The following is a 144179-nucleotide window of genomic DNA, read 5'->3' as shown; positions in this document are numbered from 1 at the left end:
TCAGCTTGAGAGGCTGAGCTGGCCTGCCCCGACCATTCGCGATACAGCCGAGTATTCTTTGGATGAAGAGATGAAGCCGGTTTTGGAAAATAAAAATTTAAATCAATTTATCAAGCCCTGATGCAACGTTACATAGGGTTGGTCAAACAAAAAGACTCCGAACAAATTCCGATCGCGATTCGCAACGAAGGCAATGAGGCGGGTGAAAGAAAGATGACAGATAAGGTGACCGGTGAAGAATGGGGGGATATTTTGGATGCCATAGGACCGCGTTATCGCCGCAACGCCATCTATGTGTTGAAAAGATTATCAGCAGAAGATGTAAGCTGGACGCCGCTAAGTGAATTTATTTTTAGAGGAAAAACTCAAAGGTTCACATATGAGCGATTTGTTAAAACATCTAGTCGTGAGTGGAAAAAAAATAACCGGTCAACCGGTAGGGTGGACCGAATTTCTGCGTACATTAGCACAGCTTAATCTACCTGAATCAAGCGTCTCGAATCCCTTGGCTCGTGTTGATTTTAAACGTTTAAAATGCGCTAGAGATGAAGATGAGGATGTTTCTTACGCAAAAGATGTAAGTGTGATAAATAAAAGAAAAAGAAAGACGACCTCGCCGGTAGTAAAGTGGGTTAGTTATTAGACGTTAGATACTCTATTGTTGTTACTGTTACTGGAAAAAAAACGCATGACTCTGTAACTCTCTTTAACAATGTTTATTGAATAAAAGAGATTTTATAAAACATTAACACGGTTTCAGACAATGACATTTTTTAAATTTATGCAATGAACATGTTTGTCCGCCACACATCCGGTCTGGCCTCCGACATTTTTTGACAAACTCGCTAACCATTGCGTCGTTATTCAGAGGATCAAGAGAGTAATGCGTCAACACTTCATGGTAAGTAAGACCCCATCCATGTTGGCACAAATAATACACGCAGTGCTGACCGCAGGTGTCTGTCAGCTCGTGTTGCAGTTGACTGTTCTGGTATTCTACCCGACTAGAATGCTTCTTCAGAAATCTGTATATACTTGACGGGTAATATAGATTGTCCGGTGGCAGGCCAAAAGGGTCAAAGAATGTGGCCGAACCATCCTCTTCTAGAGTTAAAGCGAGCCAGTGCTCGCCAGGGAGGTGCCTCGGATACGTGTTTACAATGTAGTGTCTAGGGGGGGTGTCTTTGACGTCAGCTAGCTCGTCTGATGCAAAAACACCTCTAAACAATGCTCTTTGCATCCGTGTCATAAGTCCAACTCACGGCCGTTCATAGCCTTCATTAATACTTCCCTCTTGGCATTAATCTCAATAAGGGAATCATAAGCCGCGCATACAATAAGCGTGGCTGTGTGCGGGAGCGGGTTACGAAAATGTAAATCTAGTCTTAAAACACCGTTATTTACGGGTGACAAAGCCCCGGAGTCATCTACCTGACTTAGATTGAAAACAAAAAGTGAGTAGCCTTGACTAAAATCCTGTTGATCGATAAATAGTGTGTTTACTTTTGTTTTTTGTCTGGTGTATTGTGAGGTGTATTGCTTAGTTGTGTATGTTATTGAAGTAAAAAAACAAAAAATCAGATCAGTGTATGAGTGGGGCGGGGGGGGACGATTCGTTGAACGATTCATTTGAACGGATCTTTTGAGTGAACTGATTCTAAAGATTCAGTTTACGTAAAAGAACTGGAATGCACATCACTAATTTGCGAAATGTTTTGTGACTATGTGTCATGGAACTTAACTGAGCTCTCTGTGCCGTGTCTGTGCTCACTGCCTATGTGTAAGTGAAAGTCACAAAGTTGTGTGCTGTGTCTATGCTCTGATTGAGCAACTATGTTTGGACAAATTACATAAACTAACCCTAACCCTATTTACACATTGATTGATATGAAGTATAGATGTTTGTATAAACTAATAAAAGTATGTACACATTGCTGTTGCTCCCTCTTCAGGCCCTAAACTGATCCCCATTCAGTTCCATCCATTCCATCCATTATCTGTACCACGGGGGTCGCGGGCGTGCTGGAGCCTATCCCAGCAGTCATCGAGCAGTAGGCAGGGGACAAGTTGTAACTGGTTGGCAGCCAATCGCAGGGCTCACGGAGACAAACAACCATTCGCACTTGCACTCACACCTATGGGCAATTTGGATTACCACCTAAATCGGCTGACCAAGCATGTTTTTGTGATGTGGGGGGAAAACTCGGCGAAAACCCACGCAGGCAACAGAACATGCAAACTCCACACAGGGAGCGCCAGATCACAAGTTAATAGCAAATGTTTCCACAGTGTAGTGGTTATCACGTTCGCCTAACACGTGAAAGGTCCCCAGTTTGAGACTGGGTGGAAACATCTTTTTCAAATATTTCTTGTCATTGTTGGTGCCTTTGCAAAGTGCCTGACACATTAAAACGATTTAGCGTTGCAACTATGTTGTGGTACCGGATTTGACACTGGGTGAAAACTTGGTTCTTTCATTCACTTTTGATGGAACCATGCTGAATCTGTTACATTCCATTTGGTAGTCCTTCGCTATGTCCAAATTTGCATCACGTGACACACAAATGCAGCCAGTAAATAATGCGCATGTGACATTGGCCTGTCGAAAATGGCAGAGAACAGGAGACAGCAGTGTTTCAAAGTAGGGCTCGTCGGGGAGTTGAAACCAGGACCTCCCGCACCCTCAGCGAGAATCATTCCCCTAGACCAGGGGTGCCCAAACTTTTTCAGCTCGCGAGCTACTTTTGAAATGACCAAGTCAAAAAGATCTACCCACTAAAAAAAATTATAATTATATATATATATATATATATATGTCATCGTGAAAAAAAAGTCCTTCTCCCATTCCCTATGAAAGTGATACTTCTTACTATGGCCAGCTGCCCCACTCATTTTTACATGAGTAATAACGGGTATTAAGTTTAAGAGAAAAAACAGGGTTCTGACAATTGGAGGGAACTCTCGAGCTAGCGTGTTTGTGTTGTGTTGTTAGCGCCGTTGTTTGTACACGCGTCAAGTGCGAAAAAACAAAAAAAACAAAAACATTTTAATATCACACGATCGACCAATAGTGGCTTGGCGATCGACCGGTCGATCGCGATCGACGTATTGAGCACCCCTGCCCTAGACCAACGAGCCCCGTAGTGAATTAGCTGATTCCGTTACATTCCGATTGGTGGCGAATATGACGGACCTGGACTGCATTTCGGGGATTAATGAATTCTGATTAATATCATAGCCGGTTTGCGCGTATCTTTTCAGGGTCATAATTGTGTGTCTATCGCTGCCTCGTGGCAGCCAGGCCTAAAAAAAGGATTGAAACGCCTGAGGGCGTTTCGCCAAGATGAATTAGTCCACCTACGTTAAAACGTAGGTGAACGTAATGTCTGGAAGCTTGTGCTGTTTGAACACAAGGCTGTTTGACAACAGTGAACAACGGACAAATTCAGCAAGGTAATTTAATTACGCCATGACCCAGATTCGTTCCGGGGATGCTGCGACCACAACACGATACGATCATGACCAATATGCAATAGCGTACAATAAGTTTAGGGTCTTTTCTTTCGGATCTTCAGCCAGGACACCCAGGCAGACCATGTTGATGTTAATCTTAAAATGTTGGTGGAACTATCCAACTGCGCAGATCCGATGATCCCAACGTTTTGGGGTGGGACAACATTGAAAAACGTTTTTCTTTGTTGACAGTGTCGCTCCTTTTGTGGCTTACCTCTTCTTCGCTACACATCGAAAGTATCGTATCATATTACCTTGCGGCTTTACCACGCCGTACATACCATATCATGTCGCCCATACAACTCATGCATGAGATGCGGTGGCTGAGATATTCAGGCGATGGGTTGCTACTCTATTGTGCTCTCCACTCATCATTTCATGTCACAACCTCGTCGAATTTTCATTATCTTCACATCCAAAGTATCTTGGCACAACGCACATAACAGGACATTTCAACACAAGACGAGGTGGCCGAGAGGTTAAGGCTGTTGTGTGTTGTTGATGATGTCTGTTCTTGGGTCAAGAAAACTAAGATGTGGAGTAACAGTTAGTTCTTTATTGGTTGTTTAATGGCGGCCAGTACACATGGCACCATAGCAGATGTAACAGCATCCCCCATCTCCAGGAATGAAGGTTTTATCCTCTCCGGAAAAGGCGGGAAAGCGTCACCTGACCATTTGGTTTCGATGTGTATTGGAGAGCCCTGTGTGTGTGTAGCGTCACTGCCCTGTGTGTGTGTGTGTGTGTGTGTGTGTGTGCGTGCGTGCGTGCGTGTGTGTGTTTGTGCGTAACATATGTAGATGTAGCTAAAGTATACATACTGTAAATGTGTTTTAGAACTCTTTTATTATTATAACAACTTTTTATAACAAGGTACGTACAAGTGTACATACTGTAAATATGTTTTTAGAACTATTTTATTATTATAACAATTTTTATAACAAGGTACAATACTGTAAATATGTTTATAGAACTCTTATTATTATCACAACCTTTTTTTTATAAAAAGGTACAAGTGTCTGTACTGCAATAGTGTGGGCACTCCCTGCCGTATGCTGGTGTGTGAGCAACTTTCGTGCCATAATGCCTCAATTTAGAAGGTTTATTTTGAATATTTGATTTTTTTTTTTAATTTGGAAAAAAGAAATCCGAGATGTATTGAAGCCGCAACAAATGAACCGCGATGTAACGAGGGATTACTGTACATCACTATCCTGGAAGTAGACGTAAACTTCCAGGAAATAGACATATTAATGAATGAATGTTGATTTTCACTTGCATTTATTCATTGATGACTTGGCTATCACGAAAGTAATCAAATGTATAATATTGTCATGTCCTGACTCACCTTAGACAAAGAAACATTGCCCAGAGTGCGGAAAAGATTACGTCATCCTGTCCCGCCACATGCGAGATAAGCATGGCTGCGAGAGTACAAGGTAAGTACTTGAGATTGCTCAGCATATGCTTCAGCTTCATTGCATCTTCTTGTTTTCTCGATCAACACTAAACCGACCTATCTTGTTCCTTCCAAAATCATGAGAAGTGGAACAGATGGAGCAGGACAGCCAGGAAAGCTCATCTGAAAAGGACAAGGATGAGGAAGCTAAGGACTGTCGGGAGAACGTATCTCGACTCCAGAATGAAGAAGTAGGGATATTGGCACGGCTAATCCAGGAAGACGACATGGGCGAGCTGGATGTCAAACCTGGCCTTTTAGCCAAGTGGTTGCACTGGAAGGAGTCTGCTACGGACAGCCGGGAAAATGCATCAAGGCTGGAATAGGAGGAACTGGGCGAGCCAGATGTCAGACTTGGCCTTTCAGGCAAGTTGTCAAAATGGAAGGAGCTGTTGAATTGGAAGGAGTCCAAGGGTGGAGAGAAAGACATTGACTCAGAGATAGGCTCTGGATCAACTACATCCACATCTATATCTGACTCTGAAACAGAGAGTGAAAGTGAGTCAGAGTAGTCATGTTTATGTTTAGTCATGTTTTATTGTGTTGCTGTTCAAGTTTGCTGTGTTTAGAAATTCATCTTAAAATATGTATACAGCTGTTTGATATTTTGTAATATGATTAAATTACCTTAAAATATGCATATAGCCGTTTGATATTTTGTAATACTGTTAAATTGTCTTAAAATATGTTATTCTGCCCTCGCTATGTTCTGAATTGTTAGACAGATAGCTAACAGCCAGGCAATGGCGAAGAAGTCTAGAAATTTTGTTGACGATTTTATTTTGGATTTTTTCCTCAGCTTTATTTGTCAACTCTTCTATTACACAATCTTTCTGTAAGACTGAAATGACATGAATAAAAATAAGCATTACAAAATGTAACGATTTGTTTTCTCTTTACAAAAATAAAATAAAGTTATACGTACAGTCGTACACACGTAAATATGCATCAACTTGAATTCTATAGCATAGCTATATATAGAAGACAAAAGAGCTTCTTCAAGATAGCGAAGCAAATGGTTAAGGAGAGGCGTGATGTGACCGGTGCAAACTGTGTGAAGATGAGGATGGCAACATCGTGACAGACAACAGAGGAGTGAAGGAAGTAAGGCGAAGGTACATGGAGAAGCTGCTGAATGTGGAGAATGACTGGGATGGTGAGGCGGGATGCGACGAAGTGGAGGGTGAATGTGGCCCGATCACACGGACAGAAGTGGGAAAAGCCATGAAGGCCATGAAGGATGGAAAGGCAGCTGGACCATCTGGAGTGGTGGCAGAGATCCTAAAGGCAGCGGGAGACGTCGGTGTGCAGTCGATGACCGACCTGTGTAACAGTGTCATCGCTGAGGGGCACATTCCGGAGGACTGGACAAGAAGCGTCCTGGTGCCTCTATTCAGAGGGAAGGGGGATCCACTCGCATGCGGGTCATACAGGGCCATAAAGCTGCTGGAGCATGGAATGAAGTTATTAGAGAGGGTGTTGGAAAAGAGGGTGAGGACACGGGTAAAGGTGGACGAGATGCAGTATGGCTTCATGCCTGGTAAAGGTACAACAGACGCAATTTTTGTCATCCGACAGATGCAAGAGAAACACCAGGAGAAGAGGAAGAGGTTGTACTTCGCTTTTGTCGACCTGGAAAAAGCGTTCGACAGGGTGCCAAGGGAGGTGGTGAGGTGGGCCCTAAGGAAGTCGGGTGTGGAAGAGGGACTGGTAAAGGCTGTGATGGCTCTCTACTGCAGAGCCTGCACAACTGTTAGAACAGGAGTTGGCGACAGTAATGGGTTTGAAGTAAGGGTAGGGGTGCACCAGGGATCAGTGCTCAGCCCATTACTGTTTGCTATCGTGATGGATGTGGTATCGAGGGAAGTTAGGGGTGGACTACCATGGGAGCTGCTCTACGCGGATGACCTGGTATTGATGGCTCACAGCCGAGAAGACCTAGCTAGGAAGCTAGCGGCCTGGAAGACATGCCTGGAAGTGAAAGGAATGAAGGGGAATGCGGCAAAATCAAAGGTCATGGTCGGTGGTGCTGGCCTGGGAGTGATATCGCAGTCAGGAGCATGGCCATGTGGAGTTTGCGGGAAGGGAGTGCAAGCTAACTCTATCCGGTGCAAGGGTTGCCAGAGATGGGTACACCGAAGATGCAGCGGAGTAAAAGGCAGCCTACTAGCTGCAAGTGAGACCTTCCAATGCAAGCGGTGTAGGGGAGAAGTCGCCCACGCAGACCCAGCTGAGCAAGAGGGGCTCGTGGTAGATGGGGAGATGTACGAGGTGGTGGACAGCTTCTGCTACCTTGGAGACATGCTTAACGCTGATGGGGGGGTGGACCTAGCAGTGACCACAAGGGTGAGAAGCGGGTGGAAGAAATTCAGGGAACTCATGCCCTTCTTAACATCTAAGGCCCCATCCCTGAAGATGAGAGGCCAAGTGTACTCAGCCTGTGTCAGAAGTAGTATGACGTACGGAAGTGAGGCATGGGCCCTGAAAACAGAACATGAAGACAAACTAAACAGAGCAGAAATGAGGATGATCAGATGGATGTGTGGTGTGTCAATGAGGGAGGAAAAGACCAGTGCAGAGCTGAGACAGAAGATGGGAGTGGAGGCCATAGTGGATGTGGTGAGGAGAGGCAGACTGCGATGGTACGGACATGTAGTGAGGAAGGACGAGAACGACTGGGTGAAGAAAGTTATGTCGTATAACGTAGAGGGAACAAGACCCAATGGCCGACCTAAAAAGACCTGGCAGATGACCGTGGCAGCCGACATGAAGGCACTCGGCATCAACCACGAGATGGCCATGGACCGTTCCCGGTGGAAGAAGGCCATATCGAGAACCCAGTCCAACCCAGCGGAACATGACCCAGACGTCCCCCACACTTCATTATGGTTAAGCGTTTCGCACATGCACCTGTAAGATGTTTCAGCCTCGTGTTCCATGTTTACCTTTGACCCAAAGGTCTTCTGCCAAATGCTTCCTCTTTGTGGTTGGACGCCAACGACACCATGGTTGAAGACGGCAGCAAGCAGCCTGACCAATCCTCACCGAGTTCCGTCCAGTTGGCCGCAAGTGGGTCTAAAACCTGGCCGGAAAATGTTCATTTCCGTGGAGGAACGGAGGAGCGCTGAGCGTCTGTGGTCTCCTTCCAGGTAACCCTGGTGATCCATCCGGCCGACGCTGCAACTCCTTATTCAGTGGCAAGGGCGGCCGGGAAGTTGGCGATTGCGAGAAGAAGCGCGGCTACGTCTGCAAGAGAAGAGGTAAATCAAGATGCTTGACCGATTCTCCCCAACATGTGTCATTAGCCGAGAGGACTGAAGTGGCAATTGTTAGGTTTTTTGTCTGATGTCAGTGCTGATGCAGGTGACGCAATTGGCTGAAACCGAATGAAGGCGTGGTCCGCTTGTTTGTCACATATCCTGATTTCTCCAAATGCTGAAGAATACAAAAAACATGGCGCTGTTACGTCAGAATCATCCCGAAATGTGTCCTCAGTCGTTCAGACGTGAATGGATCAAAGGGTGGCGCCGCTTCGGCTCCAACTGCTACAACTAGATGGAGACCACCAACGGTTGGGTGGGGGCTCGTTACGATTGCGTCTGGGATGGCGGCGACCTGGTTTCCATCACCTTGCCATACGAGGAAATCTTTGTGAAGAAGCAAATGGGCGACAAGCCGTTCTGGATCGGACTCTTCAATCTGGTGAGACGGAAGCGCAAGCAGGCGGCTGTTGGCTTGCTACTGGTAGTTGACTGACAATGGGTTTGGACTGCAGAAGACTCTGGTGTCAGTTTTTTGAAGCGGGAGAAAAGAAGCTGACTTGGTCCAACACCGCTGTGATGCCGACCTACGCCAACTGGTACTCAGGTCAAGACGGAAGGTAAGAAGGTCCCCTCTTTGTGCTCTTTCATTGACAGGTGGGACACACAGCGAGATTATGGAACCCGTCTGCAAAACTTGAGAGAGCGCACACATTGACGAGAAAGGAGGGAAAAGCCTTCAAATTGGCACGTTTGTCGGATGTGTCTCTCGCTTTTCACGACTTCTCCCGACAGTGCCAACGTGGGTTCCTGCGCGTACATCAACCAAGGTGTGCACTACAGTAGTCAGCCTGGAAATTGGAGACATGGCGCGTGCGGATCGTCATTGGCGTACATGTGCGAGCGGTCGCGGTGTATCTTTGCTCCCCCCCCCCCCCTCGAAAGAAGCCGGCAGTGCGTAGAGCACCAACAAGAATGTTTCAAACTCTTGTTGCACATTTTACCATTTACTTGCAAAGGTCTGTACATTTTTCATCCGAGCGCTCCCTCTCTGTGGTTGGATGTCAACAAAAACAACACGAAAGACGGCAGCGGGTGGACTGACGGATCCCCGTTTGGTTACATCGTCATGGACGGAGGTGGCTCAAAAACCCAACCGATGTTTGTCTGCGACGTTGCGGAGGCACGGAGCTGAGCATCTGTCGTCTCCTTCCAGATGACCCCGGTGACCTCTCTGGTGCGTCCTGTCTTTCCTTACTCACAAGCAACGTCCGCTGGAAGTTTGACGATTGCCGGAAGAAGAGAGGCCACATCTGCAAGAAAAGAGGTAAGACATGGCGACGCTCGGCCGATTCTCACAACGGGCCGACTCGCGTCTTTTGCTTTTGTCTTGCAGGAAACACATTTAAGGAGATCCTTTTTCTGCAAAAAACGTTCTGCTGACCTCGTATGTGAGGCTGAGAGTGAGAAGCAAAGCCACATCAGCATCCAGTCTGCCTTTTACGGTCGGCGGAGTGACGACGTTTGCCAGGAGGACAGCAACTCATCGACGACTACTCATTCGACGACGACTCATTCGACGACAGTAAGAGCTGAGAATCCACCATTTTGATGGTTCCAATTAAGGCCTACCTCTGAAGGCTCATTCAGCGTGTCTCCAAACAATTTCGGCATGCTACGTAATGTAATGAAAATGAAGCAAGGCTTACAAGCCGTTCAGATGCCAGAAGGGCTCTGTATGCAGAAACAGAAAGATGCTAGTTTGGTCAACTATGTCTTGTTGAACTTATTCAAGGTGCATCAATGCTCATTAGGCCCACTTACACTCACTGGTGTCTCGTAACTTGCAGAGGACTGCTCAGTGGAAGGCATCCTCCCTTGCTACAGGGAAATGTGCAACAGCCAGTAAAAATGCCACATTGAGCTTTTGAAGGACCAGTCCTGCCCTGCCACCTACAAATATCTGTAAATGGTCTATAGCTGTGAACAGAAAGGTGGGATTCACGTCTCGTGATCTTCCACTCTGCACTGAATCTAGGACTCTTCAAATTCCCAAAAAACAATGCAAGGAGTCCCACAAGGGGTTTGACGGCCAGATCTTTTTTTTAATCGTCCGTTCCAAATTAAAATGACTTTTGGCTGTCCTCAGTATGTCTCGATAGTCTGGGCATCGCCGACGGCAGCGTTGCAGACTCTTCCTTCAAAGCCTCCTCAATGAAAGACGCCACCCCGGATAAAGCCCGCCTGTCCTGCTGGAAGCCGTCAAGAAATCGTACGTAGAAAATTGACCGCTTGGCACTTTGGTCTCCTGAGCTTTGGAATGTCTGCCTCCTCCAGCCGTCGGCAGCTGGATCCTGGTGAACCTCGGCTACAAGAGAAAGGTGACGGCGATCGTGACCCAGGGGTGTGATAGCAACAATACTCGCTCCTGGGACATCAAACTTGAGATGAGACTGAGCGTTGATAGGAGGAAGTGGACCAAACACCCGGACGGGAAGGTGAGCGCGGGGGGGCCAATCAAGTCGACTGTGACCGCATCCTTCAATATTGTCACAACAAACACGGAAACATTCCATTTCTAGTTCATCGGCGGTGGGACTCATCTGCTTGAGACGCCCGCAATCGCTCAGTACGTCTGCATCCTGCCGCTGGAAAATTGTCCAGAATTTGGCCTCCGCTTCGACATCTTGGGATGCGCACATGAGGGTGAGCAACACAATCTGCCGCTTTGGTTGCCGAAAACAACAATCCCAAAACATGCCACGAACTCTGGCCTTTTGTCCGACAGATGAGACGACCTGTGCCGGAAAGTTCAACAGCCTCCGCTTCACCGATTCGATGACATGAGTCACGCTTGACACAATGTTTCATGACCGCCTGTCGTCAATTTCACAACAATGTGTGTGTCTTCTGCAGGTTCTACTGTCCGCCCGGGTGTGACAAAGAGGAACACTTTGTCTTCGGAACGATGGTCTACTCTGCGGTACGGGATTGCCTGACCCCACCGGTGGACTTCTTGTCTGTGACTGCAACTATGTGTAAATGCAGGACTCGCACATCTGCGCGGCCGCTATTCACGCTGGAGTCATTCAGAACAACATCGGAGGAGATTGCATTGTGATGAGCGCTCCCAAGCAGCACGTTTACTTGGGCTCCACCGGGAACGGGAGCACCTCCAGACAGTGAGTGGCCAACTTTCACAGAGAAGTCCCATGAAGAGCAACCGACTAATTATCACTTTACTATTTCCGGTTTGAACGACCCACTGGGTGTGTCTTTTATGTTTGCGGACAGGGGTGAGTTAAAAAACTTTTTAGGTCATGCCAACTGTCATGACGACTAAAACTGACACAGGGTCTCGCCTGCAGAGCCCAGATGCTCGGCACCTGACTGGGAGGTGTTTGCGGGGTTCTGCTACAAACATTTTGACGACGAAATGAACTGGGCTGATGCTCAACGGGTCTGCCGTGGTATTGGTGCCAAACTGGTGTCCATCCGCACCGAGGTGGAGCAGGCGTGGGTGAAAGTGCCTCTAACGTTGGTGCGCATCCCAACCTTAAATTTCCAACAGTCTCCGTAGAATGACTCGATGGGTGCAATATCTGAGAACCGGATGAGAGCTCTGTTCTCATCCGTTCCTGCAGAAACCAGCGACATGTGGACCGAACTGAACGACCTGGTGCTTCCCGGCACGTTCATGTGGTCGGACCGCCACGAGGTGACCTTCACCCACTGGGTCAGCGTGTCAGCCTCGGCAAACACTCTGTGGCTGTGTTACGGCAGGTGCGTGCTCAAATCAGCATTTGGAAGATGAATAGCTTTGCGCTCCACTGAAATTGATTGTTTTCTTTCAGACTGGAAGATGGAAGCTAATGTCTTGCGCCCAAGTCAACAGCTTCATGTGCAAAATGCCCACAGAGCATTTTCCAATTGCCTCATCGAAGCCACAGGTGGCGTTATAGAGTCCACCTCGCTATGTCAGTTCCAAACATCCCAAGACCAATCGAAGTCCATGGAGAAAATTGACAATGCAAGCAAGACATCGAAGACGAAAATGTAATGCCCTTCCTACTCTGCTCAAAATAAATAGTATCACCATTTTAACAAAAAAAACACAAAAACAAAATAAATGTCACTGACTAAGATCGACAACATAGCTGTACAGCTGCTGCGAGAAGGCCTTGAGAGCGAACTTATCTTATCATAAGTGTTTTTGGCGTTTAGCTTAGCTGTTATTAGCCAACTAGATGTCGTGTCCAGATGCAATGTGAACAAGAGTGCTATGTTCACTAAGACTCGACTCTACTTGGTTTGTCCTTTACTCTTTTTTTGCGTGCTTGACAACTTTGACTGCCTTTTTGTAAAGTTACTGACTCAAAGAGCAAAACACATTGTACAGAAATTCCAGTGCTTTCAAAGAGCCCAATCGTAAGAACGTGAGACAAGAATAGTTTTGAAGCTGGAATGAAAGGTCCAAAGTCAATTATTGCTCTCGTTCATTGTTTTGTTTTTACTCATGTCGTGTTGTCTTGTCCTCATCGCCCTTTAGAAAGCGAGCCCAGACTTGACAGCTTTTTGTTTTACTCTACAAACCGGATTCGGTTGAAGTTGGGAAATTGTGTAAAATGTAAATAAAAACAAAATACAATTTGAAAATCCTTTTCAACCTATATTCAATTGAATACACTACAAAGACAACATATTTAATGCTCAAACTCATAAACTTTATTTTATTTTTCAAATAATAATTAACTTTGAATTTCATGGCTGCAACACGTGCAGTAGAAGTTAGGAAAGAGCATGTTTACCACTACGTTACATCACCTTTCCTTTTGTTAACACTCAATAAACATTTTTGGAAGAGAGGAGACTAATTCTCTTAGCTTCTCATGTGGAATTCTTTCCCATTCTTGCTTGATGAACCGCATCAGTTGTTCAACAGTCCGGGGTCTTCCCTGTCGTAATTTATGCTTCATAATGCGCCACACATATTCAATAGGAGACAGGTCTGGAATGCAAGCGGGCCAGGGAAGAACCTGGACTCTTTTACTTCGAAGCAGCGCTGTTGTAACATGTGCAGAATGTGGCTTGGCATTAAATAAGCAGCGGCGTCCATGAAAAAGACGTCGCTTGGACGGCAGCATATGGGCAGCATATGTTGCTCCAAAATCTGCATGTACTTTTCAGCATTTGTGTTGCCTTCACAGAAATTTAAGTCACCCATGCCATGGGAACTAATGCACCCCCATACCATCACAGATGTTGGCTTTTGAACTTTGCGTTGATAACAGTCCGGATGGTCCGCTTCCTCTTTGGTCCGAAGGACACAACATCCAGTGTTTCCAAAACCAATTTGAAAAGTGGACTCATCAGACCACAAAACACTTTTTCATTGTGCATCAGTCCATTTTACATGAGCTCAGGCCCAGAGAACCCGGCGGTGTTTCTGGGTGTTGTTCATAAACGGGTTTTGCTTTGCATGGTAGAGTTTTAACCCGCACTTACTGATGTAGTGAGGAACTGTATTTACTGACCGTGGTTTTCTGAAGTTTTCCTGAGCCCATTTGGTGATATCCTTTACACACTCATGTCAGTTTTTAAGGTAGTGCCGTCCGAAGGACCGAAGGTCACGGTCATTCAGTCTTGGTTTCTGGCCGTGGCACTTACGTGCAGTGATTTCATCAGATTCTCTGAAACTTTTGATGATATTATGGATCGTAGATGTTGTTAACCCGAAATTCCTTGCAATTTTGCTTTGAGAAATGTTGTTCTTAAACTGTTCAACTATTTTCTCACGCAGTGGTGGACAAAGTGGTTGCGCACGGTCGTTCCGATCGGCCATTGCGAGCGGCCATTGCGAGCGGTTATTGCCGTCCTGTTGGAGCGTCGCTGCGGGAATGTCGCCCTCCGGCCAAAGCCCAAAAGTCAATGAATGGGCCTTCGCACTTTGTGCAATTTCAACCGCGAGGAAGTGTGCAGCTTTGGAGCGTCCGTTGCGCGCAGACGTTGCGATCCGCTATAGCACGCGGCAGTTCCAATAGGCCATCGCGCGCGGTCGTTGCGCGCGGCAATTCCGATCGGCCATTGCGGTTTCAACCGAGAGGAAGTGTACGCCTTTGGAGCGGCCGTTGCGCGCGGCCGTTCCGATTGGCCATTGCGCGCGGCCGTTCCGATTGGCCATTGCGTGCGGCCGTAGCAATCGGCCATTTTGCGCGGTCGTTGCACGCGGCCGTTGCGATCGGCCATTGCGCGCGGCCGTTCTTATCGGTCATTATGCGTGGTCGTTCTGCGCCGCCGTTCGGATCGGCCATTGCGTGCAGCCGTTGCGTGCAGCCGTTGCGTGCAGCCGTTGCAATCGGCCATTGCGTGCGGTCGTTGCGCGCTGCCGTTCCGATCCGACCACGCGGTCCGACCACGCAACTGTAACGCGCCGGACTCATTATTGTCATAGCGACGTTGCAGACACTTGTAGAAATAATTAGAAATTTGAGTTGATCTCCAGGCTGGAGAGGCTGATTTTTCGTCATTTCCGTTCCACCGCGCAACCGCAGCACGCCGTACGCATTATTGTGACAGCGCCGTCAAAGACACTTAGAAAATATTTCAAAATTTGAGTGGAACTCTGTGTGCACGAGACTGATTTTTCGTCATTTCTGCCCGACCGGGGAACCGCAGCGCGACGCGACGCGACGCCCGAATGCACCTCCACGCGGTTGGCTTGACTTTTTTCGGGTTCATTGGTCGGACTTTGTGCTTTTGCAAGAGGATGGAAGGGGAGGTTTTCAGCGGCCTACCGGCCGACGCCCAAAAGTGAATAAATGGGCCTTCGCACTTTGTGCAGTTTCAACTGAGAGGAAGTGCGCGCGCGGCCGTTGCGATCGGCCATTGTGCGCGGCCGTTCCGATCGGCCATTGTGCGCGGTCGTTGCGCACGGCAAATTCGAGCGGCCATTGCAGTTTCAACCGACAGGAAGTGTGCAGCTTTGGAGCGGCCGTTGCGATCGGCCGTTGCGATCGGCCATTGCGCGCGGCCGTTCCGATCGGCCATTGTGTGCGGCCGTTGTAATCGGCCATTGCGTGCAGTCGCTGCCCGCGGCTGTTTTGATCGACCATTGCGTGCGGACTTTGCAATCGACCATTGCGCGCCGTCGTTGCGTGCGGCCGTTCCGATCCGACCACGCGGTCCGACCACGCAACTGTAACTCGCCGGACTCATTAATGAGTCTATTATTGTGGACTCATTATTGTGACGGCCGCCGCCTCCCGCCGGCCGTCCGAGGATGCTGCCTCTTCCCCGGACGAGCCATTTACGCACGCCCGCTGTCTTTCTCCGGAGCCTCAGTTCCACTAAGGGGAGGCTAAGTTCCTACCGTGACGGCCGCCGCCTCCCGCCGTCCGTCCGAAGATGCTGCCTCATCATCGGACGAGCCTTTTACGCACGCCCGCTGGCATTCTCCGGAGCCTAAGTTCGGCTCAAGGGAGGCTGCCTCCTCCCGCCGGCCGTCCGAGGATGCTGCCTCTTCCCCGGACGAGCCTTTTACGCACGCCCGCTGTCTTCCCCTGGAGCCTCAGTTCCACTAACGGGAGGCTAAGTTCCTCCCGTGACGGCCGCCGCCTCCTGCCGGCCGTCCGAGGATGCTGCCTCATCCCTGGACGAGCCTTTTACGCACGCCCGCTGTCATTCTCCGGAGCCTAAATTCGGCTCAGGGGAAGCTGCCTCCTTCCGCCGGCCGTCCGAGGATGCTGTCTCTTCCCCGGGCGAGCCTTTTACGCACACCTGCTGTCTTTCTCCGGAGCCTCAGTTCCACTCATCGGCGGCGGGCCGAAGCTCACTAGAGGCTTTTGTTAGTTAAATGATTGATCTGGTTGTAGGGAGGATGTGATCTTTTAATATGACCTACATAGATTTTATATTAACACATTTCTGATTGTTGGGAGCTGTTTTTTGGTCATCGTTTTATGAAAATCAATGTTTGAGTGCAAAACGCAACAGGCACTGCTGCAAAGGGGTCCTTGCTGCGGAACCAATCAAAATTCGGAAAGTCACGTGACTTGATGTCTCCCAATGGCATTCCTCCAACTCAGGAACTAAGAAGTAAATATTGCCTCCTGTCTACCGACAACAATGGATTTTGTTCGCACTTGGTAAGTTCTTATTTAATATAAATTCATATTGAAAATGGCTAAGGATAGCCCCGGGGCTAAGAACGTGCAGTGTGAAAAGCCCTAAAATGTGATAGGATGTTAGGAGTCATCAGCAGTTTATATGCAGTCAATTTTGGCTTCAGATTAGTGATGTGCATTCCAGTTCTTTTAGGTGAACTGAATCTTTAGAATCAGTTCACCGAAAAGATTCGTTCAAACGAATCGTTCAATGAATCCCCCAATCCTACCCCCCCCCCCCCCCCTCACTCACACACACACACACTGATACGTTTTTTGTTTTTTTACATCCAGTGGAAACAACCCATACACATCAAACAATACAACCACACAACCCCGCCAAATTATTATATATAATAATAATTGGCTCGGGTAATTAACACATTTCTTTCCAGTGCCGGCTCTACGCAGGGGCAAGAGGGGGCAACGCCCCCTCAAACAGATGTCCTGCCCCCTCGAATCAAACTTTTAGAAGTGAAAAATCCGCTGATAGAAACACACGTTAATCAGCCCCCTCTCTTCTCTCATGTCGGTGCAGTGTGTGTCCTCACACAGCCTGCTGTCAGGACTCCGCGCCCCTCCGTAAACATCCAATCACTGTGAGTATGCAAATAAGGCAAGACGCAGCCAGAGAGTGTCAAGTTACAGTCATCGCGATAGGAGTTGGAAGAAGCAGTAAAAACTCCACCAAACTCGTCGTAATGACCTGTGATATAACTAATGATTAACGACAACTCAAATAATAGTTAATATAACATTCATATTATATGTTCCCCCCCCCTGAGAGATTGCCACCTTATTGTGGTCAGGGGTTTTGCGTGCCTCAGTGACCCTAAGAGCAATACCAGCAGAAGCTTTAATCTTCAGGTGGGACACCCAAGCTGGACAGGTCTTAGTGTAGAGGCCTGACAGAGTGCAATCCACTTCTCCAGGTTGAGATCTGGACACACAGCTAACAACTGCCGTGAAGAAAACACTAACAGTGTTAAAAATGTGTAAAAAAATAAATAAATAAAGAACATGCCTCCTTCACATTTTTGACTGCCCCCTCTTCCTGCATTCCTAGAACCGGCCCTGTTTCTTTCTATAATTCAACACTTACACACTGATCCGTTGGCAACAGTCTCTCACCCGGTCGTGAACGGGAAATTGCGTCACTGACTCGTTCATGAACGGGAAATTACGTCACTGACTCGTAAAGTCCCTCCTCCATCTATCGCTCGCTGGCGCTGCTGATTGGTCGTTCGCGAAGATTCACGAGTGAGTGACAGACAGCATTGCCGCTATGCCATTGCCAGCCGACACACTTTATGCCGAAATTGATGTTTTAATTTTGTTTTTGTTGGCTTGTAGTTGATGGTGTTATTATATATCGAATGTGTTTGTGTTTGAATAAAAGGTTGAAAAAAAAACGTTTGTTAATTTTGGGGACACCATCTCATATAACAACGTAAAACACATATTGTCATATAAAGCAGTTAACCAAATGTCTGACTTTTATGTTTTGATTGGCGAATATAAAAACAAGGAATAAAACACCAGACAAGTTATAACTTAAATGTTTATTAAAATAATAATAATAATAATGATAATAATAAAAGTACATCTCAAACCAGCAATCTAATGTGAAACTGCAGTCGATATATTGGATAACAATATTTAGGCATATATATGCATTAGGGGTGTAACGATTCATCGATACACATCGATTAATCGATATAATGCTCTACGATTTATTGGCATCGATGCTAAACGTAAACATCGATTTATATCGCCGTGTTTGACCTCGGACATTAGACGCGACTTTATTTTGAAATCCAGGTCATTGTTGCTTGCTTCCTCTTTCCGGGAGCAGTGCGCGGCGTGTTGTGTTGTGAGCAGAGCAGGCACGTGAAAGGGGAGTCGACAACTAGTACGCGGCTCCTGGGCTGGTGCTATGGCTAGTGTCCAAAAAGACGAGGAAATTTGCTCCCCTTTAGGCTTCAAGTCATTCGTTTGGAAGCACTTTGGATTCCAAAAAAAAGATGGCTCAACGGACAAGACACGTGCAGTTTGTAAATCCTGCCATGCGGTGATCAAATATTCAGGGACCACAAATCTCGCCGCACATTTAAAGAAAAAACACGACATCAAAGTTCAGTGTTAAAATAAGCACTTTGTATACTACAATACTCTTTTAATTTCCTAAATAAAGAGTTTGCAGTACCTTGTTGATTTTGCGTATGAATTGTTATAAATCAGGATATTGTTCTATATTTTTTATTTAAAAAAATATATATATATATCGATCATAGAGCACTATATCGCGATGTATCGTGAATGAATCACAGCAGGCTTTATCGGCAAATATCGTACCGTGGTTCTTTGTATCGATATGATATCGTATCGTGACAAAACCCGCAATTTACACCCCTAATATGCATACATGTTATTTAAAACCTGCTGTAAGTAAATCTCAAATCTACATTCTGGTTTACATAGTTCACGCCAGGAGACGCAACGCGTCCACTGACTGATCCGTTGATGCACAGGAAGGCAGTTCACTCATTGACTCGTTAGCAAATGGGAAAGCCAGGATTCGTTCCATCACTGATCCGTTCTCACGGTGAACTGGAAATGCGAATCACTCAGTGAGTGATTCGCTCAGTGAGTGATTCACTTAGTGAGTGATTCACTCAGTGAGTGATTCGTTCACTCACAGATTCGTTCGTTGGTGAACGGGAAATGCAATTCACGACTCGTTCGGGAAGTTACGTCACTGACTCGTAACGTCCCTCCTCCATCTAACGCTCGCTGACGCTGCTGATTGGTCTGCACGAGTGAGTGAGTGAGTGACAGACAGCATTGCTGCTATGCCATTGCCAACCGACACACGTTATGCCGACATTGATGTTTTAATTTTGTATTTGTTGGCTTGTAGTTGATGGTGTTATTATACCGAATGTGTTTGAATAAAAGGTTGAAAAAAAAAACGTTATGCCGACATCTGTTATTTTGGGGGGCACCAACTCATATAACAACGTAAAACACATATACATATTGTCATATAAAGCTGTTAACCAAATGTCTGATTTTTATGTTTTAATAGGCGAGTATAAAAACAAAAAAGTTAAAGTCCCAATGATCGTCACACACACATCTGGGTGTGGTGAAATTTGTCCTCTGCATTTAACCCCTTCCCATGTGATTTTGATCCATCCCCTGGGGGAGAGGGGAGCAGTGAGCAGCAGCGGTGCCGCGCTCGGGAATCATTTGGTGATCTAACCCCCCAATTCCAACCCTTAATGCTGAGTGCCAAGCAGGGAGGCAATGGGTCCCATTTTTATAGTCTTTGGTATGACCCGGCCGGGGTTTGAACCCACAACCTTCCAGTCTCAGGGCGGACACTCTACCACTAGGCCACTGAGCTGGTGGTAGGAATAAAAAACTAGATAAGTTTTAACATAAATGTTTATTAATAATAATAATAAATTCACGACTCGTTCGTGAACGGGAAGTTACGTCACTGACTCGTAAAGTCCCTCCCCCATCTAACGCTAGCTGGCGCTGCTGATTGGTGTTAATAGACCGAATGTGTTTGAATAAAAGGTTGAAAAAAAAAAACATTATGCCGACATTTGTTAATTTTGGGGACACCAACTCATATAACAACGTAAAACACATAGTACATATTGTCATATAAAGCAGTTAACCAAATGTCTGATTTTTATGTTTTGAATGGCGAATATAAAAACAAGGAATAAAACACCAGACAAGTTATAACATAAATGTTTATAATAATAATAATAATAATAATAATAATAATAAAAATACATTTCAAACCAGCAATCTAATGTGGAACTGCAGTCGATATATTGGATAACAACATTTAGGCATATATATGCATACACGTTATTTAAAACCTATTGTAAGTAAATCGTAATTCTACATTCTGGCTTCCATATTTCACGCCAGGAGACGCAACATATTCACTGACTGATCCGTTGATGCACAAGAAGGCATTTCACTCATTGACTCGTTCACGAACGGGAAAGCCAGGATTCGTTCCCTCACTGATCCGTTCTCGCGGTGAACTGGAAATGCGAATCACTCAGTGAGTGATTCACTCAGTGAGTGATTCGTTCACTCACAGATCCGTTCGTTGGTGAACGGGAAATGCAATTCACGACTCGTTCGTGAACGGGAAGTTAAGTCAGTCAGTCAAGTTTATTTGTATAGCCCTAAATCACAAGCAGTCTCAAAGGGCTTCACATAAACAAAAATTGACAATTATTCTCAAAGCATCCCCTGATCTTAAGCTCCCAAAAGGGCTAGGAAAAACTCAAAACCCCTGCCCGGGGAAAATGAGAAACCTTGAGAAGGGACCACAGATGGAAGGATCCCCCTTTCAGGATCACCAGGTTGTAATGGATGCAGAGAGGGCACAAATAATACATAATATGAAAATCAAAAAAGTGGATGTCCAAGTCAGAGCGAAGGGCTGCCGGAGGAGCCCTCTACTATCCTGGCCGTGGAGGTTGAGCTGCAGTTCCCCCAACCTGAATTGGCCCACGAGAATCCAGATAGCCGCTGTCAGCTTGGGTGCCACCTAACCACCTCCCCGGCCGGGGAGGGGGGGGGGAGAGAAAACACAACAAACTCCGGCCGAATCGGCCACTACAAGTTAGTTAAAGGCCATGTCATAGAAATGTGTCTTTAAACGTGTCTTAAATGTTTCTACTGAGGTAGCAGTCCTAATATCCATTGGGAGGGCATTCCAAAGCTCTGGAGCCCGGATAGAAAATGCTCTAGACCCTGCAGACACTTTCTTGGCCCTCGGTGTCGCTAAAAGGGTAGTGTTTTGCGAACGAAGGTTACGAGACGGAACATAAGGAACAACTAGGTCGACGAGATACGAAGGCGCTAAACCATGCAGTGATTTATAGGTTAATAGAAGAACCTTGAAGTCACATCTTAAATGGACCGGGAGCCAATGTAAGTTGGCTAATATTGGGGTAATGTGATCAAATTTTCTTGTCCGTGAGAGCAGCCTTGCAGCAGCATTTTGTACTAACTGTAGACTTTTGATGCGGGACTTAGGAAGACCAGAGAATAGTACATTACAGTAGTCCAGGCGCGACGTGACGAACGCATGTATAATAGTTTCCGCATCACCGGTCGAGAGGATCGGACGAATCTTTGCAATATTACGAAGGTGAAAGAACGCAATTCTGGTTATATTCTTAATGTGCTTTTGAAAGGAGAGAGTTTGGTCAAACATTACCCCGAGATTAGTTACAGTATCGCTCTGAGTGATAGTACGGTTATCTATAGTTATAGCGGTTTCCTTGAACAAGTGTTGAAAACGAGTTGGACCAATTATCAACATCTCAGTTTTATCTGGGTTAAGACGAAGGAAGTTGAGAGACATCCATTGCTTGATCTCCGCAAGGCATGCCTCAAGATTACAACAATCCCGCGGATCTGTCATCGATAACGGCATATATAATTGGGTGTCATCCGCGTAGCATTGAAAACTAATATTATATTTACGTATTATGTCCCCAAGCGGAATCATATAAATATTAAATAAAATTGGTCCGAGAACTGATCCCTGTGGGACACCACACGTAACATTATAGAGCTCAGAGGACGCATTGCCATGGACCACTCGGTGCGTCCTATTTGATAGATAGGAATGGAACCAGCCTAGTGCTGACCCTGAAATACCAACACAACTTTTAAGACGCCCTAATAAAATATCAAAGTCTACAGTGTCGAAGGCAGCACTAAGATCGAGTAGTAACAGTACAGATGAAGTGTTTGAATCCATAGCTATGAGGAGATCGTTAGTCACTTTAGCAAGTGCTGTCTCAGTGGAATGATTAGCTCTAAAACCAGACTGAAAAGAGTCATATCGATTATTGGCGACCACGTAATCAATAAGCTGCTGTGCTACTACTTTTTCAAGAAGTTTTGCTATAAATGGGAGGTTTGAAACTGGCCTATAATTACTGAGACAGTCCGGGTCAAGATTTGGTCGCTTAAGCAACGGTTTAATGATAGCGGTTTTAAAGGCTGTTGGCACTATCCCAGAGGAGACAGACAGCTTGATTATATTTAAGACAGACGGTCCTAAAATATGAAATAATTCTTTAAGTAGTTTGGCTGGAAGAGGGTCGAGCAAACATGTTGTTTGTTTAGCCGCACTAACCATTTGTGTAAGCCTTTCAAGGGACACGCTATTAAAAGTTGAGAGGGTTGTTGCATGATCATCAGCGTTGGTAAACGGCGGGCTCGACCGAGCGATTGGAATGGTATTCTTGATCTCGTCCCTAATGGACTCAATCTTTTGAGCAAAAAATTTCATGAACTCGTCAGCTGAGTGGAAGGAATTATCGGGGGTCGGCTGGCGTAGAGTCAGCTTTGCCACTGTATCAAATAGGTGTTTCGGATTGTTTTTATTGAGATTAATAACTTGCGAAAAATACCGAGTTTTTGCTAAGATAAGCGCATCTTTATATTTCAGGAGGCTATCCTGCCATGCCTGATGGAAAACCTCAAGTTTGGTTAGACGCCATCTGCACTCATGCTTTCTACATAATTGCTTAAGCGTACGCGTTTCATCTGTGAACCACGGAGTAGGCAATCTACGGCGAGTTTTCAGACATAACGGCGCCACAGAGTCAATGGCATTTAACAATGTCGCATTGAATTCATTTGTAAGGTTATCAACAGAGCCGGTGTACGCGGGAAATATAGCGGTTGCCGGCGACAGTAACTCAGATAGCGCAGTTGCAGTCATGGAGTTAAAATTACGGCTCCTATAATTCCGATTGCTCTCTTGTCTTTGACAAGAAACTAGAATTTCAAATTTTATTAAGTAATGATCAGACAAAACAGTAGTGTATGGCAGTACTGCTATATTTGAGGTTGCAAGTCCTCGGGATAATACCAGATCTATGGTATTTCCATTCTTATGCGTTGCTGCCTGTACGGCTTGCGTAAAACCAAACATATCAGTTAAAGTCTGAAACGCCGAAGTAAGTGGCTCTGACGGTAAATTCATGTGGATGTTGAAATCACCCATGATAATTATATTATCCGCATTGGTTACGAGATCAGCCACGAATTCTGAAAATTCATCCAGGAAGCCAGAGTAAGCCCCAGGTGGACGGTAAATAACAGCAAGATAAAATGACGGTAAAGCGGTGGATTGGACAGTGAGAACTTCAAATGTTTTAAACACATTGGTCGAACGAGGCCTAAGTCTCAGCTCAGAATTCGAGATGAGGGCGACACCCCCACCCTTTTTTCGAGGACGCGCCACATGCGAGCTCACAAAATTTGGAGGCGAGGCCTCGTTAAGCGGCAGCAGTTCATTAGGTTTTAACCAGGTCTCGCAGAGACCAAAAACGTTTAGATTATGTTCCGTGATGAGGTCATTAACGAGAACTGCTTTTGTATGAAGCGATCTAATATTCATAAAACCGAGTTTAAGCGTAATCGGTCGATCAGGGTGCGTATCTATCGAAGGATATTTAAACGAGATGCGAGTAAGATTGTGTTCTCTAGGCCTGACATCACCTCTCGAATGTTTGTTAGCGCGGCGGGACGATACGACCGTGGGAATCTGATAGTAAATATTTGTTACACATGTAAAATGATCTGAAACAGGCACCGTTTCATCAGCAAAACCGGTCGGGGTGGAGTGATTGGATTTGTCTACTACCCCAGTAGAAAGTGTGTTTATGTGTACTGTGGCACTATTCAAACTGTCACGCTCTAGTCTACACAAGGAGCTATGTGCATGCTGGAAGTCTAGCCTAGCGCTAGTTAACTTTAGCTTAACAGACTCCAAACCCATCCTGACAGGTGGTCTAATCACCTGTGCCCCGGCCTGCTCTAAAGTGACCTGTCATGTGTGGCTCAAACAGTAATCTATATTCCTAGAAAGAGTGAAGGCGCCTTCACGGTTAGGGTGAAGGCCGTCCTTCCTCAGCAGGTCGGGGCGGCCCCAGAAGGAGGGCCAGTTATCTATAAAATACAGTCCCTGCTTATTACAGAACCCAGCCATCCATCGATTAAGGGAGACTAATCTACTAAACCTCTCATCAGTGCCTCTCCCAGGCAGGGGGCCAGAGACAAATACTCGATGCCGACTCATCTTTCTGGCGAGATCACAAGTCCTCGCTATGTTTCTCTTTGTGATCTCCGATTGCCTCATCCTAACATCATTGGAGCCGACGTGTATCACATGTTACGTCATTTTCTTCTTCGTTTTGTTTTACGGCGAGGTAGCACCAGCTTCAATGGGCATTACCGACACCTAGTGGTTGAAGTTATATGGCGGCTGTGGCTCAGGCAGTAGAGTGGGTCGTTTAGTAACCGGAGGGTTGGCAGTTCGATCCCAGCTCTGTCACAGTCACATGTCGTTGTGTCCTTGGGCAAAACACTTCACACACATTGCCTCAATGTCGCCATTGCAAATGAGAAAGTGTTCTCAATTGGCTTACCTGGTAAAACGTTGAATGAAAAATAAATAAACAAAAAAATAAAAAAGAACGAAACACGTTAACACGTGCACTGAAAAGATTCGTTCTTTTTGAACGAATCGTTCACTCACTTGCCAACACTAGTATGAGGAACAACAATCGGGCGCCTTCTTCAAAAAGACTAAAGTATTGAAGGTAAAAACGGTTGTATGTCTTGGTACGTGTACTTTTCGTATGAGAGAACGGGAAATGATCCCATCTCTGTGTTTTATTTGAAAATGTGTAATTTCATTATTTTATTCAACACAAATCGGGAAACAAAATTCGCTCGTAATTTCTCAAATGATTTCTCAAATTTCAGAAATGCTCTATATCTCTCGTGTCCCAAATAATTGAGGCTTTTGACGTTGCTGGCATGGTTTGGAGTGTAATTCACCTCCATTGCGATGGTGGCGTTTGATATTTGACATTTGAATATAAATCTGTCATTTTACTTCAGGAAGTAAAAGTTGTTTTCTAGAAATCCATACTTGTGATGTATGAGGAACAACAATCGGGCGCCTTCTTCAAAAAGACAGACCTACAGCCGACAAAAAGGTTTTGATACGTTCATATCATGTAACGAGTCGGGAACGTGGTAATTACATAGTATTTTGCATTTACTAATTTGTTTAATACAGTTTAGCAAGCAAATGCAGAGTACAGTTAGTAACATGCTCAAAAGCGTTCAGTGTGTCACAGCACCGCAGACCTAAACTCCATGTGCGTACTACTGCGCTTTTTGCTTTAAATGTTTAGTCTTATCAACGAATGTGTTTCAGAGGCTAGATTGAAAACCTGGCTGCTGGTTTTCGTGAACCAAACCCATTAAAAAAAAGTGAAAGAATGAAACAATTTTCAATAGGAGAAGCCTGGTTAGCTCAGTTGGGAGAGCATGAGACTCTTAATCTCATGGTCGTGGGTTCAAGCCCCACGTTGGGCGTCCCTGCTTGTTGGGAGCCGTTGAATTCTTAGTCTTATCAAGGCCACACTTAAAAAATTTCACATGGCGTTGTGGCCTCATGGATGACTTCGGATCAGACGATTGAGCGTTCGAGTCCCTTCATAGTCAATTTAATGTGTCATGCTTTAGAAATCAAAAACTTTACTTCAATCTGAACCAACTCGTGATTGATTGATTGATTGAACTTTATTCATCCCACAGCGGGGAAATTCACTTGTCACAGCATCGCATATGAGTGCAAGAATAATACGAGTGCAAGAATAAAACAAGTGCCAGAATTACAAAAAGGGTAAATAACAGACAAGGATAAACACAAGTGCTGCTACTAGAGGCGGAACACATTCATTTGATCAGGTGGCATGCATGTTGTAAAGTCTGACAGCAGAGGGAATGAAGGACCTGCGGAACCGTTCCTTCCTACACCGAGGGTGCAAAAGTCTGCCGCTAAAGGAGCTGCTCAGGGACCGCACAATCTCATGGAGGGGGTGAGAGGTGTTGTCCATGATGGATTTAAGCTTAATCAACGTCCTCCTCTCACCCACAACCTCAATGGAGTCCAGGGGACAGCCCAGAACAGAGCTCGCTCTTCTGACCATCTTATTCAGTCTCCCCCTGTCCCAGTCAGTACTGCCCCCACCCCAGCAGACCACAGCGTAGATGATGGCCGAGGCCACGACAGAGTCATAGAAGGTCCGGAGGAGAGCCCTGCACACACCGAAGGACCTCAGTCTCCTTAGCAGGTGGAGGCGACTCTGGCCCTTTTTGTACAGGGCGTGGGTGTGATCAGTCCAGTCCAGTTTGTTGTTAAAGCGAACACCCAGTAATTTGTAGTTCTCCACTACCTCAATGCCCGATCCCTGGATGTTCACCGGAGTGAAGATGGGTGCTGTCCTCCCGAAGCTCACAATCAACTCCTTTGTCTTGCTGGTGTTCAGCTGAAGCTGGTTGAGCTCACACTAGCTGACAAAGTCCTTGATGACCAATCGATATTACAGATCGTTCCCCTACGAGACATTTCCAACAATGGCCGTGTCGTCGGAGAACTTCTGGATGTGGCAGTGAGCGGTGTCGTGGGTAAAGTCTGAAGTGAACAGGGTGAAAAGGAAAGGAGAGAGCACCGTACCCTGGGGGACACCAGTGCTGCAGCGCACCACGTCGGACTCACAACGATGTAACCTCACGTACTGCGGCCAGGCGCTGGTCCACACCCGGCTTCTTTATCTTCACCCTAAGCAGTGACGGCTGGATGGTGTTAAAAGCGCTGGAGAAATCGAAGGACATGATCCTCCCAGTGCTCCTATTGTCCTCCAGGTGAAGCAGTGTTCTGTGCAGTAAATAAATCACTGCATCGTCCACCACAACACCAGGCCGGTAAGCAAACTGCAGGGGGTCCAGCTGCGCTCCCACTAATAAACGCAGGTGACCCAGGATGATCTTCTCCATAGTCTTCATCAGGTGGGAAGTCAAGGCAATAGGCCTGAAGTGGTTAGGCTCCTTGGGGCGCGGCACCTTCTGTACAGGGACCACGCAGGAGGTCTTCCACAGTCCTGGGACCTTGTTCAGGCTCAGGTTGAACAGGTACCTGACCACACCACTCAGCTGGTCCGCACAGTCCCTGAGCAGTCTTGGCCAGATGCCATCTGGGCCCGGGGTCTTCCCTGCCTCGATCTTTCTGAGGTGACTCCTCACCTGAAGATCTGTAAAGGAGAGGGGGATGTCGGAAGACCGGGGTGATGGAGTGGAGACAGAAGAGTGACTTCGGGGGGGGTGAGAGGGGGTTGGTGAGCTGGCGGGGGGGCTGGAGTGTCGAAGGTGGCAGAATGAGGTGCGGAGCGAGGTGAAGGGGCGGGAGGCGGAATCAAATCTGTTGAAGAACAGATTGAGTTCATCCACCCGGTCCTTGTCCCCACAAACTGGTTTCCAATCAGCCCCTTTACCATGGCCCGAGATGGACTGCAGACCCCTCCAATGTCAGTTTTCAGTTCAACAAAAACCAAAAGAGAAAATGCCAAGTTTTCTCTGTTGCAGATGTTTTGGTGTGTTGATCACTAAAACAATGCTAAAATGAGGAGGCCTGAAAGCACTGCTTTTACAATTCAGGAATATACAAACGATTTGTGTGCCAAATCTTCATTACAGCCAATAGCAGAATCCTGATTAAAGGTACAAAAAGACAGGCAATGACTATGTGTGTCCGCTGGTTCTTCTCTGCAACACAGGAAGTTTGCATTAGCAGGGACACTACAGTTGTGCCCATCGGCAAAAGGCAGCCCCCAACTACCACATGGGGCCGCAGGGGGCCAGGGGCAACGGCCCAGAGGGGGCTCAGGGGGAAAAACTCCCTGGAAACTCCTGCATTTTGGCAGTATGGCAACCCCAAAACCATTCATTTCATCACTCGATTTCAACAGTTTTGTTAAAAAAAAAATCCTGCTTGGTGGGCTGCCAAGGTGAATATAATACAGTCAAGCCTCGGTCAACGACCACAATCCGTTCCAGAAGGCGGTTTGAGAAGCGAATCGGTCGAATTCCGAATCTATTTTTCCCATTACAAATAACGGAACATTTTTAATCCGTTCCAAGACTTTTTTAAGCATTTTTTCATTTGCGCATTTTTGTCCGATCGCGCAACTGCAGCGCACCGCCGAACGCGCAACAGTAGCGCGTCGCCGACCGCGCAACTGAACCGCGCTGGTTGCATTATTGTGACAGAGCCGTCAGTGAAATTTAGAAAATATTTTTAAACTCCTGATGTACTTTCCAATATTCAAGTGGACCTAAGTGCACAGGGAGCTTATTATAGTCCGATCGCGCAACCGCAGCGCACCGGGCGCTAACTGTCGCATTGCTTTAAGAGCGTCTTTGTGTTCCGAGTTGTAAAATGACGCTGCTCTCGAGCCATGCCCATCTGAAGCAGTTCCTGATCCTGTTCGACTTGTCTATTTCCCTGGCACCATCCTCATCTTTTTTCTCTAAAACCTTCGCCATGCTGGCTAAAACTTTTGCTAATCAGGCAAATGAGTAGGCAAATGATGTGACGAAAGTAGCGCCAAAATGCTGCCGAAAATAATTCAGTTGTTGTCGCAATACTGCTGCCAGCCCCCCCATATAACATTTTTTTTCTCAACGGATCTACATGATTCACAAAAATGATACCTCCGACGGAAAAAAACACGGAAATCCGCGGATCCGCGGAAGATTCTCATCCCTGCTGTGGTATTATCGTATGTTGAAACTATATTATATAGCAGGGGTCTCAAACTCCAGTCCTCGGGGGCCGCATTCCTACAGTTTCCCTCGTTAAACACACCTGATTCAATTATCAGGCTCCTGCAGAACGTGAGGATGAACTGATCATTTGAATCAGGTGTGTTTAACGAGGGAAACTTGGAAAACATGTAGGAATGCGGCCCCCGAGGACTGGAGTTTGAGACCCCTGTTATATAGTGTGTTATTGGAGGTCTCGCATAATTATTGACAGTTGGGGGCGCTGTGGTGCACCAGGGTATTGTACTGCTATGTGAGACACGAGTGGGGAGGAAATAAAAAGTTGCTGAATAAAGAAGTTGCATTAGCCTTCATCTCTACTCCGTATAAACACAACATGGTGTCAGAAGTGCTGTGAAACAGTAACCCACATGAAGAAACGTCCACCGCGGAGGGAAAGGACGAGACGGGTGAGGAAGACAAATGAGTGACGGAGAAGACGAGCGGAGTGGGGAAGGAGCTAGCATGATGGCTAACACAGCCAGCGCTACGTTTAGCATTCAACCACCGGAGCCCTTTGATTTTTCCAAGCCGCACGAGTGGACAAAATGGATAAGGAGTTATGAGAGATTCCGTCAGGCAAGCAACTTAACAGCAAGCTCCGAAGAAAATCAGGTGAATACCTTGATGGGAGACGAAGCAGATGTCGTTTTGAGAGGCTTGAAGGTCACTGAAGCAGACCAGCGTGACTACATTAAAGTGAGAGATGGTTTCCACTCGTTCTTTATAGTGAAAAAGAACATTGTTTATGAACGAGCACGCTTTAATATGCGAAAACAGGAAACAAATGAGACTGTTGATGCATTTATCACCACTCTGTATGCATTAGCTGAACACTGTAATTATGGGACATTGCATGATGAGCTAATCAGGGACAGGATAGTGGTTGGACTGGCTGACACACGGCTCTCAGAACGCATGCAAAGGGAGCGAGATTTGAATCTTGAAAAGGCTATAACATGGCTAGACAATCTGAGGAGATTAAAAAGCAGCAAAACACACTGAGGAGTGACGCCAGTGGTGTAAAGCAGATGGATGTTTGCTCTGCAGACAGAGTATGTAAAGGCCGAAAGCAAAAAGAAAAGCCAAGATTCAATAAGTTCAAAAGTAATGGAGCTAAGCCACTCAGCAACATAAACCAGTGCTACAAATGTGGTGTCGCACCTCACTCTAAGCACGAGTGCCCTGCCAACGATGCCAAGTGCCACACGTGTGGGAAAAAAGGTCACTACCAGCGTGTGTGTCGTGCAGGTAAAGCTGTGCACGGTATAGAGGAAGAGGAGGAAAGCTTCTTTCTGGGCTCAGTGACATCAGATAGCCATCCATGGACTGCTGATATAACCATAATAGATAAAAATGTCACCTTCAAACTCGATACTGGTGCGGATGTTACTGCTGTATCACAGACTGAGTTTAAAAACATATTTTCCAACACAAAGCAGCCTGTTCTCAAAAAGCCAGAAAGACCCTTGTTGGGTCCAGGACGGATTCCACTGGACGTGTCAGGGTTCACCAGACTGCAGCTGAGGAAAGGAGCCAAGCAGACCATGGAGAATGTTGTGTTTATGTTGTTCAAAACCTGAGCACGCCATTGCTTGGGTTGCCAGCCATTAAAGCCCTTGGCTTGCTTATCCGCGTCGACAGCATAGACAAGGAGACCCTCAAGGCAAGTTACCCCAAGTTGCGCAGGGGTCTGGGTAAGCTACAACAACCACACACCATAAAGCTCAAGCCAGGTGCCGTGCCATATTCAGTAAAAAAAAACAGGAGGATTCCACTACCTCTGGTGGGTGAAGTCAAGAGAGAGCTCCACCGCATGGAAGCTCTGGGCGTCATCAGCCGGGTGGAGGAGCCAACTGATTGGTGTGCCGGCATGGTGGTCGTGCCCAAAAAGGACAAAAGAAAGGTGCGGTTGTGTGTGGATTTAACCGGCTTGAATGTGTATATGTACCGTGGAAAATACATTCTCCCATCTGTGGAACAAAACCTGGGAACGCTTACTGGAGCAAAACTGTTCAGCAAGTTGGATGCCAACTTGGGCTTTTGGCAGATTCCATTAACGGAGGAGTCAGCCAAGTACACTACATTCATAACGCCCTTCGGACGGTTCCACTTTAACCGCCTTCCATTTGGCATCGCTTCTGCGCCCGAACATTTCCAGTGAAGGATGGCGGAGATCACAGAGGGGCTCAAACAGTGTGGTTTGTCACATCGATGATCTGTTGGTGTGGGGGCGGGACAAGGAAGAGCATGACACTCGACTTAATGCCGTGCTACAAAGACTAGAAAAAGCAGGCATCACACTGAATGTGGACAAGTGTGAAATCTCCAAGAGCGAAGTAGTCTTCCTGGGCCATATCATCACAGCCGCAGGCATCCGCCCTGACCCAAGAAAGACAGAGGCCATCACAGACATGACAGAGACCACAAATGCTAGTGAATTAAGGAGTTTTCTCGGCATGGTCAACCAGCTGGGAAGGTTTATTCCTCAGCTAGCTGAAAAAGATAAACCGCTCCGTGACCTCTTCTCAAAGAAAAACTGCTGGGTCTGGGACGTGGACCAGGCAGCAGCGTTTGAAGACCTAAAGAAAGCTCTGTCCTCTCCTCCGGTGCTGGCTATGTATGACCCGGGTGTTAGGGTAGTGTTCACTCTAACTTATTTTGCAAGAACCACACTGGAGACAAGTTAGTCGTTTCAGACACCTGCAGGCGGAGAGTTCACTCGTCGCTGTGCTTACAGCGATGGTCGAATGAAGTCTGAAGTCAGGCCTCATCAGGTGCATATTTATTGAGAAGAAACACAGTGTGAGAACCCAGGATGGGGTGAAGCCGGTCCCCTGCTGATCAAAGCATAGCAGGGGGCCTTTTACGACTTTGTGGAAACAAAGCAACTTTGATTGCTTCCTCTGCAGCTAGTCAATCAGGTGAAAATATCTTAGCACTTTGGTCTACTACTTTTGGTAAAACAGGACAAGCTAGGTAAATTATTACAGGCTACATTCCAACATAATCATACGATGAAGATATTCTGCAAACCCTAACATATCCCCCCTGTTTTATCATATGAGTATGCCAAACCCGATCAATCAAACATAAGAAAGAAAATACAATGACAGCAATAATTTCCAGTGAAGACGAGGCATTTCCCTCAATGCTCCAGTCCAAATTTTGTGTGCAACTGAAAAACCTGCGGCCAGATTAAATGCAGGAAAAGAGTTACACGGCCCCTTTGCCTTAGGCGACCAGAATGTTATCAATAAAAAAAAGAAAAAGAAAAACACAGAAACAGTACATCATTGTACCCATCACTTGCAAGGCATTTTCGATGGTCAAATCATCAAGTTTCTTTAGAATAATGCTGAGCTAAACAGCATCTACGCAATCCACGTCTCGCAGCACATCATAGTCATCACATCCGTCATCTCTAAGAAGTTGTATATGTACTTGTGCCACGGTAGAAGACACAAGCCTTGTCACAGCAGACTTCAAACATAGGATAACACAGGTCGTAAACAAGCACAACAATACCAGCACAGCAAGCACAGGAGTCACAAGTTTCAACAGTAACTGCCATCACGCGCCAGAGAATAGCCATGAAAAGAAATCCCATTGATGTGGGATGTTATCCTCCGACGTGGCCTGCTGTAAATTCCTCAGTGAGTTCATGGCTTCCTTGATGTGCGTGTCGTTATCTCCTGGAATGTATGTGCAACAGGAAGTCCCAATGATGTGGCACACACCACCTTGTGCTGCCGTCAACAAGTCCAGAACCATCCTGTTTTGCAAGACCATTAGTCTAATAGCCTGGATCTCTCTATTTTGTCCATCATCGACTTGCAGTGAGAGGTTCACAAAGGATTGAAAACGATAGTTCAGTGTCTCGATGAAGAGAGATTGTTTTCCAACTCCGATCCAAGGAAAAAGCGCATGAACAACTTTGTTTCCGACAGGCCATATTTTATGGTCGTCCGGAACATTTGCACCCCAGACAGGGTCATGGGGGTCAAAGGTTGTAATCGCCCTGCGGCGACGTCCAGAAGAGTTGTGTGCTGTCGTCAGCTGACGATGTTGTATCCTGTAGGTGTGGTCTGTCACCCACACTGGTGCACACACTCCTGTCCAGTTGGCGGGCAGCATCGGATAAACCTTGTGACCACAAAGCCACCAGCCATTCTGTATGAAGTATGTTCCGTTTGATGGTGCAGCCATGTTGGTCGGAGAGCCCTCACCACCTGAAATGGCTCTCTTATCCTGACACTCAGTGGCGATGTCCAAAGCTCCCATCCAGTTCCCTCCTGGAGAGCAGTCTCTGTCAATGCATTTGTGGGTCTCACTTCCTTGGACGTAACACGTATAGTTCACTCCAGGTGGCCGGTCTGTGAAGGCCACCTGCGGCAGTGTTCGTCCTTTAACAGTCACATTGAGATTTGTCCAGAAAAGCTGATCACAGGTACCTTCCGCAAGTCCAGGGCGGGACGGGTCGGCATCACTGACTGTGACAGCACGGTGTTGATATCCAACTCCTCCCATGGATGCCATGCATTTCGCTTCAGTGACATTCATTGCTCTGGCCTCCAAGTGAACTTGTGTGGAGGACGGAGGGAGTTTGGAACACACATAGCAGCCCTCCTGTGTGTGCGATCTCACAGTGAATTTGACGTATCGGTACCAAGTGTTGGTTTCGTATGGGTTTCTGGGGTCCCATGACCAGTCCTCAAAGTTCTCATCATGTGACCATCGTTTTCCACGGTCAACATTGTCACTTGGTCTGTTCAGTTGAGTCCATAGACCATAGCACGCTCCAACCACAACGCAGCAGAGGATCCATCTGGCATATGGAGCCCCGTTGCTACTAGGATGGCAGAGACGCCGGGACATCCCCTCGCCTAGCGGAGTGGGGATCATTGTTTTCTTCACCAACATTGAGACGTCCCACCCTAAACGATAGGACTCCTTTGAAGTCAGACTTCCCCCCACTCCGAATTAGGGGTCCAGCACTCTCTGCAATTTGCAGTGGCTGAGGTGAATCCAGCTTGGCCGTTCAGCTATCTTTACTGCGGTGGGGGTAGTCAGCAGGACTTGGAATGGTCCTCCTTACTGCGGTGGGGGTAGTCAGCAGGACTTGGAATGGTCCCTCCCACCGTGGGCTGGCCCAGCTCTTTCTTTTGATGACTTTGATGTAGACCCAGTCTCCTGGTATGACGGCGTTGTCGACCTGTGAGGATGAAAGATCAGGCGGCAGTAAATTTGCATTGACACCTCTGTCAGTCTGAGCGTTCTAATCATGTAATCTGCCAGGGACTGTTCTTCGTCTGCTTCTTGCATATATTGTATCATTCACCAGTTAATTTTATTGCCCTTCTGAATTGGGCAAATAAGAGTGTTTGCGAGAAGTGTTTGAGCACTTCCGAATGACTCCTCCTGACCAAAGACCATTTATGACAGAGGCTATCCCATTTATTGCCTCCTGTGTTAAAGGAGATTCTCTGATCTTGGTTACTGGAGGAACGGACCTTAAGTCCTGTAGCAGATGGTTCCTTTGCCCATCCCCTTATCAGTTAAATAATGTTGATTAGCCAGGGAAACGCATAAGCGCGTGCCCTTCCAAACAGCTACACCACTTCCTCATAGCTTCTTCAGTTACTTTTCAATCATCTTCCAATCGTTTACAGCAAACGTTTGAGAAAAAAATCTAACTCAATGGCACAACGCCATATGTATTAGAGATTCTATATGTAGTAAAGTGTTGTATATATATATTTATTATTTTTATTTTTTATTTTATTTTTTATCTCCCACTCTCTATACAACATTCTCCCTCCTTCTGAGGCATGGCGACGCCCATGTCTCACACCTTGACAAACTGTCTGGGAGGATGTGTTCTTTACCACATATGACTCTATCATCATTTAATTTGATTTTCCTTCCAAAACGCTTCTCAGTTTCCCAGTTCACACATCTTCTGCATGTGTTACTGGTTCTCCAGTTGTTTTTTTTTTTTTCCTAGTTAATTAGCAATCCAAAAGCAACCTTTTTATTTCCTTTATGTATTTATTTCTTCCTTAGCATTTAACGTACTCAAAATCACTCTTTCTTCAAAGTCGCTCTACTAATTTTCAATAGTAGTGTCCAACAACGTCAACCATTCAACCTGTATTTTCCCTTCATTCAGGCAATCAGTCATCAATGCTCATTTGCATCTCACACACAGTCTCCAAGAAGGAGACTTTCTATCACATCGGTCCCAATTCATCCAAGCTCACCACACAACATTCACATACCGTTTTCATCCCAAGGTTCTTGATAGAACAATCCACCAATCCAAACAAAACTCAACACGCAAAAAAAACTGCTGGCAAATCAACCAGAAGTTTTTCTTTGTTTTTAAATTTGAAGAACCCAATCTCTCAGAATCAGCTCTCATATAGAAGTTTGTATAATCTTATAACACAACCAGTCAATTATTTCTATTAAATGTGAACGTCTTAAATTCACAATTTTGATTCTTCCAATTCCTGAAAGCATGTTCTGTCGTTTCTTACTTAACATGCACTAGTGTGGATCAGTTTCTGCTCGCAAACAGATTTCTCTCTTTTCCTCTCATTTTTATCTTTCAATAGCGTTTCTGTTCTGCGGTGCAAATTGGATAGACCACAGTCTAGCAAATTTCTGTACACTAAAAGTTTAGCCAATTTTCATAATTTTAACACGCATGCACAGCTCTCGCGCGCGTAAGGTAGATCCCAGCACCAATGATTCGTCACAGGCTGGCCATTTCCTGCGGTCGATCATGAGCTGGACCCTCCCACGCACACGAGGACAGCACATTCTAAGTTTTATTTAACTTCTAGAAGCCAGTTGCATTCATTTACCACTTGATTTGCAAATTTTAACTTTAGTGTACATACACAATTTGATCTCTGGTCATACAACAGCATTGTCATACTCCTTGCATGGACAGGAGCTCTAACAATCTAAAAACGTTCTAATAATCTGACAATGACATGTCTTGCTTTCATATGGACATCTGTTATTTCTTCCTCTGTAGGAGCACAAGAGATCACAGGGGAGGAATCTAGTCACGCTGACAATTTGGCTTTTCCTCTGCCCCTTCCTCCACCCTTTGATAGGTGTCGTTTTGCCTGACGACACTCTCTTGCGAAGTGTCCCCGTCTCCCACAGTTCCAACAGGTCTCTGAATCTGATGGGGGTTTTGAATTATACGGAGGCCTGCGACCTTGTTGGCCTCTACCTCTTCCTCTGGCCTGCTGGGACCCATGAAAGAAGACTGTTGTATCTTCATCTAGGTCAACATCATCATCATCGCCTAGATGAAACACGTCGGAACTTTTGGCCCATTGCATAGTTGTTGTCACACTTGCAATATCTACTTCCACCAAATGTTTCCTCACCCAGTTGCCGAAGTCGGGGGGGGGAAACAGTGATGAGCGCGTTTTTAAGACGTTGCTGATAAGCACTCTCAGCCGCATCATCGAATGGGGTGCCACTGTGCACCCAGAATTATTTTTCAAATCTTAATTGAATGGCGGTCTCGTCACTTTTTATCTGTCCAGGTTTTTGTCTCCTGAATTTGTTCTCTTTTCTCTTGTGAAGCTTTCAACCACATTCTAGCACAATTCAACTCTCTCTCTTTTCTTTTCTTTTTCAGTCCCTTTGTCGTTCTATCTACACTCTCCTCCAAAACATCAACCACCATCTTCCACACTTCAACTTTCAACGTCCCTTCTACTCCATACTTTTTCTTCCACTTTGGCATGTATTGCATACAATTAAGAAATTTACATGCCATGTACTTCTCATCTCCTTCAAGAGCTAGGGATTTACCGGTTTTGTTTCCCATCTTAATTAGGTATTATAGGTTTATACAATTTTTTTCATTTTTATTTTCTTTGAGGATCCTCAATGCAGGTTTAAATTGACCTTCCACCAAATTCTCTTTGCGGTCAATTTATCCTACCAGTCGCACTCTCAACCACACAAACACCAGCGCTTTTTATTTTTAGGCCTATCCAGGATGGGTGTAAAACCCTCCCAAACAGCTTGGAAGAACGGACAAAAAAAAGAAAGAATCTACGCCCTTCTTCAATTAGGAAAAAGAGACTCTGTCTTTTCTTAGCCCGTTCCTTCCACTGGGACTAGAATCCCAACTGTTTCATAGCTTGGAAAAACCAAAGCCGTATCTCATAGCCCGGACAAACCAAAGCCGTATCTCATAGCTAGGACAAACCAAAGCCGTATCTCATAGCTAGGACAAACCAAAGCCGTATCAGCGCTTTTTTCTTTGACTTACTTGTCCCCTGGTTCGTTGCACTGCCGGGTCCCGTCAATCCACCTCTGTCAGACGAAGGCAGACCTAAGACGCTGGCCCAGCGAAGGATTTCCTTCCCAGGTCTTTCTTTACCAGGTCCTCCTAATGGACGCTGGCCCGTCGACGGTGTACAGCGCCTCGTCCTCCGTCAGCCAGATGGCGGGTATGAGGGTCCCGGGTTTCGGCACCAAAATGTTAGGGTAGTGTTCACTCTAACTTATTTTGCAAGAACCACACTGGAGACAAGTTAGTCGTTTCAGACACCTGCAGGCGGAGAGTTCAGTCGTCGCTGTGCTTACAGCGATGGTCGAATGAAGTCTGAAGTCAGGCCTCATCAGGTGCATATTTATTGAGAAGAAACACAGTGTGAGAACCCAGGATGGGGTGAAGCCGGTCCCCTGCTTATCAAAGCATAGCAGGGGGCCTTTTACGACTTTGTGGAAACAAAGCAACTTTGATTGCTTCCTCTGCAGCTAGTCAATCAGGTGAAAATATCTTAGCACTTTGGTCTACTACTTTTGGTAAGACAGGACAAGCTAGGTAAATTATTACAGGCTACATTCCAACATAATCATACGATGAAGATATTCTGCAAACCCTAACACCGGGCAGAGACACCAAAGTATCTGCTGATGCATCATCGTATAGTTTGGGGGGTGTAATTCTCCAGAAATGGGGGGAAGGATGGAAGCCTGTGGCTTACACATCACGGTCACTCACTCCAACTGAGCAACGATACGCACAGGTGGAGAAGGAGGCTCTGGGCCTCACATGGGCCTCACATGGGCCTCACATTGGCCTGTGAACGGTTTCGGGATTTCCTCATCGGAAAGGAGTTTTGCCTGGAGACCGACCATAAACCCCTTCTCAGCACTGGATCTTTTGCCACAGAGGATCCAGGGTTTCAGTATGAGGCTGATGCGCTACTCATACTCCATCGTGCACGTACCAGGAAAGTCGCTTTGGACAGCAGACACACTTTCACGTGCACCTGTAAAATCACGCATGTCCACTGATGACCAGGAGCTGATGGAGAGCACAAACATATTTGTGGTCTGTGTCACTGAGAGTCTACCTGTCAGCTCATCATATACAGAAAACCTGAAAGAGCAGTTGAAAGCCGACAGTGTCTGCTCGCGTGTCATGACCATGTGCATGGAAGGATGGCCAGCACATGCAAAACAGCGCTGAAAAACTACTGGCTGGAGCGAGCTACATTAACAGTGAAAGATGGCTTACTGCTAAAGGACACACGACTGGTAATACCTTCTGCAATGAGGAACGACGTGCTATTCAAATTACACGAAGGACACTTAGGTGTCGTGAAATGTAAAGCACGTGCACGTCAATCTGTGTGGTGGCCAGGACACAGCCAGCAAGTGAACGAAATAATACTGAACTGCAGGACATGCATACAAGAGCGACACAACCCAAAAGAGTCACTCATGCCATCAGGGTGCCCTGAAAGACCTTGGCAAAGGTTAGGAACAGACCTTTCTACACAATAGGCAGAATAATCCTCTAAGGTTTGACGAGACAAAGGCAGTCTACCCTATGATCTCTGGAAAAAGGGAGATATGGTATTATCGTATGTTGAAACTATAATATTATATAGTGTGTTATTGGAGGTCTCGCATAATGTTGACAGTTGGGGGCTCTGTAGTGCGCCAGGGGCATTGTACTGCTATGTGAGACACGAGTGGGGAGAAAATAAAAAGTTCCTGAAAAAAGAAGTTGCATTAGCGTTCATCTCTACTCCGTATAAACACAACAGTGGTGGGCTGCGTTCGCACTCTCCCCTGGTCTTTCTGATTAAAACAAAAATCACGCTCAGTAGTACGCACATGGAGTTTAGGTCTGCGGTGCTGTTACACACTGAACGCTTTTGAGCATGTTACTAACTGTACTCTGGAACTGTGCATTTGCTTGCTAAACTGTATTAACCAAATTAGTCAATGCAAAATAATATGTAATTACCACATTCCTGACTCGTTACATGATATGAACGTATCAAAACCTTTTTGTCGGCTGTAGGTCGGTCTTTTTGAAGAATGCGCCTGATTGTTGTTCCTCATACATCAAAAGTATGGATTTCTAGAAAACAACTTTTACTTCCTAAAGTAAAATGACAGATTTATATTCAAATGTCAAATATCAAACGCCACCATCGCAATGGAGGTGAATTACACTCCAAACCATGCCAGCAACGTCAAAAGCCTCAATTATTTGCGACACAAGAGAGATATAGAGCATTTCTGAAATTTGAGAAATCATTTGAGAAATTACGATCGTATTTTGTTTCCCGATTTGTGTTGAGTAAAATAATGAAATTACACATTTTGAAATAAAACACAGAGATGGGATCATTTCCCGTTCTCTCATACCAAAAGTACACGTACCAAGACATACAACTGTTTTTACCTTCAATACTCAAAATAGACGCCCAATCGATAGGTGACGCTGCTTGAAAGAACGAGCGCCGTCAGTGTTCGATCCAGTACCTACAATCCTGTGCGCCAACAAGGTTTAAAGTAAGTGAGACATTAATGAACACAAAATACTCGTTTAAACCTTCTATTTAGGTTGAGTCCTTCTAATTATAGTAAATCTATGAACGTCTATTGTTTGTATTAGAAGGAATGGTTGCTGCAATTTGAGTGTGAGACCGCCTGTGAATTTGGTGAGACCAGCAGTGGGGTGGCCCGTTTTGACTCAGATTTTCAGATCACTCGTTTCTCTTCAGATCGAATAAATCTTTCGCCTTTTACTAAAGATTTCCGTGGGGAGGAACAACAAGAGTCTATCTCAGCACCTAGTGTTGACAAAATGACAATAAAGTTTGTCTAAGTCTAAGTCTAAGTCAATTTTTTTTATGCTCTGCGAAACCGGAGTATCCTTTCTCTGTGAAAATATCAATATTGCAACGGATAGCTGCCTATATCATACTCCGTGCAACAGTCATACGTTCACATAATTCATACCGACATATATGTGAACATGTTCAGTTGCAGGACTGCTTCGACAGGACTAACTGGGACATCTTCGAACACCGGGACTTGAACGTGTTCACAGACAGTGTTCTGTGTTATATTAAGCACTGCACAGACACTGTCACAGTGGACAAACTTATACGGATATACCCCAACCAGAAGCCCTGGATGACCCGGGAGGTCCTTCGGCTGCTGGAGGAGAGGGACACCGCCCTGTCCCTCAGGTCTGAGGACGGGGCTCTCTACAGCACAGCCAGAGCCAACCTGAGGAGAGGCATCAGAGAGGCCCAGCTTGCCTACAAGAAGAGGATTGAGGATCACCTGGACAGCAACAACAGCAAGCAGGTGTGGCAGGGAGTCCAGCATCTCACCAACTACAGAACCACCATCGGAGCTGCTGAGGGGGATGCCTCACTGGCAGAGGTCCTCAATACCTTCTTCGCCCGGTTCGAGTCCGAGCCACCTGAAGGGGCCACATCACATCCCACAGACCGCAGCAGCTTCACCCTCACAGTGAAGGAGCACGAGGTGAGGCGCACGCTGCGGACCATCAACCCGAGGAAGGCTGCGGGTCCTGACGGCGTCACTGGGCGTGTCCTGAAGGACTGCGCAGATCAGCTGGCTGGAGTCTTCACAAAGATTTTCAACCAGTCCCTTACTGAGTCCACCGTCCCATCCTGTTTAAAATCCTCCACTATAGTCCCCCTGCCCAAGAAACGCCACATCACCAGCCTCAATGACTACCGGCCAGTCGCACTCACCCCGGTGGTCATGAAGTGCTTTGAAAAGCTGGTACGGGGTCACATCACAGCACTCCTGTTCAGAGGTTTTGACCCCCACCAGTTTGCCTACAGGGCAAATAGATCCACAGAGGACGCAGTAGCTACAGCCCTCCACGCTGCACTGTCCCACCTGGAGCAGCCGGGGAGCTATGTGCGGATGCTCTTCGTGGACTTTAGCTCTGCTTTTAACACCATCCTCCCCCACAGACTGGTGGACATACTGGAGGGCCTGGGACTTCCACATAATACGTGCAGGTGGATTAAGAGCTTCCTGACGGGTCGCAGCCAGAGGGTGAAAGTGGGCCGTCATACATCCACACCTCTCAGTCTTGGTACCGGCTCCCCACAGGGCTGCGTGCTGAGCCCACTGCTTTACACGCTCTACACACATGCATGCACCCCCGCCCACCGCAGCAACACCATCGTGAAATTTGCGGATGACACAACCGTGGTGGGGCTCATCTCAAAGGGGGATGAGTCTGCCTACAGGGACGAAGTGGTCCAGCTATCGGAGTGGTGCGGAGAGAACAATCTGCTCCTAAACACGGCTAAAACCCAAGAACTGGTCATTGATTTTAGGGGGAAAAATAAAACGGACATTCCACCACTCATCATCGACGGGGTCTGTGTGAAGAGGGTGTCCTCCTTCCGCTACCTGGGAGTCCACATCGAGGAGGACTTCACCTGGGGCGTGAACACCTCTGAGCTGCTTAAAAAGGCCCAACATAGACTCTACTTTTTAAGGGTGCTGAGGAGGCACAGCATTACACGGAGACTGCTGGTGTCCTTCTATCGCTGCTCCATAGAAAGCACTTTAACGTACTGTATATGTGTTTGGTACTCCAGCTGCACTGCTGCTCAGAGGAAAAAGCTCCAAGGGGTCATCAACACAGCACAGAAGATCATTGGCTGCCCTCTCCCCACACTGGAAGACCTACACAGAACCCGCTGTCTAAAAAAAACAGAACATTCTGAAGGACACTTCCCACCCTGGCCACTCCCTTTTCGAACTGTTGCCATCAGGCAGACGCTACAGATTAATTAGGTCGAGGACTAGCAGATTCGCCAACAGTTTTTATCCTACAGCGGTAGTCACATTGAATGCAGCTAAACGTAAATGATTATGTCTGTGTATGTTCTTCCGTGGGTTTTTAGCTTTTTTTTTTTTCTTTTATTCTATTTATTCTATATTTTTTTTATCGCATGCGCGGATCGGTTGGCACTTTTTAAATTTCGTTGTACATGTGACAATGACAATAAAGATCTATTCTATTCTATTCTATTCTAAACAGAGAAATTATGCCGAGTGCAGACAGACAATCACATTTAAGCCCTCGTTTATCAATGCAGTTTAATTTCTGGTGGTACCCATTTGAACGGGCACGTCAGTCCATTGTAATTTGGCAAAAAATATTGTTTTTGGAAAAAAAACAATAACCACCCCCCTCAATTGCACAAGCACTCCTGCTCCTCACTTCAAGGAACACGGACTTGAGCAGATCCGCCGCGCTGTGCTTCGTTGAAACGTGGCTTGACGGACGCACCCCCCACCACGCCGTGGAGTTAGCTGGGTTTCGGCTAATGCGTACAGATCGCAGCGGGGAGCTCACCGGAAAATCAAAGGGAGGTGGTCTCTGTTTCTATATTAATGAACGTTGGTGTACTGATGTCACGGTGTTGAAAGAGCCTTGCAGCCCTCTCCTAGAAACACGTTTCATCGACTGCCGGCCGTTGTATTCACCACGGGAGTTCTCCTCAATCGTCATGGCGGCAGTTTACAGTCCACCACACGCACGTGCAAGTGAAGCCACGCAGATGCTGGCTGACCAGGTGACAGACATGGAGAAACCTCTACCAAATTCACTAATCATTGTTCTGGGTGATTTTAACAGGGCGAACCTCGCACACGAACTCCCCAAGTACAGACAGCAAATAACGTGTCCCACCAGAGGGGCACAGACACTGGACCACTGCTACACCGTAATTAAGGATGCATACCACTCTGTGGCTCGTGCAGCTTTAGGACTCTCGGACCACTGTCTAGTTCATCTGATCCCGGCCTACAGGCAGAAATGTAAGACTTCTAAGCCTGTGGTGAGGACTGTGAGGAAGTGGACAGTGGAGTCAAGGCAGGACCTCCAAGCCTGCTTTGACCGCACCGATTGGGGAGTTTTTGAAGCTGCAACTTCAGACCTGCATGAACTCACTGACACTGTCACATCATACATCAGATTTTGTGAGGATCTGTGTGTGCAGACCAAGACCTTCTGCACGTACAACAACAACAAACCTTGGTTTACACCGAACCTCAGGAGGCTGCGCAAAGTCAAGGAGGAGGCCTACAGGAGCGGCGACCGGGACCTGTTCAAGCAGACCAGAAACACACTGAACCGAGAGGTCAGGAAAGCCAGCAAGTGTTACGGGGAGAGCCTGGAGAGACACCTCTCTGCCAATCCTGATCCCTCAACAGTGTGGAAAGGTCTGCAGAGCATCACGGGCTTCAAGAAACAAACCCCCTGTCCTGTGGAGAGCCCAAGGCTTGCAAACCAGCTATAAACAGGTTGTACTCTAGGTTTGATCGGTCCTCCCACACTACAGGACCTCCTGCAGCACAATCAACATACTCACCTCCCCCCACAACCGCTCTGTCCACACCTGGTTGAGCGTTGACGTCATGGCAGCCGTCACACTGTACTGACAGGCCTCCCCCACCGTCTGTTGTCTTCCGGGTTAGAGCAACGCTGGCGTCAGATCTGTTGACTGCCGCTTCTGTCCCGGACCGTGTCCGTTACTTGTTTTTCGTTTTCCCGTTTTCAGTGCACCCGTCTCTTCTTTTATTTTTCTCGTGTTGTCTTCCGTCCACCTCGCATTCCCGCAGCTCCGCTCTCACCTATCTGTTTCCTCTCCCTCGGACTACCAACTACGTTAGCCAACAGCCAACTGGCCAAAACCACCACCGGACCCTCCTGCCTCCCGACTCGGAGCCTGTGGCCGCCTGCTGTGGACTCGACGGCAGCTCTGGCCCGGCTCTCTGGCCTTCCGTTCGGCGTCCTTGGTGGACGGGCTCCACTCCCTGCGGGCTCGCCAACTGTGGCTCTGCTGTGTGCCGCCGTGGTGCGTTGGGGCCTGCCGTTCGAGCGGGTGCAGTCGAGGTCGACCGGCATCACCACCTGGTCCACTGCTGCTTCCACACGAGGCTGGGATCCTTCGCCATCGCCGCTACATCTGACCGGCATTTCCCCGATGGCTCACCCATCTCCTCTTTTTGGACTACCAACCCCCCGTCACCCCCACCTCCCGTACTGGCAACCTCAACAACCTCCGCTCCCGCCCCTCCTGCTCCTCCATCCATCTCCTTCGCACTGCTGACCGATGTCTTGTTAACTATAACCTACTGTCTCTCTCCCCCCCCTCCACTCTTTTTTATTCCATGTAAAGCGTCTTTGGGTTATTGAAAAGCGCTATATAAATTGAACGAATTATTATTATTATTATTATTATTATTATTATTAACACCAATCAGCAGCGCCAGCGAGCGTTAGATGGAGGAGGGACTTTACGAGTCAGTGACGTAACTTCCCGTTCACGAACGAGTCGTGAATTTATTATTATCATTATTAATAAACATTTATGTTAAAACTTATCTAGTTTTTTATTCCTCCCACCAGCTCAGTGGACTAGTGGTAGAGTGTCCGCCCTGAGACTGGAAGGTTGTGGGTTCAAACCCCAGCCGGGTCATACCAAAGACTGTAAAAATGGGACCCATTGCCTCCCTGCTTGGCACTCAGCATTAAGGGTTGGAATTGGGGGGTTAGATCACCAAATGATTCCCGGGCGCGGCACCGCTGCTGCTCACTGCTCCCCTCTCCACCAGGGGATGGATCAAAATCACATGGGGATGGGTTAAATGCAGAGGACAAATTTCACCACACCCAGATGTGTGTGTGACGATCATTGGGACTTTAACTTTTTTAACTTTTTTGTTTTTATATTCGCCTATTAAAACATAAAAATCAGACATTTGGTTAACAGCTTTATATGACAATATGTATATGTGTTTTACATTGTTATATGAGTTGGTGCCCCCCAAAATAACAGATGTCGGCATAACGTTTTTTTTTCAACCTTTTATTCAAACACATTCGGTATAATAACACCATCAACTACAAGCCAACAAATACGAAATTAAAACATCAATGTCGGCATAACGTGTGTCGGGTGGCAATGGCATAGCAGCAATGCTGTCTGTCACTCACTCACTCGTGCAGACCAATCAGCAGCGTCAGAGAGCGTTAGATGGAGGAGGGACTTTACGAGTCAGTGACGTAACTTCCCGAACGAGTCGTGAATTGCATTTCCCGTTCACCAACGAACGAATCTGTGAGTGAACGAATCACTCACTGAGTGAATCACTCACTAAGTGAATCACTCACTGAGCGAATCACTCACTGAGTGATTCGCATTTCCAGTTCACCGTGAGAACGGATCAGTGATGGAACGAATCCTGGCTTTCCCATTCGCTAACGAGTCAATGAGTGAACTGCCTTCCTGTGCATCAACGGATCAGTCAGTGGACGTGTTGCGTCTCCTGGCGTGAACTATGTAAACCAGAATGTAGATTTGAGATTTACTTACAGCAGGTTTTAAATAACATGTATGCATATATATGCCTAAATATTGTTATCCAATATATCGACTGCAGTTTCACATTAGATTGCTGGTTTGAGATGTACTTTTATTATTATCATTATTATTATTATTATTATTTTAATAAACATTTAAGTTATAACTTGTCTGGTGTTTTATTCCTTGTTTATATATTCGCCAATCAAAACATAAAAATCAGACATTTGGTTAACTGCTTTATATGACAATATGTATATGTGTTTTACGTTGTTATATGAGTTGGTGTCCCCAAAATTAACAAATGTCGGCATAACGTTTTTTTTTCAACCTTTTATTCAAACACAAACATATTCCATATATAATAACACCATCAACTACAAGCCAACAAAAACAAAATGAAAACATCAATTTCGGCATAAAGTGTGTCGGCTGGCAATGGCATAGCGGCAATGCTGTCTGTCACTCACTCGTGAATCTTCGCGAAGGACCAAGCAGCAGCGCCAGCGAGCGATGGATGCAGGAGGGACTTTACGAGTCAGTGACGTAATTTCCCGTTCATGAACGAGTCAGTGACGCAATTTCCCGTTCACGACCGGGTGAGAGACTGTTGCCAACGGATCACATAGACTTAGACTTAGACTTAGACAGACTTTATTGTCATTTTGTCAACACTGGGTGTACACAAAACGAAATTTCGTTGCATATCAGTGTGTAAGTGTTGAATTATAGAAAGAAATGTGTTAATTACCCGAGCCAATTATTATTATATATAATAATTTGCCGGGGTTGTGTGGTTGGATTGTTTGATGTGTATGGGTTGTTTCCACTGGATGTAAAAAAAAAAAAAACGTATCAGTGTGTGTGTGTGAGTGGGGGGGGGGGGGGGGGGGGGTAGGATTGGGGGATACATTGAACGATTCGTTTGAACGAATCTTTTGGGTGAACTGATTCTAAAGATTCAGTTCACCTAAAAGAACTGGAATGCACATCACTAATCTGAAGCCAAAATCGACTGCATATAAACTGCTGATGACTCCTAACATCCTATCACATTGTAGGGCTTTTCACACTGCACGTTCTTAGCCCCGGGGCTATCCTTAGCCATTTTCAATATGAATTTATATTAAATAAGAACTTACCAAGTGCGAACAAAATCCATTGTTGTCGGTAGACAGGAGGCAATATTTACTTCTTAGTTCCTGAGTTGGAGGAATGCCATTGGGAGACATCAAGTCACGTGACTTTACGAATTTTGATTGGTTCCGCAGCAAGGACCCCTTTGCAGCAGTGCCTGTTGCGTTTTGCACTCAAACATTGATTTTCATAAAACGATGACCAAAAAACAGCTCCCAACAATCAGAAATGTGTTAATTTAAAATCTATGTAGGTCATATTAAAAGATCACATCCTCCCTACAACCAGATCAACCATTTAACTAACAAAAGCCTCTAGCGAGCTTCGGCCCGCCGCCGATGAGTGGAACTGAGGCTCCGGAGAAAGACAGCAGGCGTGCGTAAAAGGCTCGCCCGGGGAAGAGGCAGCATCCTCGGACGGCCGGCGGAAGGAGGCAGCTTCCCCTGAGCCGAATTTAGGCTCCGGAGAATGACAGCGGGCGTGCGTAAAAGGCTCGTCCAGGGATGAGGCAGCATCCTCGGACGGCCGGCGGGAGGCGGCGGCCGTCACGGGAGGAACTTAGCCTCCCGTTAGTGGAACTGAGGCTCCAGGGGAAGACAGCGGGCGTGCGTAAAAGGCTCGTCCGATGATGAGGCAGCATCTTCGGACGGACGGCGGGAGGCGGCGGCCGTCACGGTAGGAACTTAGCCTCCCCTTAGTGGAACTGAGGCTCCGGAGAAAGACAGCGGGCGTGCGTAAATGGCTCGTCTGGGGAAGAGGCAGCATCCTCGGACGGCCGGCGGGAGGCGGCGGCCGTCACAATAATGAGCCCACAATAATAGACTGATGAATCCGGCGAGTTACAGTTGCGTGGTCGGACCGCGTGGTCGGATCGGAACGGCCGCGCGCAACGACCGCACGCAATGGCTGATTGCAACGGCTGCACGCAATGGCCAATCCGAACGGCGGCGCAGAACGACCACGCATAATGACCGATAAGAACGGCCGCGCGCAATGGCCGATCGCAACGGCCGCGTGCAACGACCGCGCAAAATGGCCGATTGCTACGGCTGCACGCAATGGCCAATCGGAACGGCCGCACGCAACGACCGCGCGCAATGGCCGATCGGAACGGCCGCGCGCAATGGCCACTCGGAACGGCCGCGCGCAACGGCCGCTCCAAAGGCGTACACTTCCTCTCGGTTGAAACCGCAATGGCCGATCGGAATTGCCGCGCGCAATGACCGCGCGCGATGGCCTATTGGAACTGCCGCGTGCTATAGCGGATCGCAACGGCTGCGCGCAACGGACGCTCCAAAGCTGCACACTTCCTCGCGGTTGAAATTGCACAAAGTGCGAAGGCCCATTCATTGACTTTTGGGCTTTGGCCGGAGGGCGACATTCCCGCAGCGACGCTCCAACAGGACGGCAATAACCGCTCGCAATGGCCGATCGGAACGACCGCGCGCAACCACTTTGTCCACCACTGCGTGAGAAAATAGTTGAACAGTTTAAGAACAACATTTCTCAAAGCAAAATTGCAAGGAATTTCGGGTTTTCAACATCTACGATCCATAATATCATCAAAAGTTTCAGAGAATCTGGTAAAATCACTGCACGTAAGTGCCACGGCCAGAAACCAAGACTGAATGACCGTGACCTTCGGTCCTTCAGACGGCACTACCTTAAAAACTGACATGAGTGTGTAAAGGATATCACCAAATGGGCTCAGGAAAACTTCAGAAAACCACTGTCAGTAAATACAGTTCCTCACTACATCAGTAAGTGCGGGTTAAAACTCTACCATGCAAAGCAAAACCCGTTTATGAATAACACCCAGAAACACCGCCGGGTTCTCTGGGCCTCAGCTCATGTAAAATGGACTGATGCACAATGAAAAAGTGTTTTGTGGTCTGATGAGTCCACTTTTCAAATTGTTTTTGGAAACACTGGATGTTGTGTCCTCCGGACCAAAGAGGAAGCGGACCATCCGGACTGTTATCAACGCAAAGTTCAAAAGCCAACATCTGTGATGGTATGGGGGTGCATTAGTTCCCATGGCATGGGTGACTTACATTTCTGTGAAGGCAAAACAAATGCTGAAAAGTACATACAGATTTTGGAGCAACATATGCTGCCCATATGCTGCCGTCCAAGCGACGTCTTTTTCATGGACGCCGCTGCTTATTTAATGCCAAGCCACATTCTGCACGTGTTACAACAGCGCTGCTTCGAAGTAAAAGAGTCCAGGTTCTTCCCTGGCCCGCTTGCAGTCCAGACCTGTCTCCTATTGAATATGTGTGGCGCATTATGAAGCATAAATTACGACAGGGAAGACCCCGGACTGTTGAACAACTGATGCGGTTCATCAAGCAAGAATGGGAAAGAATTCCACATGAGAAGCTAAGAGAATTAGTCTCCTCTCTTCCATAAATGTTTATTGAGTGTTAACAAAAGGAAAGGTGATGTAACGTAGTGGTAAACATGCTCTTTCCTAACTTCTACTGCACGTGTTGCAGCCATGAAATTCAAAGTTAATTATTATTTGAAAAATAAAATAAAGTTTATGAGTTTGAGCATTAAATATGTTGTCTTTGTAGTGTATTCAATTGAATATAGGTTGAAAAGGATTTTCAAATTGTATTTTGTTTTTATTTACATTTTACACAATTTCCCAACTTCAACCAAATCCGGTTTGTAGAATAAAACAAAAAGCTGTCAAGTCTGGGCTCGCTTTCTAAAGGGCGATGAGGACAAGACAACACGACATGAGTAAAAACAAAACAATGAACGAGAGCAATAATTGACTTTGGACCTTTCATTCCAGCTTCAAAACTATTCTTGTCTCACGTTCTTACGATTGGGCTCTTTGAAAGCACTGGAATTTCTGTCCAATGTGTTTTGCTCTTTGAGTCAGTAACTTTACAAAAAGGCAGTCAAAGTTGTCAAGCACGCAAAAAAAGAGAAAAGGACAAACCAAGTAGAGTCGAGTCTTAGTGAACATAGCACTCTTGTTCACATTGCATCTGGACACGACATCCAGTTGGCTAATAACAGCTAAGCTAAACGCCAAAAACACTTATGATAAGATAAGTTCGCTCTCCAGGCCTTCTCGCAGCATCTGTACAGCTATGTTGTGGATCTTAGTCAGTGACATTTTTTTTGTTTTTGTGTTTTTTTTGTTAAAATGGTGATACTATTTATTTTGAGCAGAGTAGGAAGAGCATTAAATTTTCGTCTTCGATGTCTTGCTTGCATTGTCAATTTTCTCCATGGACTTCGATTGGTCTTGGGACGTTTGGAACTGACACAGCGAGGTGGACTCTATGACGCCACCTATGGCTTCGATGAGGCAATTGGAAAATGCTCTGTGGGCATTTTGCACATGAAGCTGTTGACTTGGGCGCAAGACATTAGCTTCCATCTTCCAGTCTGAAAGAAAACAATCAATTTCAGTGGAGCGCAAAGCTATTCATCTTCCAAATGCTGATTTGAGCACGCACCTGCCGTAACACAGCCACAGAGTGTTTGCCAAGGCTGACACGCTGGCCCAGTGGGTGAAGGTCACCTCGTGGCGGTCCGACCACACGAACGTGCCGGGAAGCACCAGGTCGTTCAGTTCGGTCCACATGTCGCTGGTTTCTGCAGGAACGGATGGGAACAGAGCTCTCATCCGGTTCTCAGATATTGCACCCATCGAGTCGTTCTACGGAGACTGTTGGAAATTTAAGGTTGGGATGCGCACCAACGTTAGAGGCACTTTCACCCACGCCTGCTCCACCTCGGTGCGGATGGACACCAGTTTGGCACCAATACCACGGCAGACCCGTTGAGCATCAGCCCAGTTCATTTCGTCGTCAAAATGTTTGTAGCAGAACCCCGCGAACTCCTCCCAGTCAGGTGCCGAGCATCTGGGCTCTGCAGGCGAGACCCTGTGCCAGTTTTAGTCGTCATGACAGTTGGCGTGACCTAAAAAGTTTTTTAACTCACTCCTGTCCGCAAACATAAAAGACACACCCAGTGGGTCGTTCAAACTGGAAATAGTAAAGTGATAATTAGTCGGTTGCTCTTCATGGGACTTCTCTGTGAATGTTGGCCACTCACTGTCTGGAGGTGCTCCCGTTCCCGGTGGAGCCCAAGTAAACGTGCTGCTTGGGAGCGCTCATCACAATGCAATCTCCTCCGATGTTGTTCTGAATGACTCCAGCGTGAATAGCGGCCGCGCAGATGTGCGAGTCCTGCATTTACACATAGTTGCAGTCACAGACAAGAAGTCCACCGGTGGGGTCAGGCAATCCCGTACCGCAGAGTAGACCATCGTTCCGAAGACTAAGTGTTCCTCTTTGTCACACCCGGGCGGACAGTAGAACCTGCAGAAGACACACACATGTTGTGAAATTGACGACAGGCGGTCATGAAACATTGTGTCAAGCGTGACTCATGTCATCGAATCGGTGAAGCGGAGGCTGTTGAACTTTCCGGCACAGGTCGTCTCATCTGTCGGACAAAAAGCGAGAGTTCGTGGCATGTTTTGAGATTGTTGTTTTCGGCAACCAAAGCGGCAGATTGTGTTGCTCACCCTCATGTGCGCATCCCAAGATGTCGAAGCGGAGGCCAAATTCTGGACAATTTTCCAGCGGCAGGATGCAGTCGTACTGAGCGATTGCGGGCGTCTCAAGCAGATGAGTCCCACCGCCGATGAACTAGAAATGTGTCATGCTGTCGGGTTTTGTGGATTGTTTGGTTTTGTCCTGTCCGTCGTATTATCACTTCCTGTTTTATTTTGTATATCACGTTTCAGATCGTGGGTCCTTCCCCTGCACGGCAGTCCACTTGACCTCCTGTTATCCAACTACGTACACCTGTGTCGTCCGCCCTGATCGTCTGCACCTGTGTCCTCCCCCTTCCGTGTGTGTATTTAGCCTGCGTTTTCCCCTTGTCTTGTGCCAGTGCGCCTTGCTTGTCATGATCACCAGCGATTCCTTAGTCACAGATATTCCCCGTTAAAGCCTTTTTGCCCAAGCTCTGTGTTTTGTTCGTTGGATTTTGCCTTCGTTTTTCCTTCAGTTTGAGGCGCCTTTTGTTTGCTGTTCTCAGCCTTTTTTCCCTCGTGTTGAGGCGCTTTTTGTTTTTGCCTTTTTCCCTCATCTTGAGGCGCTTTTTGTTCCTGGTGCTGTTTTCCGTGGAGGAAATAAATTCCTTTGTTTGAACTCTGCATTCGAGTCCTCTCCCTGCTCTGAGCCTGACATTACGCACTGGCCAGAGCCGGAGCAGCTGGCCGCCACTGTACGCTCCCAGGCGTCACAGCTAGCCCAACACCAGCAGCAGGTAGATGCCCTGGGAGTTGGTGTTCAGGAGATCATGACGACACAAGAAAACTTCAGAGCGGCGGTGGCCGCCCAGGTGGGAACACTGAGCCGGCAAATGCAAGATGTTCTCACGCTACTGACCGCGGGACCAGCAGCGACGCCCAGTCCACCAGCTGCTTCCCCGGTCGAACGTCCGGCTCCTGCCCCCATGGCGATGGGGGTCAGACTGGCTCCTCCTGAACGGTACGCCGGAGAACCCGGGCTCAGCAAAGCCTTCATCACAGAGTGCGAGATGCAGTTCGAGCGATCCCCAGGCGACTTCCCCACGGAACGCTCCCGCGTGGCGTACCTGATCTCGTACCTAACGGGAAGGGCCCGGGCGTGGGCGACTGCAGAATGGGCCAGGGATTCCGCTACCTGTCGTTCTCTCTCCGCTTTCATCGAAGCCCTCCGCATGGTGTTCGATCCGGTCTCCTCGGACCGAGAGAAGGCGCGTGAGCTGTGCCAGCTAACCCAGGGTCGAGAGTCGGTCAGCGAATACGCGATCCGCTTCCGCACTCTGGCCGCGGAATGCTGGTGGGACCGGACAGCCCTGTATGATGTTTTTCTCAGGGGTCTTTCCGGAACCATCCAGGACCAGCTCATTCCCCTCGATCTTCCCGCTGACCTCCACGCTCTCATCGCGCTGGCTATCCGCACGGACAACCGCCTGCAGGACTGGAGGAAGCAGCGAGCAAGCCGGAGCGCGACCGTCTTCTCCCCCGTGGCAGGGGTGGCGTCGCCACTCCTCGAGACGCACCGCCAACGATCGAACACGGCACTGCTACCGCCTGGGACTGAACCAATGCAGCTCGGCCGGGCCAAGTTGGGTGAAGAGGAAAATCAGCACCGACGCCAGGAAGGCAGATGCTATTACTGCGGTGCGCTAGGACATATTCTCCTCTCCTGCCCGGAGAGGAAGAACCAGAAGGTAAACACCTTCTCCGTTAGCCAGCAGAAGGGTCGGACCCTACCCATCGGCAAGCTTACATGCCTCGGGAAGATCACCGAACTTGGTGTGTTAATTGACTCCGGGGCAGATGAGCGTTTGATTGACTGGGCTTTTGCTCGGAGATTGGGGATAAGAACCGAACCGCTAGACACGACCGTGAAGGCCAAGGCGCTCAATGGTCAGGCGCTCTTTGATATATCCCAGGTAACCGAACCTCTCTCGCTGTCTTTCGGGAATCATCACGAGAAAGTCAGACTGCATGTGGTAACCTCCCCCATGAATCCGATTATCCTCGGGTATCCGTGGCTTAAGCGCCACAACCTAACCATGGACTGGGCGTCCGGGGAGATAAGGGGATGGGGACCCCATTGCCAAGGGGCATGTATCGAACCTAACCCCCCGATCAGCCTTACCCGTGGTCCTAACCCCGACTCCGTTCCTCCTGTCCCAGACCCCGAAACCCCGGACCTGACCGGAGTACCAGTATGTTACCACCGACTCGCGGAGGTATTTAGCAAAGCCAAGGCTTGCTCTCTACCACCCCACCGTCCTTACGACTGCGCCATAGAGCTCCTGCCTGGCGCTACTATACCCAAGGGGAGGCTTTATTCCCTTTCGGGACCCGAAAAGCAGGCTCTAAATGAGTATATAGACGCGTCACTTAAGGCGGGATTGACCAGACCCTCGTCCTCCCCTGCAGGGGCCGGTTTTTTCTTTGTGGGCAAAAAAGACGGTACCCTACCCCCCTGCATAGACTACAGTCCCCTCAACCAGATCACTATTAAGAATCGATATCCCCTTCCACTCATGTCGACCGTATTCGATCAGTTGCAGCAAGCCCAGGTTTTCACCAAGCTAGATTTGCGTAACGCCTACCACCTCGTGCGCATTCGGGAGGGCGATGAATGGAAAACGGGATTCAACACTCCCCGAGGACACTTTGAATACCTCGTGATGCCGTTTGGTCTCACCAATGCCCCTGCTGTTTTTCAGGCCATGATTAATGACGTTCTGAGAGACTTTATAGACCATTTTGTTTATGTTTATTTGGATGATATCCTAATCTATTCACCGGATGTGAAGACCCATGAGTCCCATGTTGAGTCGGTCCTGCAACGCCTCCTGGATCATCAACTTTACGTCAAGGCTGAAAAAAGCGAGTTCCACGCCAAGTCTATGTCCTTCCTTGGCTTCATCATAGCCCCCGGTAAGGTACAGATGGACCCGGCAAAAGTAAGCGCGGTGACACAATGGCCTAGACCCGATAGTTGCAAGAAAGTGCAGCAATTTCTTGGCTTTGCTAATTTCTATAGACGATTCATCAGAGGCTTCAGCGCCACAGCGGCTCCGCTGCATGCTCTGACTTCCCCAACAGTTCCGTTCTGTTGGACGGCGAAGGCAGAGGCCGCCTTCCAGGAGCTGAAGAAGCGATTCAGCTCCGCCCCGATCCTCACACTGCCCGACCCGTCTCGTCAGTTCGTGGTGGAGGTAGACGCCTCCAGTCAGGGAATCGGCGCCGTCTTGTCCCAAAGGTCACAGGCAGACAACAAGCTTCATCCGTGCGCCTACCTGTCCCGACGGCTGACACCCGCTGAGCAGAACTACGACGTAGGAGATCGAGAGTTGTTAGCGGTGAAACAGGCTCTCGAAGAATGGAGACACTGGCTGGAGGGAGCCCAACAACCCTTCTTGGTTTGGACTGATCACAAGAATCTACAGTACATCAAGAACGCTAAACGACTGAACTCACGCCAGGCTCGTTGGTCCCTTTTCTTTAACCGTTTCAATTTCACCTTGCCCTACAGACCGGGGGCCAAAAACATCAAGCCCGATGCGCTGTCGCGCGTCTACAGTCCAGATCCGGTGGCCAAGGAACCTGAACCCATTCTCCGTCCTCACTGTGTGGTGGGGGCCGTAGCCTGGCCCATAGAAGACCTAGTAAAGCAGGCCAACGGCGACGAGCCACCCCCTGGGAAATGCCCGGTGAATCGACTGTTCGTTGCTCCCAGGCTGCGTCCCCAAGTCATCCACTGGGCACACACCTCCCGGCTCGCCTGTCATCCGGGCGTGCGAAGAACCCTGTACGTCATACAGCAGCGGTTCTGGTGGCCCTCCATGGGGGCCGACGTCAGGGAATACGTGGCAGCCTGCTCCGTCTGTGCGCGGAATAAAAACACTCCCGGCGCCCGTGTGGGTTTGCTGCAACCTCTCCCCATTCCCTCTCGGCCATGGGCCGACATCTCTGTGGACTTTGTCACAGGACTTCCCGCGTCCAAGGGGAAGACGACGATACTCACCGTGGTGGACCGGTTCTCTAAGATGGCCCACTTCATTGCCCTGCCCAAGTTACCCTCAGCAAAGCGAACGGCCGAAGTCCTCATGGACCACGTTTTTAGGGTACACGGATTGCCACGGGACGTCGTGTCAGATAGGGGCCCCCAATTTGTGTCCAGGTTCTGGAAGGAGTTCTGCAAACACATAGGGGCCATCGTGAGCCTCACTTCGGGCTATCACCTGGAGGCAAACGGCCAGGCGGAGCGCATTAACCAGCAGCTGGAAACAGGCCTCCGCTGCCTAGTGGCCCAGAACCCCTCTACGTGGAGTAAAAACTTGACCTGGGTGGAATACGCCCATAACTCCCTCCCTACCACGGCTACTGGGATGTCCCCTTTCATGTGCGTTTTTGGCTATCAGCCCCCGGTCTTCCCTGATAATGAGCCGGAGGTGTCCGTTACCTCGGCACGCGCCGTGGTAAGGCGCTGTCGTCGCATCTGGGCGGCAGCACGTGCCACGCTGGTCCGCCAGGGGGACAGAGTAAAGAGGATGGCCGACCGGAGACGTCGGCCGGCGCCCGCCTACCAGCGGGGCCAACGGGTCTGGCTGTCCGCCCGGGACCTTCCCCTCCAGGTGGGCTCCGGGAAGCTGGCCCCCCGTTTTGTGGGGCCATTCCCCATTTCCAAGGTCGTGAATCCAGCCGCTGTACGACTTCACCTGCCCCGGTCCCTTGCCGTGCATCCCACCTTCCACGTCGGGAAGATTAAGCCAGTCAGGGAGAGTGGGATGGTGCCGGCTCCCGTGCCGCCCCCGTCTCCGCGGACTGTGGGGGGTGGGCCTGCGTACACGGTCAAGGAGCTGCTGGACGTGCGCAGGAAGGGAAGGGGCTGGCAGTTCCTGGTCGACTGGGAGGGTTATGGGCCAGAAGAGCGGCAATGGGTGCCGCGCAGTTACATCCTGGATCCCGGTCTGCTGGATGACTTCTACGCTGCTCACCCCGATGCTCCTGGTCCGTCTGGGATCCGGCCCTAGAGGGGGGGGTTATGTCATGCTGTCGGGTTTTGTGGATTGTTTTGTTTTGTCCTGTCCGTCGTATTATCACTTCCTGTTTTATTTTGTATATCACGTTTCAGATCGTGGGTCCTTCCCCTGCACGGCAGTCCACTTGACCTCCTGTTATCCAACTACGTACACCTGTGTCGTCCGCCCTGATCGTCTGCACCTGTGTCCTCCCCCTTCCGTGTGTGTATTTAGCCTGCGTTTTCCCCTTGTCTTGTGCCAGTGCGTCTTGCTTGTCATGATCACCAGCGATTCCTTAGTCACAGATATTCCCCGTGAAAGCCTTTTTGCCCAAGCTCTGTGTTTTGTTCGTTGGATTTTGCCTTCGTTTTTCCCTCAGTTTGAGGCGCCTTTTGTTTGCTGTTCTCAGCCTTTTTTCCCTCGTGTTGAGGCGCTTTTTGCTTTTGCCTTTTTCCCTCATCTTGAGGCGCTTTTTGTTCCTGGTGCTGTTTTTTTCCGTGGAGGAAATAAATTCCTTTGTTTGAACTCTGCATTCGAGTCCTCTCCCTGCTCTGAGCCTGACAAAATGGAATGTTTCCTTGTTTGTTGTGACAATATTGAAGGATGCGGTCACAGTCGACTTGATTGGCCCCCCCGCGCTCACCTTCCCGTCCGGGTGTTTGGTCCACTTCCTCCTATCAACGCTCAGTCTCATCTCAAGTTTGATGTCCCAGGAGCGAGTATTGTTGCTATCACACCCCTGGGTCACGATCGCCGTCACCTTTCTCTTGTAGCCGATGTTCACCAGGATCCAGCTGCCGACGGCTGGAGGAGGCAGACATTCCAAAGCTCAGGAGACCAAAGTGCCAAGCGGTCAATTTTCTACGTACGATTTCTTGACGGCTTCCAGCAGGACTCCCCGTTGAGGCGGGCTTTTTCTGGGGTGGCGTCTTTCATTGAGGAGGCTTTGAAGGAAGAGTCTGCAACGCTGCCGTCGGCGATGCCCAGACTATCGAGACATACTGAGGACAGCCAAAACTCATTTTAATTTGGAACGGACGATTAAAAAAAAAATCTGGCCGTCAAACCCCTTGTGGGACTCCTTGCATTGTTTTTTGGGAATTTGAAGAGTCCTAGATTCAGTGCAGAGTGGAAGATCACGAGACGTTAATCCCACTTTTCTGTTCACAGCTATAGACCATCTGCAGATATTTGTAGGTGGCAGGGCAGGACTGGTCCTTCAAAAGCTCAATGTGGCATTTTTGCTGGCTGTTGCACATTTCCCTGTAGCAAGGGAGGATGCCTTCCACTGAGCAGTCCTCTGCAAGTTACGAGACACCAGTGAGTGTAAGTGGGCCTAATGAGCATTGATGCACCTTGAATAAGTTCAACAAGACATAGTTGACCAAACTAGCATCTTTCTGTTTCTGCATACAGAGCCATTCTGGCATCTGAACGGCTTGTAAGCATTTCTTCATTTTCATTACGTTACGTAGCATGCCGAAATTGTTTGGAGACACGCTGAATGAGCCTTCAGAGGTAGGCCTTAATTGGAACCATCAAAATGGTGGATTCTCAGCTCTTACTGTCGTCGAATGAGTCGTCGTGGAATGAGTAGTCGTCGTATGAGTCGCTGTCCTCCTGGCAAACGTCGTCACTCCGCCGACCGTAAAAGGCGGACTGGATGCTGATGTGGCTTTGCTTCTCACTCTCAGCCTCACATACGAGGTCAGCAGAACGTTTTTTGCAGAAAAAGGATCTCCTTAAATGTGTTTCCTGCAAGACAAAAGCAAAAGACGCGAGTCGGCCCGTTGTGAGAATCGGCCGAGCGTCGCCATGTCTTACCTCTTTTCTTGCAGATGTAGCCTCTCTTCTTCCGGCAATCGTCAAACTTCCAGCGGACGTTGCTTGTGAGTAAGGAAAGACAGGACGCACCAGAGAGGTCACCGGGGTCATTTGGAAGGAGACGACAGATGCTCAGCTCCGTGCCTCCGCAACGTCGCAGACAAACATCGGTTGGGTTTTTGAGCCACCTCCGTCCATGACGATGTAACCAAACGGGGATCCGTCAGTCCACCCGCTGCCGTCTTTCGTGTTGTTTTTGTTGACGCCCAACCACAGAGAGGGAGCGCTCGGATGAAAAATGTACAGACCTTTGCAAGTAAATGGTAAAATGTGCAACAAGATTTTGAAACATTCTTGTTGGTGCTCTACGCACTGCCGGCTTCTTTCGAGGGGGGGGGGGGGGAGCAAAGATACACCGCGACCGCTCGCACATGTACGCCAATGACGATCCGCACGAGCCATGTCTCCAATTTCCAGGCTGACTGCTGTAGTGCACACCTTGGTTGATGTACGCACAGGAACCAACGTTGGCACTGTCGGGAGAAGTCGTGAAAAGCGAGAGACACATCCGTCGATGTGTGCGCTCTCTCAAGTTTTGCAGACGGGTTCCATAATCTCGCTGTGTGTCCCACCTGTCAATGAAAGAGCACAAAGAGGGGACCTTCTTACCTTCCGTCTTGACCTGAGTACCAGTTGGCGTAGGTCGGCATCACAGCGGTGTTGGACCAAGTCAGCTTCTTTTCTCCCGCTTCAAAAAACTGACACCAGAGTCTTCTGCAGAGTCCAAACCCATTGTCAGTCAACTACCAGTAGCAAGCCAACAGCCGCCTGCTTGCGCTTCCGTCTCACCAGATTGAAGAGTCCGATCCAGAACGGCTTGTCGCCCATTTGCTTCTTCACAAAGATTTCCTCGTATGGCAAGGTGATGGAAACCAGGTCGCCGCCCTCCCAGACGCAATCGTAATGAGCCCCCACCCAACCGTTAGTGGTCTCCATCTTCTTGTAGCAGTTGGAGCCGAAGCGGCGCCACCCTTTGATCCATTCACGTCTGAACGACTGAGGACACATTTTGGGATGATTCTGACGTAACAGCACCATGTTTTTTGTATTCTTCAGCATTTGGAGAAATCCGGATGTGACAAACAAGCGGACCACGCCTTCATTCAGTTTCAGCCAATTGCGTCACCTGCATCATCACTGACATCAGACAAAAAAAACTAACAATTGCCACTTCAGTCCTCTCAGCTAATGACACATGTTGGGGAGAATCGGTCAAGCATCTTGATTTACCTCTTCTCTTGCAGACGTAGCCGCGCTTCTTCTCGCAATCGCCAACTTCCCGGCCGCCCTTGCCACTGAATAAGGAGTTGCAGCGTCGGCCGGATGGATCACCAGGGTTACCTGGAAGGAGACCACAGACGCTCAGCGCTCCTCCGTTCCTCCATGGAAATGAACATTTTCCGGCCAGGTTTTAGACCCACTTGCGGCCAACTGGACGGAACTCAGTGAGGATTGGTCAGGCTGCTTGCTGCCGTCTTCAACCATGGTGTCGTTGGCGTCCAACCACAAAGAGGAAGCATTTGGCAGAAGACCTTTGGGTCAAAGGTAAACATGGAACACGAGGCTGAAACATCTTACAGGTGCATGTGCGAAACGCTTAACCATAATGAAGTGTGGGGGACGTCTGGGTCATGTTCTTGTCGGTGGGGGCCACAAGCTTATTTTTGGTCTTTTCTTTGGAATGAAAGAAACTTGGCAAAAAGTTGATGTGAGTCGGTGGTCTCTCAATTTCACTTTCTTCTGCATGGATTCTTTCATCAAGCACATTACACGGTGGACAGCCTACCTTGTATGAACGTGTGTTCCTGCGAGTCGGTGTTGCCGAGCAGGTTGCTGCTGAGCGCAACCAGAAGACAAAGGGCAAATGAGAGGTTGTGACTTTCTGACTTTTTTGACAGATGGATGGACGAAGGGTTTTGCAAATGTCCATGTAAACTTTACCATCACTCGTCAATTTGGAGCATTTATATGGTGTTTTAGGAAGATACCACGGGAAGTCATCCTGTGGAGGATACAGCGGACGTGACTTGAGCGTGTTAGGTGTTGCAGTTGTTCAAATGGCCTCCCACCAAATTCCTTCGAAGTCACTTTATTGATTCAAATTCCTCCAATTCATTTTCATAACATCTTTCTCACAATCAGAATTGTTGCCATATTCCAACCTCCTTCCCATTTTCAGATTGAAACTTTTCAATGAAAAAATGTATCCCTGTAAAATGAACGGTGCATTTTGATTCTACTGATCACAATTTGAATCTTCATAAAAGGAAAACACCTGTTTGTCTTGTAACATGACTCAAGGCAAGTCAAATTCAAATCTATTTGACAGGGAGAGCATTCTTGTCAGATTTTTCCTACTAATTCAATAAAACTTTGTTCTGCTAAAATGACACTTTTTAACTTTTGCTATCACGCATGACGGCTTCATTCTGGCCAATTGACAACTTTTTGGACCTTGATCTGTTGCACACGTGTGGATGATGCGTCACTCCACTCAAATTTGCCATCGTTCTTCTTGAGTCCCAGCCAAGAAAACCATCCTAGTGGCTGTTGAGCTTATGGAAAGCAGAACAAACACTTGTTGTGAAACATTGCGGGTCGATTGCTGGCATGGCCAGTTTGTCTTGGCGCTCACCAAACAAAAATTATCCGACAACCAGTGAGTGGAGGCTGGCCAGGTGACCTCTCTTCTCCTCGCAGAAATCCTCAGCCGCTTGCCAGGTTTTACGTGTGCCCTCAAAATGGTAACAAGAGTCCTTGTACAGGAGCTCGCCAGTCACAGAAGGAAGCTGAAAACCAAAAGAAACTAATTAGAAAACCACAACAAGACGGTGCAGGTGTAGAAAGAAGCGTCGCTGCCACTCACTGTCAACTCGACTGTAACCAGTGACGTGCGGTGAGGTTCGTGACTGGGGAGGCACTGAGGTTTTTTTATTCAGTTTGACAGTGCAGGCAGGCCATAAATAATACATTATAAGACCAAAGCTGCGGGCCGTATGAAATCTGACCGGGGGCCTGCTGTAGAGGCATACGTTCATTTTTTATTTATTTTTTGTCAAAATGAGTTAACATTACTGCAACAAGTCAGTTGTGAAATTATTTGTTTGCATCATGCTGCCCCCAAGTGGCTAAAACAAGCATAGCAGAAGGTGCCGCTCAATTGAGGGCAAATCTTTCAACGCCATTCAAGTGTGGCACCAAATAAAGGAGACACCCTGTTGAGTTATTTGTGCTTTCATTATATTATTATTATATATTTCACTGTGTCATTTGTTCGGTGTCTTATGCCGTATTTTGTGTTTACCGCAGTGACGTGACGTTTTCTCTTTTATGTACTGAGGACACTTTACGTTGGTTTTTACCTTGTTTGCGGCAATGGGAAGTAGGAAGTAAATAAAAGGAAGCGCGCCAAGAAGCGCAGGCGAAAACAAATGAGAGTGTGCGAGGAACAATAAAGAAGTGAATACAAAACGCCACCATCCATCGAGTTGTGTCTGAAGGGAAATGGACTACGAAGCTGCAAACCCAACAGAACGTATAGAAACCTTTTTGTTGGCTGTAGGTCTATCTTTTTGAAGAATGCTCCCGATTGTTTTTCCTCATACATCACAAGTATGGATTCCTAGAAAACAACTTTTACTTCCTAAAGTAAAATGACAGATTTATATTCAAATGTCAAATATCGAACGCCACCATCGCAGGGGAGATGAATTACACTCCAAACCATGCCAGCAATGTCAAAAGCCTTAATTATTTGCGACACAAGAGAGATATAGAGCATTTCTGAACACTCATTTGAGAAATTACGGTCGTATTTTGTTTCCTGATTTGTGTTGAATAAAGTTATGAAATTACAAATTTTAAAATGAAACACAAAGATGGGATCATTTCCCGTTCTCTCATACCAAAAGTACACGGACTAAAACATACAACTGTTTTTACCTTCAATCCTCTTACTGTTAGAGTGGTGCTCACTCTAACTTATTTTTGCAAGAACCACACGGGAGACAGTATGCCCTTTTTGAGCACTTGCAAGTGGAGAGTCATTTGTCGCTGTGCGTACAGCGATGATCGAATGAGGTCTGACTTTGGATTCTTGCAAGAGAGCATTTATTGCGAGAAAGCAGGGTGGGGTTGACATTGGACATGTTTGGTGGTCACCTCAGCAACTGGTTAATCAGTGCGGAGGGTCCCAGCTCATTGTTTTACAAGGTCGTGGAAACAGAAACTAGTGGAGCATTTTAGATGACTAACTAAGCAAGAATGTTTCCACACCATTTGGAAAGTTTCAACAACTGAATGGTTAAACTTTTCAGAGTCAAGGAAAGGTAGAAGGTTTAAACAAAGTTAATAATTCTAGTCTACATTCCAACATAATCATACGATCAAAATAATCTGTAAACCCTAACAAGGCTTTCCCACCAAACGGTTTGCAAATAGGTTCATTTCTCGAGGTTTCATGTGCACACAAACCCCCCTGCTAGTCAAAAGGAGTAATTTATTCCATTAATGAGAATTACATTCACCTTTATATTTTGCTTCATGTAGCCTGATCAAAATGAATAAAACTTCTCTCTGTATGTGCATTCACGTGTAACATTGAAGGAGGTGGACGTGTGCTTCAATCTTTAAATAAATACCATCATTGTGTATTAAGGAAGTAAAAGTTGTGCGTACTCAGTAGTACGTAGTAATTTCATCTATCAGTGCCAAATTTCGAGTGTAGGCTGTGACGTCAGTATTCTCGTAATTCGCGCGCTGAGCTTTCAGATACAGTTTTATGCTAATGCCACCCACAAACCTTCCCCTGGAATCCTTCCATTAAAATGAGGGGCCCGAAGAAAAGAAAGGTGGACACTGAGTGCCGAATGTTAAAAAAGAGTGGACAATTTGGCTCGACCTACGTGTGTGAGAAGACGTTCAGCCGCATGAACGTCAACAAAGCCCGTCACAGATCTAGGTTAACGGACCGACACCTCGGCTCTATCCTAAGAATTACCACAACAAATTTTACTCCAGACTATGATGCACTAGCAAAAAAGGGAAACCAACAATACTATTGATTTCTTTATTACTTTATTTAGATGTATTCTTTCACTGATTCTTCAAGATGATGTATTTGGTCAGAATGTTTGCCGTTGGATGTGATTTCGCCTCATTAGATAAACATATTTCATAAATCTGACCTGCAGGCGCTGAAGTTATGGAAAATGCTATTCATCATAACAGTGTCGTATTTAATAAGAATCACTGATAGTAGTTTTTTGGTGAAATATTTTTTTAATGCTGTTAATAAATGCATTTGTTTTCAAAAAGCTTTTTTTTAATATCCATGCTTTAGTATCTACTAAAAGTAAAAACCTTTTATGCAATGACCTTTACATGTCATTTATATTACTTCACACAAACACTACATCCATCTGCTCCTGGTTCGGCCCCCCGGTCAAAATTTAGAACCCAATTCGGCCCGCAAGTCAAAATGTTTGCCCACCCCTGGTGTAGACCGTTCAAAAAAAGGTGTGGAGAGCAGGATGTTGTTGCACAACAATGACTCTGAGACTCTAAGAGTGGTGTGAGTTCATCAGAGCAACATCCTGGGGGAAGAAGCTGTCTCTGTGTCTGCTGGTTTTGGCGTACATAGCTCTATAACGCCGTCCGGAGGGGAGTAGTTCAAACAGACTGCAACCTGGGTGAGAAGGGTCTGTAGAGATGTTACTTGCACGTTTCCCTGTCCTGGACCGGTACAAGTCTTGGATAGATGGGAGGTTGATTCCAATTATCTTTTCCGCAGTCTTGATTGTCCACTGCAGTCTGTGCTTGTCTTGTTTGGAGGCCGATCCAAACCAGACAGTGATGGAGGTGCAGAGGACAGACTGGATGATGGCAGTATAGAAGGTTTTCAGCAGCTCCCGCGGCAGGTTGAACTTCTTGAGATGTCTCAGGAAGTACAGCTGGTGCTGGGCCTTCTTTCGGACAGAGTCTATGTGGTCGTTCCGGGAATCTAATACAAAAGGTGTCATTGGTGTCAGGATTCGAACCTGCAAGGGGGAATCACCATGGATTTCTAGTCCATCACCTTAGCCACTCGGCCACAACAACACACGATGCCGTACACACTGTTCAAATGCATGTGGTGAGTATCTCCTAATACACGAGATTCTAATTAAAAGGTTGGATTGTTGTCTCCAGGCCCCAACGGATTTCAAGGCCATCGCCTTAACCACTCGGCCACAACAACACACATTGTTGAGGTCCTCACATTGTCAAAATGCATAATGCCAGGATCTAGTAAGATTCTATTTCAAAATCTGAATTGTCGTCAGCAGGATTCGAAACTTTGAATCATTGTCGGCAGGACCCGAACCTGCGAGGTGAGACCCAATGGATTTCAAGTCTATCACCTTAACCACTCGGCCACAACAACACACTGGCGAGGTCTTCACATTGTCAAAATGCATATGGTGAGGGTCTGGCAACAACGAGATTCTAATACAAAAGCTATATCGTTGTCGGCAGGATTCGAACCTGCGAGGGGAGACCCCAATGGATTTCAAGTCCATCGCCTTAACCACTCGGCCACAACAACACACATTGGCGATGTCCTCACATTGTCAAAACACATATTGCAAGAATCTAAATTCAAACTGAAATGTTGTCAGCCCCCTCCGTGAGTCGTCGCCTTATCGTGGTGGAGGGGTTTGCGTGCCCCTATGATCCTAGGAGCCATGTTGTCTGGGGCTTCATGCCCCTGGTAGGGTCACCCATGGCAAACGGGTCCTAGGTGAGCGGCCAGACAAAGCACGGCTCACACTAGCCCCTTATAATGAAAACCACAAATGGATTTCGTTTTCCCTCGCCCGGACGCAGGTAAACGGGGTACCCCTCTGGAGCCAGGCCTGGAGGCGGGGCTCGAAGGCGAGCATCTGGTGGCCGGGCCTTCGCCCATGGGGCCCGGCAGGGCGCAGCCCGAAAAGGAAACGTGGGTCCCCCTTCCCATGGGCTCACCACCTGTGGGAGGGGCCAAAGGGGTCGGGTGCAGTGTAACCTGGGCGGCGGCCAAAGGCAGGGACCTTGGCGGTCTGATCCCCGGCTGCAGAAGCTGGCTCTTGGGACATGGAATGTCACCTCTCTGGCTGGAAAGGAGCCCGAGCTGGTGTGCGAGGCAGAAAAGTTCCGACTAGACATAGTTGGACTTGCCTCCACGCACAGTTTGGGTTCCGGTACAAGCCCTCTCGAGAGGGGCTGGACTCTCTTCCACTCTGGAGTTGCCCACGGTGAGAGGCGTCGAGCAGGTGTGGGTATACTTATTGCCCCCCGGCTGGGCGCCTGCACATTGGGGTTCACCCCAGTGAACGAGAGGGTAGCCTCCCTCCGCCTTCGGGTGGGGGGACGGGTCCTGACTGTTGTTTGTGTCTATGCACCAAACGGCAGCTCAGAGTACCCACCCTTCTTGGAGTCCCTGGAGGAAGTGCTGGAGAGCGCTCCTTCTGGGGACTCCATCGTTCTACTGGGTGACTTCAGTGCTCACGTGGGCAATGACAGTGAGACCTGGAAGGCCGTGATTGGGAGGAACGGCCCCCCCCCGATCTGAATCCGAGCGGTGTTCTATTATTGGACTGCTGTGCTCGACACGGATTTTCTATAATGAACACCATGTTCAAACATAAGGGTGTCCATGTGTGCACTTAGCACCAGGACACCCTAGGCCGCAGTTCGATGATCGACTTTGTAGTCGTGTCATCGGACTTGCGGCCGCATGTTTTGGACACTCGGGCGAAGAGAGGGGTGGAGCTGTCAACTGATCACCACCTGGTGGTGGGTTGGCTCCGATGGTGGGGGAAGATGCCCGTCTGACCTGGCAGACCCAAACGCTCTGTGAGGGTCTGATGGGAACGTCTGGCAGAATCCCCTGTCAGGAAGAGCTTCAACTCCCACCTCCGGCAGAGCTTTTCCCACGTCCCGGGGGAGGCGGGGGACATTGAGTCCGAGTGGACCTTGTTCCGCGCCTCCATTGTTGAGGCGGCCGACCGGAGCTGTGGCCGTAAGGTCATTGATGCCTGTCGTGGCGGCAATCCCCGAACCCGCTGGTGGACACCGGCGGTAAGGGATGCCGTCAAGCTGAAGAAGGAGTCCTATCGGGCCGTTTTGGCCTGCGGGACTCCGGAGGCAGCTGACAGGTACCGGATGGCCAAGCGGAACGTGGCTTCGGCGGTTGCTGAGGCAAAAACCCGGGCGTGGGAGGAGTTTGGCGAGGCCATGGAGAATGACTTCCGGACGGCTTCGAGGAAATTCTGGTCCACCATCCGGCGTCTCAGGAGGGGGAAGCAGTGCAACGTCAACACTGTTTACAGTGGGGATGGCGTGCTGCTGACCTCGACTCAGGACGTCGTGTGTCGGTGGGGAGAATACTTGGAAGACCTCCTCAATTCCACCTACACGCCTTCCATTGTGGAAGCAGGGCCTGGGGACTCTGAGGCGGACTCTCCAATCTCTGGGGTCGAAGTCACTGAGGTAGTTAAAAAACTCCTCGGTGGCGAGGTGGATGAGATCCGCCCGGAGTCCTTAAGGGCTCTGGATGTTGTGGGGCTGTCATGGCTGACACGCCTCTACAACATTGCGTGGACATCAGGGACAGTGCCTCTGGATTGGCAGACTGGGGTGGTGGTTCCCCTCTTTAAGAAGGGGGACCGGAGGGTGTGTTCCAATTACAGGGGGACTACACTCCTCAGCCTCCCTGGTAAGGTCTATTCAGGGGTGCTGGAGAGGAGGGTCCGTCGGGAGGTCGAACCTCGGATTCAGGAGGAGCAGTGTGGCTTTCGTCGTGGCCGTGGAACAGTGGACCAGCTCTTCACCCTCAGCAGGATCCTCAAGGGTGCATGGGAGTTCGCCCAACCAGTCCACATGTGTTTTGTGGACTTGGAGAAGGCGTTCGACCGTGTCCCTTGGGAGGTTCTGTGGGGGGTGCTTCGGGAGTACGGGGTACCGAGCCAACTGATAAGGGCGGTTCGGTCCCTGTATCACCGATGCCAGAGTTTGGTCCGCATTTCCGGCAGTAAATCGGATTCGTTCCCAGTGAGAGTTGGACTACGCCAAGGCTGCCCTTTGTCACCGATTCTGTTAATAATTTTTACGGACAGAATTTCTAGGCGCAGCCGAGGCATTGAGGGGGTCCAGTTTGGAAACCTTAGCATCGCGTCTCTTCTTTTTGCAGATGACGTGGTGCTGTTGGCTTCTTCAGGCCGTGATCTCCAGCTCTCACTGGAGCGGTTCGCAGCCGAGTGTGAAGCGGTTGGGATGAGGGTCAGCACCTCCAAATCCGAGTCCATGGTCCTCGATCGGAAAAGGGTGGAATGCCCTCTCCGGATCGGGGATGAGATCCTGCCCCAAGTGGAGGAGTTTAAGTATCTTGGGGTCTTGTTCACGAGTGAGGGGAGGATGGAGCGCGAGATCGACAGGCGGATTGGTGCAGCGTCGGCAGTAATGCGGACTCTGTACCGGTCCGTCGTGGTAAAGAGAGAGCTGAACCAAAAGGCAAAGCTCTCAATTTACCGGTCGATTTCCGCTCCTACCCTCACCTATGGTCACGAGCTATGGGTCGTGACCGAAAGAACGAGATCCCGGATACAAGCGGCCGAAATGAGTTTTCTCCGCAGGATGTCCGGGCTCTCCCTTAGAGATAGGGTGAGAAGCTCGGTCATCCGGGAGAGACTCGGAGTAGAGTCGCTACTCCTCCACGTTCAGAGGAGCCAGATGAGGTGGCTCCGGCATCTCATCAGGATGCCTCCTGGACGCCTCCCTGGGGAGGTGTTCCGGGCATGTCCCACCGGTAGGAGACCCCGGGGACGACCCCGGACGCGCTGGAGAGACTATGTCTCTCAGCTGGCCTGGGAACGCCTTGGGATCTCCCGGGATGAGCTGGATGAAGTGGCTGGGGAGAGGGAAGTCTGGGAGTCCCTCCTAAAGCTGCTGCCCCTGCGACCCGACCCCGGATAAGCGGAAGAAGATGGATGGATGGATGGATGGATGGATGGAAATGTTGTCAGCAGGATTTGAACCTAAGAGGGGAGACCCCCTATGGGTTTCTAGTACATCGCCTTAACCACTCGGCCACAACAACACAAACTGTAATACCCACTGTTAAAATGGATGTGGTGAGTATCTCATAATACACCACGAGATTCTAATAAAAATTATGGATCATTGTCTGCAGGACCTGAACCTGCCAGGTGAGACCCCAACAGATTTCAAGTCTATCGCCTTAACCAGTCGGCCACAACAACACACACTGGCGAGGTCTTCACATTGTCAAAATGCATATTGCGAGGAGCTAGCAAGATTCTAATTCAAAATCTGAAATGTCAGCAGGAACCAAACCTGCGAGGGGAGACCCAATGGATCTCTAGTCCATCACCTAAACCTCTCGGCCACAACAACACACTGTGACACACAATGTTTAAATGCATGTGGTGAGTATCTCATAATACAACACGAGATTCTAAATCATTGTTGGCAGGACTCGAACCTGCGAGGGGAGGCCCCAATGGATTTCTAGTCCATCGCCTTAACCACTCGGCCACAACAACACACTGTGTAGTACACACCGTACAAATGTGGTGAGTATCTCAGCTGAGACTGGAAGGTTGTGGTTTCAAACCCCGGCCGGGTCATACCAAAGACTATAAAAATGGGACCCATTGCCTCCCTGCTTGGCATTCAGCATTAAGGGTTAGAATTGGGGGGTTAGATCACCAAATGATTCCCGAGCACGGCACCGCTGCTGCTCACTGCTCCCCTCTCCCCCAGGGGATGGATTAAAATCACACGGGGATGGGTTAAATGCAGAGGACGAATTTCACCACACCCAGATGTGTGTGTGACGATCATTGGGACTTTAACTTTTAACTTTAACTTAATATTACACCATGAGAATAAATTTGGATCGTTGTCGGCAGGACCCGGACCTACGAGGTGAGACCCCAATGTATTTCTAGTCCATCTCCTTAACCACTCGGCCACAAGCACACTATGTAATAATAATAAATACATGGTGGATAAGGCGATGGACTTGAAATCCATCGGAACTTCTAATACTATCTTCGCCGCTGATTGTACTTCAGTCCATTTCTGGTAAGGTCCACCATCAAATTGCATTCAAATTCAATTAATCCAATGATCTGTTCCCATTCAAAGAAACAGAGTTAACATGATACCAATTCCAGTAGCGGTCTGCTCCTGGCATTTGTCCATGTCTATATGAAGGGTGGTGTTGAAGAAGTCCAGCTTGGCCATGAGTCTCTGGTGCATGGACACCATCTCATTCTTCTGCTTGGACAGGGCTAAGTTTTGTCTCAGCAAGCTCATGCTGGGAGGAAAATATTGTCATTTTTGGATACAGTTCACACATTCATGTGTGTGCGTGCGTGTGTGTGTTTCCTACTTGGCTGCTTTCTGTCCCTGCTGCAGTCTCAGTCTCTGCCATTCCTCCTTCAGGGAACGGATGGTGTGCCACACCTGGCCACAAGTCCTCCTCAGAGGGCTGTAAGGCAGAACGCGCTTTGGATCCTTTTCTGGTAAAGAAGAAGACTACAATAATTTTACCATTAATAACTATCATAAAATCTAGCTTTATGTAGTATATCTGATAGGTTTTACACAAAAAATAATATGATAATAAGGGGGTTAAAATAAATCAAAGTGTGGAAAAAAAGAGTAATTTTGTAAATTTAATTTAAAATTGATAGTTAAATGGTGACAAATTCAATATTTGTGTTTCGTACACAGTATTTTTACAATATAATTGATATTAATGTTTTTTTTATTTTCCCATTAGCCCTTTTTTAATGTTCAAACTGAATAATGTTACATTGGCTCACGCGATGAAGCATACTTTTCAGTAATACAATTTCTGCCTTATTTTCTATGTTGGTAATTCTAATACTAAGAATGTTTAAAGAGTTCCACTATTCTATGGCACACACTAAGAATAAAATACATTTTAATTCCAACAAAAGGAGGAGGAAGACTCATGGAGAAAACGGATGTTTTCAGGGAGGACGCGAGGAGTCAACGGTGGTTCGGAACTACAAGATGAGCGATCAAACAGGAAAACGAGAGGGAAGTCTGTCCGCCGCCCATCTATCTCCTGCACATAGTGTGAGATTTGAGACATGATGTGGTGTGTCTGACTTCATAAGACCAAGTCGGGTTGTTGTGATGCGTCTAGTGTGTTGGTGGAGTGCCCAGTGCATGTCACTTCTCACTGTCAACCCTCACCGCTGGCTAGCAGTATGCGAACGGGAGAGCCGAGTGCGTAAGTCTCTCGCTGCCAGTACATAGCCTCTTTAACAGCAAGCCCTATGTAGTGCCTCCATGCGGCGACACATGGTAAGTGGGTACAACACGGACCCAGGCTAAACTACAAGGGACTCGGAGGAGGTTTGGCCCCTAGACGTGCGGCACGCAGGCCCACCGGTGTGTGGACACGCCCTGGTGCCCACGAACCAGACCCCAACTATGGGTTAAATAGTACCACTGCCCAGTGGGCTCCTCGGGAGAGGAATGGGCTAAGGGAGTCAACCCCTCCAGAAAATCAATTTCCCCTTGGGTTGGTGTCAGGAAGGGCATTCGACTGGAAAACGTTTTGCTCCAAAAATATTCTCAGTATGGAAGAAAGCCATATCGAGAACCCAGTCCAACCCAGCGGCGCCTGGAAAGCGGACTTTAAACCGATGATGATGATGATGATGTACCATTGACATTTTTTTCATGCGAGAACGATTCAATATGAGTTACGGTGTAATCGATGGCGCACTGCGTGGCCGGCCCATGAGGCTCCAAGGCTGAGCCGGCCTCCAGCAGCAACTCCGGCTGGGCTGCAGGGATGCTGGTTTCGTCTGCAATTCTCTTCTGCAGTTCGTCCACCATCTCGTCATCTGTGACGCCATACCTCAAGATCTTGGCCGTGGTCATGTTTAAAACCTGAACCGAAGAATAGACCATAAATGAAACTGAAATGAGTTGAGAGAACCACTATGCCACTGCCTCTTGAATTTCTTCCAAGTCACGAAACATTCAATATTATTCTAAGCCACATTGAACTTTGACACTGGGATGACAATGACAACTGAGAAAAATGTCCGAAAAAATGAACTGCTGAACCAATATGAGGCACATTCAAATTAAGCATATGTATCAGCATACAGTTACATTCAATAGTTACATATATCAAGCACATTCAAATGATCACTTAATATTAAAAAAATCAAACTTCATATGTTTTCGTCTCAAATCTCATATATTTAACAAATCACCAGCAATATATATTGATAACATCCCTATAATTAACATGTGTTCTACACAATTCCTTGGCATTATGATTGATGGATCATTGTCCTGGAAATGTCATATCATGACTATTTCCACAAAAATGGCCAAGAGCATTGGTATTGTGCGTAAAACCCTTCATCTAATAAGCTCCGAGGTAGCCATATGCTATACTATTCAATGATCGAGCCGTATATTTACTATTGTAGTATCGCTTGACCTAGTACTCACCAGGCCAAACTTGAGCTCTAAGAGTAATATGTTGTGTACATACGAAACATTCATCTCAGCCTCTTTTTACTCGGCTAGGTGTCCTCACTGTTTTTCAAGTCAATCGTCTTCAAATTGGTCTCTTTGTTCATGGCTCATTGGGGAGAACCCTTCCCCTATTTTTTCATAACTTATTTAGACATAATTCTCAGGTCCATAATTACCCCACACGCAGCTCAAATGACCTCAGACCACCAATAGCCCGTACAGCCCAAACTCAGTTTAACATAGGCTACAGAGGGTCAAAGATTTACAATTCGCTGCCACTATTTTTATGGGACCAATTTAAGAAGTCTCTGAAATCACTTCTCTTAGACACTAAATACTTTCCAAATGGTATGCTAAATGAACCTGGATCCATTCATTATTCTCTTTAGTTATAGTTTTGGTGTATTTTTCCTTATTGTTGTATGTTGTATGCTTTATCCCTGTTATATATATTTTTTTCATCTGTATGACATGTATTAGGATGCATATTTCTCTATCCATTGAAATTTTATCTTAAATCAAAGTCAAAGTCAAAGTCTGCTTTATTGTCAATTTCTTCACATGCCAAGACACACAAAGAGATCGAATGTATTCATATATCTGGAGAATGCCACTTCGCAAGCCCCTGGAGGGTTTTTTAGACATTCTCCATCACATTTATTTAATCTATGTACATTTTAAATTGGTTTTGTATGTGAAAATAAACAAACAAACAAACAAACAAAAAACAAACAAACAAGCAAGGTCAGCAGATGTAGCTGTCTGTCAGACCCGAGTGTGAATTTAACTCACACCCTCTGATTTACAATTCTAGTGCTCTTATCACTAAGCTACGCGGCCTTGCTTGGCTAAACTGTGTCAACCTTTTAGAAGATGAACCAAAAGAAACTCTTGAAAATGTAGTCTAACCAGGACTCTAGGCCAGTGAATTTCAACCAGTGTGGACACATTTGTGTGCCATGAGAAACTATCAAATTTCCCTTCATGTCCCCAAAGACAACAACAACTCATCACACAACTGCTGGTCACCAGTACCATGGACAAGATACGTGTAATTACACCCTCAACTATTATAAATTCAGCTTGCACAGCAATTGTTAAGCATATTATCAGGGCTCAGTGAGAAATGAACTCATAACCCCTTGTTTACTAAACCAGTACCCTAACTACTGTGCTACAAGGTCTGATCTACAGCTGTTACTAATAAACTATAAACTATTCATGTACAATATTGCGAAATTAGGATGTGTCACAAATCAATAGGCACATTTAACTACCATGCTACTATTTTGCGAGCAAGCAAAGCAAGATAGCTGGGCCAAGTTTGAGAACCAGTTAGTGTTCTCGAACCTCATAGCTGGTTGAAGCGCTGGTCTTGGAAAGCAGGGTCGAGTCCTGATTTTGATTCTCCTTTATGTACAAGTTTGAATGTGACAACAGTCATGCCTAACGAGCAAAAGGACAAGGTGTGTCTTTTCATCAAAAAAGATGTGGCCAAAGATTCTCTCAGAAGCGACATTTAAAAACACATGCAAGAACACACACAGGTGAGAAACATTTTTCCTGCTCAGTTTGTGGTCAAAGAATCTCTCAGAACAGTCACTTAAAAATAAACACAACACACACAGGTGAGAAACCTTTTTCCTGCTCAGTTCCTGGCACAAGATTGTTAGGGTTGACAAATTATCTTGATTGTACGATTGTGTTGGAATGGAGACTATATTGATTAACCAGTTGCTGAGGGGGAAAAAATATTCTGTTTGTTCCCACAACATCGGAAACAAAGTGCTAAGACCTCTGCACTGGTTAACCAGCTGCAGAGGAAGCAATCAAGTTGTTCTGTTTCCCCCAACATCATAAAACACCCCCTGCTCTGATTTGACCAGATGTCGGGGGTTCACCAAACCTGTCCACTCTCAGCCCCCCCCCCCTGTTTTCTCTCAATCAGTATGTCCTTATATGTTGAGAGTTTCTGAATAGATATTTGAAAGAGTAATATGGGAAATGACTTTAAAATATACGTATGTAGTCTCCGCTCAGCATCCGTCGCCATTTAACGAATGCCAGTTTCAAGGCTGAATTCGTGTGTCACGTGATGTGCGTTCGCGTCCCACCGGGAGTCACGTTATGCAGCCCTATAATTGGCAATAAAAAATAAAAAAAACTTTCTGAGGATGCAGCCTGTGAATTTGGACTCAGCGAGTGAATCCTTTTTTGCAAGACCAGTTCTCTTGCTAGCAATGAGTCTTTAGCACCTACCACTAATCAAAAATTCAAACACACTACTATCAGGCAGGGTTATGTTGCGTTTTGTTCAAGATGTCCGTCGTTGAGCAAAGAAAACAAAGATGTGGAGTAATAGTTGGTTCTTTATTTGCAAGATCTTGGGTTGATTCACGGCAGTCAGTACAAGTGCAATTCAGCAGAGGAGAACAACCACGTCAGACTCCAGATCAGAAAGTTTTATATTCTCCGCAAGCAGGAATACGGAAGGGAAGAAAAGGGAGGGGAAAAGAAGGAAAAACATATCCTCATAAGAATGTCTTGTTGTCTACTGAATGTTTTGTATCAATGTGTCATGACGTTAATAAGCTCTGCCTTATGTGTAATGGAAAAGTTACCAAGCTGTGTGTGCCGTGTCTGTGCTCTGATGGAGCAACTATGTTTTCATAAATTAATATGTAATTAATATGAAATATTTAGACATTGCTGTTGCTCCCTTTTCAGTATGAATACTGCTGGGGCCTGAATTTCCCCACCCCCGGGGATCTATAAAGTTTCAATCAATCAATCAATCAATCAATCAATCAATCATCTGACTTAGCTCCCACAATAGCTCCTACAAGATGTCTCCCGGGTCTCTTAGCTGGCTCGTATCTTTGTTTGTTAGCCTTGGAAACTCCTCTATCTTGTTTAGCAGTGTGTCCTCAATTGCTTCTGAGGAACGGTGACACTCTTCAACCCGTTCCCAAATCATCTTTACGCCTCCAGCGGGTACTCCATGAACCCTTTTCACCTGTTCTGCAGATCTTGGACCTAGCCACCTTGTTAGTAGGTCTAACTCCTCTCTTTCTGATAAATTTAAGTCTTTAGTCGTGCCAATAAATGATGCTTTCTATGCCCAATAGTTTTGCGGTTTGTCGTCAAATTGCAGTAAACCAGCGCTGACGAGTTACCGTATTTTCACGATTAAAACGCGCACCGTAATAAAAGGCGCAGTCTCCGTTATGTGTGCCATGACTGTGTTTAACACACATAGGGCGCACCGCGTCATAGGGCGCGGGTTTTATATATACAATCCACGCCCACACTTGCCCCTTTAACGTTCTCCTGGCGCTCTTAACTACGTCCGCCTTACAACAACATACACACACACACACACACACACACGCACATATCATCATCATCATCATCGGCGGTCACTCGTAGTCGAGTATGACGGTCCTCCTTCTTGGTCTTTGTGGGTCTTCAGGTGGTTGAAGAGGCCGATCCTGGACCCGATAACTCTGGAGCAGTGTGGACAGGGGAATGTAATGGTGGTGGGTTTGGGTTGGGCCTGCTTGGTGGGGGCTCTCTCCTTTCTGCGTCTGCGTTTGTCTTGAGCGGCATGGTGGAGGTCAACGTTATATTGAGCGGCGCCATCACGGACAAGGTTTCTCCACGTCGTCCTGTCTGCGGCCTTGTCTTCCCAAGTTTTAAGGTTTATGTGGCACTTCTTCAGGTTTGCTTTTATGTTGTCCTTGAACCTCTTCTTCTGACCTCCCGGGGCCCACTTTCCTTCAGCGAGCTGGGAATAAAGAACTTGTTTTGGGAGGCGAGAGTCAGGCATGCGGATTACATGGCCAATCCATCTCAGTTGGTTTTGGGCAATGGTGGCAGTGATGGTAAGCAAGCCAGCCTCCTCCAGGACGCTGGTGTTGGTGCGTCGGTCCTTCCAGCTGATCCTGAGGATTTTCCAGAGGCATCTCTGATGGTAGGTCTCCAGTGCCCTTAAGTGCCTGCTGTATGTGGTCCAGGCTTCTGACCCATACAGAAGGGTGGGGAGGACCACAGCTTTGTAGACCAGGATTTTGGTCTTTGCTTGGAGGTCACGATTCTCGAAGACTCGCTTCCGTAGCCTTGAGAAAGCCCCACTGGCACAGCTGAGGCGATGGTCAATTTCATCATCAATGGTGGCTTTAGATGACAGGAGGCTGCCAAGATAGGGGAAGTGGTCAACCTTTTCCAGTCGGATGTTATCAATAGAGATGCTTGGGAGGCGGACAAGCAAACTGCAGTTTGGTAGTGGTTGGTGGAGGATTTGGGTCTTTTTTATGTTAATGGCCAGACCAAGCTGTTTGTATGCCTTCGCGAAGGCAGACAGAATACTCTGTAGGTCTTCTTCCGACAGGGCCACAAGGGCATTGTCGTCCGCATACTGCAGCTCCATGATGGATATGGTGGTGGTTTGACCTTTAGCCCTGAGTCGGTTGATGTTGAGGAGTTGACCGTCAGTTCTGTACATGATTTTGACTCCGTGGGGCAGATGCTTGCTTGTATGGCGGAGGATAGCAGCAATAAAGATGGAAAATAGTGTTGGAGCGATGACGCATCCCTGTTTGACACCTGTGTCAACCCTGAAGGGTTCCGTCTCGTCTCCACTGCCGCTGAGCACTGTGGCTGACATGTTATCATGCAGTAGTCTCAGTACTCTGATGTATTTGTCTGGGCAGCCAATCCTGGATAGAACCAGCCAAAGGGCCTGACGGTTAACTGAATCGAAGGCTTTGGTGAGGTCTATGAAGGCCATGTATAGTGGTTGATTTTGTTCCCGGCATTTTTCTTGCAGTTGTCGAGCAATGAAAACCATGTCTGTGGTGCCTCTGCTTGGGCGAAATCCACTCTGAGACTCAGGAAGGATGATTTCTGACAGGGGGGTGAGTCTGTTGGCCAGAACCTGAGCGAGGGCTTTCCCTATGGTGGAGAGGAGAGAAATGCCACGGTAATTCCCGCAGTCTGCCTTGTCTCCTTTCTTGAATACGGAGACGATTAAGGCATCTCTGAGCTGCGCAGGGATTTTCTCTTCTTCCCAAATCTTAAGAAGCAGGGCATGGATGTGCCTGAGAAGGTCGGGTCCGCCTTTCTTCAAGACCTCTGCTGGAATTCCATCGGACCCAGCAGCCTTGTTGTTCCTCATCTTCCCAATGGCATCCTGCAGCTCGTTCAGGCTGGGTGGCTCTCCCATGCTTTCAGCTGTGGGCTGTTGTGGTAGTTGATCAAGAGCCTCCATCTCAGGTATAGTGTCCCTGTTTAAGAGGTCCTCGTAGTGTTCTTTCCACCTGTTTGCAATTGCCTCCTTGTCCTTCAGCAGCAGGCCATCCTTTGAGCGAAGGGGGGTTAGGCAGCGGTGGCTGGGACCATACACCGCTCTCGTGGCATCAAAGAAGCCTCTCGTGTCTCCAGAGTCAGCAAGCTGCTCGATCTCCAGAGCCTTCTTTGTCCACCATTGGTTCTTCAGTTTCCTAACCTGTGTTTGGACAGCTGCCTTCGCTTTGGCATGGGCTACTCTTTTCACCTTGCAGTGGATGTCATTTTGCCAGGTGATAAAAGCTTGCCGCTTGTTGTTAATTAGCTGCTGGATCTCAGTGTCATTCTCATCAAACCAGTCTTGATGCGTCCGCTTTTTGTGCCCGAGGATTCTTTTGCAGGTGTTCATTATGGTAGTCGAAAGTGTGCTCCAGTGTGTTTCAGTATCCTCTGGGTAGTGGTTGGGCAGCGCTGCACTAAGAGCCTCCTGCAGCTGTTGTTGGTAGGCGGTGTCATTCAACAGCTCGATGTTTATTCTTGGCATTGTCTTTTCTGCATCCGTTTTTTCCGCATTAGGCGGATGGACATGATGGAGCGAATGAGGCGATGGTCGGTCCAGCAGTCGTCTGCACTGGTCATTGCTCTGGTGTTTAGGACATCGCGGCGGTCTTTAGAGCGGACAATGACATAGTCGATGAGATGCCACAGTTTGGAGCGAGGATGCATCCAAGATGTTTTGAACTTGTTTTTTTGACGGAAAAGTGTGTTGGTGATGACCAGGTTGTGTTCTGAGCACTTGGTTAGTAGTAATGTGCCATTAGAGTTTGTGTTTCCAACCCCTTCTCGTCCCAGCGTACCCCTCCATAGGTGGTGGTTTCGTCCCACTCTGGCGTTGAAGTCTCCAAGCAGGATTAGCTTATCCTCCTTGGGGACGTCCGATAGGACTTTGTCTAGGTCAGCGTAGAAGGCCTCCTTAACTTCGTCCTGTGCATCGAGTGTTGGTGCATAGGCACTAATGACCGTGGCCATCTGATTGTTGGCAAGCATCAGGCGTATGGTCATTAGGCGCTCGTTAATGCCCACAGGGAGTTCATGGAGGTGGTTGATGAGGCGGTTCTTGATAGCAAAACCCACACCATGGATTCTTGGCTCAGTTGCAGGTTTTCCTTTCCAAAAGAAAGTATATCCACCTTTTTCCTCCTTCAGCTGCCCTTCATCTGCTAGTCGGGTCTCGGAGAGTGCTGCGATGTCGATCTGGAACTTCCTTAGCTCTCTGGAGATGATGGCAGTTCGCCTTTCAGGTCGATCACTGGCTTGGTTGTCCGTTAGGGTCCGCACGTTCCAGGTTCCAATGTGTACATGTTTTTGTTTCTGACCGCGTGATGGTGATCCCTCTGGATGTGGTATTCCAGACAGGATTTGGGAGGCAGGCTATGTTTAGGGTACCTTTTCTAACCCCCTCCCCTAAATGGGGTGAGCAGAGTGGATCCTAAATAGGGCTGCTCAGTCATGGGTGCAGCTGCCGAGAAGCTCTTCTGCCTCAGTCCAAGAACTTAACGACTGAATCTAACACCCACCGCCTGTGTGCCAGGTTGTGGCTAGGGGCTGCCAGACCTCACTGTCCTGCCCCCGTTACCACTTCCTGATCGCCACAGGACTTTGTTGTCCAGGATGTAAAATGGAATACGTTCCCTTCAGGAGGACGCCTGCGCGTGACGTCTTTTAGCGTGGGGAGACTGATGCGCCTGCAGCCACCACACGGTCCTTGGCAGAAAGGGGCCGGGATCCAATGGCATGGGTCCATGACGATTGGAGACCACCCTCTGTTGCAGCCTTCGTCCGCCTTCAGTGCCGTTGTGACTCACAGTGTCATCCTCCGCCACTCCCACCGTTGAGGTCTTTGGATACACACACACGCACATATACACACCCACACACACACACGCACACACACACGCACACACAGGGCAGTGACTCTCCAATACACATAGATACCAAATGGTCAGGTGACGCTTTCCCGCCTTTTCCGGACAGTATAGAACCTTCTGATCTGGAGATGGGGGGTGTTGTTACATCTGCTGAAGTGCCATGCGTACTGACCGCCATTAAACAACCCAAGATCTTGCCAATAAAGAACCAACCGTTACCCCACATCTTAGTTTTCCTGACCAAACAACGGACATCATCGACAACACACAACAGTCGTTGATGGAATCAAACCCGCACTTTCTTAACTGTGAAGCGGTTTTTCCAAGATGGCGGCGCCCCTGTTGGCCGCGGCCGCTACGGGTCTCAGCATACGACGGGGATATTCACAAAATATGTCGCCTAGGACACTACAAACAACTCAAAGTTTAGTTTATCCATCCAGTAGATTAGCGTATGATCGCCAGCGCCTGCTGGAGGTACGGTCATCGAGTGTTTTCGGACACGTAGCCACAACTACCCTAGTCTGTTTGCGTAGCCTCGGAGTGCTCAGGGCGCTAGCCCCAGGAGCTCACGACGCAGCGGGCTCGCCGGGCAGCACACGCCGGAGGAGGAGTAAGCGTAGGCGGTGTGACCGGCGGCGAAAGCGCGGCTGTCGAGGTGGGCTAACGGCTAAGCTGAGAGCTAACCCCTACAAACCGCCGCTTCCATCCATCTTCCTCTCCAACGTCCGCTCGCTGGATAATAAAATGGACCATCTAAAACTGGAACTCTCTTCAAAGAGGGAAGTTAGAAACTGCTGCGCTCTCATCCTGACGGAGACATGGCTGAACTCATCAATGCCGGACAACGCCGTTAGCCTGGAGGGGCTCGCTACATTCCGCGCCGACAGAAACAGCGAGCTAAGCGGTAAATCCCGAGGAGGTGGGCTGTGTGTCTACATCAACAACAACTGGTGCAAAAATGCTAGATCTGTCGCCAGCTTCTGCTCTTCGGACATCGAGCTTTTGACTGTGAACTGCAGACCCTTCTACCTGCCCAGGGAGTTTACTGTTGTTAGCATCACGGCTGTGTACGTGCCTCCTAGCGCTAACACTAAAGAGGCCATGAGGGTTCTCTACCGGACAATTAGTGAGCTGCAATCCACGCACACAGAGGGGGTTTTCATCATTGCTGGGGACTTCAACCAGGCTAGCATGAAGACTATTCTCCCTCATTTTTACCAACACGTGGATTTTCCAACTCGGGGAGAGAACACTCTGGACTTGGTTTACACCAATATAAAGGATGCATTCAGAGCAGCCCCCCGCCCCCACCTCGGCTCTTCAGACCACCTATCTGTTATGCTAACCCCTGCATACAGGCCCCTGCTGATCAGAGCAAAACCCACAGTGAAGCAGGTGAGGGTGTGGTCTGAGGGGGCCATGGAGGCACTCCAGGACTGCTTTGAGTGCTCTGACTGGGACATGTTCAAATCAGCAGCAACATATGACAATCAGATCAACATTGATGAGTACGCCATGACTGTGTCAGCCTACATCAACAAATGCTCCGAGGACGTCAGCACCACTAAGAACATCATCACCCGAGCCAACCAACGACCCTGGATGACTGAGGATGTACGTCATACGCTGCGAGCACGGAACTCAGCCTTCAAGTCTGGCGACAAGGAGGCACTGAGGACAGCGAGAGCCAACTTGAACCGTGCCATCAGGCTAGCGAAGCGAAGCCACAGTCGGAAAATTCAGGATTTTTTCCACGACGCCAATAACACCAGGAGTATGTGGCAAGGCATACGGGCGATCACGGACTACAACTCACCCTCCCCCCCGGTGGGTGAGGTTGATGCTGACTTCCTAAATGGTCTAAATAACTTCTTTGGGCGTTTTGAGGCACTAAACAGCACTCCGGCAGTTAAAACTGTTCCCCACCAGGAAGAGGAGGTCCTCTGCCTTGACTCAGCCGACGTGTGGAAGACTCTGAGAAGAGTCAACCCACGTAAGGCCCCAGGCCCCGACAACATACCTGGGCGGGTGTTCAAGGAATGTGCAGGCCAGCTGGCTGGTGTCATCACAGACATTTTTAACATCTCGCTGGACCAAGCCAAAGTGCCAGTGTGCTTCAAGGCTGCCTCCATCATTCCGGTGCCGAAGAAACCTCAAATCACCTCATGGAATGACTACAGACCTGTGGCACTGACTCCCATCATGATGAAGTGCTTCGAAAGGCTGCTCAAAGATCACATCGTCTCCAGACTCCCCCCAACATTCGATCCGTTCCAGTTTGCCTACCGGCAGAACCGCTCCACTGAGGATGCCATCTCCTCCGTTCTTCACCTGAGCCTGGCTCACCTGGAGGAGAGGAACACCCACGTGCGGTTGCTGTTCCTGGACTTCAGCTCAGCGTTTAATACCATCATTCCACAACATCTGGTGGAAAAACTGGAACACCTGGGCTTCAGCACCCCCCTTCGGAACTGGCTGCTAGACTTCCTCACCAACAGACCTCAGTCAGTCCGGGTCGGACAGAACACCTCCGATGTCATCACCCTCAGCACAGGCTCCCCTCAGGGCTGCGTCCTGAGCCCCCTGCTGTTCACCCTGATGACACACGACTGCGCCCCCAGGTTCACCACCAATCACATCGTGAAGTTTGCAGACGACACAACGGTGGTGGGCCTCATCAGGGACAACAACGACCTGGACTACAGAGAGGAGGTGGAGCAGTTGGTGGGCTGGTGCAGAGAAAATAGCCTGATCCTGAATGTGGAGAAGACGAAGGAGATCATCGTCGACTTCAGGAAGAACCAGCCTCACCACGCTCCACTGATCATCAACAGCTCAGCTGTGGAGGTGGTCAGCAGCACTAAATTCCTGGGAGTCCACATCACAGACGACCTCACCTGGACTGTGAACACCACAACACTGGTCAAGAGGGCACAGAAGCGCTTGTACTTCCTGCGGAGGATGAGGAGAGCCCACCTGCCCCCACCCATCATGAGGACGTTCTACCGAAGCACCATAGAGAGCATTCTGACAAGCTGTCTCTCGGTGTGGTGTGGAGGTTGCAGCGCCTCCGATTGGAAGAACCTGAGGAGAGTGGTGAGGACAGCAGAGAGGATCATCGGGGCTCCTCTTCCCTCCATTCAGGACTTGTCATCCCAGCGCTGCGTGTCCCGAGCCCGAAATATTATCAGTGACCCATCACACCCCCACCATGGTCTGTTCTCCCTGCTGCCCTCTGGGAAGAGGTTTCGCAGCATCCGCTGCAGGTCCACCAGGTTCTGCAATAGTTTTTTCCCTGCTGTCGTCAGACTGCTGAACATTCAAACGTAGCATTCCTCTGCACACTTGTAAATACTGTTTTTGTCTCCTGCACTGTTCACATACTTTATCACTGCTGCACTTTGTACTTTATAATTATCTTATCTCATATTTTTATATAGAATGTCACTTTTTTTAACCAGCCGAAATACCTCTACATTGCTGAAAGCCGTATGCAACGAAATTTCGTTTTGTACACACCTAGTGTTGACAAAATGACAATAAAGTTCTGTCTAAGTCTAAGTCTAAGTCTAAGTACATTCTAACCAGTGTATCACCGAGCTGCCAAAGAGTATAAAGATTACTATATTGAGTCAAATACAAACCAGATTACAGATACAGTGGAGCCTCGGTTTTCGACCACAGAAGGTTGTTGAAGTGAATCGTTCAAATTGCGAATCATGTTTTCCCATTACAAATAATGGAAAGAAATTAATCCGTTCCAAGCAAAAAAAACCCCGCCTTTTTAAAGTATTTTTTCATTTGCGCATTTTTGTCCGATCGCACAACTGCAGTGCTTCCCCGATGCTGGTCGCATTATTGTGATAGAGCGGTCGCTAAAATTTAGAAAATATTTTTAAAGTCCTGATGTACTTTCCAAAATTTAAGTGGACCTCAGTGCGCAGAGAGCTTAATTTGGTCCGATCGCGCAACCGCAGCGCGCCGGGCGCTCACTGTTGCATTGCTTTAGGAGCGTCTTTGTGTTTTAGGATGGCTTTACTGCTCCCACTTGCTTCCTTTGGAGGCATGATTAGAGTTGTTGCAATCCTCAGAGTAACGAGAATGTAATAACGAACGGAGTCAGTTGGCTCGCGAGGTTCGACAATCGAATTTCGTTCGACATCTGAAGCAAAAAATTCTCGAATTTTTTGTTCAAATAATGATTTGTTTGAGAACCGGGCTCCACTGTACAACAATTTAACATCAACTTTCGACGAGGATGGGATTTGAACCCATGCGTGCAGAGCACAATGGATTAGCAATCCATCGCCTTAACCTCTCGGCCACCTCGTCTTGTTCATCTGGCGATGACATGTCACGTTATGTACGTTGTGCCAAGATACTTTGTGAAGATAATGAAAATCCGACGAGGATGTGATGAAATTATGAGTGGAGAGCACAATGGAGTAGCAACCCATCGCCTAAATATCTCAGCCATCGCATCTCATGCATGAGTTGTATGGGCGACATGATATGGCATGTACGGTGTAGTATAAGCTACAAGGTAAACTGATACGATACTTTAGATGTGAAACGAAGAAGAGCTAAGCCATAAAAGAAGTGCCAAACTTGAGCCTATATATCGTCTGCAGAAACGAGCTCTAAGAGTAATATGTTGTGTACATCCGAAACATTCATGTCAGCCTCTTTTTACTCGGCTAGGTGTCCTCACTGTTTTTCAAGTCAATCATCTTCAAATTGGTCTCTTTGTTCAAGGCTCATTGGGGAGAACCCTTCCCCTATTTTTTCATAACTTATTTAGACATAATTCTCAGGTCCATAATTACCCCACACGCAGCTCAAATGACCTCAGACCACCAATAGCCCGTACAGCCCAAACTCAGTTTAACATAGACTACAGAGGGTCAAAGATTTACAATTCGCTGCCACTATTTTTATGGGACCAATTTAAGAAGGCTCTGAAATCACTTCTCTTAGACACTAAATACTTTCCATATGGTATGCTAAATGAACCCGGATCCATTCATTCTTCTCTTTAGTTATAGTTTTGGTGTGTTTTTCCTTATTGTTGTATGTTGTATGCCTTATCCCTGTTATAATTTTTTTTTTCATCCGTATGACATGTATTAGGATGCATATTTCTCTATCCATTGAAATTTTATCTTAAATGTATTCATATATCTGGAGAATGCCACTTCGCAAGCCCCTGGAGGGTTTTTTAGACATTCTCCATCACATTTATTTAATCTATGTACATTTTAAATTGTTTTTGTATGTGAAAATAAACAAACAAACAAACAAACAAACAAGCAAGGTTCGCATATGTAGCTGTCTGTCAGACCCTAGTGGGAATTTAACTCACACCCTCTGATTTACAATTCTAGTGCTCTTATCACTAAGCTACGCGGCCTTGCTTGGCAAAACTGTGTCAAACTTTTAGAAGATGAACCAAAAGAAACTCTTGAAAATGTAGTCTAACCAGGACTCTAGGCCAGTGAATTTCAACCAGTGTGGGCACATTTGTGTGCCATGAGAAACTATAAAATTTCCCTTCATGTCCCCAAAGACAACAACAACTCATCACACAACTGCTGGTCACCAGTACCATGGACAAGATACGTGTAATTACACCCTCAACTATTATAAATTCAGCTTGCACAGCAATTAAGTATATTATCAGGGCTCAGTGAGAATTGAACTCATAACCCCTTGTTTACTAAACCAGTACCCTAACTACTGTGCTACAAGGTCTGACCTACGGCTGTTACTAATAAACTATAAACTATTCATGTACAATATTGCGAAATTAGGATGTGTCACAAATCAATAGGCACGTTTAACTACCATGCTACTATTTTGCGAGCAAGCAAAGCAAGATAGCTGGGCCAAGTTTGAGAACCAGTTAGTGTTCTCGAACCTCATAGCTGGTTGAAGCGCTGGTCTTGGAAAGCAGGGTCGAGTCCTGATTTTGATTCTCCTTTATGTACAAGTTTGAATGTGACAACAGTCATGCCTAACGAGCAAAAGGACAAGGTGTGTCTTTTCATCAAAAAAAATGTGGCCAAAGATTCTCTCAGAAGCGACATTTAAAAACACATGCAAGAACACACACAGGTGAGAAACCTTTTTCCTGCTCAGTTTGTGGTCAAAGAATCTCTCAGATCAGTCACTTAAAAATAAACACAAGAACACACACAGGTGAGAAACCTTTTTCCTGCTCAGTTCCTGGCCCAAGATTGTTAGGGTTGACAAATTGTCTTGATTGTACGATTGTGTTGGAATGGAGACTATATTGATTAACCAGTTGCTGAGGGGGAAAAAATATTCTGTTTGTTCCCACAACATCGTAAACAAAGTGCTAAGACCTCTGCACTGGTTAACCAGCTGCAGAGGAAGCAATCAAGTTGTTCTGTTTCCCCCAACATCATAAAACACCCCCTGCTCTGATTTGACCAGATGTCGGGGGTTCACCAAACCTGTCCACTCTCAGCCCCCCCACCCTGTTTTCTCTCAATCAATATGTCCTTATATGTTCAGAGTTTCTGAATAGATATTTGAAAGAGTAATATGGGAAATGACTTTAAAATATACGTATGTAGTCTCCGCTCAGCATCCGTCGCCATTTAACGAATGCCAGTTTCAAGGCTGAATTTGTGTGTCACGTGATGCGTTCGCGTCGCACCGGGAGTCACGTCATGCAGCCCTATAATTGGCAATAAAAAAATAAAAAAACTTTCTAAGGATGCAGCCTGTGAATTTGGACTCAGCGAGTGAATCCTTTTTTGCAAGACCAGTTCTCTTGCTAGCAATGAGTCTTTAGCACCTACCGCTAATCAAAAATTCAAACACACTACTATCAGGCAGGGTTATGTTGCGTTTTGTTCAAGATGTCCGTCGTTGAGCAAAGAAAACAAAGATGTGGAGTAATAGTTGGTTCTTTATTTGCAAGATCTTGGGTTGATTCACGGCAGTCAGTACAAGTGCAATTCAGCAGAGGAGAACAACCACGTCAGACTCCAGATCAGAAGGTTTTATATTCTCCGCAAGCAGGAATACGGAAGGGAAGAAAAGGGAGGGGAAAAGAAGGAAAACATATCCTCATAAGAATTTCTTGTTTTCTACTGAATGTTTTGTATCAATGTGTCATGACGTTAATAAGCTCTGCCTTATGTGTAATGGAAACGTTACCAAGCTGTGTGTGCCGTGTCTGTGCTCTGATGGAGCAACTATGTTTTCATAAATTAATATAAAATTAATATGAAATATTTAGACATTGCTGTTGCTCCCTTTTCAGTATGAATACTGCTGGGGCCTGAATTTCCCCACCCCCGGGCATCTATAAAGTTTCAATCAATCAATCAATCAATCAATCAATCAATCAATCAATCAATCAATCATCTGACTTAGCTCCCACAATAGCTCCTACAAGATGTCTCCCAGGTCTCTTAGCTGGCTCGTATCTTTGTTTGTTAGCCTTGGAAACTCCTCTATCTTGTTTAGCAGTGTGTCCTCAATTGCTTCTGAGGAACGGTGACACTCTTCAACCCGTTCCCAAATCATCTTTACGCCTCCAGCGGGTACTCCATGAACCCTTTTCACCAGTTCTGCAGATCTTGGACCTAGCCACCTTGTTAGTAGGTCGAACTCCTCTCTTTCTGATAAATTTAAGTCTTTAGTCGCGCCAATACATGATGCTTTCCATGCCCAATAGTTTTGCGGTTTGTCGTCAAATTGCAGTAAACCAGTGCTGACGAGTTACCGTATTTTCACGATTAAAACGCGCACCGTAATAAAAGGCGCAGTCTCAGTTATGTGTGCCATGACTGTGTTTAACAAACATAGGGCGCACCGCGTCATAGGGCGCGGGTTTTATAAATACAATCCATGCACACACTTGCCCCTTTAACGTTCTCATGGCGCTCTCAACTACGTCCGCCTTACAACAACATACACACCCACACACGCACATATACACACCCACACACACACGCACACACACACACACACACACGCACCCACAGGGCAGTGACTCTCCAATACACAAAGATACCAAATGGTCAGGTGACGCTTTCCCGCCTTTTCCGGACAGTATAAAACCTTCTGATCTGGAGATGGGGGGTGTTGTTACATCTGCTGAAGTGCCATGTGTACTGGCCGCCATTAAACAACCCAAAACCTTGCCAATAAATAACCAACCGTTACCCCACATCTTAGTTTTCCTGACCCAACAACGGACATCATCAACAACACGCAACAGCCGTTGATGGAATCGAACCCGCACTTTCTTAACTGTGAAGCGGACATGCTAACCAGTTCTCCACCGAGCCGCCAAAGAGTACAAATATTACTATATTGAGTCAAATACAAACCAGATTACAGATACAGTGGAGCCTCGGTTTTCGACCTCAATCCGTTCCAGAAGGCTGTTGGAGAAGTTAATCGTTCAAATTCCGAATCATGTTTTCCCATTACAAATAATGGAAAAAAATTTAAATTTAAAAACCCCGCCTTTTTAAAGTATTTTTTCATTTGTACATTTTTGTCCGATCGCGCAACTGCAGTGCTTAGCAATAATTTAGAAAATATTTTTAAAGTCCTGATGTACTTTCCAAAATTTAAGTGGACCTCAGTGCGCAGGGAGCTTAATTTGGTCCGATCGCGCAAACGCAGCGCGCCGGGCGCTCACTGTTGCATTGCTTTAGGAGCGTCTTTGTGTTTTAGGATGGCTTTACTGCTCCCACTTGCTTCCTTTGGAGGCATGATTAGAGTTGTTGCAATCCTCAGAGTAACGAGAATGTAATAACGAACAGAGTCAGTTGGCATGCGGGTCCTCTCGGCTCGTCTCGTGAGGTTCGACAATCGAATTTCGTTCGACATCCGGAGCAAAAAATTCTCAAATTTTTTGTTCAAATACTGATTTTTTCGAGAACCGAGGCTCGTCTGTACAACAATTTAACACCAACTTTCACGAGGATGGGATTTGAACCCATGAGTGCAGAGCACAATGGATTAGCAATCCATCACCTTAAACTCTCGGCCACCTCATCTTTCTCATATGGCATTGACAGGACACATTATGTACGTTGTGCCAAGATACTTTGAAAATCCGACGAGGATGTGATATGAAATGATGAGTGGAGAGCACAATGGAGTAGCAACCCATTGCCTAAATATCTCAGCCATCGCATCTCATGCATGAGTTGTATGGGCGACATGATATGGCATGTACGGGGTAGTATAAGCTACAAGGTAAAATGATACGATACTTTAGATGTGAAACGAAGAAGAGCTAAGCCACAAAAGAAGTGACACTGTCAACAAAGAAAAAAAAAATTTCAATGTTGTCTCACCCCAAATCTTTGGGATCATCGGATCTGCGCAGTTGGATATTTCCACCAACATTTTAACATCAACATTCTTTCATGGTCGGCTGAAGATCCTAAAGAAAAGACCCTAAATTTCTTGTATGCTATTGCATGATCGTATAGCGTTGTGGCCGTAGCATCCCCGGAACGAATCTGGGTCATGGCGTAATTAAATTACCTTGCTGAATTTGTCCGTTGTTCACTGTTACCAAACAGCCTTCTGTTGAACACAAGCTTCCAGACATTACGTCCACCTACGTTTTCACATCAACTTTATTTCATAAAGTTCTTCCTAATTCATCTTGGCGAAACTCCCTCAGGCGTTCCCATTTTTTTTAGGCCTGGCTGCCACGAGGCAGCGGTAGACACACAATTATGACCCTGAAAGGACACGTCCAAACCGGCTATGATATTAATCAGAATTCATTAATCACTGAAATGCAGTCCTCAGGTCCATGTCATATTCGCTACCAATCGGAATGTAACGAAGCTGTTTCTACCCAGTCACGAACTGGGGACTTCTCGCGTGTTAGGCAAACATGATAATCACTACACTATGGAAACATCTGCTACAGTGGTGCACCTTACTTACTGGACCAAAGGTGAGTGCTACTGGGCACCAAGCGCACCCATCACTATTTTAGATCTTTACGGTTACTCCCTCATTCATTGACATGTTCGGTGAAACCTCCCCAAATCCCCACTCAAACATGCAAAGCATACGATTCGACATGAAATCAAATCCATTTGTATCATATAAGGACTTTTGACTTGTGATCTGGTGCTCCCTGTGTGGAGTTTGTAGGTTCTCCCCGTGCCTGCCTAGGTTTTCCCCGGGTTTTCTTCCCACATCACAAAAACATGCTTGGTCAGCCGATTTAGTAATCCAAACTGCCCATAGATGTGAGTGCAAGTGCGAATGATTGTTTGTCTCTGTGTGCCCTGCGATTGGCTGGCAACCAGTTACAACGTGTCCCTTGCCTACTGTCCGATGACTGCTGGGATAGGCTCCAGCACGCCTGCGACCCCCCGCGGTACAGATAATGGATGGAATGGATGGAATTGAATGGCGATCAGTTTAGGGCCTGAAGAGGGAGCAACAGCAATGTGCAGATACTCTTATTAGTTCATACAAACATATATACTTCATCATATCGATCAATGTGTAAATAATTTACCCAAACATAGTCGCTCAATCAGAGCACAGACACGGCACACAGAGCTTTGTGACTTTCACTTACACATAGGCAGTGAGCACAGACACGGCACACAGAGCTCAGTTAAGTTCCATGACACATAGTCACAAAACATTCAGTAAATAACAGGACATTCAGGTGATAACAGAACAGACCTTATCCTTCCCTCCCATTCCCTTCCTAGTTCCTGCTTTTGGTCAGTATATAGCCTTCTGATTTGAAGTTTGACGTTGTTGTTTCATCTGCTGAAGTGCACTGACTGCCATTAAACAACCTAATATCTGTTACTCCACATTTTCAATTCCCCGACGCGGAGTCTAAAATCAAAAGGATCATAAGACTTGTTTCCAACCAGGGACCTTCAGCGTGTGAGGGAATGTGATAACCACTACACCATGGAAACCGCGCTGACACACATAGCCTTTTGAAGAGCTTGGCAAAAGTTAAAGAAAAGTGCGAAACCTGGTTTTCACCCAGTCTCAAATCAGGTACCCTTTAGCGAAACGACTCAGCCTGGGCTCGGCAAATCGGGCTTCAATTCCCCGACGCGGAGTTTATTTCTTTGTATGGAAAAATTGCTTTTGCTGGCACAGTTTTGAAAAGCAAATCAAAAAGTTCATAAGTGCCTGCTTTCTTCCTCACTCCCTTTTGTTGAACTTTTGCCAGGCTTCTCAAAATGCTTTGGACGTCACAGCAGTTTCCATAGCGTATTGGTCATCCTGTTCTTCTAAGACGCGAAAGACCCCCTGTTTGAGACTGGGTAGAAACAACATTTTCTAAATCTATTTGTCAGTGTTGTCTGCTTTGCAAAGTGTGCCAGGGACACCTCGGCAAACAGGAGCCATATACTATTTGATAAAGTAATCACATGTTCTCCGAGTTACAATGTCAACTGGTGGAACTTACTTTAGATCTTGGATGGTTTTAAAGCTAATGCTCTTCTGGATTACCGAGTAATCAGTTGAGACCGGCGTAACTCTACGACGGCTTCCTGCTTATCCGGCCGGTGCTGACGGGTCCCTCGCCTTGGCCTCGCAGCCTCGTGATCGTCGGAACCAACGACCTTCGCCGTGCTAGCCCCGTGGTGTCCATCTGCACCTGCCCCGACTGGGTGCCCAGGACGCTGCTCACACGTTTGCCTGTTTTGTGATGTTTTCACCGATTCACGACCACGGTCCATTGGGCGCCGTTGAACTGGACTGTCCTTACACCTGTTTATGGACCCCGTGGAGGCTATTTTGTGTGTTTTGGGGTGTTCTCTGATATTGAGGGGTGCTGGTTGGCCGCTGTTACTTTTTTTCCTTTGCTTTGATGGCTTTTATCTTTCGTACTTAACCCGTTTCTGCCCAAATTGTTATTTCTAAAAAGGTGCATATTTTTTGGGTCCTTAGGTGTCCCTAAGTACGAATATGCCGCGCTTTTTTGGTTATGACGTCGCGTCTACGAAATATGCGGCATCTATATATAGACTATGTGCTGATACGTGCACAAAAATCGGAGCATTCTGACGATTTGCAAGTGTAACGTGATGTAATTTATTTGAATGTTCAGAGATAGTTGTGTTTTACACGTAACAGCTGTCTGCAACATGAAAGGGACCATTTCCACAATTTTCAATGGGCGTGCATGTGCAACGGCGGCCGTCATCCCCAGGGTATGGGGACCAGCCGTAAGAAAATGCCAAAGTTTCTATGAACACAAGTGGCTTTCATAGCCGAATTTATTTGCAACAAACTTTCAACAACAAACTTTCAAACTTGCGGTACCATAAACGGAGATATAAACTGTAACTCAGCAGTGATGATGTTCAGCCTTGCGCCGCCACTTCCGGTCAGAAAACGGATCACGCGACCAGTGCTTCTCACACATTTTATTCCGGCTGGCGGTAAGCACGGAAACACTTCACAGTGCACAGTGCCACGCGGCACTTGGAGCACGCACTGGACGGACGCGACTTGCAAGTCGGCAGTGCGCACTTTCGGCCTTGCGCCGCCACTTCCGGCCAGTGCTCCACGGTGTCGAAGCGGGAGTCATCGGCAACTGCGCACACGCGCGGTCTGCCCGATCTCCGAGCTCGAGTGGCGCCTGGTGCTGCAACCAGAGTTCGGGCCACCTCGCGTCGGAACTCCAGCAGAGACATCCCGCCGTGCTCATCCAGCCGGTGCAGCACCCATGCATTGAAGACGGCCGCGTCCAGCATCCAGGTGAATATCGGCCACCACCACTTCTTCCGGCGCATGTTGATGCGGTAGAGCTCGATGCTCTGGTCGGCGCGGTCCGTGCCGCCCATGCTGCGGTTGTACAGCTGGACAACAAATGGCTGGTCCACTGCCACCTTCTTCTTCTCCTGCCTTGACCAGCGTGACACCTTCTGCAGAGGATGCTCAGCGGTGAGGGTGGAGGCGATGGTGACCACGGCGTTATCCTTCCACCGAGTGAGCGCAATCTTGTTTGCCGTGTCGTACACGACAGACACGGCACCACGCGGCTTCCTCTTCATAGCCTTCTGATCTGTGATCGGGCAAGAGCGCGGGATGCGGTTTTCTCGGATCGTCCCCGTGCAAGCGTAGCCCCGCCTGCGCAGCTCTGCAACTAGCGGGAGGCCGGTGAAGTAGTTGTCTATGTAGATGCGTAGCGGAAGTGCACGCACAGCATCGGGGAGGTTGTCCAGAAGTCGAAGGAGCGTGCCACCGCCCTTGCCGAACTTGCGTTCCACTTCAGAGGCATCTACACTCGCCCCCTGGTAGATGTCGAAGTGGAGCAGGAAGCCGTTGGTCCCACTGTTCAGGCACCAGGCCTTGTAGCCGAACCGCACCGGCTTGTTTCGGATTGCTTGCTTGCATCCGTGTCTTCCAAAGTATTCAATCATTGCCTCGTCCAGATCAAGATTGCAGTCCATTGGATACGCCTCCCCGAACCGAGCGTTGAGGATGTCCATCATGGGACGCAGCTTTGTCATCCGGTCGCTGCTGTTCTGGCGCGTGTTGTCGGCACAGTGAATGTAGCGGATGATCTCCTCGAACCTGTTGCGTGACATGGCCCCAGCGACGAGGGCGCAATGGAGATCTTCATCTGTGTTCCAGTAGTGTCGGCGACTGGGGAGCTGGTGGTAACCCGAGAGCAGCAAGATCCCCACCACGCGCTTCAATTCTCCGATGGTGAGCTGGAAGTTGGAGTCAGTCACCGCCGCATACTTGATGGTCTCGCGAACAAGGTGAGGATATACATCGGAAAGGAAGAAGTCCAGCTTCTGAACTGCGCTCTTTCCAACCAAAATTGTGGGGACGGCGAGAGGCCTGGCGTCCGGGAATTTTGTCAGGCGCGTTTTACTGTTGGTCCAATTGTAGTCCAACGCATCTTTCTGCGAGCGTTTCTTTGAGGTGGAGGCCTGTTGGGGCTCCTCTTCTTCCTCAGTGTCGCCATCATCATCATCTCCGATCACACGTCCGTCGGCGAGGACCACCACGGCGGGAGCGCTAAGCTGCCGTCCCGAGAGATTATTGAACGTTCCTCCGCAGTCTTCCTCGCCCGTGTCTTCGTCAGACTCGAAACTGACCACGGGTGGAGCAATAAAGATTTTATCCACAACTGCGTCCTCATCTTCGATTGCATCGAAGACCTCCATCGCCGACTGTGTACCCATAGACGCGGATAGTCTATGTATAGATGTTTCGCATAAAACAATACATAGAGGAAATACGTTAGGGCGAATCATCACTGCAATCACATATGTCAATAACCATTATATGATAATTGTTCCCTAAAAGTTTCACCCTGCTATCTCGAGTCTATCATAATTTCCCGGAGCTCACCTTTTTGCATCTTCCATCGTGAATCGCGATCGTCCGGCTTCGCTCACGTAGCATGCGTGACTCATAAACTGGCAAAAGGGCAGCGGTTCCGGGTTCGACAGGTCAAAGGTTGGTTATAACCGGATACAATCGGCACGAATGCTTGTCGTCATTTGACGGCGTCGGAAGCTGCGGAAATTGGAGCGTCTACATATAGACTACAGGCTGAAACCCGTTTGATTGGGTTTCTTTGTGGCGCTTTTGTGTGGCAGCCTTATGAGAGCCTATTGAGTTGCGCTCATGCCATCTGTGTGTCTTTTGTATACCCACTCTGTGGTATGGATTCTGATGGGGCCTGAATTTCCCCACCCCCGGGATCAATAAATGTTCAATCAATCAATCAATCAATCAATCAATCAATCAATCAATTAATCAATGTTGGCATGGTGTGATTGTGAGCACTCTGAATCTAGCAATCCAAGTTCAAGTCTTGGTGGAACTTCCAATTTGTAGTCATTTACATGGAACACAAATTTAGAAATTCCAATTCAGTACTTTGCGGACAGCCCTATGAGTGTGTAAGCCCTGCCTCCACTACTTTTGTCAATTTCGTAAAATGAGCGCCTGTTAGTGCATTGTGCTCAGAAAGAATTATGCTCCTCCTTCTGTCACTGCCAGGGTTCTATGGTGTAATGGTGAGCAATCTGGACTCTGAATCCAGTGATCTGAGTTCAAGTCTCGGTGGGACCTCAAATAATTTGTCATTTAGTTGGGAAAAATTTGCGAAATGGCAACAGCTTGTGTGCTGCCCCATGAAATCGTATGCTTCCCTACACCTGAGGGTTCCATGAGCGCTCTAGACTCTGAATCCAGTGGTCCCAGTTTTAGTCTCGGTTGGACCTCAAATCTTTGGTCATATACAGTCGTATGCAAAGGTTTGGGCACCCCTAATCAATTTCAAGATTTTCTTTATAAATCCTTGGCTGTTCGGATCAGCAATTTCAGTTAAATATATCATATAGCAGACAGACACAGTGATATTTGAGAAGTGAAATGAAGTTTATTGGAGTTAACGATTTGTCAAGAAGAATGGTCCAATATTCCTTCAACCAGAATCCACACTCTCATTGGAAGCTATAGGAAGTGTTTAGAGCAGTGGTTCTTAACCTTGTTGGAGGTACCGAATCCCACCAGTTTCATATCCGCAATCACCAAACCCCTCGTTAGTGAAAAAAATGTATATATTTTTTTCAAATTCAAGACATAGATGTTTTTTACTGGCACACAAAATGAGCCGTGCATGAACATCACCTCGTTCAAAGAATAAAACCAACACAATGCATGAATTCACGTCAAATGACATACCAGCAAATCAATGTGACTTCTGCTGTTGCCTTTGCGAGACCAGTTCAGATATGCGTTATCACGAATTTATAAATCAGGTGTGTTCGGACCTCCCCAGAAGAGGCTCTGCTGAACCCCTAAGACCGACTCACAGAACCCCTAGTTTGACCGATTCCAGGTTCAGGACCCCTGGTTTAGAGGCTGTTATTTCTGCAAAAGGAGGATCTACTAAATATTGATGTCATTTTTCTCTTGGGGTGCCCAAATGTATGCACCTGCCTACTTTTGTTGAAATAATGATTCCACACTGTCTGCAAATCCTATAAACTTCATTTCCCTTCTCAAATATCACTGTTTACCACCGGCGCCATCCACCATGCATGGATTCGGGCCATCTGATTGGTTCCTTTCGGTTCGTTTTTTGGTTCGATTCGAATCCGGGTTATGGCATAATCAAATTACCTTGTTGAATTTGTCTGCTGGTCACTGTTGCTAAACAGCCTTCCTTTGGACAATGACAGTTTTCCGCACAAGTTTACAGTCAATACGGTGTTGTAGGGCGAGTGGCGCAATGGATAACACATGATGGCAGATTTAAGTGATGTTTTATGTATGATGAGAATCAAAATAGCAGACGAAAGAGAATCAAGGTCAATTAACTCAAGCCGTTTCATTGCAATTGATAGCCCATATGGCATGCACCTCAGATTAAATGGGGCTAGTTCAGGGGTCGGCAACCCGCGGCTCCAGAGCCTCATGCAGCTCTTTAGCGCAATCCTAGCTGCTCCCTGGAGCTCTTGCAAAAATGCGTGAAAATGGGAAAAGATGTTGTTGTTTTGTTTTTTTAAATATGGTTTTTAGATGGTAATCATGACACAAACATTCTTATTCTGTAGAAAATGTACGTAGTTGTGAATATATTAAAAATAGTGAATATCAGAGTGGCGCATAGCAAGCGACACAGCACAGGCGAGTTGTAAACAAACAGGTGTTTGAGTGACGGGCCATGGATTCTAAAGGCAAAAACAGAAAGATTGCTGATAAGAAAAGAGGGTTTAAGAAAGAATGGACTCAACTATTTGCTTTCATTGCCAATGCTGAAGGATTGCCTGAATGTTTGATTTGCAATGAGAAGTTGTCAAATATAACAAAAAGAGCAATTTGGAGTGACATTTTCAGCTAAAGCATGCTAAATTTGCTGCCGATCACCCAGTTGGAACGGAGAGGGAAGGTGTGACTTTACGACAGAAAGCATTGGATCGAAATTTGCTTGCATTCCATTGCATAGTGCACCAAGAGGCGCTGTGTGCGTAAACATTCCCACCGGAGTGTATGGAGGTAATGAACCTTGTCATCCAAATTGTGAAGAAAATAATCGCAAAAGCATTAAACCACCACCAGTTCCGTGAATTGCTAGATGAAGTTGAGAGCGAATATGCCGATCTCCTGCTGCACAACAAAGTCTGCCGGCTATCCAGGGGCAACGTCTTGCGTCGCTTTGTTGCTTTGTATTTGTAGCCTACTTAATTATTTTAATAGTAGGCATACAGGTCATGTATTGACAGTCTATATTGCCTTATAAAAGGTTTTTAGATTTTTGCCACTCTCGACAGGTATGTTTTTTTTGGGGTGGGACAACATGGCTTTTTGAACATTTTGGGTTGCCGACCCCTGGCCTAACACGTGAAAGATCCCCAGTTCGAGACTGGGTGGAAACAGCTTCTTCGACTATTTCTTGTCATTGTTGGTTCCTATGCAAAATCCATGACAAATTAAAACGATTTTGCGCTGCAATTATGTTGTGGTACCTGATTTGAGACTGGGAGAAAACTGGCTTCTTTCACTCACTTTAGATGGAACCATGCTGACTCTGATACATTCCATTTGGTAGTTCTTAGCTGTGTCTAAATTCATATCACGTGTCACACAAATGCAGCCTGCAAATGATGCGCATGTGACATTGGCCTGTCGAAAATGGCAGAGAATAGGAGCCAGCTGTGTTTCAAAGTAGGCCTCATTCGATAGTTGAACCCAAGACCTCTCGCACCCGAAGCGAGAATCATTCCCCTCGACCAACGAGCCCCGTATCAAATTAGCTGACGCCGTTACATTCCGATTGGTAGCGAATATGACATGGACCTGAGGACTGCATTTCGGTGATTAATGAATTTTTATAAATATCATAGCCAGTTTGCGCATATCCTTTCAGGGTCATAATTGTATGTCTACCGCTGCCTCGTGGCAGCCAGGCCTAAAAAAAGATAGGAATGCCTGAGGGAGTTTCACCAAGATGAATTCAGAAAAACTTGATGAAATAAACTTGATATTGAAACATAGGTGGACGTAATGTCTGGAAGCTTGTGTTTAACAGAAGGCTGTTTGGCAACAGTGAACAACGGACAAATTCAGCAAGGTAATTTAATTAGGCCATGACCCAGCTTCGTTCCGGGGATGCTGCGGCCACAACGCTATACGATCATGCAATAGCATACAATGAGTTTTAGGGTCTTTTCTTTAGGATCTTCAGCCAGGACACCCAGGCTGTCAGGGTTTTCCAGATTATCTTGATCGTATGATTATGTTGGAATGTAACCTGTAATAAATAACCTAGCTAGATTAGTTTTATGCTTATGTTGGAATGTAACCTGTAATAAATAACCTAGCTTGTCCCATCCTACACAACGTCGTAAAACACCCCCTGCTATGCTTTGACTAGAGGTCAAGGGCTTTCTCTCCATCCAGTCCACTCTCACCCCCACCCTGTTTCTCTTAATAAAAATGCTCTTGCAAGAGGCCAGAGTCAGACCTCATTCGATCATCGCTGTATGCACAGCGACGAATGACTCTCCACCTGCAGGTGTTTAAAAGGGCATACTGTCTCCCGTGTGGTTCTTGCAAAATAAGTTAGAGTGAGCACCACTCTAACACAGGCATACCATGAAAGAATGTTGATGTTAAAATTAAGATTAAAGATTAAAGTCCCAATGATCGTCACACACACACCTGGGTGCGGTGAAATTTGTCCTCTGCATTTAACCCATCCCCGTGTGATTTTAATCCATCCCCTGGGGGAGAGGGGAGCAGTGAGCAGCAGCGGTGCCGCGCTCGGGAATCAGTTGGTGATTTAACCCCCCCAACTCCAACCCTTAATGCTGAGTGCCAAGCAGGGAGGCAATGGGTCCCATTTTTATAGTCTTTGGTATGACCCGGCCGGGGTTTGAACCCACAACCTTCCAGTCTCAGGGCGGACACTCTACCACTAGGCCACTGAGCTGGTGGTGGAACTATCAGACTGCGCAGATCCAATGATCCCAAAGACTTGAGATGAGACAACATGGGAAAAACTTCTTTGTTGACAGTGTCTGTGAGTCACTTCAGCGCTTAAGATTCAAGTGCACATAGCTAATGTTGACCAAAAAATGGCATATGAGCTAGCCAGGAATCGAACCTAGAATCTTCGGTTCCGTACTCAGATGCATTATCCATTGCGTCCATTGCCCCAGAATAGGTCGTGCCTGCTACGTTTGTGTGTAACATTTTTGCAAAAATGATTCGAACGAGCTGCGGGCACAACGCAGAGTACCGTAAATTCCGGACTATAAACCGCACCGGACTATAAGCCGCACCAGCTAAACTTGGGTAATGTTTTAGTTTTTTTCTTATACAAGCCGCACCGGACTATAAGCCGCACGTGCACACGCGTTTTTTACAAAGAAAGACCGTTCACAGAAAGCCTTTTTAAAGTTTTAATAACATACTTTAACATGTCTTTCTAAACATTGCCTGTGACGCAGCAGTAGTACCGCAGCAACACGGAAGTGTGCACCCGAGTTATTAACAAAGAAAGACTGGACACAGAAAGCTTTTTTAAAGTTTTAATAACATACCTTAACATTTCTTTCCAAACACTGCCCGTGACGCGGCAGTAATGCGGCAGTAATGCCGCAGCAACACGGAAGTAACACAAGACTAATAGGGCTGGATTAAAAAAAACATACCCGGTAAAAGTCACTGAGACGCGGCGGTAACACAGCAGCAACACGGTAGTACAGCACCAACAGGGCTCGTTAAAAAACATACCAGTAAAAGTAAAAAAAGAGCTTCATCGTCTTCATCTTCCTCCTTCCACTGAAACCATCGAAGTTTTCCTCCTCAGCGTCCGATTGGAATAGCGTTAGATATCCTTCGCCTCACACTTGCTCAGTCTCTCTTTCGTCGTCGCTTTTATGCATTTCTTCGAGTGTGATGAGGGTCTGTTCATGCTAATTTTATTCATGCACGAAGCGCTAAATTACATTAAACTAGCGAGCGACACGTATAGCTCCAGAGTAGACGGGACCACGAAATAAAGAAAAGGGTGACGCAACCGTCTTGACAAACTAGCACGTCTTCTTCGGCGCATTATCTCTTCTTCGTCTGTCTCGCTCTTGCTTCCTTCTAGAGCGCCCCGGAGGCCGTAAAAATCCATAAATACGCCGCGCCGCCATTTAAGCTCTATTTCCCTCTTTGACAGCCAAATCGATTGCTTTTAACTTAAAAGCTGCATCAAATGCATTTCTTCGTGTGTTTTCCATGAGGGTGTGTGCGTGATGCGCGAAATGTTCAAAACACAAACTAGCACGTCTTCTTCGGCGCATTATTTCTTCTTCGTCTGTCAGCGAGACAGACGAAGAAGAAATAATAATAAGAAGAATAATATAAGAAGCAAGAGCGACTTGCTTCCTGCTAGAGCGCCCCCTGGAGACCGTAAAAATCCATAAATACGCCGCGCCGCCATTTAAGCCTCGGGGTTCAAAGTAACCTTCTGAATAAAATGCATTAAAAGTTCACGTTCATTACAAGATTCAAGATTCAAGATTCAAGAGTTTTTATTCGCCATGTTTGAGCGTGCCAAACAAGGAATTTGACTTCGGTAAAACACACCCTCTGTTCAACATATAGGTGACTAACAACTCTCAGGACATGTGAATAATGGCAAAAACAGTGTAGACAAATTCAAAAGGTGTGAAGAGCAGGATGTTATTGCACAGTAATGCCTCTGAGACTCTATGAGTGGTGTGAGTTCATCAGAGCAACAGCCTGGGGGAAGAAGCTGTCTCGGTGTCTGCTGGTTTTGGCGTACCGAGCTCTATAACGCCGTCCGGAGGGGAGTAGTTCAAACAGACTGCAACCTGGGTGAGAAGGGTCTGTAGAGATGTTCCTTGCACGTTTCCTGGTCCTGGACAGGTACAAGTCTTGGATAGAAGGGAGGTTGATTCCAATGATCTTTTCTGCAGTCCTGATTGTCCGTTGCAGTCTGTGCTTGTCTTGTTTGGAGGCTGATCCAAACCAGACAGTGATGGAGGTGCAGAGGACAGACTGGATGATGGCAGTGTAGAAGGTCTTCAGAAGCTCTCGCGGCAGGTTGAACTTCTTGAGCTGACTCAGGAAGTACAGCCTCTGCTGGGCCTTCTTCCGGACAGAGTCTATGTGGCCGGTCCATTTCAGGTCCCGAGAGATTGTGGTTCCCAGGAACTTGAAGGTGTCTGTGGAGAGAATAGTATTACTGCGGATAGTGAGGGGTAAAAGTGGTGAAGGGTCTCGCCTGAAATCCACTGTCATCTCCACGGTCTTGAGCGGGTTCAGCTCCAGATGGTTTTGGTTGCACCAGTGGACCAGCCGCTCCACCTCCTGTCTGTACGCAGTCTCATCACCGTCCTGGATCAGTCCGATGAGAGTGGTGTCGTCTGCATACTTCAGGAGCTTCACAGGAGAGTCATCTGAGGAGAAATCATTGGTGTAGAGAGAGAAGAGCAGTGGGGAGAGGACGCACCCCTGAGGGGCTCCAGTATTGGTGGTCCGGGTGTCAGATGTGATGCCCCCCAGCCTCACACGCTGTCTCCTGTTGGTCAGGAAGCTGGTGATCCACTGACAGGTGGGGGCAGGCACCGCAAGCTGGATGAGCTTCTGTTGGAGGATGTCAGGAGCGATGGTGTTGAACGCCGAGCTGAAGTCCACGAACAGGATCCTGGCGTACGTTCCTGGAGTGTCCAGGTGGTGCAGGATGTAGTGCAGTCCCATGTTGACCGCATCATCCACTGACCTGTTTGCCCGGTAGGCAAACTGGAGGGGGTCAAGCAGGGGGCCCGTGACCTCCTTCAGGTGGTTCAGCACTAACCTCTCGAAAGATTTCATGACCACAGATGTCAGTGCGACGGGTCTATAGTCATTCAAACCTGTGATGGCGGGCTTCTTGGCCACTGGAACGATGGTGGAGCTCTTGAAGCACGAGGGCACCTCACACAGCTCCAGAGAACGGTTGAAGATCCGTGCAAAGGTGGGCGCCAGCTGTTCAGCGCAGACTTTCAAGCAGGAAGGTGACACGCCGTCTGGGCCCGGTGCCTTCCTGGTCTTTTGTCTCCGGAACATCTGGCGCACTTCCTCCTCGCGGACCTGGAGTGCGGGCGCGGCCTCTGCAAGAGAGAGAGTGGGTGACAACGATGATAGAGGTGTGGACAGAGCAGTTGTGGGGAGAGGTGAGTATGTAGATTGTGCTGCAGGAAGTCCCGTTGTGTGGGAGGACTGATCAAACCTGCAGTAGAACTTATTCAGCTGGTTAGCAAGCCTTGGGCTCTCCACAGGACGGGGTGTTCGTTTCTTGTAGCCCGTGATGCTCTGCAGACCTTTCCACACTGTTGAGGGATCAGGATTGGCAGAGAGGTGTCTCTTCAGGTTCTCCCCGTAACACCTCTTGGCTTTCCTGACCTCTCGGTTCAGTGTGTTTCTGGTCTGCCTGAACAGGTCGCGGTCGCCGCTCCTGAAGGCCTCCTCCTTGACTTTGCGCAACCTCCTGAGGTTCGGTGTAAACCAAGGTTTGTCGTTGTTGTACGTGCAGAAGGTCTTAGTCTGCACACACAGATCCTCACAAAAACTGATGTATGATGTGACAGTGTCAGTGAGTTCATGCAAGTCTGAAGTTGCAGCTTCGAAAGCTCCCCAATCGGTGCAGTCAAAGCAGGCTTGGAGGTCCTGCCTTGACTCCACTGTCCACTTCCTCACAGTCCTCACCACAGGCTTAGAAGTTTTTAGTTTCTGCCTGTAGGCCAGGATCAGATGAACTAGACAGTGGTCCGAGAGTCCTAAAGCTGCACGAGCCGCAGAGTGGTATGCATCCTTGATCACGGTGTAGCAGTGGTCCAGAGTCTGTGCCCCTCTGGTGGGACACGTTACGTGCTGTCTGTATCTGGGGAGTTCGTGTGCGAGGTTCGCCCTGTTAAGATCACCCAGAACAATGATTAGTGAGTTTGGTAGAAGTTTCTCCATGTCTGCTACCTGGTCAAGCCAGCATCTGCGTGGCTTCACTCGCACGTGCGTGTGGTGGGATGTAAACAGCCGCCATGACGATCGAGGAGAACTCCCGTGGTGAATAGAACGGCCGGCAGTTTATGAAAAGTGTTTCTAGGAGAGGGCTGCAAAACTCTTTCAACACCGTGACATCAGTACACCAACGTTCATTAATGTAGAAACAGAGACCACCTCCCTTTGATTTTCCGGAGAGCTCCGCGCTGCGATCTGCTCGCGTTAGCCTGAAGCCCGCTAGCTCAACGGCGTGGTGGGGCGTTCGTTCGCTGAGCCACGTTTCCACAAAGCACAGCGCGGCGGATCTGCTGAAGTCCGTGTTCCTTGAAGTGAGGAGCAGCAGTTCGTCCATCTTGTTCGCCAGGGAGCGGACATTCGCCAGATGAATTGACGGTAGGGCAGAACGGAACCCTCTCTGCCTCAGCCTTACGAGTGCTCCCGCTCGTTTTCCGCGCCGCCGTCGTCGTGCTAGCTTGTACAGCACCGCCGCTCCGGCTAGAATCTCCGACAAACAGTCTGAATCGAAGAGAACAGGAGAGAAAATACCAGAAGAAGACTGTCCGATGTTTAACAGCGCTTCTCTAGTAAAAGTGATCCGGGATGGACAGCAGAGGACACAGAAAACACACAAAATAAGACAAATAAACAGAGAGCGACTCACCGTGGCTGCCATCCGCGGCGCCATCATGACGTCAACAACTTGTTTTTGGTGAGCAAAATGTCAGAAGAATTGAATTTAAATGCTGATTGATTGGGTTTTAATACAATGCAGATGGTCCAAACAGCGCCACTGCTTTGTGTAATCTCTGAGTCACATGGCAGAGTAAGAGAAAGGGTTTAGAGCCCTTTGACGCAGGTCACCTAGCGTGCATTCCTACTAAAGCTCATAATATCATCTGGCGAATGTCCGCTCCCTGGCGAACAAGATGGACGAACTGCTGCTCCTCACTTCAAGGAACACGGACTTCAGCAGATCGGCCGCGCTGTGCTTTGTGGAAACGTGGCTCAGCGAACGAACCCCCCACCACGCCGTGGAGCTAGCCGGGTTCAGGCTAACGCGAGCAGATCGCAGCGCGGAGCTCTCCGGAAAATCAAAGGGAGGTGGTCTCTGTTTCTACATTAATGAACGTTGGTGTACTGATGTCACGGTGTTGAAAGAGTTTTGCAGCCCTCTCCTAGAAACACTTTTCATAAACTGCCGGCCGTTCTATTCACCACGGGAGTTCTCCTCGATCGTCATGGCGGCTGTTTACATCCCACCACACGCACGTGCGAGTGAAGCCACGCAGATGCTGGCTGACCAGGTAACAGACATGGAGAAACTTCTACCAAACTCACTAATAATTGTTCTGGGTGATCTTAACAGGGCGAACCTCGCACACGAACTGCCCAGATACAGACAGCACGTAACGTGTCCCACCAGAGGGGCACAGACTCTCATCTGGAGCTGAACCCGCTCAAGACCGTGGAGATGACAGTGGATTTCAGGCGAGACCCTTCACCACTTTTACCCCTCACTATCCGCAGTAATACTATTCTCTCCACAGACACCTTCAAGTTCCTGGGAACCACAATCTCTCGCGACCCGAAATGGACCGGCCTCATAGACTCTGTCCGGAAGAAGGCCCAGCAGAGGCTGTACTTCCTGAGACAGCTCAAGAAGTTCAACCTGCCGCGAGAGCTTCTGAAGACCTTCTACACTGCCATCATCCAGTCTGTCCTCTGCACCTTCATCACTGTCTGGTTTGGATCAGCCTCCAAACAAGACAAGCACAGACTGCAACGGACAATCAGGACTGCAGAAAAGATCATTGGAATCAACCTCCCATCTATCCAAGACTTGTACCTGTCCAGGACCAGGAAACGTGCAAGGAACATCTCTACAGACCCTTCTCACCCAGGTTGCAGTCTGTTTGAACTACTCCCCTCCGGACGGCGTTATAGAGCTCGGTACGCCAAAACCAGCAGACACAGAGACATCTTCTTCCCCCAGGCTGTTGCTCTGATGAACTCACACCACTCATAGAGTCTCAGAGTCATTACTGTGCAATAACATCCTGCTCTTCACACCTTTTTGAATTTGTCTACACTGTTTTTGCCATTATTCACATGTCCTGAGTGTTGTTAGTCACCTAAATGTTGAACAGAGGGTGTGTTTTACCGAAGTCAAATTCCTTGTTTGGCACGCTCAAACATGGCGAATAAAAACTCTTGAATCTTGAAGTGATCAAGTCATCACAAAAATCACGAAAAAATCCTTATATAAGCCGCACCTGACTATAAACCGCAGGGTTCAAAATTTGGGAAAAAAGCCGCGGCTTATAGTCCGGAATTTACGGTACTTATCACTATACGATCATGGCTTATATGCGGAATCATAAAATGAATTCAAAACCTTTAGGATCTTCAGCCAGGACACCCAGGCAGACCATGAAAGAATGTTGATGTTAAAATGTTGGTGGAATTATCCAACTGCGCAGATCCGATAATCCCAAAGATTTGGGGTGAGACAACATTGAAAAAACGTTTTTCTTTGTTGACAGTGTCACTTCTTTTGTGGCTTATCTCTTCTTTGTTTCACATCTAAAGTATTGTATCATATTACCTTGCGGCTTATACCACACCGTACATACCATATCATGTCGCCCATACAACTCATGCATGAGATGCGGTGGCTGAGATATTCAGGCGATGTGTTGCTACCCCATTGTGCTCTCCACTCATCATTTCATATCACATCCTCGCCGGATTTTCATTATCTTCACATCCAAAGTATCTTGGCACAACGTACATAATGTGATGTGTCAACACAAGTTGTCCACGATGAGGTGGCCGAGAGTTTAAGGCGATGGATTGATAATCCGCTGTGCTCTGCTCGCATGGATTCCCATCCTCGTCGAAGGGTGGTTTTAAATCTGTAATCTGTCTTGTATTTGACTCAACATAGTAGTATTTATACTCTTTGGCGGCTCGGTGGTACACTGGTTAGCACGTCCGCTTCACAGTTAGGAAAGTGCGGGTTCGATTCCACCAACGGCTGTTGCATGTTGTTGATGATGTCTGTTGTTGGGTCAGGAAAACTAAGATGTGGAGTAACGGTTGGTTCTTTATTGGCAAGATCTTGGGTTGTTTAATGGCCGGTCAATGCACATGGCACTTCAGCAGATGTAACAACACTAGGTCAGGTCTCCAGGTCAGAAGGTTTTATACTGTCCGGAAAAGGCGGGAAAGCTTCACCTGACCATTTGGTATCTATGTGTATTGGAGAGTCACTGCCCTGTGTGTGTGTGTGTGTGCGTGCGTGTGTGTGTGTGTGTGTGTGTGTGTGTGTGTGTGTGTGTGTGTGTGTGTGTGTGTGTGTGTGTGTGTGTGTGTTCCATCAGCACACAGGGCGTGTGATGCGTCAGTGCAGTCGTGTTGGAGTCGTAGTGCCTGTAGTTTGTGCATGCTGCATGCTGCGTCTGCTTGCCACTTTTCTGCTTTCAGCTACCGCCACCGGCTAGCCCTCTGTTTCCGGGGGTGAAAAGAGGAGCCGAGTGTATAAGCCGGTACACAGCCTCTCCATTGCCAAGACTTGCACACGCCTCCTCGTGGCCACACACGGCAACTGGCCCCTTGTGGTCCCAGGCTAAGTTGTGCAGGATCTCGGAGCAGCAGTGGGCCCCAGAGATGTGGCATGTAGGCCCACCGGTGTGTGGACACGCCCTACTGCCCATCAACCACTGTGGGTAAACAGCTCCAGCTATGGGTAAAATAGTGAAGACCTCAACGGTGGACCAGGCGGAGGATGATAGCTGACCTAAGGGGTGGCGTCACAACGGCTGGGAAGGCGGATGAAGGCTGCAGCAGAAAAGGGTCACCAGTCGTCTTGGTCTCCTTGCCACTGGACTCTGACCCCGATCTGTCAAGGACAGTGTGGTGACTGTCTGTGCACCAGTCTCCCCACTTTAAACAAAGTCACGCACAGGCGTCTTTTTCAGGGAGTCCACCTTACATCCCGGATTAAAGTCCTGTGGCGACCAGTAAGTGGCAACGGGGGCAGGATTGTGAAGTCTGGAAGCCCCTAGTCACAAGCTGGCACATCAGGCGGTGGATGTTAGATGACGGCAACAGTTCTTAGTGCTTATGCACCTACCCTCGTTTCCGATGAGGACAAAAAAGAGGCCTTATATGCCTGTCTGGATGAGGTATTGTCAAAAATCCCCAAGGAGGACAAGATTATTATATTGGGAGATTTCAATGCCAGAGTGGGCCGAGACCACCAACTCTGGAAGGGCACCATTGGAAAGGAAGGCATTGGAAACATCAACTCCAATGGGGTTTTGCTTCTTAGCAAATGTGCTCAATACGACCTTACCATCACCAATACCATCTTTCGCCAGAAGAACAAACTCAATGGTTCATGGAGACACCCTCGTTCTAAACAATGGCATCTTATTGACTATGTCATTGTCAGGGCCAGGGATCAGCGCGACGTGAGCATCACAAAAGCCATGATGGATTCAGAGGCCTGCTGGACAGATCACCGCCTGATACGATCCACGATGTCCATCAGACTCAAGAGGAAGAGGAGACTGCAAAAGAAGCTGAGCCGGCAGAGACTAAACCTTGAGACCCTGAACAAAACTGCCGCCCTGCAGCAGTTTCAGGCCTCTCTTGGAGAAAGCCTCAATCAGGAATACCCTGAGGACATTGACGAACACTGGAGCCTGCTCAAGTCTTCCATCCTCGACACCTGCCGTGCCACTCTCGGGTACAAGGCCAGAAAGCATCAGGACTGGTTTGATGAGAACGACACGGAGATAGAACAGCTCATCTCCAAGAAAAGGGAAACCTTTCGTGTCTGGCAAAATGACATCACCTGCACAGCAAAGAGACAGGCTAACTCCAGAGCCAAGGCTGACGTCCAGAGCCGGGTGAGACAGATTAAAAACTCCTGGTGGACAGAAAGGGCACTGGAAATCTAGAGTTTGTCAGACTCTGGTGACACCAGAGGCTTTTTCAGCGCTACTAAGGCTGTCTACGGCCCAAGCCATCGCGGCCAAAACCCCCTACGCTCTAAAGACGGGCAGGAGCTGTTGAAGGACAATGAGTCCATAAACAACCGGTGGAGAGAGCACTTTCAGGAACTCCTCAACCGTGACAGCACAACTCAGTCAGATTTCCTCAGTCACATCCCTCAGAGTCCCATCAGGGAAGACATGGGTGAACCTCCCACTTTAGCAGAGGTCCAAGATGCCATCAGGAGCCTGAAGAACAACAAGGCCTCTGGGCCAGATGGGATCCCAGCTGAGGTCCTAAAGGAAGGTGGAGTAGAGCTCCAGCGCCACCTCCATTCCTTCTTTCTGAAGGTCTGGGAAAAAGAAGTACTCCCCTCGGAGCACAGGGATGCTCTGATAGTGACCATTTTCAAGAAAGGGGACAAAGCGGATTGCGGAAACTATAGGGGCATCTCGCTCCTTTCAACAGTTGGCAAAGTACTTGCTCGTGTTCTTGCCAATCGCCTACTGCCACTGTCTGAGGAAGTTCTCCCAGTATCGCAGTGCGGTTTTCGCCCATCTAGAGGCACTGCAGACATGATTTTTACAGCACGCCAACTCTAGGAATAATGCCGTGAGCATAAACAGCCTTTGTTCATGGCTTTCATAGACCTGACAAAATCCTTCTGAAGTATGGTTGCCCGGATAAATACGTCAGAATACTGGGTTTATTACATGACGGAATGACAGCCACAGTGCTCAACAACAGCTCCTTGACTGAGCCTTTCACTGTAGAGACAGGGGTCAAACAGGGATGCATCATTGCACCCACCCTGTTCTCTGTGTTCATTGCCGCCATACTCCACCTCATCAACGAAGAACTACCACACGGAATCCCAATTTGGTACAGAACTGATGGCAGGCTCTTCAACCTTAACAGGTTCAAAGCCAAAACCAAGATCAGAACCACCACGGTCGTGGAGCTTCAGTATGCAGACGATAATGCCATTGCAGCACACTCTGCAGAAGACCTCCAGGGCATCCTGAACTCCTTCGCTAAGGCATACAGAGCCCTGGGTCTGACCGTGAACATCAAGAAGACCCAGGTGCTACATCAACCCCCACCCAACCAGCCATCTACTCCGCCCATCATAAATGTGGACAACACTGCACTTGAATATGTTCACCACTTCCCCTACCTCGGCTGCCTTCTCTCCTCCAAAGCGGACATTGACTCTGAGGTCAACCATCGCCTGAGCTGTGCCAGTGGAGCGTATGCCAGACTGCGGAAAAGAGTCTTTAAAGACAGAGACCTCCGGGTTGACACCAACCTCCTGGTTTACAAAGCTGTGGTTCTCCCCACCTTACTTTATGGGGCAGAATCATGGACAACCTACAGCAGGCAACTAAGAGCTCTTGAACAACACCACCAGAGAACCTTGAGGAAAATACTCAGGATCAAATGGGAGGACAGACGCACAAACATCAGCGTTCTGGAGGAAGCCAGGATACCGAGCATCACCACCTTAATAATGCAGCACCAACTCCGATGGACAGGACATCTCATCCGCATGGCTGACACCCGCCTCCCCAAACAGATGTTATACTCCCAGCTGGAGAGAGGTCCGCGAGCCCCGGGCGGGCAAAAGAAACGTTTTAAGGACAACCTCAAGACCAGTCTCAAGAAATTCCAAATAACATCTCAGGACTGGGAGCGCATCGCCTTGAACAGGAACTGCTGGAGGGTAGCGGTGCAAGAAGGGGCAGCACATCATGAAAAGGAACTCCGCCGTGTCCCAGAAACCAAACAACAACTCCGTAAGGAAAGACAAAAACAGGCTCCAGCACGACCACAACCCACCACCACTTTCCCCTGCCCACACTGCACAAAAATATGTGGATCCCGGATCGGCCTCTACGCCCACCTGCGGACCCACAAGTAGACGACCCTGAGAAGAAGACAGTCATACTCGTCCCGAGTGTCCGCCGATGATGGTGTGTGTGTGTGTGTGTGTGTGTGTGTGTGTGTGTGCGTGTGTGTGTGTGTGTGTGTGTGTGTGTGTGTGAGAGAGTGAGAGAGAGCGAGAAAGAGTGCGAGAGAGAGAGAGAGAGAGCAAGAGAGAGCGCGAGAGAGAGCGAGAGCGAGAGAGAACGCTCAACCGTAGCGTGCCGCCGACCGCCCAACTGCACCGCGCTGGTCGCATTATTGTGACAGAGCCGTCGCTGAAATCTAGAAAATATTTTTAAAGTTCTGATGTACTTTCTAAAATTTAAGTGGATCTCAGTGCGCAGGGAGCTTAATTTGGTGCGGTCGGGCAACCGCAGCGCGCCGGGCGCTCACTGTCGCATTGCTTAAAGAGCGCCTTTGTGTTTTAGGATGGCTTTACTGCTCCCACTTGCTTTCTTTGGAGGCATGATTAGGGGTTAATACAATCCTCAAAGTAACGAAATTACAATAACGAACGGAGTCAGTCGGCATCCGGGCCGCGCGGTCGGGTTTTCTCGGGTCCTTTCGGCTCATCTTGCGAGGTTCAACCTCCGAATTTTGTTGGACAACCGAAGCAAAAAAATCTCGAATTTCTTTGTTCGAATTCCGATTTGTTCGAGAACCGGGACGTTCGAAAACCGAGGTTTGACTGTACTCCCAGACTTCCCTGCCACTTGTGCGCTGTACAGAAAGCCAATTATGGGACTAAATTGGAATAGCTGGTCTCTGGACACTGGAAAAACTGGTTTCAGATGCCCAGCAATTGACACATTAGCAATTAAAAAAAAAGAAGAAAAAAAAAAAAAAAAGAATTCAAAACTTCTGGCTCCCACACCAGCATATGCCTGCCATGGTCTGGACCTTGTGGTTCCATAGTGTAATGGTTAGCACACTGGACTCTGAATCCACTGATCCGAGTTCAAGTCTCAGTGGAACCTCAACCTTTTTTGCATTTACCTATTCCTATCTATACTGCTTGTGAGCTGCTCTATAAAACCATATACGTAACTTCCATGGCATGAGTTCCATAGTGTAGTGGTAAGTGCTCTGGACTCTCACCCCAGCGACCCGAGTTCAAGTCTCAGTGGAACCTCAACTGTTTTGGCATTTGCCTATTCCTATATATATATATATGCTTGTGAGCTGCTCCATAAAACCATATACATAACTTCCATGAAACAATGGTGTGGTTTCCATACTGTAGTGGTTAGTGCTCTGTACTCTCACCCCAGCGACCTGAGTTCAAGTCTCAGTGGAACCTCAACTATTTTGGCATTTACCTATTCCTATCTATACTGGCTTGTGAGCTGCTCCATAAAACCATATACGTAACTTCCATGAAATAATGTCGTGCGTTCCATAGTGTAGTGGTTAGTGCTCTGGATTCCCACCCCAGTGACCGGAGTTCAAGTCTCAGTGGAACATCAACTATTTTGGCATTTACCTATTCCTATGTATATATACTATTTGCTTGTGAGCTGGTCCATAAAACCATATACGTAACTTCCATGACGTAATGCCGTGGGTTCCATACTGTAGTGGTTTGTGCTGTGGACTCTCACCCCAGCGACTTGAGTTCAAGTCTCAGTGGAACCTCAACTATTTTGGCATTTACCTATTCCCATGTATGCTATTTGCTTGTGAGCTGCTCTATAAAACCATATAGGTAACTTCCATGGATTAATAGTGTGGGTTCCATACTGTAGTGGTTAGTACTCTAGACTCTCACCCCAGCGCCCTGCGTTCAAGTCTCAGTGGAACCTCAACTATTTTGGCATTTACCTATTCCTATTTATACTATTCCTATATCTGGCTTGTGAGCTGCTCCATAAAACCATATACGTAACTTCCATGGAATATTGGTGTGCGTTCCATAGTGTAGTGGTTAATGCTCTGGTCTCTCACCCCAGTGACCTGAGTTCAAGTCTCAGTGGAACCTGAACTACTTTGACATTTACCTATTCCTATCTATGCTATTTGCTTGTGAGCTGCTCCATAAAACCATATAGCTAACTTCCATGGATTAATGGTGTGGGTTACATACTCTAGTGGTTAGTGCTCTGGACTCTCACCCCAGCGACCAGAGTTCAAGTCTCAGTGGAACCTCAAGTATTTTGGCATTTACCTATTCCTATCTATACTATTTACTTGTGAGCTGCTCCATAAAACCATATAGGTAACATCCATGAAGTAATGGCGTGGGTTCTGTAGTGTAGTGGTTAGTGCTCTGTACTCTCACCCCAGCGACCTGAGTTCAAATCCCAGTGGGACCAAAAATATCTTATCCTTGAAAAATTTGCAACAGAGTTGCTCGTGTGCTCCCCCATAAAACCATATGCTAGAGTTAGGGTTGTTAGGGTTGTTAGGGTTGTTAGGGTTGCTAGGGTTGCTAGGGTTGCTAGGGTTGCTAGGGTTGCTAGGGTTGCTAGGGTTGCTAGGGTTGTTAGGGTTGTTAGGAATAGGGTAAGAGGTAGGGTTAGGGCTAGGGTTAGGGTAAGAGGTAGGGTTAAGGCTAGGGCTAGGGTTAGGGTAAGAGGTAGGGTTAAGGTTAGAGCTAGGGCTAGGGTTAGGACTCTCACCCCAGCGACCTGAGTTCAAGTCTCAATGGAAAAAAATGGCCAAAAAGAAAGGTGAGGGGTAAGAGCTAAGGTTAGGATTACGGTTAGAGTAAGAGCTAGGGTAAGGATTAGGGTTAGGGTTAGAGCTAGGGTTAGGGTTAGGGTTAGGAATAGGGTAAGAGCTAGGGTTGGGTTAGAGCTAGGGTTAGAGCTAGGACTAGGGTTAGGAATAGGGTAAGAGCGAGGGTTAGAGCTAGGGCTAGGGTTAGGAATAGGGTTAGAGCTAGGGTTAGGAATAGGGTAAGAGGTAGGGTTAGGGTAAGAGGTAGGGTTAAGGTTAGAGCTAGGGCTAGGGTTAGGACTCTCACCCCAGCGACCTGAGTTCAAGTCTCAGTGGAAAAAAATGGCCAAAAAGAAAGGTGAGGGGTTAGAGCTAGGGTAAGAGCTAGGATTAGGGTTAGGTTTAAGGTTAGAGCTAGGGTTAGGGTTAGGAATAGGGTAAGAGCTAGGATTAGGATTAGAGCTAGGGTTACGGTTAGGATTAGGGTAAGAGTTAGGGTTACAGTTAGGGTTAGAGCTAGGGTTAGGGTTAGGAATAGGGTAAGAGCTAGGGTTAGAGCTAGGGTTAGGGTTAGGAATAGGGTAAGAGGTAGGGTTAAGGTTAGAGCTAGGGCTAGGGTTAGGGTTAGGAATAGGGTAAGAGGTAGGGTTAAGGTTAGAGCTAGGGCTAGGGTTAGGGTAAGAGGTAGGGTTAAGGTTAGAGCTAGGGCTAGGGTTAGGACTCTCACCCCAGCGACCAGAGTTCAAGTCTCAGTGGAAGAAAATGGCCAAAAAGAAAGGTGAGTTTGTAAAACTGCAGTTTAAGGTCAGTACTCGTTTTCAATATTGATTTTTATTTATTTTTTAATTCCACCACTTTTAAATAGTCCATTACATTCATATCTGCTCCTGTCTAGTATTTACCAAAATCCAAATTTGGTTCCAACAAGATTGGTTCTACAGGACATTATTGTAATAAATAACTCCTTATGAGCACAAGTGTAGATAGTTTTTTTTTCTCTTTAGTTTGCTGTTAGAAACTGTACCCTTGATCCGTGTGTTTGCTGTCCTAATAAGATAAGTTTAACATATTTTTTTCTGTACTTAAAAATCATCATTTCAGATGGGCTGATGCCAGAAGTCATAGAAGTGACCTCTTGTACCTTCACATCTCGTGGCCCAAGTAATGAAAAGTCTGCCAAAAAGTGAGGTGAGTTTGGAGTAATCCTTTTCAATATATAACTTTATCACGGTTGCTTTTAAATTGTCCAATTGTTACTACTGTATCAGTATCTAATTATCCTCACATATGCTGCTTACTAAGATTTAGATGACCCAATATATTAAACACCACGACTTTTTTTCTTAGACATGTAAGGTCTAAAGTTTAGACCTTTATTCAATCATAGTTGAATTTTGTGATAAAATGAAAATTAACCCATCCAAATTTATTTATATCATCTTTGTTTGTCTATGTGTAGCACATTATCAAAGCAAATTCCCCATACATGTAAAACACTGTCTGAAAAAAGTTTTTTTCAGATTTTTATTTTCCCTGATTTTGCAACAACTTGTATCTGTTCTTAATGGTTTTGTCAGAGAAATGGTGCATCCCAATGTGCTGCCTGTGCAACCTCTGTAGGGGCCAGGAATTGCTTCATCTACCAGCAGTGACACTCTGGTCAAATGCAAAACTGCTTAAAAGTAGTCAAGAAAATGAGAGACCTCTTTCCCCCACCTCCAAAACTGGGGCCATTCTAATATTGCCCTTTTGTGCATCTATTTTTAATTTTGTTAATATGAAAACAGCTGACACTGAAGACCACCGAGCAACTTAAATGACCGGATTAATATCCCAGATAATAACTGATTTACTTATGTCTATTGTGGGCTCATCACCGTTGACAAAGATAGTTGACTTTTTAAAATATCTCATTTAAATTATTTTGTCGGACTATTGTACATAAAGTGAATGTATTCTTTATGCAGTCTTGTTCTAATTAAGTTGTCAACTAAAAAGTGCTCTTCTTATGCCCTTAGGTAAAGAAAAAGTTGTGAAAAGAAGCTGGACCCCAGAGGAATGTGCTGCAGTAAATAAACATTTAAGGAAGTATATATTGACAAATCAGGTTCCTGGTAAGTTTGACTGCGAGAGATGCATTGCTGCAGAACCACAAGCACTGAGTAACAGAGACTGGAAAGCTGTTAAGTACTTTGTCAAAAATAGAATAACCACCATGAGGAGAAAATATGAGTGAAAGAGCTTCCCTTAACAGAGGTAGAAACACATGGCTGGTCCTGTTTCACCATTTGTTCACTATTTGTCATGTGTGTATAGGTGGACCTCTTAAGGTTGAAATATTAAAAGCGAGCCCCATAACTGACTAAAAATCTCATGTGTGTAAAGGTGGACCCCGCAAAGCCTGAAGGTTAGAAACAGGCCCCACATGTGACTGAAAAACTGACATGTAAAATAAAGTTTTGAATTGTGTTTATTGAAAGTGATTTTTAGTAACAAGATTTTTTTTGAGACTTGCCTGATTTTTTTCATAGTTCTTGGACCACTAGAAAGGGTGGACCCCACAACTCAGTAAAGTACTTTGGGTCCTGCAGAGGGAGGTTAACAAGGATGCGTGTGTGTGTGTGTGTGCGTGTGCGTGTGCGCGCGTGTGTGTGTGCGCGTGCGTGTGTGCGCGTGCGTGTGTGTGTCTATTCCATGGTGTTATGATTAGCACTCTGGACTCTGAATCCCGTGATCCGAGTTTTAAGTTTCAGTGGGACCTCAAATATTTAGTCAAATAGTATTTGATAAAGTAATCAATCACATGTTCTCCGAGTTACATATACGGTCATATGCAAAAGTATCATTTGTATGCAAAATCTATTTCAAGATTTTCCTTTATCAAAGTCAAAAGTCAAAGTCAAAGTCTGCTTTATTGTCAATTTCTTCACATTCCAAGACACACAAAGAAATCGAAATTACGTTCCCACTATCCCACGGTGACAAGACATAGTACACAATATACATACAAGTAAACAACACGAAAAATAAAAACAAGAAGGCACAAACAATGAATAAATAAGAGTGATGAATAAATAATAAATAAATAAATAACATAATAAATAAGAGGAGCAAAAATGGAGCAAGTGTGCATACAGCAGACAGTCAGAATATACCGCAAAAGTACAGGACGCTACGCAGAAGGGGGGAGAGAGTTCAGGATCATAACAGCCTGGAGTATGAAGCTGTTGGTGAGTCTGGTGGTGCGGAAGCACAGGCTCCTGTACCTCTTCCCAGAGGGCAGAAGATCAAACAAAGAGTGAGCGGGGTGACTCACATCACTCACGATCGCGGTCGCCTTGCGGGTGAGATGGGAGGTGTAAATGTCCTTCAGGGAGGGGAGTGAAGCACCAATAATCTTACCAGCTGTGTTCACTATGCGCTGCAGGGCCTTCATGTTGTATTCAGTGCAGCTACCACCCCAAACAGCGATACAACTGGAGAGGATGCTCTCAATGGTGCCACGGTAGAATGTAGTCATGACGGCCGGAGGAGCACTTGCTCGCCTGTTCAGAGGCAATATCAGTAAAATATATCATATAGCGGACAGACACAATGATATTTGAGAAGTGAAATGAAGTTTATGGGACTTTCAGATTTGTCAAGAAGAATGGTGAAATATACCTTCAACCAGAATCCACACTCATTGGAAGCTATAGGAAGCGTCTAGAGCAGTGATTCTTAACCTTGTTGGAGGCACTGAACCCCACCAGTTTCATATGCCCATTCACCGAACCCCTCTTTTGTGAATATATATTTATTTTTTTCAAATTGAAGACAGAGATGTTTTTACTGGTGCACAAAATGAGCCGTGCATAAACATCACCTTGTTCAAAGAATAGAACCAACACAATGCATGAATTCACAACAAATGACATACCAGCAAATCAGTGTGACTTCTGCTGTTGCCTTTGCGAGACCAGTTCAGATATGCGAATTTATTAATCAGGTGTGTTTGGACCTCCGGAGTGGAGGCTCTGCCGAACCCCTGAAACCGACTCACCGAACCCCTAGGGTTCGACCGAACCCAGGTTAAGAACCACTGGTCGAGAGGCTGTTATTTCTGCAAAAGGAGGATCTACTAAATATTGATATTGAAATATTGTCATTTTTCTCTTGGGGTGCCCAAATTTATGTACCTGCCTACTTTTGATGAAATAATGATTGCACACTGTCTGCAAATCCAATCAACTTCATTTCACTTCTCAAATATCACTGCCGCCATCCACCGTGTATGGATTCGGGCTAGCGCCCAAAATTAAATTGGGCTAGTTGATCAACAGCAACGTTTTAAAGAAGGGCTTGTCTGGGAGTTGAACCCAGGACCTCCGACACCCAAAGCAAGAATCATACCCCTAGACCAACGAGCCATGACGGAAGCTTGCAGACCATGTTACATTCCGTGTAACGTTGGCCTGTCAAACGCTCCACATAATGATAGACAACAGTGTTTCCAAGAAGAGATCGTCCGGGAGTTAAACCCAGGTAATGATGCACCCTAAGCGAGAATCATTCCCCTGCACCGATGAGCTCCATAGTCGACCAGCTGACCCCGTTACATTCCGATTGGTAGCCCATGGACCTGAAGACTGAATGTCAGTGATTAATGGAATAAATGGAATCTGGTTGGCCTAAGGCTCCTAATTCCCTAACTTCAAGCCCTAACGCTAACTCTAAAACCAGAACAATAACCAAACCCTAATAATTAACCCCTAACCTGCTAACTCGCTAACGGTAACCCCCTCACCTTTAACCCTAACCTCTAATGCGCCCCCTAAAGGTAGTGCCCTCTAAACTTGAAGGCAGGCATATACGAAAAAGACCAGCAGATTGCCCCATTTCAGTACTGTTTTAATAACGTTTACAGATGGTTAAAATCCACATAATAGTTATAAGCGCATGTGTTCTGTGAGCGTTCCCCTTTCTGCTTCCTCCCTTTCCTTTCTCCCGCCAAGCAGTCCATCTTGCCCCAACACAGGGCATGTTCCTTGTTAGTATCGTGGATAGTATCTCTGCTTGTCGCGTGAAAGACTGGGGTTCGGTTTTCAACCCAAGTGCGTTAACCTATGTTTGCAGCAGAGTTATTAGAGAGCTGCATTGGTTGTGCGTGCATCTTAAGTGAGTGACCTGTTAGTTTTTCAAAATGAACTCAAACCTTTATCTGTAGCCACCTTCTACTAAATCACTGGTCCCCAACCTTTTTTGCGCCACGGACCGGTTACGTGTCAGAAATATTTTCGTGGACCGGCCTTTATATAAATAAATAATACATTTATATACTATGTGCCTTCTTATTTTTACTTTGTGTATTGTTTACTTGAATGTTTTGTTTGTCTGTGGACCAATTGGGTGTAATATGTCTTGTCTCCACCGTGGGATAGTAGGAAACGCAGTTTCAATGTCTTTGTATGTCTTGACATGTGAAGAAATTGACAATAAAGCAGACTTTGACTTTGACTTTGATAATGCGTTACAGTAGTCCAGGCGCGACATAATAAACGCATGTATAATAGTTTCCGCATCACGAGAGAATCGGACGAATCTTACGAATATTACGGAGGTAAAAAAGCGCAATTTTAGTTATGTTCTTATTGTGCTTTTGAAAGGAGAGCGTTTGGTCAAATGTTACCCCGAGATTAGTTACAGTATCGCTCTGAGTGATAGTACAGTTATCCATAGTTATAGTGGTTTCCTTAAATAAGTGGTGATAACAAGCTGGACCAATTATCAACATCTCAGTTTTATCTGGGATAAGACGAAGGAAATTGAGAGACATCCATTGCTTGATCTCCGCAAGGCACGCCTCAAGATTACAACAGTCCTGCGGATTTGTCATCGATAACGGCATATATAATTGAGTGTCATCCGCCTAACATTGAAAACTAATGTTATATTTACGTATTATGTCCCCAAGCGGAATCATATACATATTAAATAGAATTGGTCCGAGTACCGATCCCTGCGGGACACCACAAGTGACGTTATAGAGCTCAGAGGTCGCATTACCATGGACTACTCGTTGTTTTGCTACGAATGGGAGATTTGAAACCGGCCTATAATTACTGAGACAGTCCGGGTCGAGATTTGGTCGCTTAAGTAGCGGTTTAATGATAGCGGTTTTAAAGGCTGTCCAGAGGAGACAGACAGATTAATTATATTTAAGACGGACGGTCCTAAAATTTGAAGTAATTCTTTAAATAGTTTGGCTGGGAGCGGGTCGAGTGAACATGTCGTTTGCTTAGCCGCACTAACCAATTGCGTGAGCCTTTCAACGGACACACTTTTAAAATTTGATAGGGTTATTGCATGTTCGTCAGCGCCGGTAATGGGCGGTCTCGACTGAGCGATTGGAACTGTCATCTTGATCTCATCCCTAATGGATTCAATCTTTCAAGCGAAAAATTTCATGAACCCGTCGGCTGAGTGGAAGGAGCTATCGGAGGTCGGATGGCACCACGTCAGCTTTGCCACTGTATCAAATAAGTATTTAGGATTGTTTTTATTGAGATTAATAATTTGCGAGAAATAATTAGTTTTTGCTAAAATAAGCGCATCTTTGTATTTCAGGAGGCTATCGCGCCATGCCTGATGGAAAACCTCAAGTTTGGTTCAACGCCATTTTCGTTCATGCTTTTTACATAATTGCTTAAGCGTCCGTGTTTCACCTGTGAACCGTGTAGTAGGCTTTCTACGGCGAGTTTTCAGACGTAGTGGCACTACCGAGTCGATGGCATTTAACAATGTCGCATTAAATTCATTTGTAAGATTATCAATAGAGCCGATATATGCTTGAAATATATCATTGGAGCCACCGTGTATCACTATATCCGAGTGGCTAGTGTTGTTGGACCTACGCTGTTGACTAGACCTATTGCGAGCTAGCGCCCATAGATTAGCTTCTATGTCGGGTGCTCTGCCTCCAGGGATACACATTACCGTGGCTGGATTTTTAAGTGTGGTGTTTTTCGTGTGATGGAGTCACCTATGACCAAGATGCGAGAGCCAGTAGGCCGAGATGGCTTGGGACGGCTATGCGTCTTAACTGGCACATCGCGGTTAGCAAGCCGCTTGGGGCTAATTCAAGAGTCAAGATGGCGGCGTCCCAGTTGGCTGCGGCTGCAACGGCTCTCGACAACCGACGAGCATTTTCACAAAATATGTCGCCTAGGACACTACAAACAACACAAAGTTTAGTTTATCCATCCAGTAGGTTAGTATATGATCGCCAGCGCCTGCTGGAGGTACGGTCATCAAGTGTTTTCGGACTCGTAGCCACAACTACCCTAGTCTGTTTACGTAGCCTCGGAGTGCTTCGGGCACTAGCCCCAGAAGCTCACAATGCAGCGGGCTCGCCGGGCAGCACACGCCGGAGGAGGAGTAAGCGTAGGCGGTGTGACCGGCGGCGGAAGCGCGGCTGTCGAGGTGGGCTAACGGCTAAGCTTAAAGCTAACCCCTACAAACCGCCGCTTCCATCCATCTTCCTCTCCAACGTCCGCTCACTGGATAATAAAATGGACCATCTACAACTGGAACTCTCTTCAAAGAGGGAGGTTAAAAACTGCTGCGCTCTCATCCTGACGGAGACTGAACTCATCAATACCGTCCAACGCCGTTAGCCTGGAGGGGCTCGCTACATTCCGCGCCGACAGAAACATCGAACTAAGCGGTAAATCCCGAGGAGGTGGGCTGTGTGTCTACATCAACAACAACTGGTGCAAAAATGCTAGATCTGTCGCCAGCTTCTGCTCTTCGGACATCGAGCTTTTGACTGTTAACTGCAGACCCTTCTACCTGCCCAGGGAGTTTACTGTTGTTAGCATCACGGCTGTGTATGTGCCTCCTAGCGCTAATACTAAAGAGGCCATGAGTGTTCTCTATCGGACAATCGGTGAGCGGCAATCCACGCACACAGAGGGTGTTTTCATCATTGCTGGGGACTTCAACCAGGCTAACATGAAGACTATTCTCCCTCATTTTTACCAACACGTGGATTTTCCAACTCGGGGAGAGAACACTCTGGACTTGGTTTACACCAATATAAAGGATGCATTCAGAGCAGCCCCCCGCCCCCACCTCGGCTCTTCAGACCACCTATCTGTTATGCTAATCCCTGCATACAGGCCCCTGCTGATCAGAGCAAAACCCACAGTGAAGCAGGTGAGGGTGTGGTCTGAGGGGGCCATGGAGGCACTCCAGGACTGCTTTGAGTGCTCTGACTGGGACATGTTCAAATCAGCAGCAACATATGACAATCAGATCGACATTGATGAGTACGCCATGACTGTGTCAGCCTACATCAACAAATGCACCGAGGACGTCAGCACCACTAAGAACATCATCACCCGAGCCAACCAACGACCCTGGATGACTGAGGAGGTACGTCATACGCTACGAGCACGGAACTCAGCCTTCAAGTCTGGCGACAAGGAGGCACTGAGGACAGCGAGAGCCAACTTGAACCGTGCCATCAGGTTAGCAAAGCGAAGCCACAGTCGAAAAATTCAGGATTTTTTCCACGACGCCAGTAACACCAGGAGTATGTGGCAAGGCATACGGGCGATCACGGACTACAACTTACCCTCCCCCCCGTTGGGTGAGGTTGATGCTGACTTCCTAAATGGTCTAAATAACTTCTTTGGGCGATTTGAGGCACTAAACAGCACTCCTGCAGTTAAAACTGTTCCCCACCAGGAAGAGGAGGCACTCTGCCTTGACTCAGCCAACGTGTGGAAGACTCTGAGAAGAGTCAACCCACGTAAGGCCCCAGGCCCCGACAACATACCTGGGCGGGTGTTCAAGGAATGTGCAGGTCAGCTGGCTGGTGTCATCACAGACATTTTTAACATCTCGCTGGGCCAAGCCACAGTGCCAGTATGCTTCAAGGCTGCCTCCATCATTCCGGTGCCGAAGAAACCTCAAATCACCTCATTGAATGACTACAGACCTGTGGCACTGACTCCCATCATGATGAAGTGCTTCGAAAGGCTGCTTAAAGAACACATCGTCTCCGGACTCCCCCCAACATTCGACCCGTTCCAGAACCGCTCTACTGAGGATGCCATCTCCTCCGTTCTTCACCTGAGCCTGGCTCACCTGGAGGAGAGGAACACCCACGTGCGGTTGCTGTTCCTGGACTTCAGCTCAGCGTTTAACACCATCATTCCACAGCATCTGGTGGAAAAACTGGAACACCTGGGCTTCAGCACCCCCCTTCGAAACTAGCTGCTAGACTTCCTCACCAACAGACCTCAGTCAGTCCGGGTCGGACAGAACACCTCAGATGTCATCACCCTCAGCACAGGCTCCCCTCAGGGCTGCGTCCTGAGCCCCCTGCTGTTCACCCTGATGACACACGACTGCGCCCCCAGGTTCACCACCAATCACATCGTGAAGTTTGCAGACGACACAACGGTGGTGGGCCTCATCAGGGACATCAACGACCTGGACTACAGAGAGGAGGTGGAGCAGTTGGTGGGCTGGTGCAGAGAAAATAGCCTGATCCTGAATGTGGAGAAGACGAAGGAGATCATCGTCGACTTCAGGAAGAACCAGCCTCACCACGCTCCACTGATCATCAACAGCTCAGCTGTGGAGGTGGTCAGCAGCACTAAATTCCTGGGGGTCCACATCACAGACGACCTCACCTGGACTGTGAACACCACAACACTAGTCAAGAGGGCACAGAAGCGCTTGTACTTCCTGCGGAGGATGAGGAGAGCCCACCTGCCCCCACCCATCATGAGGACGTTCTACCGAAGCACCATAGAGAGCATTCTGACAAGCTGTCTCTCGGTGTGGTGTGGAGGTTGCAGCGCCTCCGATTGGAAGAACCTGAGGAGAGTGGTGAGGACAGCAGAGAGGATCATCGGGGCTCCTCTTCCCTCCATTCAGGACTTGTCATCCCAGCGCTGCGTGTCCCGAGCCCGTAATATTATCAGTGACCCATCACACCCTCACCATGGACTGTTCTCCCTGCTGCCGTCTGGGAAGAGGTTTCGCAGCATCCGCTGCAGGTCCACCAGGTTCTGCAATAGTTTTTTCCCTGCTGTCGTCAGACTGTTGAACATTCAAACGTAGCATTCCTCTGCACACTTGTAAATACGGTTTTTGTCTCCTGCACTGTTTACATAATTTATCACTGCTGCACTTTGTACTCTATACTTATCTTATTTCATATTTTTATATAGAATGTCACTTTTTAACCAGCCGCAATACCACTACATTGTTGAAAGCCGTACGCAACGTAATTTCGTTTTGTGTACACCCAGTGTTGACAAAATGACAATAAAGTTTGTCTAAGTCTAAGTCTAAGTCTAATGCTAACTGGGCTAGCGGGCTGACTACAGTCCGCATCTGTGTCCGCCAAAATCTACTGTTATCACACTATTCTCCTCAAGCTGGCGGACATGTCCCTCTAGCAGGGACAACCTCTCTAAGAGAAGGGTGCAGTTGGTGCACAAAGCCGTACAAACCTCTTGATCCGCAGCCATACTTACGTGTCCGATGATCGACGGTAGACAAACAGCCACGAAGCCTCCGCTGAGAGCCAAACAGTGACGTGGTTGAAATGGCAGGAATTGACGGTCCGTGACTTTCAACAATAGTAAACTCCCAAAACTGGAGTAAAAAACGTAAAAAGCGAGGAAAAATTAGAAAAGCATATAGAAATGTAGGAATGTAGATCCTCTCTCAAGTGACGCTGCGGCGCTCTACGTGGCAAACCGGAAGTATGATACAAAGTGAGGTTAAAAAGATGTAAAATAACAAATATAGAGCGAGTCACCGAGGTGGCCATCCGCGGCGCCATCTTACGATGTAATGATATCAACTAGGGGTGTAACGATTCATCGATACACATCGATTAATCGATATAATGCTCTACGATTTATTGGCATCGATGCTAAACGTAAACATCGATTTATATCGCCGTGTTTGACCTCGGACATTAGACGCGACTTTATTTTGAAATCCAGTTCATTGTTGCTTGCTTCCTCTTTCCGGGAGCAGCACGCGGCGTGCTGTGTTGTGAGCAGAGCAGGCACGTGAAAGGGGAGCCGACAACTACGCGGCTCCTGGGCTGGTGCTATGGCTAGTGTCCAAGAAGACGATGAAATTCGCTCCCCTTTGGGCTTCAAGTCATTCGTTTGGAAGCACTTTGGATTCCAAAGTTTCCAACGTTTTTTTTTTTTTTTTAAAGTCCCAATGATCGTCACACACGCGTCTGGGTGTGGTGAAATTTGTCCTCTGCATTTGACCCATCCCCGTGTGATTTTGATCCATCCCCTGGGGGAGAGGGGAGCAGTGAGCAGCAGCGGCGCTGCGCTCGGGAATCATTTTGTGATCTAACCCCCCAATTCCAACCCTTAATGCTGAGTGCCAAGCAGGGAGGCAATGGGTCCCATTTTTATAGTCTTTGGTATGACCCGGCCGGGTTACTTAAGTCCGTAAACATAAAATTATTTCAGAAAAAAGATCATCTTTGGGAACAACCGGATGTTATTCTGCCGGTCAGTATCACTGCACATGCAGTAGCAAACTCAATAGCGAAGAAATATGTGAGACTCTCAACTGGATCACCAATATTTGAGTGATGTTCCAGTTATTTATCACAATTATTTATTATTATAATAATAATATATATAATATATATAATAATTATTTATTTATTATTCACAATTGTCATGGTGATCTTTCTGGTGATTTCTTAACTAGGCTGGATGTATTTTTTTTGTTGGCGTTGATTTCTCCGACTGCCCAGAAAGGCACCACCGCGATCAGTTAGGTTAAAATGAAGAGAGGAAAGTGACGTTGTAAAGAACCATGCGTGACAAGATTTTCTTCAAAAATTGTTGTACCATGATTTTCTTCACAAAAAAAAAAAAAAATTAAAAAAAATTAAAAAAAATTAAAAAAAATTGTACCCATGTATAATGCGCACCCCAGATTTTAGGACAATAAATTAGTTAAATTTTGCGCATTATACATGGAAAAAAACGGTAATTTGATTATGCCATAACCCAGATTCGAATCGAACACAACGGAATTAAACACTACACGATTGTATGCAGGACCATTAAATCAGTTGTGCATATTGGCCACGATCGTATAGTGGTTAGTACTCTGCGTTGTGGCCGCAGCAACCCCAGTTAACATCTTGGTCATGGCATAATCAAATTGCTTTGTGGAATTTGTACCTTGGTCACTCTTGCTAAACTGCCATCTTTTGGACAATGACGATTTTCCACACAAGTTTACGGTCAATAGCCGTAACTTGTTGGGCGAGTGGCGCAATGGATAAAGCATCATGGCGTATTCAAATAATGTCACCAATTTTTTTTTTTTTCATTTTTACAAAAGTGTTACACACAAGTTTACAAGCCACATATTCCCGTGGGGCGAGTGGAGCAATGGATAACGCATCTGTCTACAGATCAGAAGATTCCAGGACTCCTGGCTAGCTCACATGCCATTTTGTGGTCAACATTAGCTATGTGTACTTTTTGTGAACTTTTTTTGTTGAAGTAACTCACAGACACTGTCAACAAAAAAGTCTTTCCAATTTTGTCTCATCTCAAGTCTTAGGGATCATCGGATCTGCGTAGTTATAGTATATGGGGGGGCTGGCAGCAGTATTGCGACAACAACTGAATTATTTTCGGCAGCATTTTGGCGCTACTTTCGTCACATCATTTGCCTACTCATTTGCCTGATTAGCAAAGGTTTTAGCCAGCATGCCGAAGGTTTTAGAGAAAAAAGACGAGGATCGTGCCAGGGAAATAGACAAGTCAAACGGGATCACGAACTGCTTCAGATGGGCATGGCTCGAGAGCAGCGTCATTTTACAACTCGGAACACAAAGACGCTTTTAAAGCAATGCGACAGTGAGCGCCCGGCGCACTGCGGTTGCGCGATCGGAATATATTAAGCTCCCTGCGCACTTAGGTCCACTTGAATATTGGAAAGTACATCAGGAGTTTAAAAATATTTTCTAAATTTCAGTGACGGCTCTGTCACAATAATGCAACCAGCGCGGTGCAGTTACGCGGTCGGCAACGCGCTACTGTTGCGCGTTCGGCGGTGCGCTGCAGTTGCGCGATCGGACAAAAATGCGCAAATGAAAAAATGCTTAAAAAAGTCTTGGAACGGATTAAAAATGTTCCATTATTTGGAATGGGAAAGATAGATTCGGAATTCGACCGATTCGCTTCTCGAACCGCCTTCTGGAACGGATTGTGGTCGAAAACCGAGGCTTGACTGTATTATATTCACCTTGGCAGCCCACCAAGCAGGAATATTTTTTTAACAAAACTGTTGAAATCGAGTGATGAAATTAATGGTTTTGGGGTTGCTATACTGCCAAAATGCAGGAGTTTCCAGGGAGCTTTTCCCCCTGAGCCCCCTCTGGGGTGTTGTCCCTGGCCCTCTGCGGCCCCCAAGTAGGGCCTGTGGGCCCTGTGGCCCCCAATAGGGGCCTGTGGCCCCTGCATCCCCCAATTGGGGCAAGTGGCCCCCGGCCCACTGCGCCCCCATTGGGGGGGGCCTGCGGCCCCTGGCCCCCTGCGGCAAGTGGGGCATGTGGCCCCCATACCCCGGCTACTTTTCAGTGTTTTTTTTCATTTGCCGTTCTCATCCCTGATGTTTAGCTCTGTTTCAAAATGAGGCTTGTCATCTTTCTTTGGTAACTGTGATTTCTTCTGTGGTTCATCACCTGACACCTACCCACAGTTTGCGGTATATTTGTCTCCCTAGACTCAATATATATATTTGTGTGTGTATATATAAACAGTGATCTCCAAGTACCACCATCATGTGTTCTTTTATTTTTTTAACAACGATTACTTCTAGAACATTCCTTGAAAATAATACGTCCTCATCAGTGAGCTGTTTTAGAACAGGCCTGTCGGCTACTCATGTGGTAGTTGGGGGCTGCCTTTTGCCGATGGGCACAACTGTAGTGTCCCTGTTAATGCAAACTTCCTGTGTTGCAGAGAAGAACCAGCGGACACACATAGTCATTGCCTGTCTTTTTGTACCTTTAATCAGGATTCTGCTATTGGCTGTAATGAAGATTTGGCACACAAAACGTTTGTATATTCCTGAATTGTAAAAGCAGTGCTTTCAGGCCTCCTCATTTTAACATTGTTTTAGTGATCAACACACCAAAACATCTGCAACAGAGAAAACTTGGCATTTTTTCTTTTGGTTTTTGTTGAACTTATAACTGACATTGGAGGGGTCTGCAGTCCATCTCGGGCCATGGTAAAGGGGCTGATCGGAAACCAGCTTATGGGGACAAGGACCGGGTGGATGAACTCAATCTGTTCTTCAACAGATTTGATTCCGCCTCCCTCCCGTCCCTTCACCTCGCTCCGCACCTCATTCTGCCACCTTCGACACTCCAGCCCCCACGCCAGCTCACCAACCCCCTCTCAACCCCCCTCTCCATTCCATCACCCCGGTCTTCCGACATCCCCCTCTCCTTTACAGATCTTCAGGTGAGGAGTCACCTCAGAAAGATCGAGGCAGAGAAGACCCCGGGCCCAGACGGCATCTGGCCGAGACTGCTCAGGGACTGTGTGGACCAGCTGAGTGGTGTGGTCAGGTACCTGTTCAACCTGAGCCTGAACAAGGTCCCAGGACTGTGGAAGACCTCCTGCGTGGTCCCTGTACCGAAGGTGCCGCGCCCCAAGGAGCCTAACCACTTCAGGCCTATTGCCTTGACTTCCCACCTGATGAAGACTATGGAGAGGATCATCCTGGGTCACCTGCGTTCATTAGTGGGAGCGCAGCTGGACCCCCTGCAGTTTGCTTACCGGCCTGGTGTTGGGGTGGACGATGCAGTGATTTATTGACTGCACAGAACACTGCTTCACCTGGAGGACAACAGGAGCACTGGGAGGATCATGTTCTTCGATTTCTCCAGCGCTTTTAACACCATCCAGCTGTCACTGCTTCGGGTAAAAATGGAGAAGGCGGGTGTGGACCAGCGCCTGGCTGCATGGACAACGGACTTCCTCACCGACCGGCCGCAGTATGTGAGGTTACATCGCTGTGAGTCCGACGTGGTGCGCTGCAGCACTGGTGTCCCCCAGGGCACGGTGCTCTCTCCTTTCCTTTTCACCCTGTTCACTTCAGACTTTACCCACGACACCGCTCACTGCCACATCCAGAGGTTTTCCGACGACACGGCCATTGTTGGAAATGTCTCGTAGGGGAACGATCTGTAATATAGATTGGTCATCAAGGACTTTGTCAGCTGGTGTGAGCTCAACCAGCTTCAGCTGAACACCAGCAAGACGAAGGAGTTGATTGTGAGCTTCGGGAGGACAGCACCCATCTTCACTCCGGTGAACATCCAGGGATCGGGCATTGAGGTAGTGGAGAACTACAAATTACTGGGTGTTCGCTTTAACAACAAACTGGACTGGACTGATCACACCCACGCCCTGTACAAAAAGGGCCAGAGTCGCCTCCACCTGCTGAGGAGACTGAGGTCCTTCGGTGTGTGCAGGGCTCTTCTACGGACCTTCTATGACTCTGTGGTGGCCTCGGCCATCATCTACGCTGTGGTCAGCTGGGGTGGGGGCAGTACTGACTGGGACAAGGGGAGACTGAATAAGATGGTCAGAAGAGCGAGCTCTGTTCTAGGCTGTCCCCTGGACTCCATTGAGGTTGTGGGTGAGAGGAGGACGTTGATTAAGCTTAAATCCATCATGGACAACACCTCTCACCCCCTCCATGAGATTGTGCGGTCCCTGAGCAGCTCCTTTAGCGGCAGACTTTTGCACCCTCGGTGTAGGAAGGAACGGTTCCGCAGGTCCTTCATTCCCTCTGCTGTCAGACTTTACAACATGCATGCCACCTGATAAAATGAATGTGTTTCGTCTCTACTAGCAGCACTTGTGTTTATCCTTGTCTGTTATTTACCCTTTTTGTAATTCTGGCACTTGTTTTATTCTTGCACTCGTATTATTCTTGCACTCATATGCGCTGCTGTGACAAGTGAATTTCCCCGCTGTGGGATGAATAAAGTTCAATCACTCAATCAAGAGTTGGTTCAGACTGAAGTAAAGTTTTGGATTTCTAAAGCATGACACATTAATTGACTATGAAGGGACTCGAACGCTCCAATCATTTGATCCGAAGTCAGACGCCTTATCCATGAGGCCACATCGCCATCTGAAATTTTTAAAGACTGATAAGACTAAGAATTCAACGGCTCCCAACAAGCAGGGACGCCCAACGTGTGGCTTGAACCCACGACCATGAAATTAAGAGTCTCATGCTCTCCCAACTGAGCTAACCAGGCTTCTGCTATTGAGAATTGTTTCATTCTTTCAATTTTTTTTAATGGGTTTGGTTCACGAAAACCAGCAGCCACGTTTTAAATCTAGCCTCTGAAACACATTCGTTGATAAGACTAAACATTTAAAGGTTCCCAACAAGTGGCAGCTGTCCAATGTTGTCTCTAGTTGGAAACCCCAGCCTAAGTTGGAAACCCTAATTGGAAACCCTTGCCCCAGTTGGAATTCCTAGTTTGAAACCCTACCCGGAGTTGGAGCCCTCGTTGGAAACCCTAGCCCTAGTTGGAAACGCTGGCCCTAGTGTGTAATAGAGAAAGCATTTTTTCTTTTGGTTTTTGTCACTTTTTGCACTTAAAACGGAGATTGGGGGGGAGTCAGCACAACAAAAAAATAAATCAGAAACCAAAACCCTTTCTGACAGTATACAAGAGTTGCTTCAGACTGAAATAAAGTCGTTGATCTCATATAAATAATATTAAGTTGACCATGAAGGGACTTGAACCCTCAATCTTCTGATCCGAAGTCAGACGCCTTATCCATTAGGCCACATAGCCATGTGAAAGACTGTACCAAGTGAAACATGGCAACGACTTCTGATGACTGCAGCCTTTGGTGGGAAGTGAAGTTCACAATTGTTCCAGACAAATGGCCTGTGGATTAATCAATTTACAGTAAAAGAGAATTGTAATGCAATTGACATGTTACCTTGTTAGTGCAAGTGGTCGTGCATCAGTCTCAAAATCTGAAGGTTGTGAGCTCGACCCTCACACGGGGCGCTGTTTTCCATAGTCCACAGTAAAATCATTGTCAATTTCAGAAGATAGTAGGTTGCTCAGAATAGAATAAAGTTTTCTGTCTGTGAAGTTGAGTTTAATTGAAATGGCCGGTGGTTGAATCAATTTTACAGTAAAAGAGCTTTGTAAAACCAACTATTCACGGCCTCGTTAGCGCAGGCGGTAGCGCGTCAGTCTAGTAAACTGAAGGTCGTGAGTTCAACCCTCACACGGGGCTCTGTTTTATTTAGTCCTAACCCTAACTCGAGCCCTTGTTGGAAACCCCATCCCCAGTTGGAAACCCAAGTTTGAGAATGCTCAGACAAAAGTAACTTTTTCTTTCGATGAAGTTCAGTTTGATGGAAATGGCCGGTGGTTGAATCTTTTTTACAGTAAAAAAGAATTTTAAGACAGGTGCCACAAAGTCTCGTTGGCGCAGGCGGTAGCGCGTCAGTGTCGTAACCTGAAAGTCGAGAGTTCGATCCTCACACGGCGCATGATTTATATCTAGCCCAACCCTAACTCTAGCCTTTCCTGTAAGTCCTAGTTGGAAATCCTAGCCTAGTTAAGTTTGATCAAAATGGGCGGTGGTTGAATCAGTTTTACAGTAAAAACAATTGCACAAAATGCAAAAACATAGCGTCGTTGGCGCAGGCGTGTCAGTCTCATAATCTGAAGGTCGTGAGTTCGACCCTCACACGGGGCATACTTTTATATAGTCCTAACTCTAGCCCAGCGGTGGCCAACCCGCGGCTCGCGAGCCGCATGCGGCTCTTTGGCTAGTTTCATGCGGCTCTTTTACGTTCATATCAACATTTGTGTTTATTTTTCGTGCGTATTTGCTTCGCTTGAGTTCAATATGGTATTTTGGTCAAACGCGCATGCGCGTGAGGTGAAATCCCGCAAAGGAGGAGGGACAAACAGAGAGATTGGTTTTGCCCGCTTTTTTTATGAATGGCGACTTTGACTACGGGGGCCCATTAGGTCCAGAAAAGCTGACAAGACGCTTGCCAAAATGGCAAGGAAAAAATGCACAGCTAAACGAATATATGACGATGAACACAGGACGTTTTTAACAGAGTTAAAGTTGTTTTTTGTTGAATGCTATGGCAAGCCATTCTGCCTGATATGTCGGACGTCATTGGCGCATTTAAAAGCTTCAAATGGTCAGCGCCACTTCAGCTCACTTCATGCCAATATCGATATGGACTTTGCAAAATGGACTGAATTTCGCAGGCACAAGTTTGGAGACTTTGAAAAGTCAGGCAGAAAAATAGGTACAGTTTTTCAAAAAAATTACGAAGCACTCAGAGACTGTCACACTTGCATTGTTTCAACTGGCTTGGAACATTGCACGGGCTAAAAAGCCATACAATGAAGTGGAGTTCGTTAAAATATGCCTCAGTGACGTTATTGAAATCTTGTCTTCTGAAAACGACGAACTCAAACGAATGGTCTGTCCCGCCACACATAGTAAGTGAAAAAACGTATTATGTTTTTGTTTGTGGAATTTGTTGAACTGAGAGTTTGTCTGTGTGAGACAATGCACACAATGTTCATTGTTGAAAATGTGGTCTTTGGTCTGCGGTTTTAGTACTGTAGGAGTCAATTTGTCATTATCATGTTGGTGCGTGACATAATAATGTCACACAATAAATTTGGCTGAGCAGAGGGGTGTGTGTGTGTGTGTGTGTGTGTGTGTGCGTGCGTGTGCGCGTGCGTGCGTGCGCGTGCGTGTTTGTGTGTGTGTGTGTGTGGGGGGGGGGGGGGTGTTCATGTGTGCTCATGTGTATGATGTGGCTCTTTGCGATGACACAGTAAAAAATGTGGCTCTTAGTCTCTGACTGGTTGGCCACCCCTGCTCTAGCCCTAATTGGAAACCCTCATCCTCGTTGGAAACCCCAGTTGGAAAACCCTGGCCACAGTTTGAAACCTTAGTTGGCTTCCCTAACCCGAGTTGCTCAGACTTACAGTCACTTTTTCTTTCTGTGAAGTTCAGTTTGATTGAAATGGCCGGTGGTTTGATCAATTTTACAGTAAAAAAGAATTGTAAAACTGCAAATGCACAGCCTCATTAGTGCAGGTACTAGCATGTCAGTCTCACAATTTGAAGGTCAAGAGTTCGGTCCTCAGGTGGGGCAGACTTTTTATATACCTAGTCCAAACTAGCCCTAACCCTAACTCTAGCCCTAGTTGGAAACCCTAGTCCTAGTTGGAAACCTTAGTTAGAAACCCTACTTTCAGTCGGGAGCAGGTTGCTCAGACTAAAATAACTTTTTCTTCTTTTAAGGGGTAGGGCAGCAAAGTAAGCAGGGATTGTGAATATCAGCAAGCACAGGTTGCTCGACTGGAGTCAAGAGAAACAAATTAAAAATTGTACATAAGATGAAAAATTTGCCTCTTTCTTTTGGCTTTTGTCAATGACATTTGGGGTCATCACAACAAAGATCAAAACAGCACACAAACAGTTTACCTATATTTTCCTCTTTCAATTTGATGATACACTAGACATGAAGATCTGTTTAGATTTGAAATCTTATCCATTAGGCCAGATAGCCATACAGGAAATTCTGACAAGTGATAGCAGTGCAATGATTTTTGAGCATATACAGTAAATCTACAGCCTAGATTCAAGTGAAGTTAACTGACTTTGGATCAGAAGATTAAGGGGTTCAAGTCCCTTCATTGTCAATTTAATGAATGTCAAGAGGAAAGTAGCCTAGTGGATAATATGTCTAACAATAAATAATAGTTTTTGTTTTGTTTCTGCATTACCCAATACATCTCCTTCACATTGTGACACATTCTCCCATTATCTGTCTGTGTTAGGTAGAGAAAAAGATTTTAAAGCAAAGGTAAGTATTGTTGTGTTGTGTTGTGTTGTATTGTGTGTTGTCATTATCGTATTTTTCGGACTATAGGTCGCGTTTTTTTCATAGTTTGGGTGGGGGGCCGACTTATACTGAGGAGCGACTTATATGTGATTTTTTTGTCACAAATTTTCAAAATAAAAAAAAAATAAAAAAGTGAAACCGCGATAAACGAACCGTGATGTAGCAAGGGATTACTGTAGTTTGAACTGCAAGTGACGTCAGCGGCGCGGCGGTTGTTTACTTAAATGACAAAGGATTTGATCACGGGATGACAAAGATGACGAAGAGCCCCATGTACTATCTTTAGTGGCTTTGCTTGTAAGTGACACGTAGGACGAAGAGTTTGAAGGATTTAATGATTTGGAGTGACACAGAAGGTTTGAAAAACTATTATGGGTTTTACGCACGCCCGGTCCTACTCTATGGAGCTATCTTTCACCTCCGTGGATGAAGGTCGGGGGCCGGCGCTCGGCCGGGTGGCTGTCCGGGGACGGTGGATGGGGCTCGGACAGGGCTTTTACGCACGCCCGGTCCTATTCTATGGAGCTCTCTTCCACCTCCGTGGCTGGGAGTGCCACCTCCGGGGATGGAAGTCCACGCTGCCACACGCCTGGAAGTCGATGCCGGTGCTTGGGGCCGTGTGGCGGTGAACTATTTATGTTATAGTTGTTTGATATATTTTATTTCGTGTAGCAACTTGTATATGTTTTTATCGTTAGAGTTAAGTAGTTGTTGGCTCGTTGAACTCTTTTTTTTTGTTAAATAAAGAGCCGTTTACCAAACCCACGTCTTTCCTGGTACTTTGTTAAGGCTAAACAATATTGTTATATACTAATCTGTGGAATAATGACGAGGCTGACATCAGCGGCGCACGCGCAGCGTTGTTGACAAAGGACGAGGAATTTGATCGATGGATTTAATGATTTGGAGTGACACAGATGGTTTGATAATATTGTTGTTTATATGATAGTTATTTGATATCATCATCGGTTTAAAGTCCGCTTTCGAGGCGCCGCTGGGTTGGACTGGGTTCTCGATATGGCCTTCTTCCACCGGGAACAGTCCATGGCCATCTCGTGGTTGATGCCGAGTGCCTTCATGTCGGCTGCCACGGTCATCTGCCAGGTCTTTTTAGGTCGGCCACTGGGTCTTGTTCCCTCTACGTTAGGGGTGTCCAAACATTTTGCAAGGAGGGCCAGATTTGATAAAGTGAAGGGGCCCGGGGGCCAATAGTTTTTTCGGACATTTTTAACTACAAAAATGTCATGCAAATACACACTGTTATAAAACAAATTTCATTGTCACAATTGTCTTTATTTTTCAAATGACAAAATAACCAAATATGAGTCACTCAGGCAGATGTGAACAACTCTAAAAACACAAATTCTGCCTTTCATTCATATCTGAAGAGTCAGATAACATTGAACAAACTGTATGAAATACCTTAAATTTACATGAGTTTAAAATTACTTTTGCCTCATGAACATTTTAAACGGGAGTTATAAGTAATGCAAAGTTGTCTGTTATTATTAAAACTTAAAACTAGTGAATTTTGCTCTTGTCATTTACATTATCTTTCAGAAAATAATAGTTTGTGTCGGGTCTAGAGGTCCATAACATCAACAGTCTTAACATGGCCACTTCGTAGCTTGCTTTAGTAATATTTATTTTTGACTCACAGTCCCGTGTGAAGAATCGCTGTTGTGATGCCAGTTCAGCTTGGAGCTGCTTCACTTTATCAGCGCGGTCACTCCCTGTTAGCTGGTCGTTTGTGTTCGCATGTTTAGTCTGATAGTGTCTCTTTAAGTTGAAATCCTTAAACAAGGCAACCGTCTCTTTACAAATTAGACAAACACAATTGCCTTGATTTTCAGTGATGCACAGTAATCCCTCGCTACATCACGGTTTGTTTATCGCGGTTTCACTACATCGTGGATTTTTTTCCCAAATTGAAAAAAATAATTAAAAGTCAAAATAAAACTTCTAAATTGAGGAATTATGGCACAAAACTTGCCCATACGCCAGCAGAAGGCAAGGAGTGCCCACACAATTGCAGTGTACCTGCACTTGTACATTTTTAAAAAACAAAAAAAGGTTATTATAATAAGAGTTCTAAAAACATATTTAGTGTTGTACCTTGTTATAGAAAATTGTTATAATAATAAAAGAGTTCTAAGAACATATTTACAGTATGTACACTTCTACCTTGTTATAAAAAAAAGTATAATAATAAAAGTTGTTCTAAAAACATATTTACAGTTTGTGTTAAGAATTCTCCATGTTATTTATGTTATTCAGCCATGCTTTGATTTGAGGTAGGGTGATTTATTTTGAAGGCCGTTTTCAGGCGATACCACTTCCTTTTTTACGTTCTTGTACATATGTCGGTTACAGTGGTACGGGAGTCATTGGCGATGTAAGTGTGTCTCCTAACAAGAGAAATGAATGATCACATGTGTCTAACCTTTAGGACAATGTAGTATTGCTCCAAATGTTCGTTTAATTTCCTTTAGAGGTCCGTTTGCGCGTGTTAGCACGATCGCGAATTAGCATCTTTCCGCTAACTCGTTAGCCTGCCCAGTACTTCTGCGGCCCGCGGGCCGTAGTTTGGACACCCCTGCTCTACGTTATACGACATAACTTTCTTCACCCAGTCATTCTCGTCCTTCCTCACTACATGTCCGTACCATCGCAGTCTGCCTCTCCTCACCACATCCACTATGGCCTCCACTCCCATCTTCTGTCTCAGCTCTGCACTGGTCTTTTCCTCCCTCATTGACACACCACACATCCATCTGATCATCCTCATTTCTGCTCTGTTTAGTTTGTCTTCGTGTTCTGTTTTCAGGGCCCATGCCTCACTTCCGTACGTCATACTACTTCTGACACAGGCTGAGTACACTTGGCCTCTCATCTTCAGGGATGGGGCCTTAGATGTTAAAAAGGGCATGAGTTCCCTGAATTTCTTCCACCCGTTTCTCACCCTTGTGGTCACTGCTAGGTCCACAGTGACCAGCATTAAACATGTCTCCAAGGTAGCAGAAGCTGTCCACCACCTCGTACATCTCCCCATCTACCACGAGCCCCTCTTGCTCAGCTGGGTCTGCTTGGGCGACTTCTCCCCTACACCGCTTGCAATGGAAGGTCACACTTGCAGCTAGTAGGCTGCCTTTTACTCCGCTGCATCTTCGGTGTACCCATCTCTGGCAACCCTTGCACCGGATAGAGTTAGCTTGCACTCCCTTCCCGCAAACTCCACATGGCCATGCTCCTGACTGCGATATCACTCCCAGGCCAGCACCACCGACCATGACCTTTGATTTTGCCGCATTCACCTTCATTCCTTTCACTTCCAGGCATGTCTTCCAGGCCGCTAGCTTCCTAGCTAGGTCTTCTCGGCTGTGAGCCATCAATACCAGGTCATCCGCGTAGAGCAGCTCCCATGGCAGTCCACCCCTCACTTCCCTCGATACCACATCCATCACGATAGCAAACAGTAATGGGCTGAGCACTGATCCCTGGTGCACCCCTACCCTTACTTCAAACCCATTACTGTCGCCAACTCCTGTTCTAACAGTTGTGCAGGCTCTGCAATAGAGAGCCATCACAGCCTTTACCAGTCCCTCTTCCACACGACTTCCTTAGGGCCCACCTCACCACCTCCCTTGGCACCCTGTCGAACGCTTTTTCCAGGTCGACAAAAGCGAAGTACAACCTCTTCCTCTTCTCCTGGTGTTTCTCTTGCATCTGTCGGATGACAAAAATTGCGTCTGTTGTACCTTTACCAGGCATGAAGCCATACTGCATCTCGTCCACCTTTACCCGTGTCCTCACCCTCCTTTCCAACACCCTCTCTAATAACTTCATTCCATGCTCCAGCAGCTTTATGGCCCTGTATGACCCGCATGCGAGTGGGTCCCCCTTCCCTTTGAATAGAGGCACCAGGACGCTTCTTGTCCAGTCCTCCGGAATGTGCCTCTCAGCGATGACACTGTTATACAGGTCGGTCATCCACTGCACACCGACGTCTCCCGCTGCCTTTAGCATCTCTGCCACCACTCCAGATGTTCCAGCTGCCTTTCCATCCTTCATGGCCTTCATGGCTTTTCCCACTTCTGTCCGTGTGATCGGGCCACATTCACCCTCCACTTCGTCGCATCCCGCCTCACCATCTCAGTCATTCTCCACATTCAGCAACGCAGTTGGCCCGCGGGCCGTAGTTTGGACACCCCTGCCTAGGAGGATTATTCTGCCTCTTGTGTTGAAAGGTCTGTTCCTAACTTTTGCCAAGGTCTTTCAGGGCACCCTGATGGCATGAGTGAGTCTTTTGGGTTGTGTCGCTCTTGTATGCATGTCCTGCAGTTCAGTACCATTTCGTTCACTTGCTGGCTGAGTCCCGGCCACCACACAGATTGACGTGCACGTGCTTTACATTTCACGACACCTAAGTGTCCTTCATGTAATTTGAATAGCACGTCGTTCCTCATTGCAGAAGGTATTACCAGTTGTGTGTCCTTTAGCAGTAAGCCATCTTTCACTGTTAATGTAGCTCGCTCCAGCCAGTAGTTTTTCAGCGCTGGTTCCTGTTTTGCATGTGCTGGCCATCCTTCCATGCACATGACACGCGAGCAGACACTGTCGGCTTTCAACTGCTCTTTCAGGTTTTCTGGATATGATGAGCCGACAGGTAGACTCTCAGTGACACAGTCTGTTAGAGTGGTGCTTACTCTAACTTATTTTTGCAAGAACCACACGGGAGACAGTATGCCCTTTTTAAGCATTTGCAAATGGAGAACCATTCGTCGCTGTGCGTACAGCGATGATCGAATGAGGTCTGGCTTAGGCCTCTTGCAAGAGCATATTTATTAAGAACAAGCAGGGTGGGGGTGACATTGGACATGTTTGGTGGTCACCTCAGCAACTGGTTAATCAGTGCGGAGGGTCCCAGCTCATTGTTTTACAAGGTCGTGGAAACAGAAACTAGTGGAGCATTTTCGATGACTAACTAAGCAAGAATGTTTCCACACCATTTGGAAAGTTTCAACAACTGAATGGTTAAACTTTTCAGAGTCAAGGAAAGGTAAAAGGTTTAAACAAAGTTAATAATTCTAGTCTACATTCCAACATAATCATACGAGCAAGATAATCTGTAAACCCTAACACAGTCCACAAATATGTTTGTGCTCTCCATCAGCTCCTGGTCATCAGTGGACATGCGTAATTTTACAGGTGCACGTGAAAGTGTGTCTGCTGTCCAAAGCGACTTTCCTGGTACGTGCACGATGGAGTATGAGTAGCGCATCAGCCTCATCCTGAAACCCTGGATTCTCTGTGGCAAAAGATCCAGTGCTTGGGCTCCGAGCAGGCTGAGAAGGGGTTTATGGTCGGTCTCCAGGCAAAACTCCTTTCCGATGAGGAAATCCCGAAACCGTTCACAGGCCCATGTGAGGCCCATGTGAGGCCCAGAGCCTCCTTCTCCACCTGTGCGTATCGTTGCTCAGTTGGAGTGAGTGACCGTGATGCGTATGCCACAGGCTTCCATCCTTCCCCCCATTTCTGGAGAATTACGCCCCCCAACCCATACGATGATGCATCAGCAGATACTTTGGTGTCTCTGCCCGGGTCATACATAGCCTGCACCGGAGGAGAGGACAGAGCTTTCTTTCGGTCTTCAAACGCTGCTGCCTGGTCCACGTCCCAGACCCAGCAGTTTTTCTTTGAGAAGAGGTCACGGAGCGGTTTATCTTTTTCAGCTAGCTGGGGAATAAACCTTCCCAGCTGGTTGACCATGCCGAGAAAACTCCTTAATTCACTCAGATGTGTGGGCTCTGTCATGTCTGTGATGGCCTCTGTCTTTCTTGGGTCAGGGCGGATGCCTGCGGCTGTGATGATATGGCCCAGGAAGACTACTTCGCTCTTGGAGATTTCACACTTGTCCACATTCAGTGTGATGCCTGCTTTTTCCAGTCTTTGTAGCACGGCATTAAGTCGAGTGTCATGCTCTTCCTGGTCCCGCCCCCACACCAACAGATCATCGATGTGACAAACCACACCGTTGAGCCCCTCTGTGATCTCCGCCATCCCGCACTGGAAATGCAGAGAACTTGCAGAGAAGAACCAGTGGAAACACAGAGTCATTGTCTGTCTTTTTGTACCTTTAATCAGGATTCTGCTATTGGCTGTAATGAAGATTTGGCACACAAAACGTTTGTATATTCCTGAAATTGTTAAAGCAGTGCTTTCAGGCCTCCTCAGTTTAACATTGTTTTAGTGATCAACACACCAAAACATCTGCAACAGAGAAAACTTGGCATTTTTTCTTTTGGTTTTTGTTGAACTGTAAACTTACAATGGATGGGTCTGCAGTCCATCTCGGGCCATGGTAAAGGGGCTGATCGGAAACCAGCTTATGGGGACGAGGACCGGGTGGATGAACTCAATCTGTTCTTCAACAGATTTGATTCCGCCTCCCCCCCACCCCTTCACCTCGATCTGCATCTCATTCTGCTACCTTCAACACTCCAGCCCCCCCGCCAGCTCACCAACCCCCTCTCACCCCCCCCCCCCCCCCGAATCACTCTTCTGTCTCCACTCCATCACCCCGGTCTTCCGACATCCCCCTCTCCTTTACAGATCTTGAGGTGAGGAGTCACCTCAGAAAGATCAAAGCAGGAAAGACCCCGGGCCCAGACGGCATCTGGCCGAGACTGCTCAGGGACTGTGTGGACCAGCTGAGTGGTGTGGTCAGGTACCTGTTCAAACTGAGCCTGAGCCTGAACAAGGTCCCAGTACTGTGGAAGACCTCCTGCGTGGTCCCTGTACCAAAGGTGCCGTGCCCCAAGGAGCCTAACCACTTCAGGCCTATTGCCTTGACTTCCCACCTGATGAAGACTATGGAGAGGATCATCCTGGGTCACCTGCGTTCCCTAGTGGGAGCGCAGCTGGACCCCCTGAAGTTTGCTTACCGGCCTGGTGTTGGGGTGGACAATGCAGTGATTTATTTACTGCACAGAACACTGCTTCACCTGGAGGACAACAGGAGCACTGGGAGGATCATGTTCTTCGATTTCTCCAGCGCTTCTAACACCATCTAGCCGTCACTGCTTAGGGTGAAGATGGAGAAGGCGGGTGTGGACGAGCGCCTGGATGCATGGACAACGGACTTCCTCACCGACCGGCCGCAGTATTTGAGGTTACATCGCTGTGAGTACGACGTTGTGCGCTGCAGCACTGGTGTCCCCCAGGGTACGGTGCTCTCTCCTTTCCTTTTCACCCTGTTCACTTCAGACTTTACCCACGACACCGCTCACTGCCACATCCAGAAGTTCTCCGACGACACGGCCATTGTTGGAAATGTCGCGGAGGGGAATGATCTGGAATATAGGTTGGTCATCAAGGACTTTGTCAGCTGGTGTGAGCTCAACCAGCTTCAGCTGAACACCAGCAAGACGAAGGAGTTGATTGTGAGCTTCGGGAGGACAGCACCCATCTTCACTCCGGTGAATATCCAGGGATCGGACATTGAGGTAGTGGAGAACTACAAATTCCTGGGTGTTCACCTTAACAACAAACTGGACTGGACTGGACTGATCACATCCATATCCTGTACAAAACGTTTTGCATGGTGTGCAAATTATTTTTGTGTGAATTTATTTTTGTTCCTTGTTATTTGTATATAGTTTGTAGCAGTGATCCCCAACCTTTTTTGCGCCACGGACCGGTTACGTGTCAGAAATATTTTCGCGGACCGGCCTTTATATAAATAAATAATAGATGTATATAACTAAATAATACATTTATATAAATAAATAATACATTTATAATAAATATAGGAATACGATGAAATAAAATGATACGACTGGCATAAAAACAAGTATAAATGACATTAAAATAAAACTCACCATTACATTGAATTAGTGGGAGCACTGAGCTTGTTTCTCAGAAACGAGCCGGTCCCATCTAGGCGTAATCGGAGACAATGACACCCGAAGTGGTTAAGGTTTGTCTTTTAATGCAGGATGCTTGGTCTCCATGTGCCGAAGCAGTTTTGAGGGCTTCACTGATTTATTGATTGATTGATTGATATCTTTATTTCGAACATCCAAAACAAAAAAGAAAAACAAAAAAACAAAAAACAAAACAAATAACACTCTAAAGTGCCACATAAGTCCATACAACAACAAAAATAAACCAACAAATAGAAGTAAATACATTAAATAAATTAATTAATTAATAATAATAATACATAAGTAAATAAAAAAATAAAGAATGCTCGAAAAGGAGTAGGAGGAAGCATAGCTTTTTAGATTCCTACCCCTTTCTCACTTCATCCATTAAACCAACGATTCAACATACTATACTGTAATTCTACAATATAACACAAGTAGACAAACTTGCACACTTATTGTTCTGTTTCATTTTTACTTGTGTGTAGCCCTTTGGCACTCTTAGCCTTTGTACCCGCTAAACAACATATTTTTATACATTTTTTTAAACTGGTGGATATTTGGACTTTGCTTGAGTTCCTCACTTAGATTGTTCCATAGTTTGACCCCGGTTATAGTTATACAGAAACTTTTTAAGGTTGTTCTTATGTTTAAGATTTTGAAGTTGTGATTCCCTCTTAACTTATAACCTCCCTCCTGATGCCTCCTCATTGCCTCGTTAGCTAGCCTGTTGCCACATATTATGCAGTGTGGGCTTGGCGCGTCATAGTCTTTTAAATGCAGCTTTCCTTTTCTTAGAAGTCGTAGCCTCTTCTTCTTCCGTCTCCTCATTGGGCTTTTTTCCCTTTCCGAAGAAGCTTTCCAAACATCTCTGTTTCTTGCTCATTTTTGCTTGCTTCGCGGGCTCAACTGAGGTGACATGTCACGTGACCGAGACGAGCGTCTTGACCTGAACCGACGGATGTAATTGGGAGAGAATCGCCAATTTTTTTATATTTTTCAAAATAAATACTTACTCATTTTTGTTAGCTTTGCGGGCTCGACTGGGGAAACATGTCACGTGACCGGGACGAGCGTCTTGACCTGAATTAATTGATCGTCGATTAAAACTTTTTTTTTTTTTTTTTTCTGTGTGGCTTGGCGGCCCGGTACCAAGTGACCCACGGACCGGTACCGGTCCGCGGCCCGGTGGTTGGGGACCACTGGTTTGTAGCACTGTCTTGTTGATATTAAGTTGCGATAGAAACCGGTGGTAAGTTAGACTTCGAGGGCACTTCCTGTTTCCGGGAAAGAAGCGGGAAGGTGACGTGATGCAACAGCGCAATAGTTAACGGCCGACCTAGGATGCGTCATCGCGAAGCTACTAAGTCAAAACAGTAAAGTACCCGGTTGTTCACTGGCATGCCAAAATATGTGTTGTCACCAGTTCTACGGTGTGGCTGTGATGTCAACGAATTAAGATCACAGTAAACATCTGTAACAAAGAACTCTCGTCTCTTTAGTGAAGAAACTGGCACACTTGGGATTTGAGGCTTTCCCACCAAACGGTTTGCAAATAGGTTCATTTCTCGAGGCTTCATGTGCACCCCCCCTGCTGGTCAAAAGGAGTAATTTATTCCATTAATGAGAATTACATTCACCTTTATATTTTGCTTCATGTAGCCTGATCAAAATGAATAAAACTTCTCTCTGTATGTGCATTCACGTGTAACACTGAAGGAGGTGGACGTGTGTTTCAATATGTAAATAAATAACATCATTGTCTATTAAGAAACTAAAAGTTGATGGAACACATTTTGTTTTGAAGGGCTGTTGTGTTTTAACAAGGAAAGACTGATGTACTGATGTGCTTATGGATAAAGATGACTTGTACTTGTGATTGTGCTTGTGAACAGTAAAGATTCAAGAATTTTTATTTGCCATGTTTGAGCGTGTCAAACAAGGAATTTGACTTCGGTACATCACAGCCTCTGTTCAACATTTAGGTAACTAACAACACTCAGGACGTGTGAAAAATGACAAATATTCTCCCAGGAGGGCAACGAAAAGCTCAAAACTCCAACTAGGGCAAATGAGAAACCTTGAGAAGAGACCACAGATGGGAGGGTCCCTCTTCCAGGATGACCAGGCTGCAATGGATGCAGAGAGGACACATAGTACAAATAGTGTAGAGTCTACACTGTAGACAATTCAAAAAAAGGTGTGGAGAGCGGGATGTTGTTGCACAGCAATGACTCTGAGACTCTAAGAGTGGTGTGAGTTCATCAGAGCAACAGCCTGGGGGAAGAAGCTGTCTCTGTGTCTGCTGGTTTGGGCGTACAGAGCTCTATAACGCCGTCTGGAGGGGAGTAGTTCAAACAGACTGCAACCTGGGTGAGAAGGGTCTGTAGAGATGTTACTTGCACGTTTCCTGGTCCTGGGCAGGTACAAGTCTTGGATAGATGGGAGGTTGATTCCAATGATCTTTTCTGCAGTCCTGACTGTCTGTTGCAGTCTGTGCTTGTCTTGTTAGGAGGCCGATCCAAACCAGACAGTGATGGAGATGCAGAGGACAGACTGGATCATGGCAGTGTAGAAGGTCTTCCCGCAGCAGGTTGAACTTCTTGAGCTGTCTCGGGAAGTACAGCCTCTGCTGGGCCTTCTTCCGGACAGAGTCTATGTGGCCGGTCCATTTCAGGTCCCGAGAGATTGTGGTTCCCAGGAACTTGAAGGTGTCTGTGGAGAGAATAGTATTACTGCGGATAGTGAGGGGTGAAAATGGTGAAGGGTCTCGCCTGAAGTCCACTGTCATCTCCACAGTCTTGAGCGGGTTCAGCTCAAGGTGGTTTTGGCTGCGCGTGGACCAGCCGCTCCACCTCCTGTCTGTACGCAGTCTCGTCACCGTCCCGGATCAGTCCGATGAGAGTGGTGTCGTCCGCATACTTCAGGAGCTTCACAGGAGAGTCACCTGAGGAGAAATTGTTGGTGTAGAGAGAGAAGAGCAGTGGGGAGAGGACGCACCCCTGAGGGGAGCCAGTATTGATGGTCCGGGTGTCGGATGTGATGCTCCCCGGCCTCACACTGTTGGTCAGGAAGCTGGTGATCCACTGACAGGTGGAGGCAGGCACCGCGAGCTGGATGAGCTTCTGTTGGAGGATGTCAGGAGCGATGGTGTTGAACGCCGAGCTGAAGTCCACAAACAGGATCCTGGCGTACGTTCCTGGGGTGTGCAGGTGGTGCAGGACGTAGTGCAGTCCCATGTTGACCGCATCATCCACCGACCTGTTTGCCCAGTAGGCAAAGTGGAGGGGGTCAAGCATGGGGCCCGTGACATCCTTCAGGTGGTTCAACACTAACCTCTCCAAAGATTTCATGACCACAGATGTCAGAGCGACAGGTCTATAGTCATTCAAACCTGTGATGGCGGGCTTCTTGGCCACCGGAACGATGGTGGAGCTCTTGAAGCACGAGGGCACCTCACACAGCTCCAGGGAACGGTTGAAGATCCGTGCAAAGGTGGGTGCCAGCTCAGCACAGACTTTCAAGCAGGAAGGTGACACGCCGTCTGGGCCCGGTGCCTTCCTGATCTTTTGGCCTCTGCAAGAGAGAGAGTAGGTGACAACGGTGATGGAGGTGTGGACAGAGCGGTTGTGGGGGGTTGTGAGTATGTTGATTGTGCTGCAGGAGGTCCTGTAGTGTGGGAGGACCGATCAAACCTAGAGTAGAACCTGTTTAGCTGGTTTGCAAGCCTTGGGCTCTCCACAGGACAAGGGGTTTGTTTCTTGAAGCCCGTGATGCTCTGCAGGCCTTTCCACACTGTTGAGGGATCAGGATTGGCAGAGAGGTGTCTCTCCAGGCTCTCCCCGTAACACTTGCTGGCTTTCCTGACCTCTCGGTTCAGTGTGTTTCTGGTCTGCTTGAACAGGTCCCGGTCGCCGCTCCTGGAGGACTCCTCCTTGACTTTGCGCAGCCTCCTGAGGTTCGGTGTAAACCAAGGTTTGTCGTCGTTGTACGTGCAGAAGGTCTTGGTCTGCACACACAGATCCTCACAAAAACTGATGTATGATGTGACAGTGTCAGTGAGTTCATGCAGGTCTGAAGTTGCAGCTTCAAAAACTCCCCAATCGGTGCAGTCAAAGCAGGCTTGGAGGTCCTGCCTAGACTCCACTGTCCACTTCCTCACAGTCCTCACCACAGACTTAGAAGTCTTTAATTTCTGCCTGTAGGCCGGGATCAGATGAACTAGACAGTGGTCCGAGAGTCCTAAAGCTGCACGAGCCACAGTGGTGTGCATCCTTAATTACGGTGTAGCAGTGGTCCAGTGTCTGTGCCCCTCTGGTGGGACACGTTATGTGCTGTCTGTACTTGGGGAGTTCGTGTGCGAGGTTCGCC

The 144179-nt window shown here is 47.2% G+C and overlaps 2 long non-coding RNA genes, 8 other non-coding genes and 1 pseudogene across 10 annotated transcripts; 6 read left to right on the top strand and 5 right to left on the bottom strand.

Moving 5' to 3' along the window:
* Positions 1-2279: 2279 nt before the first annotated feature.
* trnav-aac lies at positions 2280-2352 on the top strand. The gene has a single exon. It is a non-coding gene; the product is annotated as a tRNA-Val (tRNA).
* Positions 2353-29773: 27421 nt separating this feature from the next.
* On the bottom strand, positions 29774-41949 carry LOC119130057. Its single transcript, XR_005099350.1, has 3 exons — positions 41939-41949; positions 36536-36545; positions 29774-29854 (listed from the first exon to the last, which is right to left on the bottom strand). It is a non-coding gene; the product is annotated as an uncharacterized LOC119130057 (long non-coding RNA).
* LOC119130880 lies at positions 40193-40313 on the top strand (annotated as a pseudogene).
* A 23011-nt stretch (positions 41950-64960) lies between the features above and the next one.
* On the bottom strand, positions 64961-65042 carry trnas-uga. Its single transcript has one exon. It is a non-coding gene; the product is annotated as a tRNA-Ser (tRNA).
* A 3915-nt stretch (positions 65043-68957) lies between these two features.
* On the bottom strand, positions 68958-69039 carry trnas-aga. The gene has a single exon. It is a non-coding gene; the product is annotated as a tRNA-Ser (tRNA).
* Positions 69040-83504: 14465 nt separating this feature from the next.
* On the bottom strand, positions 83505-83586 carry trnas-gcu. Its single transcript has one exon. It is a non-coding gene; the product is annotated as a tRNA-Ser (tRNA).
* Positions 83587-94284: 10698 nt separating this feature from the next.
* trnaq-cug lies at positions 94285-94356 on the top strand. Its single transcript has one exon. It is a non-coding gene; the product is annotated as a tRNA-Gln (tRNA).
* A 15764-nt stretch (positions 94357-110120) lies between these two features.
* Positions 110121-110192, top strand: trnaq-cug. The gene has a single exon. It is a non-coding gene; the product is annotated as a tRNA-Gln (tRNA).
* Positions 110193-112948: 2756 nt separating this feature from the next.
* LOC119130635 lies at positions 112949-114369 on the top strand. Its single transcript, XR_005099480.1, has 2 exons — positions 112949-113061; positions 113892-114369. It is a non-coding gene; the product is annotated as an uncharacterized LOC119130635 (long non-coding RNA).
* Positions 114370-128697: 14328 nt separating this feature from the next.
* Positions 128698-128770, bottom strand: trnar-ucg. Its single transcript has one exon. It is a non-coding gene; the product is annotated as a tRNA-Arg (tRNA).
* A 384-nt stretch (positions 128771-129154) lies between these two features.
* trnat-agu lies at positions 129155-129227 on the top strand. Its single transcript has one exon. It is a non-coding gene; the product is annotated as a tRNA-Thr (tRNA).
* Positions 129228-144179: the final 14952 nt, after the last annotated feature.

Source organism: Syngnathus acus, chromosome 11, assembly GCF_901709675.1.
Source record: "Syngnathus acus chromosome 11, fSynAcu1.2, whole genome shotgun sequence".
Lineage (NCBI taxonomy): Eukaryota > Metazoa > Chordata > Actinopteri > Syngnathiformes > Syngnathidae > Syngnathus > Syngnathus acus.
Note: the sequence above shows the minus strand (reverse complement) of the source record. Positions and strands in the feature narration are given on the sequence as shown.